This window comes from Rattus norvegicus, chromosome 2 (assembly GCF_036323735.1).
Source record: "Rattus norvegicus strain BN/NHsdMcwi chromosome 2, GRCr8, whole genome shotgun sequence".
Lineage (NCBI taxonomy): Eukaryota > Metazoa > Chordata > Mammalia > Rodentia > Muridae > Rattus > Rattus norvegicus.
In genome coordinates, this window is record NC_086020.1 from 137,591,426 (window position 1) to 137,712,218 (window position 120,793).

General features: G+C 41.4%; 3 protein-coding genes, 1 long non-coding RNA gene and 1 pseudogene across 7 annotated transcripts; 2 read left to right on the forward strand and 3 right to left on the reverse strand.

The window, feature by feature from the left end:
- Positions 1 to 6,518: 6,518 nt before the first annotated feature.
- On the reverse strand, positions 6,519 to 10,394 carry Ndufc1 (NADH:ubiquinone oxidoreductase subunit C1). 3 transcript variants are annotated; one of them, XR_351688.4, is made up of 5 exons: positions 10,236 to 10,394; positions 9,502 to 9,605; positions 8,731 to 8,807; positions 8,080 to 8,119; positions 6,534 to 6,795 (listed from the first exon to the last, which is right to left on the reverse strand). XR_351688.4 is itself a non-coding variant. In NM_001399603.1 (4 exons), exons 1-3 carry the CDS (start codon positions 10,300 to 10,302, stop codon positions 8,748 to 8,750), a joined length of 231 nt encoding a protein of 76 aa, NP_001386532.1. In that variant the 5' UTR covers positions 10,303 to 10,310; the 3' UTR covers positions 6,519 to 6,795; positions 8,731 to 8,747. The 3 variants fall into 3 exon arrangements, 2 of the variants coding, with proteins under 2 accessions (NP_001386532.1, XP_063138656.1); NM_001399603.1 differs by lacking the exon at positions 8,080 to 8,119 and having other exon boundaries at positions 6,519 to 6,795; positions 10,236 to 10,310; XM_063282586.1 differs by having other exon boundaries at positions 6,534 to 8,119.
- A 3,140-nt stretch (positions 10,395 to 13,534) lies between these two features.
- On the reverse strand, positions 13,535 to 17,154 carry LOC134485908 (uncharacterized). Its single transcript, XR_010064271.1, has 2 exons — positions 17,017 to 17,154; positions 13,535 to 14,811 (listed from the first exon to the last, which is right to left on the reverse strand). It is a non-coding gene; the product is annotated as an uncharacterized LOC134485908 (long non-coding RNA).
- Positions 17,155 to 17,457: 303 nt separating this feature from the next.
- Positions 17,458 to 80,193, forward strand: Naa15 (N(alpha)-acetyltransferase 15, NatA auxiliary subunit). The gene is made up of 20 exons (NM_001107674.1): positions 17,458 to 17,741; positions 40,403 to 40,487; positions 42,598 to 42,702; positions 44,997 to 45,154; positions 46,038 to 46,172; positions 47,295 to 47,448; positions 49,485 to 49,604; positions 52,703 to 52,798; positions 52,916 to 53,022; positions 55,737 to 55,809; positions 59,997 to 60,166; positions 61,430 to 61,582; positions 62,680 to 62,808; positions 63,977 to 64,190; positions 67,390 to 67,583; positions 70,121 to 70,229; positions 72,716 to 72,814; positions 74,209 to 74,352; positions 75,632 to 75,729; positions 76,803 to 80,193. The coding sequence occupies exons 1-20, from the start codon at positions 17,688 to 17,690 to the stop codon at positions 77,001 to 77,003; spliced, it is 2,598 nt and encodes an 865-aa protein (NP_001101144.1). The 5' UTR covers positions 17,458 to 17,687; the 3' UTR covers positions 77,004 to 80,193.
- Positions 80,194 to 87,527: 7,334 nt separating this feature from the next.
- Positions 87,528 to 98,156, forward strand: Rab33b (RAB33B, member RAS oncogene family). 2 transcript variants are annotated; one of them, XM_063282252.1, is made up of 3 exons: positions 87,528 to 87,738; positions 87,885 to 88,206; positions 95,455 to 98,031. In XM_063282252.1, exons 2-3 carry the CDS (start codon positions 87,958 to 87,960, stop codon positions 95,893 to 95,895), a joined length of 690 nt encoding a protein of 229 aa, XP_063138322.1. In that variant the 5' UTR covers positions 87,528 to 87,738; positions 87,885 to 87,957; the 3' UTR covers positions 95,896 to 98,031. The 2 variants fall into 2 exon arrangements, with proteins under 2 accessions (XP_063138322.1, NP_001102414.1); NM_001108944.1 differs by having other exon boundaries at positions 87,553 to 88,206; positions 95,455 to 98,156.
- LOC108350008 (60S ribosomal protein L35a pseudogene) lies at positions 91,222 to 91,630 on the reverse strand (annotated as a pseudogene).
- Positions 98,157 to 120,793: the final 22,637 nt, after the last annotated feature.

The following is a 120,793-nucleotide window of genomic DNA, read 5'->3' on the forward strand; positions in this document are numbered from 1 at the left end:
TCTGCTCCGTTTAGTCTGGTATGTGGCGATATTTGTTGTATCCATTTTGTATGATGGTCCCAGCTGAGAGAGACAGTATTGTGACATTGTATACCTCCTGCTTCCCTAAAGGCCCATGTCTCAGGGCAAAAGAACCTTCTATTCTTCTGAGCTTTGGTGGGTTCTTTTTACATTTTTAACTAGCAGTTTCCCAAGTCTTTGGTTGTCAGATTTGCTGGATTTTCAGCTGCTTCCCCATCACCCCAGGGCATTGTTATGTTAGTTTTTGCTGTAGCTGACTGAATGAAGGTGCAGACATTTCTTCACTGCCCTTGAGAAAATCCTTGACATTTTTCTGTTCTGTTTAGGAAAGCATCGAGGGTCAGAAATATGTTGGCTTAAGTCAGATGACCTCCAGTTAATCTTTGATTGTTGATAAAGATAAAAAATGTAAAACAATGTGAGGGTCCAGCGCCAATAGTAATTATGGTTTCACGGCTTCTGTGCTAGGTAATTTAAAGGTCTTTGGGGTCTGGAGACTGCACCTGCTGACCTGAGTTGGATCCTCTGGATTCACATAATGGAAACAAAAGAACCAACTCCGGAAGGTTGTCTTCTGACCTCCATACACATATAGGAAGAAGCCAAACCTACCCCATCTTGGGACCAGCTTCCATCTTAAAGAAAAGGAAAGGGCTGGGGATTTAGCTCAGTGGTAGAGCCCTTGCCTAGGAAGCGCAAGGCCCTGGGTTCGGTCCCCAGCTCCGGAAAAAAGAACCAAAAAAAAAAAAAAAAAAGCCTGAGAACTTGATGGGCAGCAACACCCAAGCTGCATCCACGTCCTAGGAAGGACCCCACGCTTGTCCTTGGCCAGAGTTACTCCCTAGCTACTTCCTAGCAACAGTAGATCAAAGATTAGTCTGATTGTTTCAGATGTACTTTTTGTGATTGGATACGGTCTTGCTCAGAGCACTTACCTGTCAGTTTATAGTCATATAGAACTTGTCCTGCTGAGGGTTCCAGGTGGCTCTGCCTTCCCTTCCCGTTCTGCTGCGTCAGGGTTGAGTTGTAGGAGAGCCCAAGTGGGAGCTTGTAATAAAAAGACCCTAATGCAATTGCATCAGAAATGGCTCCTTGATGGTCTTTTGGGGTTCACTGGCACAACAATGGCATGTGTACCTGTTAGGTTTCAAACCTGGGACAAATGGCTGAGGTGCATAGTTAACATATCAAAGCAGACCTGGCCTCCAGGCTCTCCCAGCATCCCCCATTCAACTGTCCAGCTCTTTCCAGCAGATGGGCTGCTCTTCCACCAGTGGCCCTTCCCTGTTTAATCCAGACATTCTGGTTACACGCCCCTTTTGTATCTTTGGCCTCTTGGTTGTTATACCTGGTTCCCCTCTCTCCCCCTTCTCATCTCCTCCCCTCTCTCCCTCTCCCTTCCCCTCTCCTCTGTCCTCACAATAGCTCAAGGTCAGGCCCACTCTGGCCATGCCCCTGCCTCTGGCTGGGCTTTCCCCTTTACCTACAGTAAACTTTCTCCTTTACCATACCGAAAAGCAGTCATGTCCTTTCCTTTTTATTTCTTTCTTCATTCATACCCAAACACAGTGCCCCTCCACACTTAAATAAATGCACTTAAAAAAAAAAATCATGGGCTGGAGAGACGGCTCAGAGGTTAAGAGCACTGACTGCTCTTCCAGAGGTCCTGAGTTCAATTCCCAGCAACCACATGGTGGCTCCACAACCATCTGGGATTTGATGCCCTCTTCTGTTGTGACTGACAGCTACAGTGTTCTCATATAAATAAAACAATCTTTTTTTTTTTTTAAATCCTTTGATCTAAGTTCTTTCAGGAATCTAGAATGATTTTCCCCCCAAGAAAGGGTTTCTTTGGCTGTCCTGGTACCCAATTTGTAGACCAGACTGGCTTTGAACTCATATTACCTAATTCTGCCTCCTGAGTGCTGGTATTAAAGGCATGCACCACCACCGCCCCGCTGAATCAGAATGATTATTGCTGATGCTCTAGGTTTTTGAGTTGTAAACCCTGGCACAATCTGCTTGCTCTATCCCACATGGGCAGCCTCTGTGTGAGTGTGCCTCTGAGGGGAAGGGGGAGAGGGAGAGAAGTGGGGAGAGAGGGAGGGAGGGACCCAGAGATGAGGAGACAAGATGGAACCTGTTGGAGAATACATGAACCTGATCCACGGGGCTTGAAAGAGCCACAGGTAGCTATGGATGTCATAAAAAGACAATAGAGTCATGTAGGGTGCATTTGCCCCATCTGGGTGTGTAGTTTGTGCTTATTATCAATTGAGTTTTGAGTTCTTTGTGTGGGCATTTTGGGGGCTGAGAATTTACTGTTATAAATCTGATGATAAATTATAAGCCTCTGGGGGCTGGGGATTTAGCTCAGTGGTAGAGCGCTTACCTAGGAAGCGCAAGGCCCTGGGTTCGGTCCCCAGCTCCGAAAAAAAGAACCAAAAAAAAAAAAAAATTATAAGCCTCTGGAGTTTTCTTTATACCGGGCTCGGGGTTTGGAGCCAACCTGGGCAGACTAGCTGCAGGGGGCTTATGACTGGGAATTCTAGCAGTTTGGTGGCAGGCGAACCTCCCTCTGCTGCTTGGGGATAGCCATGGGGGCAGCGAGACTGCCTTTGCCAGCGAGTTGCCTGCGAGCTGGAGCTGCCGGTGTTACTGTGGATTTTTTTTTTTTTAATAATTACACTCTACAGGGAATGGCTCCCTCTAAAGTGAAAATGAATAAACTGAAGAGAAAGGGTCATACAAGCTAAGTGCACTGAAAGTCTGGCGTGCAGTACATTCTGTTTATTAAAAGTATACTTTGTTTTCAACTAAACCTTGCTGTTCCAACCTGTAGGTCTCTGGCTGTTTTCTGGACTCTTTAGAGATGAGGTTTTTTTTTGGTTTTTTTTTTTGAAACAGGGTTTCTTTGCTCTCCTAAACTTGCCTAGGCTGGCCTCAAATTCACAGGAATCTGCTGTCTCTGCCTTCTGAGTTCTGGGAGCAAAGGCATGCACCACCACACCTCAGCAACAAGTTTATTATTCTTGTTGTTGTTGTTGCCGTCGTTTTTAAGATTTATTTATTTTATGCATATGAGTACACTCTTGCTGTCTTCAGACACACCAGAAGAGGGCATCAGATCTCATTACAGATGGTTGTGAGCCATCATGTGGTTGTGGTTGCTGGGAATTGAACTCAGGATCTCTGGAAGAGCAGTCAGGGCTCTTAACCACTGAGCTTTCTCCAGTCCCCAACACGTTTTTTTTTTTTTTTTTTTTGGTTCTTTTTTTCCGGAGCTGGGGACCGAACCCAGGGCCTTGCGCCTGCTAGGCAAGCGCTCTACCACTGAGCTAAATCCCCAGCCCCCGCAACACGGTTTTTTAAGTGCCTTTTTTTTTTTTTTGACAACTACTACTAATTTGGAGTTAACTGACTTTTCTGCTTCAATTTCTACGTGACCCCACCAGTTTCTTATAGGTGGTGTAACAAATGAAGCAACCTGAGACAATACGCATTTATTAACTGTAGTTTTATGGGTACGTCTTATGTTCAACAGGAGCATTCACTTTTTTCTTGATATTCCTTGGCTCTTGATCTCCTTCTTCCTTCAAACCCAGAAATAGTGTAGACAGAGCTAAGGAGGTGCTTGTGTGGCATGTGTAAAGCCCTAGATTGGTTACTTGTACAAAACCAAAACAGAATAGCAAACGCCCCAGCAAGAGGGTTGGATTTCATATTGCCACTTATAAAGACCCTTGTCATGACAAATGGATACTCCAGGGTAATTTCATCTCAAGGTTGGACTACTGGTAACCCTGCTCCACTTGCAATTTTAACTCCTCTTTGTCATGGAGTCTAACATATACACCTATTTTAGGATAGACATACTTTGTTGGAGTTGAAAAGACTGAGTTAGCCAGACCCAGGCTGACTCCATGACAGGCTGCAAACTGGCAGTTTGGGAGACTGGGCCTAAGTCTGTTTCCCAGAAATGAGAACCTGGATCCTGGAACCTGTGGTCAGCCAGCCACAGCTTCAGGTAACCAATCTGAGGCCACCTTGTCATCTGAAGTAAGAACAAGTAGTTAAAATGAGTAGGCGATCCCTGAGGGAGGTCTCCAGAGCCCGAGGAGTTGTAGAATCAGTCAGACCCCTAGAGAGAGCTAACCAATCAAGGTAAAGGGCATATGCTCCTCCCCAGAATCCTGTAGCAGTCAGTTTAGCTGCACTGCTTTGGATCCTGGCAGGTCCCATGTGTGCACTCACCCAGGAGCTGTCTGGATTCCAGAACAGATATCAAACGCACGCACGCACGCACGCACGCACGCACGCACGCACGCACGCATGGCACGCACGCACATGCCAGTTAATTTTCAAACGCCTTAGCTGGGCACTCCTAAACCTTCCCCTGCTACCCCAGGCCCACGGGGGAAATGGCTAGTGGCCTCTTGCCTGAATCCTTACATGGCCGGTTGGCTTTATCTCCTGCAGATCCCTGTCCATCCAGTCCCCCACCGCTTCAGGGCAATCCTGTCTCCTTTCCCAGTTCCCAGCCCACACAAATGTAAAGATCCCACCCTTGTCTCCCTTTGCCCAGCCAATGGCTGCTGGCATCTTTATTGATCAATTAAAAACCAATTGGGGACAAGGACCTTCAGGGTTTGGACACAAAGATTCCCCATTAAATCAAAACATTAGAACCAACCCCTAACAGAATTTTCCTAACTGACAGTAAAATCTGGGCCTCCAAATCCACCAGGGATCCTAAATGGGGAGACCCCTGCATGTAGGAAATTCAGCTAAATAAACATTTCACTTTTGCATAAAATTTGAGTCTGGGTATCATTCTTTGGCAATTCTTGGACCCTAACAGGCTGTCTTTCTCCCTACCACAGATCTTTCTCTAGTTACTGCATTTGCATGAGACTGGTCTAGAATCTCAAGTTTTTTTTTTTTTTTTAAGATTTATTTATTTATTATTTATAAGTACACTGTAGCTGTCTTCAGATACACCAGAAGAGGGCATTGGAACTCTTTACAGATGGTTGTGAGCCACCATGTGGTTGCTGGGAATTGAACTCATAACCTCTGGAAGAGCAGTCGGGTGCTCTTAACCGCTGAGCCATCTCTCCAGCCCCAGAATCTCAAGTTTTACCACCCACTCTATCAGGAATCCAAGCTGACATAAGGAAAGTTAGTATTATGTTTGACTTTTCATAGCATTTGTATAACTATTCTAAAATACTGTAATTTTGAATTTATGTCCAGAATGACATTCAAAGACACTGCCCAAAGGAGGCTCAGATAATCATTTTAAAGTGCCTCTACTCTCTAACCTTTCTACAATTTTCATACATGTGATTAAACCTAGGGTTTCAAGAATTATGTACTAGGTTTTCAGCTTTTTTTAAAAAAAAAAGATTTATTTGAGTACCCCCACTTTTAGTTTGTTACTATGCCTGTTGTTGTCAGGGGACAATCTTTTTTTTTGTTGTTTTTTTTTGTTTTTTTTTAATGTTTGGACATGCCAGAAGAGGGCATCAGATTCCATTACAGATGGTTGTGAGACAACATGTGGTTGCTGGGAATTGAACTCATGACCTCTGGAAGAGCAGTTAGTGTCACCCTATCAAGTGAACTTTCTTCTCTCTTTCTGAGGAGTCCATAGATCCTACTCAGGTTGCCAGGTGAGCACTTGCTTTCCCCACTGAGCCATCTTACCAGCCCAATCCCCTCTTTAAAACACTCTAGTTTCTGTATCTTGATTGAAGCCAATGGAAAAGCTTCATGTGGCCACACAAGTGAGCAGGAAGTCACTATGGGGCTGGATAGGATGCTCTGCAGTTAGGATCACTGGCTGCTCTTGCAGAAGACTGGAGTTCAGTTCACAGCATCTACAGAGGCTCACAACTCCATGTCCTCTTCTGACCTTCAAGGGCACCAAGACTGCAAGTATGGTGTGCATGCAAACATGTGGGTGAACACACACATGTGTTAAAACAGTCAGTCTCTTCAATAAAAACCATTCAAATTAAAGTGGAGACTGATACAGGGCTCATCTGTACTGTCCAACTCATCTCCTTTTCATCAACAAAATAGTACTTCTGTATTTTGAATAGTAAAGTGGTCTGTCTCTTGGGGGTCTAAGTGTTTTGATAAAAAACAAGAGAAAACATAGTGGCATACCCAGGAGGCAGAGGCAGGAGAATTTGTCTGTTCAAGGCCAGCATGCAGTGGACTATACTGCCAGAGATCTGGAGTGAGACCCCACAGCAAAACATAAAAGAAAAAAGATGACAAGAGGGGCTGAGTAGTTAGGAGCACTGGCTGCTTCTGTAGACGACCAAAGGTGATTCCCAAGACCCCTGTCAACCAGCCATGGCTCCAGCTCTCGCCTTAGGGCTTCTACAAACACCAAGTGTGCATGGTACACATACTTATATGCAAGCACTCACACGTAAAAATAGATACTTAAAAGTTAAAAAGAGTCCATCAGAAGTGTCCAGTGATTCCATCTCTACACATGAAGAGCACAAGTATTTTTATTTCTTTCTTTTTTTTTCTTTTTTTTCCTTTTTTTCGGAGCTGGGGACCAAACCCAGGGCCTTGCGCTTGCTAGGCAAGCGCTCTACCACTGAGCTAAATCCCCAACCCCTTTTTTATTTCTTTAACAATGCAAAATATACACGTTGACTTGACTAGGACATATTCACATGTAAATTTTTTCTCATATCCACAACTCTGGATAGATCAGAGGAATGACAAAGATCATCACAGGAAGCAGACCTGCAAGGAAGGTGGGGGTGATAAACCAATCAACTCAGATAATGCTAAATCTGGACATCTCTGAATAATGCATCTTAGAGCACAAGAAAATATATCTATTAAATAATATCAGTACTTCATTTTAAATTCAAAGCAAAAATACTGAAATGGACAAAGTGCTATTAACAGAAAAAGAAGCAAAAGATATGGACAATAAATGCTAAAATGTAAATTTCAGATTTTTTTTTTAAAGATTTATTTATCATATATAAGCAAGTATACTGTAGCTGTCTTCAGACACACCAGAAGGGGGCATTATATCTCATACAGAGGATTGTGAGCCAACATGTGGTTGCTGGGATTTGAACTCAGGACCTCTGGAAGAGCAGTCAGTGCTCTTAACCACTGAGCCAGCTCTCTAGCCCAAATTTCAGAGTTCTTAAATAAAGAAAATGTGTTTTGTGGTTACTATGTTTATTATCTAGCAGATATAAGCTATTTTATCAACTTAACCCATGGAAACGGAATTATTTTGTGTGGTGTATGTGCATGTCTACATGTCTGCACATGTCTGTGGTATGTGTGTGCAACAATCATGTGAGGCCCAAGGCTGATGCTGGGGATCTCTGCAATGGCTTTCCACCTTATTCATCGAGGCACGGTTTCTTGATTGGCCCCAGAGGTCACCAGTGGCTGATTTAGTTAGCCACCTTATTCTGGGAACCCTTGGTTCACTTTCAGAGTTTTGGAGTTACAAATGGTCACCATGCCAACCCAGCATTCACATGGGTTCCAAACATCTGAGCTCTGGTCCTTATGCTTGTATGGCAGTTGCTTTAACCACTGAGCTAACTCCTCAGTCTAGAAGCTATGTTTTGTTTTTGTTTTTGTTTTTTTTAAATGAGGGATTTCACTTTATCCAGGGTAAAGAATATCTTTCAAATAATTTTCAGGAATAAAGCATATATATTACATGCTTATGTAATATATGTATGTTATGACACGTGAGTGCACACACATACTCACAAATCTTCTCTCTTAAATCACAGACCGTGGAAAATATGTTATCTCATTCATATTGGGTTTTACCTGAACTACTCAATTGGATGCTAGCTGTAGTGACAATCCTAGCAAAATGGCCAGGCCTTTATACATTCATTTGTTCTACAAATATTAAGCTCCCAGGATGGCTGGGTACCCAGTACAGTTTGAGAACATGATCATTAACACAGTAGACAAGAGTCCTGCTTTTACAGAGTTCATATGCAAGTATAAGACAAGGCAAACACAGTAGGGAACACTCACAAATTATGTCGCCTTGCTCCGAGCACTACGAACACAATGCCTAAAGGACCAGTAAAGGAGATATGACTTAATGTGGTTTTCGCTTGTTGTTTTTTCCTTCATTCTTTGTTTGGGACTGGGTCTTGATGTGCAGAGCAGGCTAGCCTCAGGCTCATCATCTCCTTGCCACAGTTTCTGTGGTACTGGCCTTAGAGGTCTGTACGACCTCACCCAGTACTGGTATCACCTGCAGGCATGCTCCTTAAATCCAAGCACTTAGGCAGCAGAGCAGGGGCAGGTGGATCCTAGTCCATAGGTCAAGGCTATGCAGTGAGACTCAGTCTTTCTCTCTCTCTTCTTTTTTTCTTCTTTTTTTTGTTGCTGGGGACCGAACCCAGGGCCTTGCGCTCGCTAGGCAAGCACTCTACCACTGAGCTAAATTCCCAACCCCTCAGTCTCTCTTTTGAGATGGGTCTCTCTACTCAGTCCTGGTTGTCCTAGAACTCACTTCTTAGACCAGGATGGCCTCACAGAGATGTGCCTCCCTCTGCCCCTCTAGTGCTGGGACTAAAAGAGGCATGCACCACTAACCTTGGGGTGAGACCCTGTCTCGGTCACAAACAAATAGATAAATTATTTCCCATAATCTATGTACTCTATAAATATACTTACTGTAGTATCTCCAAAGTTTATTCCAGTCCATTTCTTCTTTTATACTCCAAAACATCTTCGTTGTGTTGGTGGATGAGCTACAAGTTAATGGTTAAAACCAGAACCGTAAGTTTCCTGGCAGCTTGAAGAGGAAGAAACCAAGACAAGACCCTTATGTTTCATAAGAGAAGCTGGGTAGGTTAGAACAACTAAAAAGCCAAGAAATTCAAATTCAAAAATTATTCGTGGAATAATTTGTTGACCACAACCTGACGTTCAATTTGAGAATGATACAGTGGAAATCATATGATGACAGAAGAATTATAAAACATGACACTTTAGCTGTTGAGTGTGTCCCAGGCTGGCTGACAAGTGTATGCTATACTTTTGTGCACCTGTGTGTATGTGTGTGTACAGTATGCTGTACTTCCAATCTCAGAAGCCCGACACTGCAAGTAAATGACCAACCCCATCCCTCACCTCTATGTATGTTAAAGTCAGAGGGCACCTACTACCTTAGAACCACAGTCTGGCAGACTAGGAACGGGAACAATGACTAATGCAATGATAATATTCATCCTTATTGCTCTCAGCAGCAGTAAAGCCTTCCGTGGGGCGTGGGGGGGGGGGCGTTCAAGAATGTATATTAACTTGGAGCTGCAGAGATGGCTTGGCAGTTAAGAGCATGTACTGTTTAAAAAGGACCCAAGTTTGGTTCCCAGGACCAACAAGAGGTAGCTCATAAATGTCTGTAACTTCAGCTCCAGGGGATCCGATGAGTACCATACTCACATAAATCCACATGAAAATCGAGGTGCCCAAGGTCAGCCCAACTTTCACCCAGTTAGGTTTGGCATTGACTGGCTCCCGGACATAGAACTTTGACCGTGTTGAAGCTGAAAAAAGAGAGAGAATATGTGACAAAGGGAGGCGGGGGGAAACCTAACATGTTCGTAATTAAATTTTCTTTTGAGATAGGGGTTCTTGTAGCCCGAGCTGGCCTTGAATTCCTGATTGCTTGTCTCCACTTCCTGCAGGACAGGGAATCCAGGGGAGCTTCACCAGGCTTTCCTGTCATTTATCCTCTATCTGTCCAGCCCCAATTTAAATAGTCAAGGGAACATAGTTCAGAGAACCGAGGTCATTCGTTCGGGGACACCAGCAGAGACAGAAGGTCGTCCTTGGGGCTCATGGCGTCTTCAAAGCTTAGGTTAAAGTCTCGTCGGCCCTCAAAGGCTCTAGAGTGGGAGGTTGGGAGGCAGCCCCGGAAGGATCTCCCTGTTTGTTGTCTCCGAGGCAATTAAGAGCCTGGGACAAAAGACCCAAAATTCATTCGTAGAGGTCAGGGGTTAGTTTGGAGGAAAGCTGACTGACGGCTGATGAGGAGTGGAGAACCCGGCTCGCGGACGGTGAAGGTCACTGCAGGACGGCCTGGACCGCGACCTCCTCCTACTACAGAGATTCCAGTGTGGCTCATGCTGGGTGAGGATAGGCTAAAGGCCGAATGGGCCTGAAAAGACACTCACAGCAGCTCGGCAGCCTGGCGGGGGCCAGCAGCCGCGAAAACGAGCGCAGTACTACGGGCGGCGCCATGTTGCGCTTCAGGCTCCTCCTCTTCTCGCTTTGCTCGTTTTGCCGAGCGGGCACCGCCTTCCTCCTGCGCGCGCATCTCCGGCAGGTACCGCAGAGCGCAGCGCCCCCTGGCAGCAGAAATGGGACTCGCAGGTGGGCCAGAGTCGTAGCTACAGGACAAGGTTCACTCAGGAGTCTGTGCATAAAACACAAGGTGCAAAGAGGGCTGGGGCTGGGGCTGGGGCTCTACTGGGGCTTGGGCTGGGAAAGCAGTTTGTCTATCCCCAGGATGCTTGTCAGGTTTACTCCAGTGTTCGTCTGTCAGTCAAAAACTAGTGTGATTATTAGCAACAATTAAGAGGTGTGCCCAGGGGCTGGGGATTTAGCTCAGTGGTAGAGCGCTTACCTAGGAAGCGCAAGGCCCTGGGTTCGGTCCCCAGCTCCGAAAAAAAGAACCAAAAAAAAAAAAAAAAAAAAAGAAAAGAGGTGTGCCCAAAGACAAACTTGTCGACTAAGGGAACTTTGTATTTGCAAAGCCTCTTAACAGTTCCTAAAATCCACTTATACTCAAGACCACATAGATTCCTCTCAGTCCTGTGAGATAGGTTCTGTTATTCACCGGGGAGGAATCCTACATCCTAGTTAAGTGCCTTACCACTGAGCTACATAGCCCCACATAGACTTTTTTTTTTTTTTTTACTTTATAGACCCGCATAGATTTTTTTACTTTGTGAGAAAGAGTTTCACTAAGGTACCCATGAACTTGATCCTCCTACTTCAGCCTCATGAGGAGCTGGGATTATAAACTTATACCACAAGGCCCTGATAAACTTCTTACAGATGTTACATGAAAGTGATCTGACTGGTACAGATGGCAGGGTCATCCAGGGTGCAGCCCTCAGAACTCTAGTTCTAGTGGCCCTGTTATCTCACCTAACAAGGTGGGATTGGCTATAATGCCATGAGCCTATGTAGAACAAGATCCAAACTGTCATGTCTGTGTGTAATTTGTGTCTACTGCATTTCAACAATATATTTTTTTAGTTATTACTTACTTTCTACTATAGTTATATACCTGTAACATAAAACTTACCCTGTAGGGCAGTTGGGAAGTTTAGGTGTTATCTAGTAGTACTAAATACTCTGTTTGCCTATTCAAGACACTTCTCTTTTTAAATAATTTATTATTTTATGTACATTGCTGTTTTGACTGTACAAATCTCTGTGTGAGAGTGTCAGATCCCCTGGAACAGGAGTTACAGACAGTTGTAACTACCATGTGTAATTGAACCTGGGTCCTCTGGAAGAGCAACCAGTGCTCTTAACCACTGAGCCAAGTGGTTAAGCCAATCTCTCCAGCTCGAGTCACTGTTCTAAAAAAAAAAAAAAAAAAAGCTGTTTGTGCATGTGTGCAGGTGTGGGAAGGTCAGTGGTGTTGTTCACTCTGGTTGTTCAGCTGGTTTAAACATTTTTATTTATTTTTATGTCTGTGTTTGTGTCTGATTGTCAAGTGCATCAGTGTCCTCAAGTGTCCATGGAGGCCAGAAGAGGGAGGGTCCTGGATCCCCGTGTGAGTTGTCCAATGTGACCTGGGTGGTAGGAAACAACCCTGGTCCTCTGCAAGAACAACACACACTCTTTTTTTCTTTTTTTTTGGAGCTGGGGACTGAACCCAGGGCCTTGCGCTTGCTAGCTTGCTAGGCAAATGCTCTACCACTGAGCTAAATCCCCAACCCCACAACACACACTCTTAATTGCTGAGCTATCTCTCCAGTTCATGACCAGCAAGGTTTTTTGTTGTGCTTTTTAAAGATTTATTTATGTATGTGAGTACACTGTAGCTGTCTTCAGACACACCAATAGAGGACAACGGATCCCACTACAGATGGTTGTGGTTGCTGGGAGTTGAACTCAGAATCTCTGGAAGAACAGTCAGTGCTCTTAGCTGCTGAGCCATCTCTCCAGCCCGGATCAGCTGGTTTTTATGTTGCATAATTGATCGAGATTCTGTTTCTTTGTATTCTTTTTTTTTTTTTTCTTTTCTTTTTTTCAGAGCTGGGGACCGAACCCAGGGCCTTGTGCTTGCTAGGCAAGCGCTCTACCACTGAGCTAAATCCCCAACCCCGTTTCTTTGTATTCTTAATACCATCTACTGTCCAAAGACCATTTAAAAAAAAAGTACAGGTAACATGACATTCTTTTTACTTTTTAAAGATCTTATTTTTAGTCTTATGTGTATATGGTAGTGGTGAGGGTCTAAGAATGAAGCTCCTTTGAGAAGCATAAGTGGGTGTTGTTTTCTCTGGATCTGGACTTACAGCTGGCTGTGAAACAACTGAATTGGGTGCTGGGAACTGAGCTTAGCTCTCTGTTAGGGAAATATGGGTTCTGAACAGTTGAGCCATCTCTCTAGCCTACAGACGATGCAATCTTGCCCAGAAAAGTGATTTGCTAAAACCTAAAGCTGTTTAGGTCCACTGTAATAGCAAAATAGGTGTTAGAAGTTTTCTGTGTATTTTTAGCAATATTACTTTAAGATTTTTTTAAAGCCTATTTGCTTATTTTATGTATGAATGGCCTATCTGAACGTATACCTGCACTCCATCAGAGGACATCAGATACATGATAGATGGTTGTGAGCCACCATGTGGGTGCTGGGAATTGAACTCAGGACCTCTGGAAGAGCAGCCAGTGCTCTTAACTGTTGAGCCATCTCTCCAGCTCCTTACATCTTTTTTATTAAAACGAAAAGTCTTTAGCTGAATGTGGTAAATCATATCTCATCTGAGCTCTTGGGTAGCTGAGGCAGGAGTGCCTCAGCTTTTTTTTTTTTTTTTTCAGAGCTGGGGACCGAACCCAGGGCCTTGCGCTCGCTAGGCAAGCGCTCTACCGCTGAGCTAAATCCCCAACCCCTCTCAGTTTTGAAAAGTAGCTTGAGCTTCAAATATAGTGAGTCCCAGGTCAGCCTGGGCTAGTTTAAAACCCCATTTTATAAAAGAAAAAAGGCATGACCCAAAAGGTAACTCAGAGTAAAGGCACTTACTGTCAAGCCTGATGGCTTGTGTTCAATTGCCATGTCCCACATAGTGGGAGAAGAGATCAGACTTCTGTTTTTTTCTGATCTCCACATGGGTGCTTTGACAAGCAAACATGTGCACACAGGTATACACACACACACACACACACACACACACACACACACACACACACAATAAGTGCATCTAAAAAAAGCAGGGGAAAAGAAGACAAATTATTGGTAGAAGGCAAAATAATTATATCGTGCTTTGTGGCTCATCTTAAGACTCCAACGATGGCTAAACATGTTACTAAACTGTGAGTTACTTTGGTCTGTCACCTAGTTTGAGCTTGCTGGACTAATGCTTGAGTAGGCAGACCAGCTTGCTAATGCGCTGAATCAGTTGTTGGCTCTCCCAGCTCACTGGCTTCTTGTCCACTCAGCAACCTGGCAGTTGTAAATGCTTTCTTCACCATCTCGCCAGAGCTTGTCCTGACACAGCTTTTGCTAGTCTTCGACAAGTTGAAACAGAAGCCAGGGCTCGTCGGCATGCACAGAGCCAGTAAGCACATCACTAACTTCAGGATCTATGCTGGGAGAGTCCAGTCTGTTCCTTTTCAGGACTTTCGTCCCCGTTTTCTTTTATTAGTGTACATTTTGGGGAAGCCATGAAGTATGAGTCTCACATGTTGGAGCTTGCTGGGCCCCTCCAGTTGGAAGAAGCAGCTGAAACTCCCATCTTGAAAAGAATCCAGCTAATAGCTATTATATAGTTTGGTAGACGTCTTTCTTAACCTTTACTTAAACCATGTCCTGAATTTAAATGCTGGAAACCTTATTTGTGACCCAGGTAAGGGGAGGTTTGAGATAGCAGCTAGAAAACAAGGTTTAGTGCTGGAGTTTTTTCCATGAAGAAACATGAGTGAGGTAGAAGAGCAAGGGTTGGAATGAGGAGGAAACAGAATATAATAAGAAGTCCATAGACTGAACCCAGGACCTGAAGAATGGCTTCTTGTATGTGCAAGGTTTTATTAAACAAACAAAAAGCAGAAGCTATCCCAAAATGTGACTGCTCTTTTTTTTTTTAAAGATTTATTATATATGAATACACTGTAGCTGTCTTCTGACACACCAGAAGAGGGCGTCAGATCTCATTACAGATGGCTGTGGGGTTTGAACTCAGAACCTGTGGAAGAGCAGTCAGTGCTCTTAACCACTGAGCCATCCCTCCAGCTCTCACTGTTCTTTTGTTAAGCCTAGGTGACAGGCTTCTTTCCTGATGCTTTTCTGTAAAACACAAGGACAGACTGGCCCCTGGTCTCCCCATTCAAGGCAATCTTCCCGAGTGCTGGACTTACTTCATTCCTCAGGTCCTTCTGCCCTAGCTTCCCCAGCTCTGGGATTACACATGTGCACCGCCACGCCCAGCTGGAGGAAGCCCTTCAACCAAGGCGATAGGGAAGGATGTAAGGTCACCAACAGCTGCAGTGCCTTACAGTCTTGGCTGTCACTTCCTGGAAGCACAAAGAGCACACAAAAGCATAGCTCACATTCAATTTCTATTTGTTGTATTGTAGTGAGCATAGTAGGTGTTTTATTGTTGAGTTCAGGCTATCATGTCACTAGCTGTGTGGTCAGACTATTTTTTTTTTCTTTTTCTTTTTCTTTTTTTTCGGAGCTGGGGACCGAACCCAGGGCCTTGCGTTTGCTAGGCAAGCGCTCTACCACTGAGCTAAATCCCCAACCCCCAGACTATTATTTTTACAGGTGCATTTTAACTCAGAAATGAATCAGATCAATGTTGTAATCAGACCAGTGTTCACTGAACCTTAAAAACTGATGTCTGGGTCAAGAGAGATGGCTGGGCAGTTGAGAGCACTTGCTTCTGTTCCAGGAGACCTCTGTTCCTTTCCCAGCACCCATGCTGGGTGGCTTACAACCGCCTGGAATTCCAGCTCCAAGATCTAATACTCTTCTGATCTCTATGGGCACCAGTACACATGCACACAATCACACACACACACACAGACACAGACACAGACACACACACACACACACACACACACACACACACACACACACACTGCCCACCCAAACCTCTGAACCTCTGCTGCTTAGACTTGGATGGGTAACTATGTAATCTCAGCATCTGGAAAGCAGAGGAGGAGGAGTCAAGGTAAGCCTGGGCTACTTAGAAACACCAGTCAACCAACCAAATTACCTCTTAGTAGGAGGGGGATTAAAAGTAGTGGGGGTAGGGCGGGGGCTGGAGAGATGGCTCAGTGGTTAAGAGTACTGACTACTCTTCCAGAGGTCCTGAGTTCAATTTCCAGCAACCACATAGTGGTTCACAACCATCTGAAATGGGATCCCATGTTCTCTTCTGGTGTGTCTGAAGACAGCTATAGCATACTCTTATACACAAAATAAATAAATCTTCAAAAAAATTGTAGTGGGAGACAAGATGGTAGGGGTATGAATGTGTGATTATGATTGAAATATATTATGTACATGTATATAAATAATGAACATCATTATTGTGTACAATTAACATGCCAATAAAATTACAATTAAAAATTATTTGTACAATTTGAAAAAACAAAAGTTGTATTTAGTGCTGTGGGTATAGCTATCTTAATGGTAGAAGTGCTTATCTGGCATGAATAAAGCACCAGGTTAGATCTTCAACAGTATACACTTGCAGAAAAGCTATTTATTTATTTGTTTGTGTCTTTGTATGTGATGAGTTTTCTTTTAGGTTTATTTATTTTATATGTATGAGCCCTTTTGTCTGCATGACTACCCTGTGCACACCCAGTCTCCTAGGAGGTGCTGGGAACCCAACCTAGGTTCTCTGCAAGAGCAACAGTGTGCTTACTCTATGAACGATCTCTCCAGCCCTATAATTGCATTTCTTACTTATATGTGCCAACATGGAGGTTAGAGAACAACTTTTTGGAGCCTTTTCTCTTTTTCTATCTTTCTGTGAGATCAAACTCAGGTAGTCAGGCTTGCAAAGTTCCTTTATCCACTGAACCACCTCACCAACTTAATTTTCCTAATCTTTAGAGAGATTAGTGTTCAAGGATACCCCAAGATTTGCCTGCTGTAAGCTTGCTCTCCGTTTGTGAGTTTGAGAGTGAGTTCCAGGACAGCTAGGGAAACCCTGTCTCAAAACAAAACAAAGAGCACAAACTACTATAAGGCCTGCAGGAGATAATCAAGGGTAAAATCTCATTGGCGTGTCATTCTGTAAAGTTTTATTGTTAACTGTAATGGAATAGCTGGATCTTCTTCACTGTCAGGCCTGACTTGTTCAGTGGAGTTCGGCTTCTAAGGATTGAAGATTTCTGTTAACAGGCAGTTCAACAAATGGAATCCTAAGCATGAATTAGAAGCCAACTCCAGGAGTCTCCACTACATCTAGCTGTGTGACGCACACAGCTAGTTCCTCAACTCTGCATTATATGACTTCAGCAATGAAATAAATATATGCCTCAACCTTCAGCGACTCCTTTGGCAGTATAAATATGTCCCTTCGGATGTGACTAACATCTTTCCTGGATGTCTCTAGCAACAGACAACAAAAATCACTGATATCCTAGCCAGCCGGGCCCATTTCATAGGTCAAGCTCTTACAGGCTTTTCAAGACGATTAAGCCCCCTTTTTTTAGATCGGTTCACAAATGCTAACAGAGGCGAAGGTTTTCTCATCTTACCCTTCGCTCGCCTCTGTTCACAATTTAGGCACTTGGGCCTTGAACCACTACATCTCTTCTTAAAACATCTTCATTTTGGCACTTGATGCTCAAACTATGATGACACGATTTAGGTGAGTGTACCCCAACGAGTGAAAGGCCGGTCTGGCGAGAAGGGGCAGAAAGGCTGCTTCTAGAAAGGAGGTGGCGAAAGCGTCATTGGCGGTCTTCCCAGGCACTCGGCACTGGCAGGACCGGCAGAGCCAACTCATAATCTGCCGCTCCGCAGACCCGACCGGCCTCCGCGTTCCCGGCAGGCTCCGGTGCATCGAGGGTGGGGAGAGCGGGTCACCGCGCCTGCGCGTTGGAAGGTGTGACCCGGGTGGGAAAGCCCTCCGAGTCCGCCATTTTGGCTGCCTCTGTCGGTCTTTTCAGTTACCACGTGAACCGCCGACGGAGACCCGTGAGGGGGGAGGTGGCGGCAGCGTTAAGTGAGAAAGGGGGAAAAGGAGGAAAAAAAAAAGGAGGGGAAGGGAGTGTCAGGACAGGGTGGTGCGGCGACACGGGAGGCCTAGTGGCGGCAGAGTGGAGGTTTCAAGGCTGAAGTGAGCTCGGAAACGGCAGTGGCGGCGGGCGGACAAACGGACTGACCGAGCCGGGTGGTGGCGGGAGCCGCGGGAGGAGCCGGAACCATGCCGGCCGTGAGCCTCCCGCCCAAGGAGAACGCGCTCTTCAAGAGGATCTTGGTGAGTGTGAGGCTGAGAACGGGCGGCGGAGAGCGTCTCACTGGTAGCCGGGCCTGTCAGTCCCGAGCCCGGGCGGGCGGGCACCGAGCCACCCCGCGGGGACCCCACCTTGGTTGTGCTGGCTGGCGGAGCGCATTCTTTCGTCTCGCCCCGGTGGCGCCCACCTCCGTCCGCGCGCCGCGTATCGCGGGCTTCGGAGGCCTCGGTTCCGGACTAGGCCCCGACTCCCCGGCTTCCACACGGCTGCCTTTTACCCTCCTAGAACGAAGGGAGGAGCAGCCTGGCCTTGAGCGGGGCAGCGGGCCGCACCGGCCGGGAGTCGCGGCCCGCTCGGGACAGGGATCCTGCTGGCTGGTCGGGGTGGCACCCTCGGGAGGAACAGGTGGTGTGGCTGAGGCAGGACTCATTCATTGCTTGAACGCGCTTCTCCCTCCACGGCCCGTCCCTCCCTCTTCCTCTCCACCTGGGATTCACCTGTCCCCGCCCGGCCGGGGTCACTGTTTGACTGGAGAGGATGGAACCGCGTAGAGGCGAAGGGTACTCTGTCATTACCATCTGGTCACTTGCATACTTGATCCTGCAGCCCCTCGGTTTTGGGGAGTGGGAAAAGAAACATTTATTTCTTAGTTTGAGAGCAAAACGGCCCCACCCCGTCACCCTTCTTCGGAGGTGGAACTCATTTCTAGGGGGCGGTCCGGTAGGAAGTTTTAGTACAGACTACCCCCTCCCCCTTACTCTGAAGTTTTTAAAACAGCGGTGCAAAAACTTAGCAGGAGATAATATAAGAGTCTTCCTAGATGGATCTTGACGCAATCTCAAACTCATTCGGTTGCTTCTGATGTTGATGTTTGTAGTTTGCATAAAAATACGGGCAGTGATACTTTTATGGGTATTGGATTGAAGCTGTTTACATTGTAAACTATTCCCTGCAGTATGGGCGCTGACATTAATACATTGTAGCACTTTTTGTTGTTGTTAATATGAGGGTAGCTTCTTTTACACAAACTTTTTTTGTGTGTGAAAGAATTAACTGTATCTGCCAAACTTGACTTGAATTTTGGAGCATGTGTTTATTAGCCTTTTTGATTGCAGTTATAATTCATTTGCTTGATAAAGAAATAAGGAGATCTAGTTTTTTTTTTTTTTTTAAGCCATTTATGGGCCGGCAAGATGGCTCAGTGGTTAAAAGCAGTCACTGGCTGTTCTTCCACAGGTCCTGAGTTCAGTTCCCAGCAATCACATGGTGGCTTACAACCAACTATAATGGAATCTGATGCCCTCTTCTGGTGTGCAAGACAATCAGGAAATACAGCACTTATATACATAAAATATATACATAAAATACATAAATAAATCCCAAATAACCATTTATATTGAGGTAATTGATTTTACAGAAATATCCATGTTATGTTGTAGGTTAATCAATTTGTGTTGAAAACGTATTATACAGTTACTTCCTGTACTACTTAATGGCGTTTTATTTTCAGACCTTTAGAAGTGTAAGTGGATTTGTAGCATAGTTTTTTGTTTTCAGTGTTCTGAGACATAACTCTATAGCTAGGCTGGACTGGAACTCTTGGCAATCATTCCACCTCAGCATCCCAAGTGCTGGGATTACAGATGGGAACTACTATGTACTTCTTGTGACATAGGTCTATAATGGTTTATTTTTTATTTATGTGTGGGGAGGTCAGAGGGCAACTTCCAGGAATTGGTTCTCTCCTTCCATCATGTGGGGGTTCCTGAGATTAAACTCAGGTCATCAGATTTGGCAGCAAAAACTGGGCTTACTATTGTCTTCCTTTAATCCCAACACTTTGGAGGCGTAGGTAGGCAATATTTGTGAGTTCGAGGCCAGCTGGCTCTAATAGATCCAGGAAAGTAAGATAAATAGTGAGACCCTGTTCTTGGGAAAAAACAAAACAAAACAAAAAATAGGAACAGATTTGGCAGCAAGTGTTTTTATTCACGGAGCATCTCACCAGCTAAAGAACAGTTGCTGTTATTATTTCTGTGCTTTAGCATGTGAAGCAGGTCATCCATCTGAGTTATACCCAATTATCTTAAAACTAAGTGATGTGTAGGTAGAACTATATAGCATAGTTTCCTTTCAGCACTTACCCATCCTGTCCCCTTGCCCCCCATTTTCCCTCTTATTCTCCCTTATAATGCTGGAGGTTGAACCCTGTGCTAAATACAAGGAGAGATATGCTCCTAACTCTCTGTTTATACTGACTAGGGAAAAGCCCCACAAAATCAAGAGTACCAAAATATACTTACCCAAACAAAAGAAAGCTGTGGACTTACGCTTCACTCTTAGGAGTAAAGACATTGCCTTGTATAGGTGTAACGTGATTAACAGTTTTTTTCCCCTGGGCTGGAGATACGGCTCAGAAGTTAAGAGCACTGACTGCTCTTCCAGAGATCCTGAGTTCAAATCCCAGCAACCACATGGTGGCTCATAACCATCTGTAATGAGATCGGATGACCTCTTCTGATGTGTCTGAAGACAGCTACAGAGTACTTATATATAATAAATAAATCTTAAAAAAAAAAAGCACCCCAGTTTTTTTCCCAAATATTCAAAATTTCCAACTGTTAATGACCATCCTTTTATTGTTTTGTTTTTCTCTTTTGAGACAAGGTCCTACTTTGTAGTTCAGGTTGGCCCCAGTTCTTGGTATTCCACCTGCCTCAGCCTTCTAGTACTTGGGTGGCAGATGTGAGCCACTATGCTGAGCAGAATCAACTGTGTGCCTATGTACATGCTCATGCTGGAATTGACTCCAGGGCTTTGAACATTGTTCTTTACCACTGAGTAGTATATATTCTCTCCTCTAAAAATCACTCTCTTATTATTTTTTTTTTCTTTTCTTTTTTTCGGAGCTGGGGACTGAACCCAGGGCCTTGCACTTCCTAGGCAAGCGCTCTACCACTGAGCTAAATCCCCAACCCCTTTTATTCTTTTTTGAGAGAGCCATAATGTTACATACAGTTTGAGAAATAAAGCAAATATTCTTTGTATACTTTACCTACTTTTCCAAATTAGTATCTTACAAGTCTTATAGTTGATTGTAATATTGTTAGTGTTTACCAGTTTTACTCATATTTCCCAAGTTTTGCTTGTAGTTGTGTGTTTACTTCTCTGCAGTGCTATTACACATAGGTTCTGTCCCTACAGTTAAGATGTAAGACAGTTCTATGTAAACACAAAGGAACCTTTTTAGAACCACAACCACCTGTGCCCTTCCCATCCTCTCTACTCTCACTTTCTAGCAACCATGACTAATGTGTCTCTTACTTACAGAAAAAGAATATTTACTAAGTAGAATCATAAAGTATAGAACTTACAGATTGGCATTTCTTCCATGCAGAAGAATTTCCTTGTGGCTCACCCAGTTTTCACTTGTATCAGTAGTCTGTTCTATTTTATTGCATAGTAATATCCACATTGTAGATTTAGTAGGGTTTGTTAAACCATTTGTAGAATAACGATTCTTGGTAGTGATGGGACAAAATCTTTAATTTCATTGCTAAAATCACAGTACAAAGGGATTTATTATTTTAAGGCGTTTTATTAATTGTGCATGCATGTATTTGTGAATGCTGTAGATGCCTTCCTGCCAAGGCACACATGTATAGGTTAGGAAACAGAAACTACCATGTGGGTCTCAGAGATTAAATTCAGGTTTTCAGAGGACAAGCACTTTTATTCATTCAGCCAGTTTGCTAGCCCACTAAAGGATTTATTGTGATAAGACATAAACAAGAAAAATGTGTAAATCACTAAATGAAAGAAAAAGAGATACAATGTTTTTATTGTTGACTGACATTAGGAATAAAGAAAATGTTACCAAGTAAAATAATAGTTTTGTTTCAAAATTGCATCTGTTAGAGTTTTTATAGTGTTAGCTCTCTTGCCGCCTCCTTCCTTCCTTCCTTCCTTCCTTCCTTCCTTCCTTCCTTCCTTCCTTCCTTCCTTCCTGACAGGGGTAGGGATCATGTCTCACATGGTTTTGATTGTCCTACAACTCACTGTTTAGACCAGAATGGACTCAAATTGTTTGCCACCACTTGATTTTTAAGCTTTCCCCCACCTTTTTTCTGGTCTGGTAAAGGAAAAGCTGGGCATAAACCAAGTGTTAAACCAAGTGTTGGTAGGTTGGGGACATCAGTATTTACTCCTTTTGTCCTGTTCTCTTAGTAAACTTATTACATGGGATCAGTTCACAGGAACTTTTAGCCTCAATTTCAGAATGATGAAATGTTTCTAAGTATTTTGTCTGCATATATGTTTGTGTACCACATACTTGGCCTCTGACTAGGGTTATAGACCAATATGTGGGTGCAAGGAATTGAACCCAGGTCCTCTGGGAGAGCAGCAGCAAGTGCTCTTAACCACTGAGTTGTTTATTTCTCCAGCCCTCTGGCTCAGTATGGAAACCTGGTATAAGTATCACTTTGCAAAATTTATCTCTAGTTCATTTAGGGAAAAAGAAGTTATTTTTATTTTAAAAAGGTAAAGTTGATGCTGCAAATATATGTATATTGTATTGTGTGAGATTTGCTTGATTGCTTGCTAGTCTTAACTTTTTTTTTTTTTTGCTGTATGGAATAGAGTTTATTTAGGGCATGGCGAGGGGTGTTGAGGGAGTAGAGACAGAGAAAGGCAGTGAGAGGAGTGGGGGCAGTGGGAGGGAGAGAGGAAAGAAGAGAGGCTGGCCAGGAACAAGTGGGGGGCTGTAGGGGAATGGGGAGAGAAGGGACAGAGAGGGTAAGAGAGTAAGAGGGTAAGAAAGTAAGGCTAGTCTTTCCTTTTAAAATTTCACATTGTTTTAATATATTTAGAAGATTAAGTCATTAGGAAATTGTGGCTTCTGCATACCTTTGGTGCTATTTGTTCATCCAGATAGCTTGAGAGTTGTCCAGAGCATGCCCCCCTCAACACACACACACACACACACACACACACACACACACACACAGAGAGAGAGACAGACAGACAGACACAGACACATGACACTCAAAGTGTTTTAAGACATAGTTTCTCTGTGTCTTGGAACTCTTTCTGTAGACCAGTCTGGCCTTGAATTCTGAGATCTGCTTGCCTCTGTCTCAGGAGCGCTGGAAGCAAAGGCATGCTCCATCACCCAGCTTTACCTCACTTTTTTGTGGTCTAGGTTTAAGGTAGGAAAGATATTCTTGAAAGGTGTGGGCAAAACTCACACCTTTCAGATTTTAGCTCTCTTGGAAAGTGGAACATTCTTAATACTTGCAGTCAGTTATCAGCATGCTGGTTGTTTCACTGCTGCGTCCTTCTCTTTTACTCTTTATCTACTAATGTGAGTTAGGAGAAAGTAAAATCCAAATTGGGAGTACTTAACTACTGTTATTAAATGCTGCTTTGAATTTTAGTATTAGTAGTTTGTTGAATTTAGGACAAACTATTTCTTGAGAAAGGTTAGGAGAATGGTAACAGCTTGTGATTAGTTTGTGATTTACTAAACAGCTTCCATATCTGAGACTGTGCTCTGGATCATTTGTAGAGTAGCCTCAACTTTCTGAGTACTAACTAGGTTGTGGGTATGTGCCACCATGCCCTTCTCTTACAGTGCACTTTTTGTGAATTCTTTCTTAATCTCAAAACCTTGCAAGGCAGACTTTTTAAAAAAAATATAAAAATATATGTACATTGGTGTTTTGCCTATATGTATGTTTATGTGAAGGGTTAATATACTGGAATTATAGACAGCTATGAGCCACCATGTAGATGCTAGGAATAGAACCTGGCTCTCCTGGAAGAAAGAACCACTGAGCCATCTCTCTGGCCCCAAAAGGCAGACTTTTAATTTAAATTTTTATTTATTTTGTATGCGTGCATGCGTGCGTGCATGCACACCATGTGAGTTCTGGGGATCAAACTTAGTGCATCAGGCTGGGCATCAGCAGGCATCTTTACCTATTGAACTATCCTGCTGGTGTCATGCAGATATTTTTATTAAGTAAACAGACTGAAGTTAAAGTAAGGTTCACAGATAGAGCTAGGAGTGAGGAACCAGACTTTATACTTTTTCAGGGCAATTAAATTATAGTTATCTAGTATTTACTATTTGGAGGAGAGATGTGAGGGAAGAGAGTGAGAGGAAAAAAAAGTGTACTTATAACTAATGATATTTTTAGTTGCACATGAAATTCATATTAGGAATTATTAACAATTATTAACAAGTAGATTTCCATATATATATATGTGTATATATATATACACACACATACAGGAAAGGTCATCTGCCATTTTTATTTTACTTTCCCCCAAGTTGGAGATCAGACATGCATGCCAGTCTTAGCTATTTATTTTTAGTGTGACATTCTAGTTTCATAGCTGAGTAGGGACAGTTACTTTGAAAGTGGTTTCTTTCTTTTCAAAACTAGTTTCAGTACACTTCTGCCTGTACTGCATGCATGTAAACAAGGGCCACTTAAACTTTTCCCACTTGTGATTTCCTTTGGCCTGGGAAATTTTTATATAAGTCTATATGGAAGATACATAAAGTAGATATTCAGATTAGATACTAACTGATCATAAAGACATTTATTTCATTACAAAACTTACTGTTTGTATTAACATATATTAGTTATGCAAGGTAATGAGTTTCTTTAAAACTTAGCTAAAATTTGCTTTACATTTATTTGTTTTGTGTGTTTGGGGTACACATCACAGCCCTCATGTGGAGCCAGAGGACATCATTCAGGGAAGAAAGAGGAAATAAGCCCTTTTCTCCCCGGGTTGCTTTTGGTTATGGTGTTTTATCACAGCAGGAGAAACCCTTTCTAAGACAGCTCTCAAGCTCCTGTTGCTAAGAATTCCTTACAGTGATGCACTGAAACCTGGAAGTGTGAGCCAAAATAAACAGGTTCTCTTTTCCTAAATTGCATCTGCCGTGTTTTATTACAGCAATAGGAAGTGAAATTAAGACATACACTAGTGAGTTGTATGGGCTTATTTATTTTTACATGAAGAATTAAGACTCCACTGAATATTTGGTACTTCAGAATATCAAGTACCTTTAGTGTTTTTCAGAGTTGTCCTAATCCCAAGCCAAAAATCAAGTGATTTTTTTTTTAAAAGGTAAAACTCAAGCCAGCAGCTCAACAGTTTTACATATCAAACATTTCTAAGTGTAGTCTAAAGTATAGTGGTTTATATTTTGATACCAGTATCCTCAGAAATAGCCTTTTTTCAGGTTATGAGCAGAAAACTGTATGGACTGTAAGAGTGCCTGTGAGTCATAGTGTAAGTAGCCTTGAGTCTTGGATGAAGTGCTCCGGGCAGTGATAGTTGGTATTCTGTGGCTTGGTGCAGCACATAGGCATATGTTGTGTGTTTGGAACCAAGGCTGCTGCCACAGTGAGATGTAGAATGTGATGTAGGTGGACTTTGCCAGAAACACCTTGGATTACACGTTTGATTATGAATTACTTTTTGGTTCCTGCACATTCAGAAAATTTTGTATTTATTTTTATTCTGTGTGTTACTGTTTTGCTGGTGTGTGTGTATGTGCACCAGTGTGTGCCCGTTCATTCCCTGGGACTGGGGTTGATGGTTGTGAGCCACCATATGGGTCCTGAGAATTGAACCTAGGCAGGTCTTTCTGTAAGAGCTACAAGGCAGTGCTCTCAACTGCGGAGCCAGCTATCTCTCCATCCCCAAGACATTCTATTGTTGTTACATTTTAAATTACTTTCCAACTCTCAAGGGCCAGTTATAGCTAATGACACTTCAGTTAGTGTCTTAAAGGGTTGGGACCAGTTTTAGATGGTGTGGTTTAGGCCAGTGATAGGGTTTAATTGGTGAAGGTGCCAAATTTGGTGATCAGAGATTGATTCCCAGAACACACAATGGTAAAAGGAGAGAATAGACTCCAATAACTTGTCCTCTGTCTCTCACGTGTGCTGTGGTAGTGTGCAAACACACACAAAATAAATACATTTAAAATATAAAAAAAAACTAAAAGAAAAGTAGAAATAAAATTTTACCTACTGTAAGGTCACCTCCTGTACATTAACTTTAGGCTGGGAGTGTGGCTTAATGATACAGTGCTGGGCTAGTGATTCTTTTCTCCTTAAGAATATTCCCGCTTGACCCAGGCCTGTTGGAACACTAGGAAAACAGGATGGGTGATTATAAATTCTAGGGCAGCTGAGCTATCTAGTGAGACCCTGTTCACAGAGCAAGGGGGAAAAAAGTACAACAGAGTTCTGGGGAGGAAAGAGAGGAGATGGTTATTGAGTCAAGGGACAGTTGGAGGAATAACTTCTAGTGTTCTGTAGAACAGTAATGCAGCTCTGGTTGACAGCAGTTAATTATCTAGCAGATATCTAGCAGAGGGGATTTTTGAATGTTTCTAACACATAGCTGTTTGAATTAATGGATGTACCAGTTATCTTGATTTGGACATTTTGTGTTCATGTGTTGAAGTGTCTCTCTTTTTCTGTAAATATGTGAAATCAGTATCTCGGCCTGTTAGTGAAGGCATATAACCTTATCTACATTTAGAATTACACCTGTAAATGTAGCATTAGGAAAGCTGAGGTAGGAGGCTAGCAAGTTCAAGGACTGCTTGCTATAGAGCGAATTCAGTTAAGGCTGGCCTGAGCAACATAATGAGACCTGTCTCAAGGGGTAAAAAAAAGATTGGGCAGGCTTTTTAGTCTAGCACGCAGGAGGCAGAGGCAGGCATATCTCTTGAGTTGTAGGCCAGCTTGGTCTACATAGTGAGGTCCAGGCCAGCCAAGGCTGTATATATTGAGAACCTTTTTCCACAACCAACCAACCATCACCACCAACAAAAACAAAAGAAACCGAATACTAAATGTAGTTTTGGTATAATGTAAATCATGTTCTAATATAAAAACCAAATTTTTATAAGTATAAAAAATTGAATAAGCAATAAAAATCTTTTGTTAATATGGTTGTCATTCTTTGCTTTTAAAGCTTTGCTCTAATTTTTTTTTGGAATGAGATGTGGTATGAAGGAACAAATTCTTTGTTTTCATTAAATTAACAAAGCATAGATACATTTAAAAATGCTATAGTGTTTGAATGAAGTTTTAAAAAGTGATCTTTTGGGGCTGGGGATTTAGCTTAGTGGTAGAGCGCTTACCTAGGAAGCGCAAGGCCCTGGGTTCGGTCCCCAGCTCCGAAAAAAAGAACCAAAAAAAAAAAAAAAAGATCTTTTTGGATTGGAGAGATGGCTCATCAGTTAAGAGCACTTGTTTCTCTTGCAGGGGACCTGGATTCAGTTCCCAGCATCTACATGTTGGCTCATGACCATCCCTAATTTGATATGTTTTGATCTCTGTGGGTACCAGAACTCAATGAGGTGTACATACATACATATAGGCAAAATGTTCATACACAAGAAATAAAATCAAAATATAAACCAATTAAATAGGATTTTGGGCAAGACAGGTTAAAACATACAAACATTTGGTCGATTATTTGAGGAGGATAGAAAATTAAAAAATAATAACTAGGGGCTGGATAAGCGGTTAAGAGCACTGTCTGCTCTTCCAGAGGTCTTGAGTTAATTCCCAGCAGCTACATGGTGACTTACAACCATCTGCAATGGGATCTGATGTTCTCTTCTGGTGTGTCTGAAGACAGCAACATTGTGCTCCTATAAATAGAACAAATAAATCTTTGAAAAAAAAAAAAAAGAACTAAAGTTCAGGGTTTTTGGGTTTTTTTTCCGAGATAGGTTTCTCTGTGTAGCCCTGGTTGTCCTGGAACTCCACTTGCTTCTGCCTTCCTAGTGTTGGGTAAAGGTGTAAACCACCTTAATAGACAATGCTGTATTCTTACAAAAGAGACAAAAGCTTTATAGGAACTGAACTTACCATTTCATTCTGTAGGTATTGCAAAGCCATATAGTTAGTCTAGGGTCATTTGCGGGGCTCACATAGATTCGTTATTTGATAAAAGAACTACCATCCTAGCTATTGTGAAACACTGACTAGAGTTTTCCAGAGAGGAACAGTTGGCACCCAGAAGGATTGGAAGACTGGAGTGCTACTGACCAGATGATCTCAGCTGGATGGATTATTCTTTCTAGTGTGCTATCTTACTGCCTTTAATGTTTCTGCTTCTGAGAAAAATAGAGGATTGCTTCAAATGTATATATTTTTTATTCATAAAAGTGTGTTTGGACATAAAAAAGTCCATGAGAGAGCATACACAAAGATTTGTGTGTTAGGATGTTTCTTTTCCAGGAAACTTTACCCAACACTTCTTTATAGACCTGTGTTTAGGTGAAGTCTTCTAAATGTTGGTCAAATCTTTGCTCAGCAATATTTCTCAACCTGTTTCTTTCTTCCTTCATGGTTTTATTTTTCTCCAATATGATTTATGACTGTTTGGTAGATACACTTAGCTGTATATCACATAGCTTCTGCAATTAAAATGTGTGTTTTATGATAGGGACTTTGTTTTGTTAATTACTATGTATGTCCATAATGGGAAATGTGCTACAGTAGAAGCTAAATAAATATTTGTTGCATAAAACAAGTGTTAAAACAGCAATTACAAAACAAGAGAGATAGATCTTCGAGTTATGTGTTTGTATGAATATTTTTGGAGAAAGTAGTTGAGCTGGGCCCTGGTGTTGTAGACTGTATACAGGTTCAGAGTAATCGTAGGATACTGCGCTGAGCCTATGTTCTTTGGTAAGACCTTGAAAATCGTATTTATGAAGGAATCATGGTATTAGTTCATTTTCTTGGCCTCTTGTTATAAAAGCATAATAAAAGGAAATCTTCGTCATTGTTTCATTTCTGCTTGTTTTGGCATTGGAGAAAAAGTTGCCAGAATTAAAGATGTCAGGTGCCTGCTGAATTAGTCTCTAAAGCAGTGGTTCTCAATCTGTGGGTCCAGGTTCTTTTGAAGGTTGAAGGATCCTTTTAAAGGTGTGATTAAGACAGTTGGAAAAGAGATGTTTATGTTACCACCCATAACAGTAGCAAAATTAGAGTCATGAAGTAGCAATGAAAATAATTTTATGGTTGGAGTACTAAAAGGGTTGCAGCATTAGGAAAGTTGAGAACTAATTTAAAGGGTAAGCCATCTTATGTGTTTATAAAGCTCTACAAGTGATTTTTACACAGCTAGAGTAGTAGCTAGAGTAGGCTACTATATGTAATAAAACCATGAATATTCAAATGTTGTTAGGGTGGGGTGTTTGTTTTTTGTTTTTAGTTTTTTAAATTTTGGGGCTTTTTGAGATAGGGTTTCTCTGTGTAGCCCTGGCTGTCCTGGAACTTGCTCTGTAGACCAGGCTGGCCTCAAACTCAGAGGGAGTTTTGCCTGCTTCTGCTTCCCTGGGATTAGAGGCATCCTCCACCTGGCTCAGACAAGTCTTATGTTGATTAGAGAAAACTATTAGCAAAGTTTGTTCTTAAAAGAATGTCATTTTTTAGTTCTGTTAATAAATGGGAGAGGATTTGAGAATGACAGTTCTCGGTGTGAGTATTAGGAAGTGGAGGGGACTTGATCAATGGGTGTGATCTTGGCTTTTAGGGATGTCCCTGGAATAACAACTGTACACTTAGATATCTAAGCTCTAAATGCTTTGCTTGTCATATACACTTGCGTTAAAGTTGAGACTTTAAAAAGAGAAGGAAACAAGTTCAAACCAATAGTAGTGGCAGAGTCATGGCCTTCTGGGAAGTGGAGGGAAGATTAAGTTAGAGTGGGCAGGTCATCACCGTAGTTCAGAGTCATTGTGAGTTACTTTGTAAGATCCTGTCTCAAAACCCAATGCTTAGGGATGTAATTCAGTGTTAGAGAATTTACTTCACATTTCCAGTTTTAGTCTCCTGCACCACTTCCCCATCCCAGCCAAAACAGAAACAAAACACCAACCAGAAGCAAAAAACCTAGTTCGATTTGTTGTGAATAGTTGCTTTTTCCTCCTCGTTAAGATATAAATTATATTGGCTTGTTTCTTTTCTTTTTTCGGAGCTGGGGACCAAACCCAGGGCCTTGTGCTTGGGCAAGCGCTCTACCACTGAGCTAAATCCCCAACCCCCTCTTTTCTTTTTTTTTAAAGATTTCATTTATTATATATGAGTACACTGTAGCTGTCTTCGGACACACCAGAAGAGGGCATCAGATCTCATTACAAATGGTTGTGAGCCACCATATGGTTGCTAGGAATTGAACTCAGGACCTCTGGAAGAGCAGTTGGGTGCTCTTAACCGCTGAGCCATCTCTCCAGCCCTTCTTTCTTTCTTTCTTTCTTTTTTTTTTTTTTTTTTTTTTTTTTTTTTTTTTTTTGGTCTTTTTTTCGGAGCTGGGGACCGAACCCAGGGCCTTGTGCTTCCTAGGCAAGTGCTCTACCACTGAGCTAAATCCCCAGCCCCCCCCCCTTTTTTTTTAATTTATTTATTCACTTTACATCCCAATCTCAGCCACTCTTCCTCCTAGTACCTCTTCCTGCAGATCCTCTCCTAATTCTTCTCTCAGAGAAGGGGGAAGTCCCACTCTGGGTATAATACATCCCTCAGTCCCAAGTACACATATACACACAAGTCACAATAGGACTAGGTGTATCTTCTGCAGCTGAGGCCATATAAGTCGGCCAGTTAGGGGAATGCTAGCAGCAGGTTCAAGGATAGCCTCTGTTCCAGTTGTTGGGGTGGCAGAGATCTGCCTGAAGACCAAGCTGCACGTGTGCAAGGAGGCTAGGCCCAGCACCTGCTCACTCCTTGTCCAACCCTATTTTAAAGTAAAACAAAAGTAGACCAGGCTGTTCTTGAACTCAGAGATTGACCTGCTTCTGCCTCCCAAGTGCTGGGTTTAAGGTGTGTGCCACCATTGCTCAACATTTGGTTTTGACTTTTTTTAAAAAAAAAATTATTTTATGTATATGAGTGTTTTACTTGAGTATACGTGTGTGTACCATGGGCATGCCTAAAGTACACAGAAACCAAAGAGGAGGGCATTGGATTTCCTAGAATTGGAGCTATAATTTATTGTAAACCATTATAATTTATTGTAAACAATTATGTAGATGCTAGGAATTGAAGAATCCTGGTCTTTTGCAAGAGAAGCCAGTACTCTTTTTTTTTTTTTTTTTTTTTTCCGGAGCTGGGGACCTAACCCAGGGCCTTGCGCTTGCTAGTCAAGAGCTCTACCACTGAGCTAAATCCCCAACCCTTAGTTTGGTTTTTGAGACAGTCTTTTGTAGCTCATGCTGGTTGGGAACTCAGCCATTTAGCCCAGGTTGGCCTCAGATTTGCAGTAATGCTATTTCATCTTTCTGAGTGCAGCAATTACAGGTGTGTGCCATCATGCCTAAGAACACCCCTAACTCCCTCATATTCTATACCGTGATTATCTTTTAGTAATTTGGAATATCTATTAGATTTTCCATGGAAACTGTAAGGGTGTTTTTGTTTTGATTTTTGAGGTTTTATCTTGTTTAGATAAAGAGGGAAATGAAAACTTGTTTTCATAAAGGCAGAGCTGGGAGTAGGGGAGCAGCATACTCTTAGGATGAATTTTCTACTTTCAGACATGTTACCATACCAAGTAAGTAAATAGCAATCTTTTTTCTCTTCTCCATGATAATAGGGTCGATATAAAATGGTACTTTGAGACTCCATGTTTAAGGACCACATCAGATGAGTTTTTGTAAACTATATTATTTGTTGAAAATCTGTTTTGAGCCAGAATGATAGGGTTTTTTTTTCTTTTTATGTGTTGATAAACCTTTTAACATTCCTTTAAAATATTGTAATGGAGTTGGAGAAATGGCTGAGTGGTTAATACTGGCTGTGGACTGGAGAGATGGCTCAGTGGTTAAGAGCCCTAACTGCTCTTCCAGAGGTCCTGAGTTCAAATCCCAGCGACCACATGATGGCTCACAACCATCTGTAATGAGATCTGATGCCCTCTTCTGGTGTGTCTGCAAACAGCTATAGTGTACTTATATATAATAAATAAATTTAAAAAAAGAAAAAGAATACTGCCGCTTTTTCCGAGGACATGGGTTTAATTCCCAGTACCCACGTGGCAGCTCACAACTTTCTGTAACTCCTGTTCCAGGGAATCCGACATACTCACAGACATAAATGCAGGGAAAACACCAATATATAACACCAATATATATTAAATACAAATAAATTATTAAAAACTCATAAGATAGGTAATACTTAAAATTACATTGTTAAAAGTATCTTTCTGATTGCTTTGTATATAAAGAATTCTATCTGTATCAGGGCATACAAGTTTCTAAAAGACATTGCACTGTGCAAAGGTTGTAATAAAAACTAAATGTGGGCTCAGAGGTTAAGAGCACTGTCCGCTCTTCCAGGGGTCCTGAGTTCAATTCCTACCAACCACATGGTGGCTCACAACCATCTGTAATGAATGGGATCTGATGCCCTCTGCTGGCCTGCAGACATATGTGCAGGCAGAATGCTGCATACATAATAAATGAATTTTTAAAAACCCTAAACGTATAGTATATGGGGCAAATGGGCCTAGGCCTAGCATAGCATCATGAAGATTAGCAAGGTTGTAGTACATGTGTGTAATTTCAGAAAGCCACTCTGGAAGTCAAGTTCTAAACTAGCGTGGGCTACATAGAAAGACCGTATCTCAAAAATCAAGTCCCCAACAAAACAGCCAAATGAGACTTTAATAAAAATGAAAGCATGTGGGGGCTAGAGAGATAGTTCGGTGGTTAAGATGCTTATTGCTCTGTCAGGAGATCTGAATTCACATCCAGGGGCTCATGTTAGGTAGGTAACAAGCTACCTGTAACTCTGTAACAGTCATATAAGGCTACACACCCAGGAAAATAAATCTTTAAGAAATTTAGCACAGATTTATATATGTAAAATAATTAGCAGACACATAAATACTATAATGTAAATGGTGCATTTTTTTCCTGGAAAAACACTTGAAGCTAGATTGTTTCATAAGTAGCATTGGAGGCATTAAACTTTGCTAATTACTATGACTTGATAGAGGTTCTTTTTTGAAGTCGGATACAAAGAAGCATCAGATAAGTGGCATAGTTTGACTCAGAGCACACAGGAAGAACTGAGGTACCTGGGAGATATTTGGTGTCTTTGTAACAGTGTACAGTGTAACAGTACATGCCCACAGGACTTGATTCAGCTGGCTGTTTTCTGTGTTAGTGTTTTGCCAGTCAAAACCCTACAGAAGCAAACATGAAATTCAAAGAGATTTAAACGTTCTCTAATAATTCTATTGGAGCAAATGTGTATATTCAAAACAAGCATTAATACAGAATTTGCTGTTCCCTACCTAACAGCATTGTGGAGACCATGGCCTTTGTGTGGCTCTTCTGCCTAGGCCTTGGACCTCTTGTACACAGCATCTGAGGCACTTTCATGGTACCTGTTTTACTATTTTAGTTGCCACTCCCAATGCATGGGAAGGTCATTCTCTTTTCCCACCTGCCCTCTGAGTTCTAGGAAGGACTTTTCTTTTAGAATAGAGCTAAAGTGAAAAGCTGCAAGAGGTACTACTGTTGAGCAGTGAGTGGGTTGCCACTGAGGTCAGTTTCAACTTTCTTCTTTGTATATGACTTTAAAAACTGTGTGCGTGTGCGTGTGCGTGTGTGTGTGTGTGTGTGTGTGTGTGTGCGCGCACGCGCGCGCATGCCTGTCTGTCTGTCAGAATAGAGATGTTTTAATTAAAGAAATTTTCTTAAGTTATGGCTTTGCTGTGATAACCATTTGTTTCATTCTGTGTCCAACATCCCTTTCTCCTGTTGTGTGTATGTGCCCACTTTATCATTGTTTTTAATGTGGGTATATCCTTCTCTGTGTGTATATGTGTGGAGGATATGCCACAGTATGAATATAGAGGTTAACAGACAACTGTTTCTTAAATTTATGCATGAGTGTTTTGCTTGCATGTATCTGTTTAAGGGTCTCAGAACCCCTAGAACTGGAGTTACAGACATGTGGGTGCTGGGAATTGAACCCTGGTCCTCTGGAAGAACTGTCAGTACTCTTTAACAGCTGAGCCATCTCTCCAGCCCCACATTTGAGTGTAATTTTAATATTTAAAGAAGTTGTTGGGTTTTTATTTGGAGACAGTCTCAATGCAGCCTACACGGGCCTCATACTCTGTAACTAAGGATAACTCGAACTTGTGATTCTGCTGCTTCTCCCTCTAGGCATATGGCACCAAGCCCAGTTTCAAGATTTTTCTCCCCGTTTTAGCCTTTGTTTTCTCTGGTACATTCACAGGTCATTGGGACGCTGTTTTTCATTTACTTAGAACTAAGTTTGCATTTAGTTAGTTTTCTATTACTATGGCTTCAAGTTTCTTTTATTTTAAAGTTTTTTTTTTCTTTTTTTTTAAATTTCTTTGTGTAGCCCTGGGTATCCTGGAACTAGCTCTATAGACCTGACTGGCCTCTAACTTTTTCATTCTTTTGTTCTTTCGAGGTAGGGTTTCCCTGTGTAGCCTTGGATGTTTTGGAACTCACTCTGTAGACCAGACTGTATTTGAACTCAAGAGATCTGCCTGCCTCTGCCTCCTGACTCCTGGCATTAAAGGTGTGCAACACCAACGCTTAGCTATTTTTTAATTTTTAAAATTACATTTATTTATTAGTGAGTGTATATGTCCATCCATGTGGGTTCACATAGTAAGTTTTGGGAGTAAGTTCTTTCCTTCCATTGTACTGGTCCAACTTAGGCTGTTAGGTGGTATAAACTACCTGCCCAAATTTTCAAATTTTAATAAAGGTAGTTCTGAGTCTTGCTCCCAGGGTATGGGCAGACCGGGTCTATGCTAATCCACTAGTGTTGATGAAGATTTTTTTTTTTTTTCTAGGTGTTTGGTGCCTGAGCACCTGGAATTGTAAGGCTTGTGCTGCTCTGTAGCTGTTGTGGCTTAAGTCTGGTGTGGGCCTTCCCCAATTTAATTTTTTTTTTTAAAGATTTATTTATTTTATATAAGTACATTGTAGTTGTCTTCAGACACACCAGAAGAGGGCATCAGATCTCATTACATATGATTGTGAAGCTACCATGTGGTTGCTGGGATTTGATCTTAGGACCTTTGGAAGAGCAGTCAGTGCTCTTAACCACTGAGCCATCTCTCTCCCAATTTAATCTTTAACCAAAGATTCCTAAAGACATTTCTAAAGCTTGCACCTGTCAACTTCTCTGTGATCCTTTCTGGAAAGATTGTAGCTGTTTCAGCAGTTTCCCATTCTGTAGCTGCTCAGATTGTGAGACTGCTGAACTGTTTCTCCAGTGTCTAATCTGCAGTCTGGAAAATGCCTTTAGGCAGAAGCAGGGATTTACCTCATTTCTAAGACAATAGTCCTGGGTTGCTTTTTGTCCAACAGCTGCTAACAGATATTTTCATATTTGCTATACACTTTTATACTTAGCATGTGTCTGAGTTGACGGCAGTTATTCCTATACATTTCGAAGCAGATGTCTCTCAGTATATGAGTGCCAGAGATGAGATTTTTATTATCTATCAGAATAGTTCATCCTGTTTTATTACCTTATTTTGATTCATTTTTTATATAGCATAGTATTAATATTTAAAATCTTAATCAGTGAAGAAATCTATAATGTATTTAATTTTGAACTAACATAGAAAACAGAATACATAGAACATATGGTATTCATTTCATGCTAAGGAAATCCTTTTTCCCAATTTTGAAATTTCAAGAATTCCTGAAACAAAGTGGTTTTTGGGTAAGGAATTGCAAACTCAGTTTAAAATTTAACTTAGTGATTTGTTGTGGAAAACTAAGTATGTTGGGTTACTTTTTCCTTTTCTTTTTAAAGATTTATTTATGTATGTGAGTACTCTATCCATCCTTCAGACATGCCAGAAGAGGGTACCAGTTTCCATTATTATTTTTGTGAGTCACCGTGTGGTTGCTGGGATTTGAACTCAGGACCTCTGGAAGAGCAGTCAGTGCTCTTAACCGCTGAGCCATCTATCTCTCCAGCCCCAGGTTACTTTTTCATTTTATAAAATATGGTGCAGCAGTTATGAGCACTTGCTGTTCTTCCAGAAGACCCAGGTTTGATTCTCAGCACCCACGTGGTAGCATGTAACCATTTTAAAATCCAGTTCTAGGGAAATCCATCATCCTCTGGTCTCTGTGGCCACTAGGCGCACTAGGCATACTAGTGACTGTACAGAGGCATACTTTTTTTTTTTTTTTGGTTCTTTTTTTCGGAGCTGGGGACCGAACCCAGGGCCTTGCGCTTCCTAGGTAAGCGCTCTACCACTGAGCTAAATCCCCAGCCCAGAGGCATACTTTTGTAGCACCTCCCCACCCCCACTTGTCCCCAGAGACAGCTTAGAGGCAGGACAGTTTGACTGAGCAGCTGCAGCCTGGAAGGTGAGCAGCAGTTAGTTACCAGGCTCAGCAAAGACAAAATAGATTGTAGTGGCACTCTTTCAGTCTCTTTTCCTTTTTTTTTAAGATTCTTTGGTAATTTTTAAAAATATTTTATTTATTTAATGGATATGAATACATGGTAGCTGTCTTGACATACTCCAGAATCTGTTACAGATGGTTGTGAGCCACCATGTGGTTGCTGGGAATTGAACTCAGGACCTCTGAAAGAGCAGTCAGTGCTCTTAACCACAGAGCCATCTCTCCAACCCCCCGGTAATTTCATATACTAATACAGTATATTTATTATGATATACAAGCTCTCAACTCCTCCATCCCCTTTCCAACTTCCTGTGGTTACAGTTTTTGTTTTTTGTTTTTTATAACTGAGTCCACTCAGTGTTGATCCTGTGCACTGCATCATAGTCTATCATGGCCCCCTAGTGGTGTTCAGTTGCTACTCCTCAACTAGATTGTTGGGCTTAGTAAATCTCTTCATCACCACCCTGCAGTGTTGCTCTTTGACCTTGGACATCCTGGGCCAGACATCCTTTATTTAATTTTTTTTTCTTTTTTTTTTTTTTTTTTTTCGGAGCTGGGGACCAAACCCAGGCCCTTGTGCTTGCTAGGCAAGCGCTCTACCACTGAGCTAAATCCCCAACCCCTTTATTTAATATTTAGCTTCAGTTTAATTGATGGCTTTGTCCTGCCCCAAATACAGACTATCCTGGAACTGGGAATAAGTCTCCCTGCTGAGCTCTGAGATCAGTTAAGGTTGTTTGGTTATACTTCTTCCCTGCCCCTTCCTTCCCTCCTTTCCCCTCCCCTCTCTGATTTGTTTGTTTTTAAGGTTTTTGTTTTGTTTTGTGTTTTTGAGACAGGCCTCATTATGTATCCCTTGACTGGAGTGGGTTTCACTATATCAGTCATGCTGGGCATGCTGACTCAAACTCAGAGATCCACCTGCCTCTGCCTCCCAAGTGCTAGAGTTATTTGTTTCTATTTTATTTTATTTTTTAAATTAATTGTGTATGTGTAATGTGAGTGCAGGTGCCTGTGGAAGCCAGATATTGGATTTCCCTGGGGCTGTATTTTCAGGTGCTTGTGGGTCATCGAGTGTAGATGCTGGGAGCCTGACTCAAGTTCTCTACAAAATCAATATGCGCTCTTAACCACTGAACCATTTCTTCAGCCTTTCTCTTTTTATTTTTTCTTTAGATGGAGCTACCCTATCTTCTCCTTTGCTCTTTATATTCTCTCTGCTTTTTTTTTTTTAAGATTTAAAAAAGATGTTATGAAAAAAAATGATGTTATGCATGTGTTTTACCTGCACATACGTTTGTACCACATGTGTGTCTGGTGCCTGCAGGGGTCAGAAGAGGGTGTTGAATGCCCTAGAACTGGATTTAGAAGTGGTTATGAGCTGTCATGTGGGTACTGGGAATTGAACTTCTGTAAGAACAAGTATTTTTTTAACCACTGAGCCATCTCTTTAGCCCCACTTCTTCCTCTTTCTATTATTCTCCATTTTATTTAATTTGTCTCCTCTTCCTTCTCTTCCTCCTCTTCTTTTAAATTTGGAGACAGGGTTTTTCTGTGTAACCCTGGCTGTCCTATAACTCACTCTGTGGACCAGGCTGGCCTCAACTCACAGAGATCTACCTGCCTCTGCCTCCTGAATACTACTAGGATTAAAGGTGCATACCACCACCACTAGGCTGGTATTTTATTTTTTTATCTGTTGCTCTAATAATAATCATCAATCTTAATCTGCATATATCTTTCTCCAGTTTTAACCTTTAATTAACGAATGCCTTGGTATGTACACTATCCTGCCCTTTGCTTGTTACCTCCCTTCCAAATTATTGGATTTCAAGGGGTGAACTTTTATTTTTACTGTATTTTCCTAGTAAACTGTCTTTTGTTTTATCTTGTGTCAAAAGATAGTATTGTATTCTCAGAGTGATACTGGAGATCACGCTTAGTGCATTGACTGAGCTGAGGGCTTAGTTGTGAGCTGTACCTCCAGGCTAGTAGGAAGAAACTGTGACTTACTGTAAACCTCTTGAATACTGCAAATACTTGGACTGATACAACTGCAATCAAATAAAAAAAATTCAGCCAGCCACCAAATTTGACTTCAGAGACATATGAAACATGGAAATCAGGAGAGCACAAGTCTTCACAGTTGCTTATTCTATAACAGTGTACGCCATGAGAATACCATGGAATCCTAAATCAGTCAAAAGTACAGTTATAAGACGAGTCAGTGAAATCAAAGAGTACAGGAATACATTTCTGAATGAGCTCAGAGAACAGAAACAGACAGATGAATGAAATGACACCAGTATAATATGAAAGGGGCATTTAACAGAGGAATACTGAAAATATTGTAAGTTTGGAAGTGAAGAGTAAATTGAGTAAAGACATTCTGGAAAGCCTCACTCATGAATAAGCGGGTTAAGAGTATGAGGGTGTGAAGCGTGCGGTGGTACACATTATCCCAGCACTTGGGAGGCACAGGACAGGCTTGAGGCCAGCCCAGTCTATGTAGTGAGTTCCAGGACAGTCGGGCTACACAGAGAAACCCTTTCTCCAAAATAACAAAGCAAAACTAAAGAATTTGAGAGCTTGAAGACAAGGTAGATGGATTAGAACAGACAGACAATGGCACAGATAGAATAGAGCACAAAAAGAACGTAGACATGTGGGACACCATCTGCTCACCATGGGCACAGAGGAGAGCAGTGCAAGCTAAAGGCTTAGAACACATTCAGTAAACTCACAGCAGGAGATTTCCAAAACCCAGGGAAAGAGATAGATATCTAGGTAGGAGACACCCAAGTAGAAGACCTGAGGAGCCAGCCTCCCTACATTATATTTGTAAGCATTCTGAACACACTAAGCATACAGAACAGAAAAGGGGTGAAGGCTACAAAAGGCAGGCTTCAAGGCATACATAAAGACAAATCCATCAGAGTAACAGAAACTCTGAAACTCAAGAGGACACAAACCAGTGTATTTCAAAAGTCTGAAAGATAATGACCACTTATCTAGATTTGTATATCCAGCAAAGTCATCTTTCTGTGATTCTTCAAAAACTGACAATTTCCATGAAACAAAGGGAATTTATTACCACTTTTAGTGGCACCACAGAAAATATTTAAAGGAATCCTAAACATTGAAGAGAAAGATAATCACATCCTGGAGGATACAAGAATAATAAAGTACAGCTAAAAACCATTAATAAGCAGATGAAGATTAGGAAAATACCAGATACTACAAAAGCAATCCAATGGTAGGTATGAGTACATAGCTCTGGAGTGCTAACAGTCTCAAGTTTCTTATCATTACATGTTTACAAGACAGAATCCATCTATTTATTCCCAAAAGAAGCCTCACTGGGGAGGAGGAACTCACTGGGGAACATGAAAAGATGGAAAAAGATATTTGAAGAAATGAAACTAGAAGAGCAGATTTCACTGTTTATTTCTGACAGTATAGACTTGAAATCAAAATCTTTTACTTGTGTTTTTTTCCCCTCCTCTGCCCCTTTCCCACCTACATTTTTCTCTGCTCCAGATCCTCCTCTAGTCCAGTCCACCCTCAACTCTTTTCCCTCATTCCGGCCCACCTCTCAGTGCCACTATGCTGTGGTGTAGGCTTTTTTTCTTGTTGTTTTGCATATACTTATTTGGTCTATTGCATTTAAAGACTACCTTGGTTAGAAAAGTGTAATTTTAAACCATAGTTCCTGTTTCCTTTTCATCTTTTTGTTTGTTTGGTTTTTTTAAGCTAAGATCTCACTATGCAGAGACCATGTTTACCCCAAAGTCACAGACCTACCTGCTTCTGCCTCCCAAGTGCTGGGATTAAGACACAGGTGTGCACCACCATACCTGGTCTGTACCTTTTAAATTATATTTTCACTTTTCCTATAACTCAATTGTTAGATTTTTTAAAAATGAGTTTTTGATTTTTCAAATCTGTGCCTTTTACTTTGTTCTGCTTTTAATTTTTTGTATTTAAGCCTTTCAATTTTTGGCGCTGAAGAGAGAACCTAGTGCTCTGGTATGCTAGGCAGGTGTTCTGTCACTCGACTGCGTCCTCACCCCCTTTGGTAACCATTTAGTGGAACTTAATAAAAACCTGAAAATAATTTTGCTTTGTAGTAAAAAATGTAGCAGTGAACATGGAAAGTTTCTGCATTTATTGGTAAACTAACATACTTTCTTGTTTTGACAGAGATGTTATGAACATAAACAGTATAGAAATGGATTGAAGTTCTGTAAACAAATCCTTTCCAATCCCAAATTTGCAGAGCATGGAGGTAAGAACACTGTTTATATATCTAAGTACATGGCTTTACTGTAACTCCATCCGCCTTCTCTTATTTCACTGTCATTATTTCTAGAGTAAACCTTTAACGCCTATGGGGGGATAAAATCTAATAATTAATTTTTAGTTAAATACCATGAAAATGATAGCACATTCAATTTAAGTTTTGGTTTCTTTTTTTCTATACTAGGTCTTCTGGAAAGGCTGAAGAGCCCATTCAGGCCCGATGCTTGTTTAAATTAAAGAAAATTTCACTTTAGAATTTTGTGCTGGAAGAACTTTATTTTTTACCATAAGCTTGCTCAGAAAATGACTGTTTAGTCTCTCTTATTTTTATTGCATATTAATTAGCTCATCACGACTGAGTCATGTTTAAGATGTTTGTATTTATAACAGCCAGATAGATACATAGCTTCTGTCTGAATAAGATGGGTGATTTGATATTTGTAGAAAAGTTGGTAGATAATGTGACTAAACTTGTAAAGAAATAAGAGGAAAACAACGTTTTGTGGGTCTGATTTGTACAGCTTTGGAAAACATGACTCACTGGTGGTGACCTGACACTGTGTTGAGGAGGGAGGATGACAATTCAGTAGCAAAGTTTTCGTCATTCCCTTTCTGCATTGTTATGTTTGCTCATACTTGAGATTTTACATATGCTGCAGTTTGAAGATGGAGGCAGTGATGCTAAACAATACCTAGTTGATTGAAAACCTGTCTTCAGTTGATATCTGAACAGTAGGTTCTTTTATATTCCATTTTGTGAAGAATGCATACTGGTAATGGAACTAATTTAATCATAGTTTTATTAGCAGAAAATGTCATATCTTATTTATGATATGAATTCAGCATTTGGTTTTCCTCTCTTCCTTTCTGAAATGTACCCCTTCCCTGTATTTTAACATGACTGAAATGAGGTTGAATATGAAGTATCACAAATTTACTGGAGATAGTTTTAGACATTAACACCTTAAGACTTTGTTTGTGAGAACCGAGTTCATGCCAGTTTTTAACCCATGGACCTTTTGCTACCTTCTAAGTGCCAGGGCTATGTGTGCATACATCCTGATCTATATACACAGCTCTATTATTTTCCAGAGTTCTAAAAATTGATCCTAAAAATTAGGTAAATACAAAAATAATCAGGCAAATAAGTCACAATGAGTCTATTTTAACTCATGCATTACAAAATTAGAAATATTTTTTCTTTTCTGAAAAGGTATTATTTCTTACAACACTCTTTTAAACTGATTAGAAATGATGACTTTTTGACATCTTTAACTTTGTGTTCTTTATAGTAAATAACAATGTGACTTTGCCTTAAATAAAGTGAAAAACAAGGACAGAAATCCAAGGTTGTCTTCTAACCCCAACACATGTGCTGGTGCATGTAAGTGCCCACCCACACTTACAGACACATAGCACCCTCCAACACACACACACACACACACACACACACACACACACACACACACACACACACACACACGAGAGAGAGAGAGAGAGAGAGAGAGAGAGAGAGAGAGAGAGAACGAACTGTAGTTAATTTATGTGTATCTTAATGAAGAATTGAACTTAGGTTCATAGAAACAAAGTCTGTTTTCAAAATTGTGTTTTGTATTTTGAAAGAATGTAGTCATCTCATGAATTTGCTTAAGAATGCCAATAGAGTGATTATTACTAGGAAGTCTACCTAGTCAGATATTTTGCACATTTATTTATTTATTGACAGGTTTTATTGTGTTGCCCTGGCTGACATGGAACTTTTCTAAATAGGTCAGGCTGGCCTCAAACTCATAAGAGGTCTGTCTGCTTCTGCCTTCCAGATGCCAGGATTAAAGATAAATGCCACCACGCCTGGTTAGGTTTTTATCTTTTATTTATTCATTAACGAAACAAAAATATCTAAGAATGCCTCAAAAAACAGAATCTAGAGATATTTTCTTATTTGCCGCATCAGTGTTTGAAAATATTTTAATTCTGTACACACCTGGAAATGCCTTGTTAACTTGATGTTTGTACTGTTTGTTTTATGAGATTATAGTTATTTCTTATTGATTACTTTCTTCTACCTTCTTTTCTCTTTTGTTATTAAACTATAGAAACCCTGGCCATGAAAGGATTAACGTTGAACTGTTTGGGAAAAAAGGAAGAAGCTTATGAATTGGTTCGCAGAGGTTTGAGAAATGATTTAAAGAGTCATGTGTGTATCCTTTGGAAATACATTTAAAGATTGGGTAGACTGTTTTGGTATAAGAAAACAGACGGAGTCAAGAAATGTAAATTCCTCTTACCATGAGGAAATAATTTTTTCTTAAACTGAAAACAGGGAACTTTTTTTTAGTATGCCTACTGCGTTTTAACAGTATATTTTAGATAAAGTATATCTATGAATGCTGGTCTTAACATCGGGAGGAGGTGTTGCTATGGCCTGAATATTCATATTTCTTTAAATGCATACATTACATTGAAGCCTAATCACAGAGTGATGGTGTTAGGAAGTAGGGGTTTTTGAGAAGTCACTAGGGATTGGGGATAGAACCTTCAGGACGATGTATAAACCCTCAGGGAACTTGTTAGCCCCTTTGTCACAGGAAGATACATATAGGATATGCCATCTATGAAGAAGAGAGCATGACTCGCTAGATGACACATACAGAAGTAGTAGTATGAGCAGCAAACTTCTTTTGTTTATAAGCTGCCCTGTTTAAGTAAGGTATTTAGTTAGAGCAAATGGTCTGAGACAGGTACATTGTGATTTCATTCCCAACCTTAGAGAGATATGTTGCAAAGAACATTAACAAATTGTATTATACTGAGTAAGAACAGAGGCAATGAAGTATAAGTTTAGCTTGTTCACTTAGATCTGAAGCTTTCCTCAGCCTTTCTGTTATCCATGTTACCTTATTTGTGACAAGGGCTGGGTTTGAGTAAAACTTTATTAGGGAAAAGAGAAAAAAAAATGTACTTTGGCATTTTTCAGTCTTTTAACAAGGATTCCTATACCTGTTTTGTAGGATAGCAACATTTAAGAGCCGAGTCATTTAACACATTTTCAAGTGTTTAGTGGTTTCTTAGGACAGTACAGGTAAATAGTCTGTTGAAGGAAAGAAAATACTAGATGCCTGTATAGAACCTTTTGAGTGTTTATAAAACATGGCTTGTTCAAAGCCGTACCACCAATCTTGAAAACACAAGAGTGCAGAAAAGAGGGACCAGAGCACTAGAAAGGTAAGCCAGAGCTCAGCAAGTTTTCGTTGTTGTTATTGTTTGTTTGCTTTTGGGATTTACTGTATGTGTATGAGTCTTTGGCCTGCATATATTAATATATACCTCGTGCCTGCCATTGGAGGCCAGAAGAGGATAGCAGATCCTTTGGAACTAGAGTTAGCAGTGGTGTGATCCACCTCTGTAGGTGCTGGCAACAGGACCCAGGCCCTCTATTGATAAGATCATGTGTTCTGAATCCCTGAGCTGCCTTCCAGTTGTGACAAACTTGTAAAGAAAGTTAAGATGATAGGCTGTTTAGGAAGAGGTATTAAAGACTCGTTTTTTTTTTTCCCCTCCCTTTTTGTGGGTTTTAAAAGAGTAATAGGATAGAGTAAAAAAAACAAAGGGGTGGTAGGATTGCATGATTGCAGTGACACTGTAAATAGGCCCTCTTCCTTTATGGCATTCTTATAAACAGTTCCATTTTGCTTCCTTAGCTATTTTCCTTTAATAGAGTATAAGATCCCTAAATGTTGGAAATAAATCTAGTTATTGAGAATTTGTAAAAATTATTTGTCTTGGTTTTATATGTGACTGATTTTTGGGAACTTTGTGCCATGTAAAAGCATTGTCTTTTAAAAAAAATTTATTTACTTTTATTTCATGTACATTGCTGTTTTACCTGCATATGTGTCTGTGTCAGGTTTTAAGTCACTTGGATCCTGATTACAGATGGTTGTGAGCTGGCATGTGAGCTGCTGGGAATTGAACTCTGCTCCTTTGGAAGAGTAATCATTCCTCTTCCCAACTGAGCCATCTCTCCAGTCACCAAGCACTTGCATAAATACTATCTCAGTTCATTACCATTACTTTGCTCTATCGTGTAGATATTCTTTCTTAATTATGTTTTGTAAATGAGAAGCAAAATAAGGCTAATTCAGGGTTATAGCATTAAAATAGTAGGCTAGCCCTAATTGTCTATGGCTTCAAAAGCTCTCCTCTTTTCTGTTTGTTAAATTCTCATTTATGTTTGCATTCTTCTCCGGTGTCCCCATTTCCATTCAGAAGTTTATGAATGATGTTAGCTTTCCGAGGGTTGGGGAGATTGTGTGGTAAATGTGTGTGTATAAAACCTGTGCCCCTGTATTGTATTCCTGGTTGACCTCAAACTCTCAGAAGTCTGTCTGTCTCTGCTTTCTAAGTATTGGTATTAAAGGCGTGTGCTACCAAATCTGACTGGGGATCATATTTCTTGACATATACGTTATATCCTTAGCTAAAATTCCTTTAGGTTGGCATGTTTATGGCCTTCTTCAGAGGTCAGACAAGAAGTATGATGAAGCCATTAAGTGCTACCGAAATGCACTGAAATGGGATAAAGACAATCTTCAGATCTTAAGAGATCTCTCCTTACTACAGATTCAAATGCGAGACCTTGAGGGCTATAGGGTAAGTAAAAGATGTTTTTTATTTTTATCATAAGAGAAAAATCCTTACTCAGAACTTAGAAAATATTCTGATAAAAAAATTTCTTTACATTTTTTGACTGCCCCCTCCCCTCTTAGTGATTACATTTGTGATTGGAACAGATAGTCTTAAAAACAGATCGTTTTGTAGAGGGATAGAGTTAGAATAATATGTTGGATTGTTAAAAAAATTGTTAAAGTTTTTGTTAAAAATCACTTTATTAAAAATTAACACTCTGATAGAGTAACTATAGTATTTTGTCATTTTCATTAAAGTAAGTTTTTAAATTTTGTGTTTGACTCTTTATATTCATTGGTATTATTTATATATAGTTCAGTAGTGTACATTTAACCCTCAAGTCAGCTTTGGGTTTATTTCCTTGATAATCTGTTTCTTCATGATAATGCCTGCAGTGCTGTTTTCTTTACATACCTTATTAAAGAATGTCGTTTGTTGCTTTTGTGGAAGAGATCAGGAAATAAGGATATCTGGCATCAAGCTTTAAAAAAACCCCTAAGGGGGCTGGGGATTTAGCTCAGTGGTTAGAGCGCTTACCTAGGAAGCGCAAGGCCCTGGGTTTGGTCCCCAGCTCCGAAAAAAAAGAACCAAAAAAAAAACCCCTAAGATTAGGGCGGGAGGCTTCAAAGTATCTCTTTGTCTCTGTGCAGCAGTATAATATTTGATGTTGAAATTTTTCTAAAATAGTTGCCTGCATTGTATTACAGTATGAAGATCTCAAAGTAATGCGATCTTCTGTTTTCTGAGGGCCCTGAGGACTGAACTCAGGGCCTCCTGTTCTAGTCAGTAGCAGGACATTCACTTTGTGAACCTAAGATAAATCTTGTTTTTTCCCCACACTGTGAAGGAAACAAGATACCAGTTGCTTCAGCTTCGACCTGCACAGAGAGCATCATGGATTGGTTATGCTATTGCTTACCATTTATTAGAAGACTATGAAATGGCAGCAAAAATTTTAGAAGAGTTTAGGAAAACACAGCAGGTAATAACAAGACAGTTTATTGTGTCTGATTCTAAGTATAACTGAAAGGAAGAAGTTTATATACATACCTGAAAAATCTCTGTGGTTAATATCTTTGTGTTTATATTTTGTTCCTTAAATGATTACAGACATGCTCTTTTGCATACTTCATATGCTCCTAAAAATTACTCTAGTTGTTATTACTGACCGTGCTATCAGGGATGATCAAAACTTACTGATTCTAAGTTGTAGATAGTGTAAATTATCTTAATTTTTTTCTTTCTAATAGCCTTTTCTAATTCCATTGTTTGGTTTTGAAGTATACCTATTATATAATCATTTCCCTGGGGAGTCTATATCTGAAGTGGTTTTAAAGAGTTGTTTTTTTTTTAAATTTTATTTTGCCAAGCTCACAGTAATGCTTTTGGAATGTTCCTGAGTGTGGATTTGTTTGCTTTTCCTTTTTTTTTTTTTAAAGATTTATTTATTTTATGTATACGATTACACTATAGCTTTCTTCAGACATACCAGATCTCATTACAGATGGTTGTGAGCCATCATGTGGTTGCTGGGATTTGAACTCAGGACCTCTGGAGGAGCAGTTGGTGCTCTTAACCGCTGAGCCATCTCTCCAGCCCTTGTTTGCTTTTCCTAATTGTTAGTTAAAGCTGTACGTTTCACAGAAACCCACAGACTGATGGATTCAATTCAGCACATCAATTGCACATAATTTGCTTGATCTATTTATTACTGTACTGGATGGTATTTGTAGCTGTCAACTGGTTGTTTTACTTTTTAGTTATTAACAACCAAAGACCAAACCAGCTTATTTGCCAGCAGATTTTGACTTCTAGTCTTTAGCATGCACTGCCTGGCTCAGCCGTTAAAATGACAGCTGTGAAGTCCAATTCTCTGACTCCACCATTTTTTCTAGATTTCTTACTTGCATCCTGTTGCTAGCAGTTTCCTTCTTTCTGTTTATTTATTTCTGATACTGTTGTTACTTATTTAACATTTCTTAAACAGATATTTAGGAGTTTTAAAAATAATTGCTATCAATTGGGGTTTTTTGTGTTTGAGGGTGTGTAAATAATTTTCTAATACAAAAAATAAGATTCTTATTAGTATTATATCTTTGTGCAGACATCTCCTGATAAAGTGGATTATGAATATAGTGAACTCCTTTTATATCAGAATCAAGTTCTTCGGGAAGCAGGTCTTTATAGAGAAGCCTTGGAACATCTTTGTACCTATGAAAAGCAGATTTGTGATAAACTTGCCGTTGAAGAAACCAAAGGTATTTAAAAATATATAGCACTGTAACTTAATTATAGCCAGTAGCAGGCTGAAAATTCATAGTTGCTGCTGACGGTCACCACGTAAAATTCAGCTTGCTGAAGACGGGGAAATGTATGTTATTCATGCATTTTGAATAATTCGTGATGTGGGAAAAATACCATTAATTGATGGAGAGTGTCAAGTGAGGATAGAAAGCCACAAAAACCTAATAAAATGATTTAGGTAAAACACTTTTATTTTTGATTTTTTTTTTCCATTGTTTGCCTTAAAGGGGTGGGGGGGCTGTGCTGTGTTCTCTTGACTGGTCTCAAACTCCTGGGCTCAGTGGTTCTTACTCTCCAGCGGGAATAATGTGACTACAGGGTTAGGCTAACAGCCAGTGTAGTCAGCCCCTGTGTAAAGTATCGTGCATTCAAAATACTGGGCTAGGGGTATAATTCATTGTAGAATACTAGACTACCATGTGTGAGGCCTTGAGTTCCAATTCCAAGTACTAGGGGAAAAAAAATCATTCCAGAATTCAGTCAAAACACAATTGTAATTTTATAAAACAAGATTTACTGACTTTTAGAGATAATTCATTGGAAAAATGACAGTGTAAGTACTGTATGCCAGATTTTACCAGTACTATATATGTATAAATTAGTCCTTACTCAAATACAGAGAGGGAGCTGTATGTAGTGATGTTCTACAATCCTGAACTGAAAGGACTAAGTCAGGGTCAGGAGGTTGAGATCAGTCTGGATTCTTTGTGATTTAAGTAAATGTGTCTAAGTGCTGCCATTTATTCCTAGGCTGAGAGAAAAAAACGCTTACTAATTCTTACTCATTTATTAGTTGATTGTTTAGTGAAGACCAGGTCTTTTTACGTTATTATAGATTAGCCTTTCCCAGCCTGTTCTGTTGGTATTCTGGCCTGGCTTATTAAGACTGGGCATCTCTTCTGTATAGGGTACTCTGTAGTTTTTCAGAGGTTACTCCTGTCAGAAGAGCAAGTAGAATGTCTTTAAGTACTGTCAGATGTGCCTCGGTTGAGAACTCAGTGTCACGTTGGGATTCAAAGTCTTTATTTTTACCACATTCTGAAATACTTTTGACAATATTGCTTAATTTTAAGGATTTAATTGCTTATTACATGTGAAATATTTAGAAGTCACAGGCACATAAGTCTTAAGTAAATAATCATTTTTAGTTACTTGATACAAGCACAGGTTTCAAGAGTAGAACAGTTTTTGAAATTAAAACTAGCCAGATGGTGGTGGTGCTTGCCTTTGCTTTTAATTATTTTTAATTTTATGTGCGTTTGGTTGAATATATGTCTGAGGGTGTTGGATCCTCCGCAGCTGGAGTTACAGACAGTGGTGAGCTGCCATGTGTGTGCTCTTAACGCCTAAGTGTAATTGAGGTTGCATTAGGAAGACAAGAAAACAAGGCTACTCTTAAAGCAGCTTGCTTATTTGGTTGTTGGGAGAGATAAAAAGGTAAATACTAGAAGCATGCACGTGCATGTGAACTTGTGTACGAGCATATGCACATACATGTACAAGATGTGTGCTTCAGTGTCATTTCTCCTCAGTCACCATCTGCCTTCTTGAGACTGGGCTTACTGAGTAGGTTAAGGTGAGCCCTGGGTATTTACTTAACCACTGGATGGTTTTGAATGTGACCAAATTGTGGGCTGCTCTCATGGAATTATTTTATAGTTGATTTCAAGTGATAATGAGATTAGGATATTTAGTGGATCATAAATTAGATGCTGATGTTCATAGGTTATCAGGAACAATTAAGGAGTGATGGTTTGGTAACAGTGTATTCAGTGAATGTGGGAACTTTGCTTGGAGTTGGGCAGATTCCTGAATAAATTGAGACTTTGAAGTTGATGGCTTTTAAAATTAATGTTAACTTGAATAAAGGAGAAAATAAAATAGCACAATAGGGAAGTTGGGAACTCAAGTCTCAGAATAAGATTTTGAAGATAACTTTTGAGGGAAAGTTCTCCTCAGATGTTTTAATTACTGTCTTTTTGTTAAATAGGAGAGCTTCTGTTGCAGTTGTGTCGTTTGGAAGATGCTGCTGATGTTTATAGAGGATTACAAGAGAGGAATCCTGAAAATTGGGCCTATTACAAAGGCTTAGAAAAAGCACTCAAGCCAGGTAGTGTTGTTTAATACTTACTGTTTTCAACCATTTCTTTTTTTTTTTAAATATTATTTATTTAATAATGTATATGAGTACACTATAGCTGAATTCAGACACACCAGAAGAGAGCATCAGATCCCATTACAGATGGTTGTGAGCCACCATGTGGTTGCTGGGAATTGAACTCAGCACCTCTGGAAGAGCAGTCAGTACTCTTAACCACTGAGCCATCCCTCCAGCCCCTCAACCATTTCTTAATGAGTGTTGTTAACTCCTTGTAAAGTACTGCTAGAAAAGTAGTGGTTAAGGGCATACAGAATCTCGAGCCAGGTATGCCTTTAATTAGCACCTAAGAGGTGAGTTCCAGGCCAACCAGGGCTACTTAGTGAGATGTGTGTCTCAAGAAAACCAACCAACCAACCAAAGAAACAGGGATTGGTTCCTAGGCTCGTGTGCCATGACCTCTGTACTTGTAATGATGAAGTAGGAGAGTCTTGAATTTGAAGCCACCTGGGCTACATAGTAGATTCAAGAGCAGATTTTATATACTGGTACCCAGCAATAACAACAACAACAACATCAACAAAACAACAATACCAATAGACCCAAAATCTAAATGTAAAAGTTTACTTCTTAATCATACAAAGGATTGAGACTAATTTGAAATCTACTTTTACAAGATGAAATTGCAAATGACCAGTGAGCTGGCTCAGTGAGTAAAGGTACTTACCACCAAGCCTAATGACCTGAGCTTAATACCTAGACCCTCATGGGTTAAGAAGAAACTTGACTCCTGACCCCTGAGCTTGAAAATGTGAATAGTGGAATGCAAATGCATGTGTGTGTACTCTTCAACCCCATGCATACATCACACTGTACTCAAATAAATAAATGTAATAAGTTCACATTTCTATGTTTATGGTTGGTTTGCCTGCATGTTTGTGTATATCACTTTTAACATGCCTGATACCCATGGCCTTGGACTGGGATTACAAGTGGTTGTGAGCTGTGCTCACAATCAAGCCTCGGTCTTCTGGAAGCGCATCCAGTGGTTTTAACCATGGAGCCATTCTTCAGCCCCATAATTTTTTACTTAAAAAATAAAAATGCCAATCACAGTGACCCACACTTTTAATCCCAGTATTTGGGAGGCAGATGCAGACAGATCTCTGTGAGTTCAAGAGCATGGCAGTCTACATAGCAAGTTATAGACCAGCAAGGATGACATAATTAGACTCTGTAAAAAAATTAAAAAATGATTAGAAATAACTTCTTTCTTACTATGTTACCCTGGCTAGCCTCAAATTCAGAGATCCACCTACCCCTGCATTCAGAGTACTGATATTAAAGATGTATATTGCCATACCCAGTCAGAAATAACTTCTGAAAACAAAGCAAAATGATAAATGCATAATATTTTTGCTATAACGGACCTGTCTTTCTGAGGGAAGAAACAAGCAGAACCTCTGGTGACCTGTGGCAGTGGCAAGGCTGCTCCTACAGCCATATGAGTGTCGGCATGCTAAACATGAAGCATAGCTCTGTGAAGCCGCATGCTAATACTTCCATCTCTTAACTCCGTTACCAGCGGCTTTGCATAACCTACACTCATTAAAGTAGAAGCTGATGCATAGGGAAGAAAACAGGTAAAGTCAACAAAAAGAGCAAAGAGGAAGAAAGGCATAGAAACATCTAAATTGGAAGCTGGGAAGACATGTTGGGTACAAGTAACTGAGAATCAGTTGTCCCAAATACTGTGCTAAGTGAATAAGGATCAGCTTAATTAAAGCTTCAGGTGGGTGTGGTTTTAACTCTAGCACTGGAGAGGCAGATCCGATGACTCTCTGAGTTTGAGGTCAGCCTAGTCTACAAAGAGAGTTCCAGGGCTACACAGAGAAACCTTGAGGGGACAGGTAGGCACAAACAAAAAAATCCACCAAAAACAACATCAACAACAACCCATCAGAAAACTTCACCCTCAGAGTCTGGTTTGACTCAGTTCCTATTAAGGCTGGTATAGTTTGGCATTCCTGATATCATTGATACATACAAGAGAAACCTTGCTGGTGATTACTTTGTGATATAGATTCTTTCAAAGGAATACCTTCATTCCATGTTAGATAATGGAGGAATCTAAGATAGAGGGAATTATATCCATGAAACATAGTTCTGATAAAATATTAGTTAGGAATCTGATAGGTGGAAAACCTACTTACTACTGAGTAATACAGAAGTAAAAATTCCTGGGAAGTGAAAAAGTAAAAATCTTTTAAGTGGTACATTATTTTTAAAAATATTGAATATTAGTTTATGTACATATGTATGTATGTCGTGTGTGTGTGTGTGTGTGTGTGTGTGTGTGTGTGTGTCTGTGTGTGTGTCGGTGTGTGTGTCTGTGTCTCCTTTGGATCCCATGAACCTCCCCTAAACCTCTAGTTACAGGCAGCTGTGAGTTACGTTAAGTGGGCAACACACTGTCTATTTCTGAAAAAAAGAACCTAATGTCAGTTAGGGCAGAGACCATATTAGACAAAGGGAAATTGGAGAAATGGAAGATTAAATCAAGGAATGCCTTTGTGCAGAGAGTAAAAGAAAATAGATAAAGTATGAAGACACTGAAATAAGGACAGATCCAGAGGTTCCAAATAAACCAGAGTTAAAGTGGAGAAGATAAGGACAGGAACAATGTATATTAACTCAGGTTTTAATGTGGAGTCTCCAGGTTTCTGAAAGTCTATCTAACTTAAGAGCAGTTAAAGAAAATCATTTATTTTGTATGGCTAATGAGTATTTAAAATAATGAAAAGAGTTGGAAATGATTGCTGATATATTTAATTGGTAAGGTTACATATAATTGTCTTGTACAACTTACCCTTTCACTTTTTCGTTTGTTTGAGACAGAGTCTCCCTGTGTAGCTCTGGCTTGAAATTTACTTTGTAGACCATGCTGACCTCAAACTCACAAAAATTCCCCCTGCTTCTGATATATCAAAGGTGTGTGTCATTGCACCCAGCCAGTTGTACTTTTAATTTAGAAAAACTTGTAACTGACAGAAATCTATGCAATTTATAATTACATCTAAACAGTTTTCCCTCTCCTCCCCTCCCCCCAGCTAATATGTTAGAACGGCTAAAAATATATGAGGAGGCCTGGACTAAATTCCCTAGGGGACTTGTGCCAAGAAGACTGCCATTAAACTTTTTATCTGGTAAGTAGAATAATTGTTAAAGAAAGACAGTGTTGCTATGATTTAAAGATGAATGTATATGTATGTGAAGGCTAATATGTGCATCGTTAGAGTTTCAACGGAATCTTTCTCTTACAGGAGAGAAGTTTAAGGAGTGCTTGGATAGGTTTCTAAGGATGAATTTCAGCAAGGGTTGTCCACCGGTCTTCAATACCTTGAGGTCTTTATACAGAGATAAAGAGAAGGTAAAACCAACCCTAACACCCTCTCTGCTCAGAGTCCGCCTGGCTGCTGGGCTCACTACTGTCTGTTTTGTGAGCCTGCTGTTAGTCTCCTGGCTTACAGTGTGAGCTTTTGTTCCCTTTTCCATTTGTAGTCTGTTTACTCTTTGGTGCTTTAGCGACTTCAGTATTTGCTTTCTAGCCTTAACTTCAGCTTACACCAACATTTTTCTAATCTCTTTTCATTGTTAGAAGTCAGAATTGATTTTTCTTCTCCTTCCTTGAAAGGAAATTTTAACCTTTTAATTGTTCTGCATTTTTATTCAGTAAAAAAAATTGTCAGAAAAGTTTTTTTTTTGTTTTTTTGTTTTTTTGTTTTGTTTTGTTTTAGTATAGAATAGTTTATTCAGGGCATGGGGAGGGAAGTCAAGAGGGTAGAAGAAGGAGAGGAAGGCAGAGTGTAGAGAATTAGAGGCCGGCCATGAGCATGTGGAGGGAGAGGGGAGGATAAGGAGAGATCAAGGACAGGAAAACAAGAGCAAAAGAGGTACAAGAACAATCAGAGAAGTTTTTGCTAGTTCAGAAAATCTTTTTTCTTCCTGTTTCATATATGTGTTTTGCTTCAAGTGCTGTTTAAGAAGGTACTTTAATCTTTATGTTGATTGCTTCCTTACAAAAACAATGTCATCAAGATACTGTTGGGTTAAAGTCATGAAAGACATTGAAAAGAACTAGGTGGAGATGGCAAGCATGTATAATGCGTAGTGCATCTTAATTGAAAGCCCATGCATAGCCTCTATTGATTTCTTCTTTGTTGTTGCATATAACATACTCTAGTGTTGGAACATTAAGAATTTGATGTTGTGAAACAGTCCTATATTTTCATAGTCTTCTAATCTTTTCATAGCATCTAACATGGAGAAATAGTTCTTTTTTCTCTTACTAAGTCTACATACTATTGGGTTAAATTCTGATTTAGGATAGTTACATTTCTTTGGGTAGGGACATTGTTTGGTTTTCTGAGACAGGGTTTCTCTGTGTAGCCCTTACTGTCCTGGAACTCACTTTGTAGACCAGGCTGGCCTCAAACTCAGAAATACAGAGATCTGCCTGCCTCTGCCTTCTGAGGGTTAGGGTTAAAGGAATGCTTTAACCCTACTGCCGCTACTGCCGCTGTTTTTTCGTTAGTTAATAAATGCCTGCATTTCAAATAGTTTGGGGTGTACTATTGTATCCTGGGATAAGTGTGTAGCCTGACTTGGGAGGTGAGCACAAGTGTGCCAGAGTAACCTGGCTGTGAGCATTCTATGCTCAAAGTTCACTCACAAGTAATATATCACGCATTAGTCTGTGGGCCATTTAAGAGAATTTCTATAGCAATAGATATCATTGCGGATGAATTATTCAAATTAGTAAATCCTATTTTTTTATTTTAGATTTGATGCAGGTATTGCACTATGTTGTCCAAGCTGGCTAGAATTTCTGGGATCATTTGATCCTCCTGCCTTGGAAACTTGAATATAAGGCTACAGACATCCAGCATTGTGCTTTGCCTGTATTGGGAAATTAATGCATTATAAGTACTCAGTACCTCTGAGGAAGCCAGAAGTGTAGTTAAAGTTTAGGAGAAGTGCAACCTGGACAGACAGGTATTTTCCTGGACCTTAGGCACCCCACTTTGCTGGATTTCAGGGCTACTGATGTTTTTCTTGGATTATGAGAAGAGTTCATTTACCAGACACTTAAAAAGTACCCTTTTCACATAGCATTTAATTCTACATAGTCATTCATTCACTCATCTGTCATATCTCTGTCTATCTACCTACCTACCTATCATCTAGCTACCCACCCCACCCATTTAACCAACCATATATCCAACTATTCACCCACTCACCCACCCTTCCATCCATCCATCCATCCATCCATCCATCCATCCATCCATCTATAGCTGGGTTTCATGTCTCAAGTTTCAGGCTTCTACATAGCTGGGACTGACCTTGATTAAACAATTTTTGATCCTTCTGCCCATACCACCTATGTGCTGGCATTACATGCATGTGCTACCATGTTAGGCCATGGCATTTCATTCTTTTTTTTTTTTTTTTTTTTTTGGTCCTTTTTTTCGGAGCTGGGGACCGAACCCAGGGCCTTGCGCTTCCTAGGTAAGCGCTCTACCACTGAGCTAAATCCCCAGCCCCAGCATTTCATTCTTGATCATAAAAAGCAAATGTTAACTATAGAGCATGTGTTTAGAGATAATAAAAATGAATTTAGGTGTCAGTTGGCTATAGCATCGCTGCTGTCCAACACTTACCAACTGCTAGTTTAGTTGATACTTTATTTTCTCTCAGGGAAAAGAGCAGTAAGGTTTCAGGAGAGTGAGTATTAATGTGTTCCATCATGAATATTTTTAGATTTTTTTTTTCTTTCTTTCTGAGACAGTTTCTCTGTGTAGCCCTGTCTGTCCTGGAACTTGATCTGTATACCAGGCCGCCCTGGAACTCACAAAGATCCACCTATCTTTACCTGCCTAGTATTGGAATTAAGGGTGTGTGCCACCCCATCCCCCCAACCCCCCCATTTGAGAACTTTTAGGTTTTTGTGTAGAGGTTAAAATATTCATAAAGGGAGGGGAATTAATGTTTTGGAGTATTTATTTAGTCCTTTATATAAGAAATATATTTTGCACAATAGCATAAGTTCCATCTTATTAAAATGTGCATATGTTTGTACTCTAGGTGGCAATTGTAGAAGAACTAGTAGTTGGTTATGAAACTTCTCTAAAAAGCTGTCGCCTATTTAACCCCAATGGTAAGTAGATATATTTTATGCTTTTGAAATTTTTTTGTTGTTTTTTAAAATGTTTTTGAAGTTTTTAATGGTCTATGAACTTACCATTCAGAAGGCTGGTCTTCAGTATTTTAGTAGTAAGTACAGTGCATTTAATTTCCTTTCCTATCATCCATTAATTACACATATTACAATATCTTACTGAGAATCACATCAATTTATTAGAAAGAAAGTAAAATCTAAAGGACTTATAAAATGATTTAATAATTCAGTGATCCTTCATTTATTCATTACTTAGCTATAGTAATTTTAAGTTCATGTAGAACATTTCATCATCATAGCCTTGCCTACTCCCCTGTATTCTTTTGTTTGTTTCTAGACAGGGTTTCTCTGTGTAGTCCTGGCTGTCCTGGAACTCAATCTGTAGACCAGGCTGACCTCTGCTTTTCAAGTGCTGGGACTAAAAGTCTGTACCACTAAGCCTGGCTTTCCCTCTGTTCTTAAATCCCAAATTTAGTAGTATTTCATATTTCAGCACGTCTAAAGAGAAGTATTTCACTTCAAATATAGCTATGGGCTTATAATCCTAGCTACTCAGAGATAGGAGAACTATTAAGAAGTTCAAGGCCTCTGGGCAATTTAGTGAGATCCTGTCTCAAAATTAAAAAAAGAAAAAGAGAAAGAAAGAGAGAGAGGGAGGGATGGAGAGAGGGAGGGGGGGCACTGATCTAGCTCAGTGGTAGAATATTTTCATAGTTTATATTACCAGGTCATGGGGTTCAGTCTCAAGTATTCTATGCTTTCCCTCCCCCCAAAAAAGCACACACACACACACACACACACACACACACACACACACACACACACACACACAGAGGAAGGCTATTATTATGCTTATCAATTAGTTCTTTAATGAATTTAAATTTAGCTCAGTCCATAAAGTATTTGCTGCTAAATGTGAAAATCCTCAAGCTTGATTTCAATGTTCAGATTTAAAAAAAAAAAAAAAGACCAAGGCCTAGTGGCATTCGTTTATGTTCCCAGACTCTCTCTTAACAAAACAGGGTAGATTGAAGCTGAGAGAGAACATACATGTGCACCGGGTCACACACCAGCAGGTACACATGCACACAAAATAAATGTCTTTAATTCTGAGGAACATGTTTACATTCATGTTTTCAGTTGTATTGTGTTTGTCTTTCCGTCCCTTGATCCTTCCTTTCTCCTTCCCTTTTCTTTCTTCTAGATTTATTACTCTATAATCAAGATTTTCTTGAACCCATGGTAGTTTTCTTAGTTAGGATTTCTTTTTTTTTTTTTTTTAAAGATTTATTTATTATATATGAGTACACTGTAGCTGTCCTCAGACAGACCAGAAGAGGGCACCAGATCCCATTACAGATGGTTGTGAGCCACCATGTGGTGGCTGGGATTTGAACTCAGGACCTCTGGAAGAGCAGTCAGTGCTCTTAACCGCTGAGCCATCTCTCCAGCCCCCCTTAGTTAGGATTTCTATTGCTGTGATAAATATTGTGATCAAAACCAGGTTGGGGAGGAAAGGGTTTGTCTCCGTTTACAGCTCTCCGGTCACACTTCTTCACTGAGGGAAGTAGGGTAGCAAACAACCCGAGGGCAGTAACTGAAGCCAAGGTCTGCAGGAGTGCTGTTGCCAGCCTGTTTCCAGAAGAAGGCTCAGCCTTATACCTTCTGGGAGTGGCACTGCTGACAGTAGGCTAGGCCCTCCTACATCAATCACTAATTCTAAAATACCTATAGGCTAGCCTGCCCACAGTCTAGTCAGGCTGGCAGGTATCTTCTCAACTGAGGCTTCCTCCTCCAAATCACTCTAGGCTGTGCCAGTTGGAAGCAAAAACGAGCCAGCTCAGCAGTGCTCCTTCCGTAGTCTCCCAAGTGCTGCGATTACACCATGCCCAGCCCCTTTCCTTTTGCTTGAAGATTCAAGTTACTCTTTCAGAGTTTGGATGGTGTCTTTTATGTCCCTTTTAATTTATGTACCTGTGATTTCTAGGTTTTGCTGAATAATTGCTTTATACTAAGTTTCTCTCCTTTCAGGCTTTTTAAGTTGATAGCTAGATGTAGGAATGGATTGTCTTTTCTGCTTACCATTGGCCACAGTGGCTAATTACTTTTCCCCCCTGGAGATAGTTTCTCCATGTAATAGCCTTGTCTGTTCTGGATTTACTTTGTAGACCAAGTTGTCCTTGAACTCACAGTGTGGGGAGGCTAATTATATTTTTAAGAAGAAAAGAGTCTAGTTCAGTGGTTCTCAACCTTCCTAATATTTAATACAGTTCCTCATGTTATGGTGACCCCCAACCATACAATTCTTTTCATTACTAGTTCATAACTATAATTTTGTTACTGATATGAATTGTAATGTAAACATCTGATATGCAGGTTATCTGATGTAAGACTCCTGTGAATGGATCATTTGACTCACCACTGGTTGAGAATTGTTGGTCCGCTTCTTTAGTTACAGTACAGTTCAAATTCTGTTCAAGAGCTACATGTACATAGCTAATGCCTGTCCTGAACAGAGCAGGCAGAGAAATGTGTGCTGCTTCAGAACTTTCTAATTGGCCCTCTCTAGCTAACGGTTTGATGAAGGTTGGGAAGTTTGGGGTGGTTTCTTTCTTTCCTCTTTTTGTCTCTTCCTTCCTTCCTTCCTTCCTTCCTTCCTTCCTTCCTTCCTTCCTTCCTTCCTTCCTTCCTTCCTTCCTTCCTTTTTTTGTAAGTGTAATGTGAGGCAAAATCTACTAGTAGGCAGATACTATTTTTTTTTTTTTCTTTTTTCTTCTTTTCGGAGCTGGGGACCGAACCCAGGGCCTTGCGCTTCCTAGGCAAGTGCTCTACCACTGAGCTAAACCTCCAGATACTATTATTTTAAAAGGTAAATTTTATTTCACATATACTTGATTTCTAAAAATTTCAGCTTGTATGGTAAAACACTATTTTTTTCTCTCCTGTGTTATACTTTATTTTTTTCCCCAGTTTTCAAAAGAGTAAACTGGTTCATTGCATCCTTCAAACTTGGCAACTAATTTTGTTTAAAAAAATATGAATTCAGGTCCTGGTTACTTCTCAGTTTAGTCCCTGGATACCACACAGTAGAAGGATTGAATTCTCTCGAGAAAGTTGTTCTATGACTTTTGCACGTGGATTGTGGCAGGCATACACCCATATACATACACTCAAATAAATAAATATAAGCGTTTTAGAGGAAAATAATTTATTTAAGTATGCTTGATTTTTTTATTCATTTAATTTTACGTGGCTCCATCTTTCAAGTGCTGTGGTGGTAGATGATAACTTATTCGCTGACAAGATCTTGAGTGCTTACCTTGTGCACTACCACTGAAGATCTGGAATCATTTTTCCCACAGAGTTCTGGCTTCACTAGTGGAATAGCCCACCGTGGGACCTGGGGTGCACATTGCTAGTAAGCTGGCCATTGTTTCTAGGTCTCAGATTAATTTTAGCAGTACTTTAAAAAGGGATACCATGGCTTCATTGGTTAATCATCGTGATACTCCTTTAATTATCATCATTTTCTTACAAATGCAAAAGAGGCTCAGTGATGCGACCAGGAAGGTGCAGCACTTTGTTGTAGGTCTATCCGGTGGGGAGTTGGTGTGTGTTCCACTCGTGTTATTCTCCACTGAGCAGCCACCTTACTCTACTGGGGAGAAAGAAGCAAATAGAGTATGAAAGCAAATAAATCTCTGGGTTTAGAAACTTGTATTTAAGGACAACTTTTTTTTTGATGTGTGAGTTGTATACTTAAGTTTCACATATATTAAGATGACATCTTGAAGTAAATATGGAAGAAATGCTTTTTTGTTTGTCTTATTTTCTTTGGATATAGTTTTTAATTCAGTCTATATTCAGCATAATATTAATAATCAACATTCAGCATAATAATAAGCTCTAAAAATGTCACTAAAAATCAAAATGTCCAGATCGCAAACAATATATAATATATATATATGGTGTTATGTATAAGTGTCCTTAAGAAAATATGCTTTAATAGGTCTTAATGTGCTTGGCTACAGATTATAGCTAGTTATATACACAAACTATTTTATAACTGCTTCCCTTGTAAATGGGGGGACCACTATGAGGGGGAGGGAATAGTCTCTTATTGTTTGTAATATCTAATCTTGATTTCTTCATTCTTCCCTTTCAAGATGATGGAAAGGAGGAACCTCCAACCACATTACTTTGGGTCCAGTACTATTTGGCACAGCATTATGATAAAATTGGCCAGCCATCTATTGCTCTGGAATACATAAATACCGCTATTGAAAGTACACCAACATTGATAGAACTCTTTCTTGTAAAAGCTAAAATCTATAAGGTAAAAACCATTACCTCCTTTTCCTTATAAGGTTATATAGCTTCTAGGTATAGTAAGTAAAATATGAGAAATATCAGTTTGATTTTTTTTCTTAGACTTGTCATAGCCAAGTTTGTTTTCTCATTCATCAATAACTACACAAAATACACACATAATACTCTGTGTGTGTGTGTGTGTGTGTGTGTGTGTGTGTGTGTGTATGATTCTGCTGGTAGTCATGTACTGTAAAGTGTGTTTTCTGCTAACAGTTGAGTATGTTCATGGGTATCTGATGTTAATAAAATAAAACAATTTTATTTTGAATGTACACGTTACCATTTCTTAATTCTTGAGCTATGCATGAGAATCTTGTGTTACATGTTCTGACATCTTAAAGTTGCTCGTTTTCTAATTTTTAATATATTCAGTAATCAAGCCTTTTATAAAAGGAGTTATTTATAAACCAGTAATGTATATTTAGAACGAAAATATTAGAACATTAGAATTAAGTAGCATTTAAAGCACTTCCTCCCCTTTTGTCGACTGAAGTAGCATTAATATCAATGCTTCATACATACCAGATAGACAGGCTGAGCTGCACCCACCTGCAAGTTTTGTTTGTTATTACTGTCTTTATTTTACTGTTTGAGGCATGGCCTTTATAGTGGGACAGCCTCAAAAGTGGGACTTCTTTTGCCTCGGTCTCCCAGGTTCTGGGATTACCAGCATGTATCAGCATTTTTGACCCAAAACTTTAAAAATACTTTCTATACTTATGTTTATGTATTTTGAGGGAGGTGGCTCATGTGTTCTGCAGCATGTTAGTATAAGTCGGAGGAGCACTCATGAGCGCTACTTTCCCTCGTTCCATGTGGGTCTGCAGTTTGAACAGATTATCAGGCTTGCTAGCAAGGTTTTTAACCTGCTGAGCCATCTGGCTTGCTACCATACTTGTTTTAAAGCCAAGTTTCTCAGTTTTGTGGCTTTGAGATAGATAAATTAGAATTGGGATAGTGGGGGAATGTTCATTAATAACTTTCTGACCTGCGGCTCAGCTTTTCTGCAAGACTTCCTGGCTGGTGGTTTCCAGGAAAGTTCTGTCTGACCTCCCCTAGTTCTAGAATTAGAAACTCAGGCTACCACATGTGGTGTTTTTTATATTGGTGCTGGTCTTGAGTCAGAAGAACACTTTTTCTTTCATTTGTTTAATTTTAATTATAGGTCACAAATTAATACGGTAAAATTGTCATATTTACTGGTTAATTCTGTTTTTGTACTTGTAAGCATGCTGGGAATATTAAAGAAGCTGCCAGGTGGATGGATGAAGCCCAGGCCCTGGACACAGCAGACAGATTTATTAATTCCAAGTGCGCAAAATACATGTTAAAAGCCAATCTGATTAAAGAGGCTGAAGAAATGTGTTCCAAGTTTACAAGGGTTTGTATGGCTTATGTTTTTGAGCGTAAACAGGGTATAATTGACTTTGTATTTCTATATTTGTCTTTTTCAAATTTAATTCCTTTATGCTTATGATATTTTACCTGCTTGTATGCCTGTCAACCATGTGCAGGCCCAGTGCCCACAGAGACCAGAAGAGGTCATTGCACTTCCTTGACCTGGAATTTCAGACATGAAGAGCAGCCATGTCAGGGTTGAGAATTGATCCTGAGCCATCCTTCCAGTTCCTAAAGTTTATTATCAATATTGCAGTTGTCCAGAAATTAAATTACTGTATTAGATAGTCAACATTAAGTATTTTCTTTTAATAGAGTTGGACAGTTGTTTTTTAAAATATATTTAATTTTATTTTATATGCATTGGTGCAAAGGTGTTTGATCCCCTGAAATTAGAGTTACAGAGAGTTGTGAGCAACCATGTAGGTGCTGGGTATTGAACCCAGGTCTTTTAGAAGAACATCATGAGTAACTCCTGAACCATCACTCAGGCTCCTGTACAATGTTTTTTTTGTTTTGTTTTGTTTTGTTTTGTTTTGTTTTTTTGGTTCTTCTTTTCAGAGCTGGGGACTGAACCCAGGGCCTTACGCTTCCTAGGCAAGCGCTCTACCACTGAGCTAAATCCCCAACCCCACAATGGTTTTTAAAACTGGTTTGCAGCTAGGTGTGGTGGTACATGCTTTTATTCTCAGCACTTTGGGAAGCAGAGGCAGGTGGGGCTACATAATGAGATTTGTAGCTGTAGAAGTCAGCCAGGGTTACATAGAGAAACCCTGTTTTGAAACCAAAAAAGCTAAAATTGCTTGTAGTCATTTGTTGAATGTTTTAGGGGTAAAGGGGACTAGTATTTATTAATTATCTTCCATGTGCTGTTATGTTTATTATAGACCTAGTGCTATTATCTCTAGTACTTCGAAAGAGAACTTAATTTAATGAATCTGTTAAATGAAAATAAAAAAAAAAAACCCAAAAATTACTTCAGGAGAATTCTGATTAGTTGACCATTCTTATTTTTTTAATATTATGGTAAAGTGATGTATTTGGTTTGAATTTTCTGGACCACCATGTGGTTTTCATTAGGAAGGAACATCAGCGGTAGAGAACCTGAATGAGATGCAGTGTATGTGGTTCCAGACAGAATGTGCCCAGGCATACAAAGCAATGAACAAATTTGGTGAAGCACTTAAGAAATGCCACGAAATTGAGAGAGTAAGTATCTTATATATGTGAGCTGCTATTTTTTTTTAGGTTAGATCTTGAAGCTTTTGAGCAAAAGTCTATACCCATTTGTAATTCATAGTATGTGATTTAGCATCAATAATACATTTATATTTTATAAAACTGAAAATATTTTTATTGTACTTTGAATTTTTGAATTGCTGCTGTATTGTTCCCTAATACATAAAATCCCATTAATTCTAGAGTCCTGTGGTTAATTCATGTGGTTTAATTCATGCTATCTACCTTGGTAAAGATTTGCGCTTTGAAACTTTTTCCCCAGTATTTCTGTATGCCTTGCAATTTATAATTTTCTTTTTTTTTCTTTTTTTTTTTCTCCAGAGCTGGGGACCGAACCCAGGGCCTTGCGCTTCCTAGGCAAGCGCTCTACCACTGAGCTAAATCCCCAACCTATAATTTTCTTATAATGTCATTGTTTTTCAATCTGGGTATGGTAGTATATACTTGTAATCCTAATACTTGGGCTGTAAAGACAGAAAGATAGAGATTCAAACAAGTGTTTGAAACTCAGCCCCAGTGGTATAAGACTATATGAACACTTCCACTAGTGTCCCCAAAACAAAAAACATCACTGTTTTATTAGTCTACCGTAGATTCATTTCTATGATGAGTGGTGAGATATCTCTCTCTCTCTCTTTCTCTCTCTCTCTCTCTCTCTCTCTCTGCTTCGTTGAACTATGGCATTGCTGATTTCTTGATTTGATTTTTCATTTATATACCAACAGCATGTTGTATAGAGTTCAGATTTATAACCTCACAAGACCTACCAAATACTATGCTATAGAATCACTGCTGTATATTTTCTAAGTAAGATTCTGTGTACAGTATATGTGCTAACTATATAGAATTGTTATATATACTAGTTTTAGTTAAGTATGATTAAGAAGGAAATAAATATAGTATGAATATAGTTGAAACATTATTATCCTCTTTCCTTTAAAGCATTTATTTTCTCCTGTTCTTTGCTCGTCAGTAGTCCACTATACTTTTTTAGTTTTATATGCCAAATATAAAACTGACTGTAATTTTCATGTTTTAATTTTTCATACTAAAGAAGCAGATAGTTTGCAGGCTTCACTTTTATTATTTTCTTAGATAGTGCTATATTCCAGTGATAATAAAAAGATAATTTTGTTAGCATTTTATAGAAATCACCGATGACCAGTTTGATTTTCATACATACTGTATGAGGAAGATCACCCTTAGATCATACGTGGACTTATTAAAACTAGAAGATGTACTTCGGCAGCATCCATTTTACTTCAAAGCAGCCAGAATTGCTATTGAGATCTATCTGAAGCTGCATGACAACCCTCTCACAGACGAGAACAAAGAGCATGAGGCCGATACAGGTATGTCCTTCAAACATCTGCCATTATTGGCTCGCTTGTGTTTATAGGAACTTATTTTCATGAACAAATACGGTTCCCCCATTCTCTGAGATTTTATTGAGTATCTTTTTGGGAGGTTGTTAGCCAAGGCTAGAAAAATGATGGGTATTTTGGGAATTTCTCTAAGCAACAGAGGGAAAAACTACTTTTATGCTTTCAAAATAATTTTCAAACATAGATTTATTTGGTATTTGAATCTGATCTGAGAGTTTTGTTTGGATGTTTGGGAGGTGACTAAGAATCCAATTCAGTACCTTGTCTTTATCAGGTACTCTGTTACTGAGTTACTTCCCAGATAGGGATTTATTAATTTGTGCTTAGATGTTTGTACCTAACAATGCTTGAATTACGTAAGTTTCACATTTAATTTAAGATTATTCAGGTAACTATAGTATTATAACTGCTAGTGATGTAAATAGTGTAGTGTGAAAACTACCTTACTGTGTTGACTCTTTAGCTTGTTACTTTTAAACAAAAACATTCATTTGGGGTGTGTGTGTGTGTCTTATTTTTTTAAACTTATGACAGCTTTACTGTGGTGAACTAACCTGAGCCCTTTAAAATAATGGCAGGTAATAATAGATATGGCACAGCCAGACATGGAAACATATGCAAGAGAATTTGAGGTTCCAGGCTAGTTCATAGTAAGTTTGAGGATAGCTTAAGTTACATAGCAAAACCCTGTTTCAGAAGAGCTGAAAGTAGTCACTCAATTGGTAGATTTCTTTTCTAGTATATTAAGGCCACACACTATAAAAATAAGAGTCCAAAAATCTGTCAGATCTATACAGGGATCTTGCTTTGATAAGAACATTTTCAGTATGGTGAGACCCACTCCATTCCATGTCCTGTGTGCTCCTTTCATGTTCCAGTTGTTAGTTACGAGAGCTTTACTATACAGCTGACAACACTTAGTACCTTACCCACTGCAGAAAGAATGTGTGCTAGTTTATATATTTCAGTGTACTATTTTATATATTCTTTAAATTATTTTTGGATTACTTATAGCACCTCGTATGATGATTCTTTTTGATCTACTGTAAGTTTTTGTTTTGTTTTTTAATTAGGGACTGCAGACAAAGGAACAGTCTTCAGTATTAATGTAATTTTCAGTATTAAAATAATTTTTATTATTTTTCACCAGTTTTTGAGACAGGATTTCACTCAGTAACCCAGGTTATCTTGGAACTCACTAAATAATTCACCTAGACTGCAAAGGGAAATTGTTTGGAAAAAGGGGGCAGGGCACATAAATAAATTTACTTTCAATTGGATATTTTCTCCTTCTCTCTTATTTATTTATTTTTTCCTTTGGAGATGGGGACCGAACCCAGGGCCTTGTGCTTGCTAAGCAAGCGCTCTACCACTGAACTAAATCCCCAACCCCTCCATGAATTTTGTTAGATCTTTTTGTCGTTGTTGTCTTCAGGGAGAACGGTACTTTTGGGCACCATTTTTCTATTTTATTTTGTCTTTCTGGTCTTTCAAGACAGGGTTTCTCTCCATAACAGCCTTGAACAACTCTTTGGAGATTTTCCTGCCTCTGGCTCCTAGTGCTGGGATTAAAGGCATTCACTACCACACCTGGGCATCTCTTTGCATTTTAATGTCATACCTTTTGTTTTTGTTGTCAGCTCCTTGGTACTTCTTTCAATTCTTTTTTGCATTTTGCTATTAGAGCAGAAAGAAGCAGGTGTTACATTCAGGGCTATGGTTGGAAAATAACTACATCACTTTGTTCATTTGTAATGTTTGTAACTGTCTTGCCAAGTTTCCATATTCACTTTAAGTCTGTCCTTTGGTTTTCTTTCTCCCCATCTCTTCTTTCTTTTTTCCTGCCTTGTTTCCCTCTAACACTGGGGGAAACAAAGCAAAACATTTATGTCAATCATTCTATTACAGTGTTCATTTAATATGTAAACAGTATTACTGCATACAAAATAAAGTTTGTTTAAAATAAAAAATTAAGAGTACGGAGAGATTTGGTTCCTAGCACTCATGATGGGTGGTTCATAATTACTCATAACTAATGGCTCCAGGGGAATCTGACATTGTCTTCTGATCTGAGTTGGTATTGCATTTAAGTACCCCACCCCTTCCATGCACACATACTTTAAATAAATAAAGAGTTAAATAACTAAAAAAGCTTAGGTGAGGAGAAGTAGAACCTGGAGGTAGCTCAGCACTTAAGACACTTGGTACTCCTTCAAAAATCAGCACTTAAGACACTTAGTACTCCTTCAAAAGATCAGCACTTAAGACACATGGTACTCCTTCAAAAGATCAGAGATTGGTTCATATCCACTTCTGTTCCAGGAGCTCCAAAGCGCTCTTCTGACCTCCAAGGGCACCAGTTATAACATAAAAGCAGGCATTACATCCTGTCTTAGTTCTTTTTTTTTTTTTTTTTTTTTTTTTTTTTTTTATTAACTTGAGTATTTCTTATATACATTTCGAGTGTTATTCCCTTTCCCGGTATCCGGGCAAACATCCCCCTTCCCCCTCCCCTTCCTTATTTCCCCTCCCAACCCTCCCCCCATTGCCGCCCTTCCCCCACCAGTCTAGTTCACTGGGAGTTCAGTCTTAGCAGGACCCAGGGCTTCCCCTTCCACTGGTGCTCTTACTAGGATATTCATTGCTACCTATGAGGTCAGAGTCCAGGGTCAGTCCATGTATAGTCTTTAGGTAGTGGCTTAGTCCCTGGAAGCTCTGGTTGCTTGGCATTGTTAGTTCTTATTTTATTGCTATGAAGAGACACCGTGACCAAGGTAACACTGTAAAAGAATTGTTTAGGGGAGCTTGCTTACAGTTTCATTCCATTATCATCATGGTAGGAAGTATGGTAGCAGGCATGGTACTGAAGAAGTGGTTTGAGAGCTATATTCTGATCCTTAGGCCTCAGGTAGAGAAAGAGTATAGCTAGGCTTCTGAGACTTCAGTCTTCCTCCAGTGATACACTTCCAACAAGGCCAAACCTACCATCCTCGTCAAATAATTCTACTTTGATGACTAAGTCTTCAAATATATGAGCCAGTGGGAGCCATTCTTACTCAAACTACCACATACCCATACCTATAAAATGAATGTTTGAAAAATTTTAAGGTGGTTACAATGACTTATTTAGTTAACATGTTTATAATTCTGTTAACACTGCCTACAGCAAACATGTCTGACAAAGAGTTAAAGAAACTACGTAATAAACAAAGAAGAGCTCAAAAGAAAGCCCAGATAGAAGAAGAGAAAAAAAATGCAGAAAAAGAAAAGCAGCAGCGAAATCAGAAAAAGAAAAAAGATGACGACGATGAGGAAATTGGAGGTCCCAAAGAAGAACTTATCCCTGAGAAATTGGCCAAGGTATTTCATAGTCGTGCTTAGCACAAGTGAGTGAGTGCCACAACAGGCTTTGGCATTGAAAAATATGTTTAGTCTCATTTATATATTTACTTGTGCGTTTTGTGCAGGTCTGTCTGTCTGTCTGTCTGTCTCTCTCTCTCTCTGTCTGTCTGTCTGTCTGTCTGTCTGCGTGTGGAGGTTAGAAGACAACTTGTGAATTCAGGCTCTCCTAGGGCTACCTATCAGGACTCTGTCTGGAAAAAAAAATGTTTTTAAGTCTTTATTTTCTCAAATCCAGACTCTGACTTGTGGATTTTGACCACTGAACCCAACTAGATAGTCACTGTCACATGACTTATTTTGCTTAGAAACCTTTCCTTCTTTGTTCACAAGACTATTCCATGGTGATAATAATTGTGTTAAACTGATAGAATAAGCACACTTCTCTGTACTTTTAGCATCACCAATCTCTTGATATCTAAAATCATTTTCTTTATTGCATTATGTAGAAAAATTAAGATATGAAAGAAACACTACATTTAGAATTGGGCAAGTAATCACCTTCTTTTTACATATAGCAGTAGGGGTATAAAAACAATGTGATTTGACTCTATCATGTGTTTATTTACACGTTTTTACAATATGTAACTACTGGGACTCTGTGCTCCCTACAAAGAACTGTGTGCCAGGCCTCCTTTAGAAGGGTTTCCTGCGGCTGGAGAGATGGCTCAGTGGTTAAGAGCACTGACTGCTCTTCTAGAGGTCCTGAGTTCAATTCCCAGCAACCACATGGTGGCTCACAACCATCTGTAAAGGGATCTGATTCCTTCTTCTGGTGTGTCTGAAGACAGCTACAGTGTACTTATATATAATAAATGAACAAATCTTTAAAAATTGTTAAAAAAAAAAAAGGCTTTCCTGAGTCCGGACTGTAGTATTGTTTTTGTACCAGTCATCACAGTACGGTCTAATCATTATTAGTAGTTCTGGTTATAGAGTTTTTGGAAACGTGTTTCTGGGTGCTTTCTTCGTTTGAAAGGAATGTAGAAGGAACTCCTCTTGTAGATTGTTGCTTACTCTATAGGATTATTGTTAGGAACATAAAACTTTCTTCCTAGCGTAAGTACCTTAAAGATGCCCTCTCCAGCAGCACCCGTACCTGTCTAGAAGTGGCAAGGGCAGGGTATGTCAAGCCATCATAATAGTTGTAACATTGACGTCTATTTTAAAAGTAGCTGACAAGGGGGTTGGGGATTTAGCTCAGTGGTAGAGCGCTTGCCTAGGAAGCACAAGGCCCTGGGTTCGGTCCCCAGCTCCGAAAAAAAGAACCCAAAAAAAAAAAAAAAAAAAAAGTAGCTGACAGATCTGGGTAAATAGTCTAAAGTGTAGATGTGGATAGGAAATTCAGTGATAATCAATTCAAGATAGCACGTATAAAATAAAACAAAACCATTAAATCATCAGTATTTCTACCTGTGAAGAAATGGAAGATGGCATGGGTTTACTTAGTAAGTTTAATACTTAGTCAGTAAAGGATAAATCTGAAGTTTCCGTGACTGCACATGAACTTGCTTGGGCCCAGACTGTTCTCAAGTTTGTAGCAGCCATCCTTCCAAGACTCAAGTGCTAGGATTCCACGCATGAGTTACCATACCTAGCATACAGTTTTCAGATTTAAAAATTGCCTTAAGGGGTTGAGGATTTAGCTCAGTAAGGCCCTGGGTTCAGTCCTCAGCTCCAAAAAAAAAAAAAAAAAAATTGCCTTAAAATCTAACTGTCATTAGACATACTGTATAGGAGGGGTTTCTTTTTCTGTCTCCCAGCATAGCAACAAAAAGTTTAAATTACTTGTTTTCTAGTTTATCATGGGGCGGTACTTGATATTCATGAATTCTTTCATGGACTTCATGTATTTCTCATTACTTTCCAGGAGCCGTCAAGCTGTAGTGTTCTTTGTATATACATGATTGTATCTACGAGTATTTTCTTATGTGTTTGTCTGTGCACTACACCAGTGCCTGGTGCTGTCAGGGAAGAAGAGGGTATTCTGTCCCCTGGAAGTGGAGTTACACATGGCTGTAAGCTACCATTTGAATGCTGGGAAACAAACCTGAGTCCTGCAAGAACGGCAGTTGCTGATTAGTGCTAGGGCATGTCTCCAGTGCCTAGCCAGTCATCTTCAAACTGCCCTTCTAGAAGACTAGCACCTCTTTAGTTGTTGACAGCAGTCTGAGTTCCAGTCAGTCCCAGGGCGTCTCACACTCTTCTGACCTCTGAGGACACTGCACAAATGTGATGTACAGACACACATACAGACAAAACACCAACATACATAAAAATAATAAGATTTAGAAAAAAAAAACATTGAAGAGTTCTAGAGTTGAAAATTGTCTTTGTGTGAATTATGGGAGGCTGAAATTTGATAGTATATTTCTGAGTAACTGGTAAGTGCCTTTTTAAAAAAATTATTTTTGATACAAGGAAACAGCATTTTAAATTAAGTTCATATTCTTCAAGAATCTTACTTCCTTTTATATAATGTCTTTTATTTTTGTTAGGTTGAAACTCCGTTGGAAGAAGCTATTAAGTTTTTAACACCATTGAAGAACTTGGTGAAGAACAAGATAGAAACTCATCTTTTTGCCTTTGAGATTTACTTTAGGAAAGGTAGGATATTAGGGTATAGTAGCCATCATAAAACTGATGAGATTTCTAAGACTTAATGTCACCCTTCACAGTTGTATTTCTTGGCACAGTGATGTATCTGACCTCTTGAAGAACAGGGTCCCACAGTAGATGCACACTGGTCCCTGGGTTAAGTCAGATACAGTGATCACCTCATATGTGAATCAGTGAAGGAACTCAGGGTTTTGTGGAAATAGTTACTTAATGTAAATATAAAGCTTAGAATAGTGAGTGACACAGTTAAGCATCAAATAATTTTTAGCTGTTAGGAATTGATGTCATAAATAGAAACTAGTCTGAGCTGAATATTTTTTTTTTTTTTTTCTGAGCTGAATCTTAAAGGATAGTTGATTATTCTGAAGGAAATAGTGCCCAGTAAAGACACTACAAAGTGTCAACAGTGTTGGTGTCTGCATTGTTTGGAGGGGTTAGGAGGAAGAGGAGTTAATGACTTTGTTTTTCACATTTACAGTGTTGAGCATATATGTATATAGTAGATTGCATATTTATGTAATTCAGGTACATAAAAGTTTCAGGTACGTATAAAGCTTAGAATAGTGAATGACACAGTTATGCATCAAATAATTTTCACTGGAAAAGTTTATTGAAGTTGAATGAATTGAAATAAAAAGATGCTGGTTAGCGCTTGCCTAGCAAGCGCAAGGGCCTGGGTTCGGTCCCCAGCTCCGGAAAAAAAAAAAAAAAAAAAACAACAAAAGAAAAAAAAAAGATGCTGGTTATTACTAATTTCAGACGAACACTGTTATACCAAAAAGTAGTTACTGTTGTAGCCAGGCATGTGGTTCATACCTGTAGTCTCAGCAAATGTGAAGGTGAGGTTAGAAGGACAAAGGCTCATGGACAGCATGGGCAATACAGATAGCTTGTAATGTAACTTTTATTTTGATGTAGGATGCAGAACTTAGTATTAATTGAATGTTTATTTGTTTACTGAGACAAGTCCCTTTGTTTACCCCGGCCAGCCTGAAACTCAGTTTGTGGATCAGGTTAGACTTGAACTTGGCAGCTGTCCTTCTGCCTTTGCTTCCTGAGTGTGGGATCACGGGTATAGGTCAGCATGTCCAGTAGTTAATAGATTTATGAAGGTATATAACACAGAAGTGACTAGGAATAAATAAGTTGAAACATAACAGAATGATTTTTGATAGATTTTTAAATAATTAAAATATCTTACTATATTCTATTTACAATTATAACTTTGAAAATAAGTATTAGATAAGTAATTTTCATATGTTTAACAGTTAACTCTACCTTTTGGGGGGAGGGGTTGGGGAGACCGTTTCAATGTGACCTCAGAGAGGTCCTGCCTGCCTTTGTCTCCTGAGTGCTGGTATTAAAGGGGTCTGCCACTCTGCTTTTTTTTTCTAACCTAGCTCTTTCTAAAAGTAATTTTAGAGGGCCAGCAAGATGCTCATCAGGTACCCCTCAAGCTGGACCATTGAATTCTAACCCCAGAACTATTTGGAAGAAGAGAAAACTGACTTCTACCAATGTTCTCTAACCTCCACAAGTGGACACAAAGTCAGTCAGTCAGTCAGACAATTCTTAGAGTCCAAGGTAGCCACCGTTTGTTTGATCTCAGCAGGAGGCTCGTGAGTTCTAGGTCAGCCCCAACATAAGTGAAGATCCTTGGCTAAAATGTAAATAAAAGAATGAAGCTGTGGGTTGGGGATTTAGCTCAGTGGTAGAACTCTTGCCTAGCAAGTGCAAGGCCCTGGGTTCGGTCCCCGGCTCCGTAAAAAAGAAAAGGGGGGGGGGAGAATGAAGCTGTTTCTAGGTAGAATCCCCAAATACACAGAAGCTGCCCTGTGTGTGTGGAAAGGGGCCTCAGCACCCTGCAGTGCTGGCTAGTAGGTGCTGATAAGCATGGCAGGAATTTTATTATTTTCTGAGTTTGGGGAGCATGGAAACAAGAATTGTTTTAGAAGAAGTTAGGGTTTTATACTTAGATATTTGAAGCATGATACCAAATTAGGAAAGTCTCAACAAAGAGGCGATTGTCAAGAAGACTCAGTGTAAGTTTCTGTTTAACAGGTGGAGGCACCGCTGAGACTTGGGAAAGGTAAGCAGATGGGAATAGGGATAGTGTAGAGCAATTAGACATAGCCTGGGTGGATGCATCCAGAGGTGGCAGGAAGGGAAAGGAGGTACAAGAGTTCTAAGTAATGGAAGCTAGAAAGGAATGGCTTTCAATTTAGTTTCTCTGTTTATATGATCCTAGTTCATATCACAGAATGTTGTGCAAGTTCTCTTGGCAGAACCTCTTGAAGAATGGTATATGAACATAGCTAACATGTAGTCGATTGGAAGAAAAGTTGGCTTCAAAGGTGTTATAGCTCATGCGATTGAGTCTAAATTCACTTATTGTGTTTGTAAGGTCCTTGGCCTTTCCAGGAAGGACAACTTATTTTATCAAATTATCAAAATACTATTTTTTCTTTTTATAGAAAAGTTTCTTTTGATGCTACAATCAGTAAAGCGGGCGTTTGCTATTGATTCTAGTCATCCCTGGCTTCATGAATGCATGATTCGACTCTTTAATTCTGGTAGGTTTTTATTTCCATATTGCACTTACTTTTCTAGTAGTTTATAATGGATATAGGGCTGGAGGATGCCTTGCAGGGGTCAGAGATTTTTGTTTTTCTTTCAGAAGACGAGTTTGATTTACAGGACCCACACTAGATAATCACCTCTGACTTCAACTCTGGTTGGGGTATCCAACACCATTTTTGGGCTTCCAGTGGCACCTAAATATACATGGTGTACACATACATAAGTAAAAGCAAATAATACATTTTTTTAAAAAATATGAATATATACTCAGTCATTTTAGAGGTATTGCATGTTAGGTATTGTTTAGTTAGATGAGGGGAAAATAGGTTTGTGTGTGTGTGTTAGATGAGGGGAAAATAGGTTTGTGTGTGTGTGTGTGTGTGTGTGTGTGTGTGTATGTGTGTGATATAAAAGTAAAAAAAAAATTTTTGTGGAAGCTGTATAATTTGTCCACAATTCTTTGCTTTTAAATGATCATCTCAATGAGTTGTTACATTGCAGTGAGTCTGGTCTGAGGCTTCTGGCTTTGGCTACGCTATCAATACTGGAACCTCACTAGGATTCCTCTTGAATATCTTGTTGTTGCCGTGCCAGAATCCCTGCAGGTTTGGATCTATAGAACCAGTAGTTCTTCATACACTCAAGTAGTTGATCAATGGGGTAGATATAGGAGTAGGTTAACTCAAAGCCCTTTATCTGTGCCTGAGAGGTATCTAAGCTGGTCAGCCCAGCAGCTCTCCCACACCTATACTATTGGGCAAGCTCTGCTGTTCTTCCCCAGCTGGCTCATCCATGCTTAAACCTTCAGGGCCAGCGCTACTGTGCTGCCCAAGTGAGGTGCAGGGCCCATCAGCAGAGTTTGTAACTTAGAAAAATATCTGCTTACTATTTTCTTTTTTTTTCCCCCCCGGAGCTGGGGACCAAACCCAGGGCCTTGCACTTGCTAAGCAAGCGCTCTACCACTGAGCTAAATCCCCAACCCAGTATTTTCAAAACTATAGTAAAATAGTATAATTTATTGAATACCAGTTATACAATTAGAGTGACACACAGTCGCTCCCCCCCCCCCCCCCCCCCGGAGCTGAGGACTGAACCCGGGGCCTTGCACTTGCTAGGCAAGCGCTCTACCACTGAGCTAAATCCCCAACCCCCAGTAGCTTTTTCTTACACCATCTTCTAGGTTACTTCTTCCTGATGTTTAATGTTTATTATAAAGCGAATAGCTCTATCCATATAATTCCTGAAGATGAAAGTCAGGGAAGTTGGCCACACTTCATTTTTGTTTTGACTAGTAAAGGTACCTTACTTGGGCTTATAAGAAGATAAACTGCTATAAGCTTTATCAGAGTAACTTCTAAGAGAGTTCGTTTTCTAATTTATTCAACAGTGTGTGAAAGTAAAGACTTACCTGAAGCAGTTAGAACAGTATTAAAACAAGAAATGAATCGTCTTTTTGGAGCAACAAATCCAAAGAATTTTAATGAAACCTTTCTGAAAAGGAATTCTGATTCATTGCCACATAGATTATCAGGTAATCACTTTTATTTGGTCCTTTTGGTAGCCTTCGTGAAAGATTTTATTGCTTTAATGAATCACTGCCAAGATAGGATATACATTTTGTTCAGAATGGCATTGTGCACTGTACTTTCACTACAGGGAAACAGGCCATGTACATGTGCTTCCTTTAGATTTTAAATCTTTATGAGACAGGATTGTTATAGTGAAAACTTAGCACTAACATAAACAAAGTATAACTGGTTTTGAACAGGTTCTCAGTATATAACGTGGAATTCCTTAGTTAGTCAAGGCTAGCCTGTAACTCATAAAAGTCTGCCTGCTTCTGTCTCCAGTTGTGGGCACTAATGGCATTTGCCACCCCACCTATCAGTATAAGTGAAGTTAAGTGGGTTTTATTTCCATTGCCCAACCCACCCCAGAGTGAATGTAAGTGTACGTTATAGATACAAGCAGGTAGGGCTTGTGTTCTCATGCTTCCCTTATTGTGATCATAAAGCTCACTTAGTGTGATTTTGATTTCATGCTCATATGTTTATATTGGTAAGCTAAACAATCCTACATTTCAGAAAGCCCGAGGCAAGAAGAATCATTCACCTTGAACGGAAGTCTGGGATTTATTAGTATTATTTAAAAATACCACCTGGTTAAAAACAGGTGGTGGTGGTAATCCCAGCACTCTGGAGGCAGAGGTAGCAGATTTCTTTGTATTTATGGGCAACCTGGTAAATTTTACAAGTTCTAGGCCAGAGCTGCACAGCAAACTGTGTTTCAGACACAACCAAGCAAACCTGGTGAAAACTTATAGAAGCTTTGTATGCTGCTGTGGGAAGCTGATTGGAAGCTTTTGTTTCGTACCTTTAAGGTTGACTTTTCCTCTCATGGCTTTTTATCCACAGGAAATTAATGAAACATTTCCTCTTCACTACCAAATTATATTTATTTTAGTAGAAAAACGATTCATTAACGTTTGAAATATAAATAAAATATCCAATAAAAATGATTCATAATCTCATTATACCAAGAAATGTGTTAGAATATTTGTATTGCTTCATGTATTTTACTATGCATGGTTCACTAACACATTCTATCCCATTGAGTGGATATACATTTGTACCTTAATCCTTTCTCCTCCTCTACACAGTCCAGCCCTTTCAGGCTGCAGTAAGTGGCTCCAGCAGCTACCAGGCAGTACTTTGCTCACATCATCTTTTACTTTATAGCTAAACAAATAGAGGACAAGAATTTTGTTGAAGGTTCCTAAACTAAGATACCTCCTCTTTCCTTCCACTTAGCTGCCAAAATGATATATTATTTAGATTCTTCTAGTCAGAAACGAGCAATAGAGCTGGCAACAACACTTGATGGATCCCTCACCAACAGAAACCTTCAGGTAACAGAGCCTATTTATTTTGTTTTAAATCGTCTCTCTATAAGAAAAACTAACTACTTCTTACTAAGAACAATGAAATAATTTTTGTTCTTTATACATAATACTTCCCAAATCATTATCTGTGAGAAATTTCCCCTTAAACATTTTGAGGGTGTGTGTATGTGTGTCTGTATGCGCGCTCACACTTGTGCACAAGTATACCAGATTAGTTGGAACTCTGCTAATTTCATCTTTCTAACCTCAAAATTCCTTAATTTAAATTGGGGGTTAAATAACAGGGTTTAATTTTGTTGTTTTTTTGTTGGGATGCTCTTAGCCTTGACTGGACTAGAACTCACTATATAGACCAGGCTGGCCTTGAACTCATAAAGTCCTGCCTGCCTCTCTGGCTTATAAGTGCTGGGATTAAACATTAAACTGGCCCATTTCAGGGCCAGTATTTGGTTTTGCTGGCACATCGCTTTCTCAAAAGAAGGAAAGGAAGTAAAATGGCCTATCTGCTTAAATTGGCATTGACGATGTAATTTAATATTTATACTTAGGGCCAAGCTAGGCTAAGGTAAAGTCATTTCATAAGGTTGTGTGCTTCCTCAAAGTACTTCTTTAAAAAGAGTACTTTTTTTTTTTTTAAGATTTATTCATTTATTATATATAAGTACACTGTGGCTGTCTTCAGACACACCAGAAGAGGGCATCGGATCTCTTTACAGATGGTTGTGAGCCACCATGTGGTTGCTGGGAATTGAACTCAGGACCTCTGGAAGAGCAGTCGGTGCTCTTAACCGCTGAGCCATCTCTCCAGCCCAAAAGAGTACTTTTTAAAATGCATTATGTGTCTTATCGAATATCCATATACTTGTCTCTTTCTTTTTGGCATTTACCCTCCATTTATGAAGAAATGGTTGAATTGTGCCTTGAAGACCACCTTAATGAAATTTATAAGCTGGGGGAAATGCTCTGGTTTCCCTTAAAAATCTGTTTTATTCTTATTTTGGAAGTGGTTGGTGTTGAACTGTCTCATGGTGAGACCTGTTTTCTGCCGAGAGTTCTAACGTGACTTTTCTCTTCTGTAGACGTGCATGGAGGTGTTGGAAGCCTTGTGTGGTGGTAGCTTAGGAGACTGTAAAGAAGCTGCTGAAGCGTATAGAGTGAGTTGTCATAAGCTTTTCCCTTATGCTCTGGCTTTCATGCCTCCTGGATATGAAGAGGATATGAAGATCACAGTTAACGGAGATAGTTCTGCAGAAACGGAAGAACTGGCCAATGAAATTTGAACATCATTAAACAAGCAAACGGAATGACTTTGGACCATATCTAGTGTATAATATTTTTGTCACGCACCTGCTGCATTGCTCTTACTTACACAGAATGAGAGGAGTAAATGTTCTTGCCTTCAAATAGTCTTACGTTTTTTTATCCTGCTGAAAACTATATATAAAATATCTTAACATTACAGGATATAGGTTCAGTTTCTTAAAAAATTAAAAGCTGCTAAAATTGAGGGGTTTAAAAGAAAAAAAAATCCGTATCCTATTCCTACCTTCCCTTCCCATGTTTTTAACTAATTTATATACTCTGGAGGCTATAACAGCTAACATAGCAGGTGTGTGGCAGAAATATTACTTTAAATTTGTCTTGTGAGATTTTACTATATCTCAGACAGCATAAATGCTGTTTTAGCACTGGATTCTTTCACTGAGCACAAAGAGTTGTTGGGGCTTTAGCATCTGACTGATTTTGTTACGGGGTTGATTATTGACCATAGGAAGTATGCAATGTGAATCACTGTGTACAGAGCCATCTACAACAGATGCTTGACGTTGTAGATAACTTGGACACATAGCTACCAAGCAGATTAAATGAAACCTAGAAGGTGTTCAGTACGTGTGTTGTGTTTCCAAAATTCACTGTACATGATCAGTTTGGTGTTCTTGTACCACAGTTTTTAACCGAAGGAACCAGTTGGAACAATCTCAATTTAACTAAAACTTGAAGAACTAAAATAACAATGCAAAGCTTTAGCATTGTTTTGGCCAAACTTGTTAAAACTGTAATGCAAGAACCAAATGCACTGTGATGTGGCACCAACTAATTAGCAAGCATGACTTTTTCACCTGAGAGTGAAAAAAGGAAACTCTACCATGGCTTGAAGTTAAAGAGCAGAACTCCTGACTACCATTCTGATCAAGAGACTAATAGCTAAAAACCTCAGCAGGCCTTGTTCACGATATGCAGAAAAAGTGCTGCAGTTTAGATACCTCTGGAACTTTTCCACAGTGTCACAGGTTTGTAATACTTGAAGCCCTTCATTTCTAAGAATATATTTCTTGCTCAGTTGTTTCAGGCAAGCCCAAGACTTTGTAATTTTTAAAGGGCCCAAGATTTTTCTTTTCAATAACAGACCAGCTTCTTTTTCCTGCAGTTACAAATGTAATTTCTTTTTTGTTGTCAAACATAAGGTACCAAATATGATGCAATAAATTGTTTTGAAAAACAGTTGTGTGAATATTTCCACTAATCCGAGTTGGGCTTCTGTGAAATGCACAGGTGGAAACAGAGGTTGCAAGCCAGAGGCAATGAAATGCACTGTAGGGCTAGTATAGAGGGGAGCTTTTTAGAATGGGCTAAATGGTGGTGTCAGGGAAGTTCCAGAATTAAGTAGAATGCTGCTCCTTTGTTCAGATTTCACTGAGGGCTAGGATGGTGGCAGGTCCTATGAATGTAATTCATAATCTGAAAGGGAAACTAAACATGACCATTTTGATTGGGATAATGAGCCTTAAACATGTCAAACCTGGACACTGAGAACTAGCCTCAGGCTCAATATTTCTTTATGTTTGCAAGGTCTGAGCAATTAAGTTTAAGTATAATGAATTAAGTGTATATAAAATTGAACTTTTGTAGTATTTTAGTTATAGATAGTACATACACTAAAGGGAATTTTCAGAAGATGAGATCCATTTATTTCATAGTACATGATCTGCATTCCACGTCCCAGTCTAGCAGGTTAGTGATGCACAAGTACGTACAGTCTGAACTCCAGTGCTTTGCTTTAACAGGCCCTGTCTCAGGAACATCTTAACAGATGGCAAAAGAAAAGTGAGCAAACTTTAAAAATTTTTCTCCTATGAGTGGCAACTGAGGTTCCTTTTGTTTGGAAAGACACTAGTGGTATGTCCGCTACTAATTCAGTGTTGGAGGAGGCACCAGCCATATAGTAGGTGTGCGTGTGTGGATTTGTTTAAATTCTACTGTATATCACAATGAAATCCGTCTGTTTGTCTTGACAATGTTTAAATGATATAGATTGTCTTAGGATGAATAACCAGAAATACTCAGAACTCTGATGCCGATGCCACCCGAGAGGAGCCAAATTCCTGTCGTGTATATTGTATTCCAACCAATTTTACTGGAACTATTGAATAAATCTTTTATTTTCTTTCAGGTTTATTTGATAGTGGATACATTGTCTGGTATCACAGGACCTTGACTGGGTTCACCTAAAACATTGTACTTTACTCTGAGCATATCTATCAATTGGATCATTTCACATTTACCCCATTCATATTGAGTTAATTTCCAGTGATACTGTGGGGGAAAACAGGGTTAGATAAACAAGTTGGAAAAATGCAGTGTGATGTTGTAATCTAAACAAGTGCCTTATGTTTATTGCTAAGAACTGGTGTTATCAACCCTTTTAATGAGAAGGGGTCCTCGGCCTGTATTAATATAGGAAAGTAAAGATCCTTCTGTTTTTCTTCATATTCACTCACTGTTATTTCTCATTGAAAAGCTAAAATCTGACTAGCTTAGTTTACTTAGCTTTAATTAGATAGGTGAGTCATACATTTTCACCCTTTTTTCTGTATTTATTATGCACAACAATAAAATGATCTCTAATAGCATGACGAAAAGTAGTGCCGATGTTGCTGGGAAGGTTTCTGGGTCTTACTCGGCCCTGTGTTGTCACCATGATTGTACTGCATGCTCTATCCTGTCAGAGCTGTGAAATGAGAGCTGGGAATGTATGAAGAGCCATGGTCCAGGATCAGGTGGGTTGTGACGAACTCAAATCCTTTCTAATTAATTGGTAAGACTATTTCTGTTGCTGGGCATACCATCTATTTGGGGAAAGCTAAAAAGTAGAGTACTGAAAATACCAGGCATTTGTTATTTTAGATAACTACTGCCCCTGAATTCTGAAAATGGCGATATTAAGAGAATTCAGATCAACCTTTCTGATGGAGGAAGTCTTCCCTTTCTGCATCATGTTCCTGGTTTTTACAGAGAAGGATTCTTCATACCATTTTGCTATTGTCTAAGCTTTGCTGAACCCATTGTTAATCTAATACACAAACCCTATGAAATGGCTGGCTATGTTGTGCCATAGGAAGCAGAGATGGTCTCAGTTTTTGCTGGCTGAAAATTTAACAACTTGTAGCAATAAAACATTTTTGGAAAAGGTTATTTATCAAGTTTCACTTTTCCCTTCTGCAGCTATGAGATGGTTGTGGAAAATCTTTGTGGTGTGTAGATGGTTCTGAAGAATGCTGTACTTAATTAACAAAGGGTGTCTTTGATATATACACTCTAGTAGATGTAAAATGAGCCTACTTCCCTGAAGGAAAAAAAAAAAAAGCCAAGGATGCTGTGTGCGAGAGTGCATGCTTATTTCTCTAGTACTTGGGAGATGGAGTTGGGGACCGCTCTGGAAGGGCAAAGAAAGCAGGGACGAAAACTACAGGAGTCAAAACTCGGCCTCTTCTTTTATGCAGTGGGTTCTCAGGCAGCGTAATTTTGGCATAGTAGCTAGAAGAAAGAGAAGTTTGGTACTATATAAATTAGAATTTACTGATGTTATGATGTCTGTATTTTATGTACAAAACCAGATGACAGTCTTTGTTTAAAGGCTGCATGGCAAACTTAAGGATGCCACTAGCAGTGCAACAGACTATTCTGAGGTCTATGTCCCCTGCTGGCCTCCCAACACAGAGGTCAGCCTCCCTCTCCTGAGTGCTGGGATTAAACACATGTACCATGCCTATCTATGAAGACTTAAAAAAGAATTATGTGTAAGTCAGAGGAAAACTTACATGATCATACCTTCCACCTCCCACCTTTACCTATCCTTTACAAGGGAGTCAGGCTGCATGACACCCTCACCTGGTGAGACCCTTCACCCGCCCATAAGTGAGACCTTGGTCTGTAGTTTAAGAGCCTATATTTCATGCAGGTGGCATATTTCTACATGTTGGAAATCTCATTGTAAAGATGGTCTGGCCATGCTGAGGATAAACTTCCTTCTCACTTAGGAGTGAGATGGTTTTGAGAGTATTCTGGATCTCATGAGTGGCTTACCTCTCTTCTGTTTACCTGTGCATCACTGACACAGGGACTCTGCTCTCTGGTTCTCCATTGTTTGGTCCTGAATGAATTTACCACTTGTTTACTTTGCAATTGCAGGTTTTTCAGGACACACACATGGCTACATTATTTCAAACTGCTTTTCTTAGGAGCTCTACTTACCTGCTCTCAAGTAATCATATTGCTACTTTGTATCTTTCAAAATGATCAAGACACCATTCCAAGTAGCTGGTAACAAGACTATTCACCTGGGTTCTGGAATACCAAATACTAATAATTCTTACCTTCATTAATTTAGTTTTTTTAAAGTGACATCAATAGACATATTTAGGAGTATGAATTCAGCATAACTTGTTTAGAAATTCATTAAAAAGGACCTAAGAATAAGCCAACTGCTTTGGTTGTTTTCTGTTTTTATAGTTTAAAACAGTCCATTTTATAGTTTTAAATAGTCAATTGAACATAGCATTTTCTGTTTGACTGCTAGAATTTTTGTGATTAAAATGTCTAGTTTAACATAAAGTTACATGACTAATGTGTTGTCTTGTAAGTCTCCTCACTCCCACCCGAAGACAGTTTCTATGCATAGCCCTGGCCTGGAACTCACAGAGATCCATATGCCTCTGCTCCTTCAGTTCTGGGATTAAAGGTGTGCACCACCATGCCTGGCTGTAAGTCCATTTTTAATTTTTGAAAGTTCTATTCATTGTGTGTAAACTTGGAGGTCCAAGACAACTTGCCATAGTCAGTTCTACCATGTATGAGTCCCGGAATTTGAACTCAGACCATCAGGCTTGTGGCCAAGTGCCTTCACCCACGTAGTAAACCTATGCAGCCTTAGACAAGTATAAGAGCAATGCATAATAGATATTCAAGGTTTGTGTAAATATAATTGCACCCACAGAATGTAGGAAGTAGCAATAACTGAACTTAGGTCATCTGCACACTCGAGTTTCCTAATCCTTATTTATGACTATAGAAGATTCATCTTCTTGGTTCATCTGCTGGCCTTATATAATCATGTCAATATACCACAGGTAATCATTTATTGACATATTTTCCACATAATCTTTGCTCTTACATAGTTCATCAGAAATGGTCATGTCTTTGTAGGACACAGGTGGTGGAATTACCATCTCTTAATTTTCCCATTGCTGTGATACTGCTTGGCAGTGAATGGTTCATCTTGAAGCAGGCACTTTCCAGGTACTCCATACCTAGTGAAACTGACTAACTACAAAGACTGCCACTCAGTTTCTAATCCTTCAGAGAATATTAAGGGCTTTGGCGTCAGACATACTACATACCTAGATGTTTCTTTCAATAGCCCAACAGCTTTAGTCTTTACAAAGATAGAGTATGCAGGATTGTCTAGCTTCTCAACAGCATAGTGAGAGTCAGCAGCTCTAGTCCATAGTTGCGCTTTTCTCCATGGAGGAGACAAGTTTATTCCTTGAAATTGTGAGCCACCATGCAGTTGCTGGGAATTGAACTCTGGTCCCCTGGAAGAGCAGCCAGTGGTCTTAACCACTGAGTCCTCTCTCCAGCCCCAGTCCTTGAAATTGTAAACTCAGCACTGACCCTGTATTCAAGTTCCAGGCCCACTGGAAATGCGATTAATGATCAGCAGTTAGTATTAGTACTGACAGTGTCTAACCTACCCTGACCTTTTTTGAAATTCTAAGGTACAGTCAAAGTTAAGAGGCACTGTCTCAGGCATGATGGTGCACTCCTTTAATCCTTGTACTGGGGAGGCAGAAGCAAGGTGGATCTTGAGTTTGAAGATAGCCTACTCTTCAGAGTGAGTTCCAGGCCAGCCAGGTGTACATAGAGAAACCTTGTCTCTTAAAGCGACAACAAGAAAGTACGGAAGTACAGATTGTGACTTCTCTTAGGCTAAGTAAATGAGTCTAGAATTTTAACTCTGGTAAGAGCTTTCTGATTGATTTACCATCCACTATATACTTAAGTCATGTTTACTATACTGAGACACCAGTAGAGAACAAAGAAAAAGCCAGCCTGTTAATTTTATGTCATTGAAACAACTTTAAAATTTCCCTAGACAGTAGCACTTTTAAATGGACAAATGACAAATCCTTGGGCTTTTAAATACCAGTCCAGTACTTCTGAAAACAGTTGAATCTGACCATTTGTTTTCACTACCAGATTGCATTTACTTGTTAATAAATGAATCCCTGTTACGAGTCTTAGTTGTGCCAGGAATATTGGTAATGGAGCGTTTGGTAAAGGGGTGGACAGGCTTCAAAGTCGCCATGTAAACTTACCTGCTCAGGGTGTCGAACAAACATTCTGGGCAGGACTCTAAAATCTAGCTCCTATTTTTAGGTAATAAAAGATAATTTTGTCATCCAGCCTCAGTTGTGTCCAGGATGTTTTCTGCTGGTTAGTGGCTATTAAACAAGTAGCAGAATTGAAGCTATTCCTTGCCTCTCTAGAGTTTATATTACTCCTCACCGTGGTAACCTGGAGGTCTCCATTTTCAATTTGCCTTCACAGAGACTCAGCATTATTAAGGTTATTTTCTTTGATCTGTGACTCAATTGCCAAGTAATGACACAAACTAAAGGTTTAGTACCACAGCAATATAATGGAATTGATGCAGCAGCTTGCAGGTAAGTTAGAATTAGGTTACAGACTGACTCAGATGTCTCAGACACTTAAAAATTTCTAGGTCAAACAGATAAAACTTTTATCCTTTTTTATCACTGCAGCTCAATGTAGAGTCTACACCCACTTTAAATGAATGAGGTCATTCTCATCAGTACTGCTAGTTTTATTATTCCTGATCATCGCTTGCTATATGGCTCATTGGACCAATATTTTAGGAAATTGTTTATAATTCTTCCCTTGATACCCCTCAATTTTTAACTTTTATGAATTATATTTGTATACAAGAATGTTACTGGGCAGTTGTGTTGAATGCTTTTAATTCCAGCACTCTTTGAGTTCAAGGCCAACCTGATCTACAGAGTGAGCTCAAAGACAACCAGGGCCACACAGAGAAACTTGTCTTGAAACAAGCAAACAAAACCCAAACCACCACCAACAAAAAACCCCACAAGAATAAATAGGTATGGATAAATTGAACTATGTAAGGTTTTATAGTTAAAATGAGTAAATTAGCAGAACTGAAAAAAAAATTACCTTCCCTGGAGCTCTGGAAATGGCTTTCTTGGTAAAGTCTTGCCCTGAAAGCATGAGCATCTGTGTTCATACCTCTGCACCTACATAAAAACCAGGCTTATGGGGTTGGGGATTCAGCTCAGTGGTAGAGCACTTGCCTAGCAAGCGCAAGGCCCTGGGTTCGGTCCCCAGCTCTGGAAAAAAAAAAAAAAAAAACAGGCTAATAATTCCAGCATTTGTGAATCAGAGATAGGAGGATCCCTTGGGGTCTGCTGGCCAGATTGCCTGATTCAGTGAGAAAACTTGTCTTAAACACTAACTGGTTTAAAGCTGGTGAGGTAGTTGCACAAGAAAGCATCAGACATCAAAACTGATGATCTGGGACTTAAATGGTGGAAGGAATTCCATTGATATCCATATCCCTGTTGTGATGTGGCTGTTTACACACATCCACACAGAAATATAATTCAAAAAATAAGATGGGGACTGGAAAAGAAGATGGGCACTGGAGAGATGGCTCAGTGGTTAAGAATGCTGACTGCTCTTCCAGAGGTCCTGAGTTCAGTTCCAGCACTTGGGAGACAGCAGGTTTGCTCTACATAGCAAGTTCTAGGACAGACAGACCCCCCCCCCGAAAAAAAAAAGCCAATTGAGATTGATAGAGGATACATGACTGATCTCTTGTCATCCATCTGGGTACACACACGATACACACTCATCAACATGTATGTACATAGTCATTGCACATAGATTTAAGCAAGAAGGGAAAATGGAATGCAACCAATACAAAATTTCCCAGAAGGAATAATTTGTACCCAGTAAAATACATGAAGAAGAGGGGTTGTAAAGAGGACAGGTAGTTGCAACTAGAAGTATGAATAGAAGTTTGGTGGATAAATGATGTAGATTTCAGAGGATGCTCCTGAAAGTCTGGTGTCCCAACTCCATCTCCCAAAGGCTGGGATTAGAGTGTATCAACACACCCAGTTTTATGCAGCTCTGCAAACTGAACCCAGAGCTTTGCCTATAGTACATAGGGACATTCACAACTGAGCTACGACCCCAGCAGAAAATGTGTCTCAAGTTCTTTGACTTTTATATTTATTCAACTATAACGCGATAGTTGTAACTAAGTGTCTTTTAAAAATAACTACATCTGGCACTAGAGATCAAATGTGCTTCACACATGGTAAGCATGTGCTCTACTGTTGAGTTACACCTTTAGCTCCAGTATTACTTTTTAATTATATTTATGTTAATAAAGATGGCTTTGTGGAAAAGAGCATCCTCCCTGTGTAGCCACCGGAGGGCACCAGTGAATAGTTTAATAGCTATTCCCATCATCCTGTTTTGGAGAAATCTCTTTTCTACTATATTAGTCTACTTAGAAAAAAACAAGTTTAGTCATTCATAAGTATTATTCTAAGAGAATTGTTGACATTTTAAGGGTATTTAGTATTGGAGATCAAATGCAGGGCCTTGTTAGGCAAGTGATTTACTGCTGAGCTTTTATTTACGCACACATATTTATTTGACATTATGTGGACATAGTTGGTATACTGTTTGAGAGCAGATCCTGCTACATTCAGCAGGTTGATTTTGAGCTTGGGATCCTCCTGCCTTATCCTTCTGAGGACCTGGGATCATGGCTATGTGCCACCTTGCCTGGCTGACAAATGCTTTCCTTTCTTAACACAATGTATTGGACCCATGCTTTGTGCATGCCAATTATATGTTCTACCACTGTCTTGACATTTCTTACATGATTTTTAAAAACACTTGCTATTTATCTAGTTGCTTATCCCGGAGTGTTTCCAGAATGCCTAGCTTTTTTTTTTTTTTTTCCTTTTTTTTAAGAAAGGGCCTTTCTTCTTTAAAGTATAAACCAAGTTGTGTTTCACTATGTTTTTGTGTCTGAAAATCATTGCCACCTATACCAAAATGATTTTTTTTTTATGAAATCTGAAGTCATCCTATCAAATTTTGCACCCCAGTTTCCTCTCTAAATTCCATTTATTTGGCCAGGGATCAACAGCTTTCTTTCTGGGCTGTCTTTTCCAGGGATATTTGTATAGCAATCATCTTTGTATAGTGAAAATTGTTTTCTCTACTTGTTCTAGGGGGAAGTCTTATTTGGTCTCCAGGATGAGAAAAGGGACCATCACTCTTCTGGATGAAGCTGGACAGATTCAGTGGCCATTTATGAAATACCAGTTTCCTGCTGAGCATTTCCTGTAATGCTACCACTTACATGGGACAGACATCAGCTTGGCTTCACGGCATCACTTGAGGAATGGGGCATACACGCTGGCCTCAGCCACTTTGAGAAGTGCCCTTTCTATCTCACCTAGGGGTTTCATTGCCAGCTATTAACGGGCACTGGAACTTGCTGACTTACAACGTTAACATGTCAGGTCCTTCAGAGTTGACTCTAAAATGTCAACATGTAACCGTTAACATTATAAAGCCCAAGTAGGTCTCAAATTCACAATCCTCCTGACCCAGCCTTCTCAGTGCTGGGATTATAGGCATGTGGTATTACACTCAGCTTCAGTAGCACTTTTTTTTAACCCAATGGAAAAATTCAGTTAGCCATAGTGGTCACACCTATAACCTTAGTATTCAGGGGACTGAGACAGGATTCCCACAAGTTCAGAGTCAACCTAGGTACACAGTGAAGTTCTAGACCATCTGTAGCTACAATATGAAAATTCTGTTGGGGGCTGAATGGGAAAGAAGGGAATAAGGAGATGGCTCAGTGCTTAAAGTGTTTTCAGGGCAAGTAAGAGGTTCTAAATTTGGATCCCAGAACCCAGGGCAATGCTGAGCAGGCATGGAAGCCCTCCTGTAATTCCTACCTTGGAAAATTAGTTGGAATCCCCAGAGCAAGTTAGCTACCAAGACTAGCTCTATGGGGTGAACTCTGGGTTTGACTGAGAGATCCTGCCTCACGGAGATCGGGCTGTCCTGGAACTCTATGAAGATGAAGAGAATTAACTCAGAAGATGAAGGAACTCAGAGATTTAAGAGGCCTGTGTTGCTCAAACCAGCCGAAGACAATTTTTCGTTTTTACAAAACAAACTGAGCTGGGCGTGTTAGTGCACACTTTTCATAGCAGCAATGTGGAGGTAGAGGTCAGGGGCAGGAGCTGAGCAGCCTCTCACTGTCCTGCCCTCGCCGTTCCGCCCCGCTCCCCACTGGAGGAAGCGGTGAGCAACGGAGATACGCAGACCCCAGGTCCAAGCCCCCCCAATCCCCGGCCGCGATCCGGCGGCCACGACGACACTGCGCAGCCGCCTCTCGCGAGACGGTAGCCGGGCCGCACCTCCTTCCTCTCTGGTGTCTCTCTCCCCGCCCCCAAGAGCTGCGCCGCTTCCTCCAGAGCTTGGGAACCTGGGACGTGGCGAGGCGGTCCAAGGTTGGAGCGCCGCACACAGAGGTCCCTCAGGCGGACCTTCTGCGCCGCAGTCCAGTCAGGGATCGCCGACGCATCTTTCCAGGTACACTGCGCCGGCAGGCAGAGATCTACTGCGCACGCGCCGGGGCCTTAGTGGGGCGCCACACCTGGGTGGGCAAGAGCTGCTCGCGCACGCGCGCTGTGGTGCCTGCGGGCTGTGGGGAGCTGGGCGTTGTGTATCACTGCCAGGGAGCGCTGTCGCTGGCGTGGCGCCATTCCCGCGGCTTCTCTGCTCCGGCTCAGCTCCGGGCGGGGCGGGAGGATGGCTTCGGAGATGGAGTCGTCGCTGGAGGTCAGCTTCTCATCCAGCTGTGCAGTGTCAGGGGCATCTGGATGTTTGCCTCCCGCCCGCTCCCGCATCTTCAAGATCATAGTAATCGGTGACTCGAACGTGGGCAAGACGTGCCTGACTTACCGCTTCTGCGCCGGCCGCTTCCCCGACCGCACCGAGGCCACGATCGGGGTGGACTTCCGAGAGCGAGCCGTGGATATCGATGGAGAACGCATTAAGGTGAGCGGATGGGGCGGAGGCGCTGTCTCTACCGAGGGCCACCCCTTCTTGGCAGGTGTCCGGACCGCACCCAGGGTCTAGGCAAGTGTGTGCGCTCCTTGGGAAAGTGTGTTTGTATATATCAAACTTCTGAGGCAGTGTTCCCCGACCTCTAATGTGCATCAGGTTTACCTGGGACATCTTGTTTTTCAAAAAAGCATGTTATGATTTGATAAGCTCCCCTGTAACGCACATGCAATGAGTCTGTGGACCACACTTTTGAGTATCAAGGGTGTTAGGGGGTGGTCATCTCCCGCTCCCGTTGCTTGGGTGAGAGTTAAGGGCTGGGAGTTGCATGACCTAAAGAAACCCAGAAATTTCTCAAGCACAGAAAACTCCGTTATAAGTTGGGTATGGGAGCACACTCCATAAATCTCAGCACTCAGCGGCAGAAGCAGGCGGACCTCACAGAGACTAGGATCTCTGTGATTTTGAGGTCAGCGTGGTCTACATAATTAGTTCCAGGATAGCCAGGGCTCTGTTACACAGAGAAACCCTGTCTCAAACAAACAAACAAACAAACAAACAAGCCCCAAACACCCAAATTTAAAAACAAAACAAAAACCTCCGTTATTTCTAGGAATTCATTTGAGCATTGCACAAATGCAAAGTATTGTGGAAATAAAACCTGTTGCCAAGCGCAAGGCCCTGGGTTCGATCTCCAGCTCCGAAAAAAAGAATAGAAAAAAAAAACACACAAAAAAAAACCCAAAAACCTGTTGCCTTTGAGGCGTTTTTGGTATGATAAGCAGTTTATCTAGGAAAAAATTTATTTCCTCATCAAGGCATTTATGTGTGATGGTTCTTAAGTGGTTTGCCAAACTCATATCTCTTGATACAAGAACAGACAGTCTCCCAGGTGGCTTCTGTGACTCAGACTCTGTAATCACCATAGGGAAGTCCAAGGCAGCCAGGTTGGGATTCTGAAGGGTTGGGGTCCTCTACTGCAGAATAAAGAGCCTTGACAAGTCAGGGGCCTCCTGATGTTGTCAACCTTGACACTTCATTGCAAAACCACTAAAGGTCACTTAATACTACTCCTTAAAACATGTGAAATGGAGGTGGGGGGAGTACCCATGCCTTTAACTCTAGCACTCTGGGAGATAGAGGCAAGTTGATTTCTGTGAGTTCAAGGTCAGCTTGGTGTGTGTGTGTGTGTGTGTGTGTGTGTGTGTGTGTGTGTGTGTGTGTGTGTAGTTCTAGGAGAGCCAGGGGGACTACAGTGAGACCCTGTCTCAAACATAACCCCCCCCCCCCCCAGATGAAACCCGGGACTCCTGACTTCCTTAAGCAACTGATTTTACTCTGATTTACATTGCAGTCTTCTATGTCAGTCTACTTGGAGCAGGTTTGGTTTGCTCTTCAATAAAGGGCAAATCATCTGAATTAAGAGAGCAACCCTTCTCTGGGCCCCTTTGCTTTTAAATTTGCCTTTATTTTATGTGTGTGGATGCACAGATGTGCATGAGCATGTGTGTATGTGAGTGAGGTAAATCTAGGCTCTAGAAGTTGATGTCAGGTGCTTAGGTGCTCTCTTACATTTTGAGGTAGTCTCTCAGTGAATCTGGAACCCACTGATTCCATGAGACTGACTGACTAGGAAGCCCTTCTCCAGGGCTGGGATTGCATTGTACAGGTGCTGAGGGTTCAAATTTACTTTGGCAAGCAGTTTGTTGACTGATCATGTCCCCAGCCCCATAAACATTAATCTTCATCTTCTTCAGGTCACCAGCGTGGTCATTTGGCTACACTATGGTATAAAGACAGTAAAGGGAGACTCATGGGAATGGGGTGCAGCTCAGCAGCAGGGTGCTTCCCAGGATGCACCAGGCCCCATGTTCGATTCCAGCAGAAGCTGAGGAAAGAGTCATTTGTGTACGTGGCAGTAAGAGGTGGTTGAGTAGAAGGTGACTTTCTCTGTTAAAAGGAATAGAGGGGGCTGGAGAGATGGCTCAGCAGTTAAGAGCACTGAGTGCTCTTCCAGAGGTCCTGAGTTCAGTTCCCAGCAACCACATGGTGGCTCACAACCATCTGTAATGGGATCTGATGCCCTCTTCTGGTGTGTCTGAAGACAGCTGCAGTGTACTCACATACATCAAATAAATAATTTTTTTTTTTAAAAAGTAAAATGGTTAGGTATATGTCTTAAGGTTTACTACTGCTGCAACAAAACACCATGACCAGAAAGCAATTTCGGGGTGGGGGGGAGGAAGGGAAGGAACCCAGAGGCAGGAGCTGATGCAGATGGGTGCTGCTTACAGGCCTGGTTCCCCTGGCTTGCTCAGCCTGCTTCACTGTAGAACCCAGGAGTCCCAGCACCGCCCACAATCTGCTGGGCCCTCCTGCACTGATCACCAATTGAGAAAATGCCTTACAGCTGGATGTCTTGGAGGCCCTTTTCTCAGCTCCTCTTTGATGACTCTACCTTGTGTCGAGTCGACACAGCCCAGCCAGTACAGCAGAGGAGCCTGTGGAAGCAGGAAAGCTTCTGGTGTGTGCTTTTGGGGTAAGCAGTTATGGGGAAAGTTGCCCAGACTTTGGAGTCCAACCAACCAAGACACAAGTGTGAGCCAATGACGCTGTGGCTTGAGAATGTCTCCCAATTTCAGGTGTTGAAATATAATCCCCACGCTCCTAGCTAATGAAACTCGGAGGTCGGACATTTGGGAGGTGACTGGGTCTTCAGACTTATGGATGGGCTAATTCCTTCACAGATTAATTAGGCTAATCTGTTGGCTGGTTAAGGGATTAGCTCATAGAGTAGTGAATTAATCTCATTTATGGATTAATGAGTTATTAGGTGTGCTTGCCCACCTATAAAGCTGTGAACCAAATAAACCTCTATTCTCTAAGGTATATGGGCTGTGTACCCGACTTTTTATTTTGTTTTTGCTTTTCAGAGATATTTATATATATATATATATTTTTTTTTTACAAGAGCACAAATCTACTTTTATTTATTTACTCTCCATTAGTTTAGATCCAGGAGGGGTACAGCATCACACGGATTCTGTGTCCAATGGCCTTTGCAGGAAGGTTGCTTCAGAATTTGGCACAAACCATGCCACTGTTTCCATGGGCCCGAGTTACTTTTCCCCAGATCACTCTGGTTTTGTTTGGTTTGCCTCCAGGAGTCACTGTATTGTTTTTTGCTTTGTACACATAAGCACACCTCTTGCCTAAGTAGATCTCAGTTTCATCTCAGGCATAAACACCTTCAATTTTAAGAAGAGCCGTGTGCTCTCTTTGGTTCCTGAGGCCTCGCTTGTAGCCAGCAAAAATGGCCTTGCACCACAGCCTTCCAGACATACTTGTTTTTTTTTTAGAAGTCCTGTTCCCAGCAGGCCTCCAAGTTGCCAAGATGGCGGAAAGAGGAAGGCAAACCCCGCTTAAATTTTTAATTAATTAACTAACTGACTAATTAATTAATTTAGAGACTGTCTTCCTGTGTAGCCCTGGCTATCCTGAAACCCTCTTTGCACCACGACCGGCCTCTAACTCACTGAAATCCATCTACTTCTCCCTTTAATCCCAGCACTTGGGAGACAGAGGTAGAAGGATCTCTGAGTTTGAGGCCAGCCTGGTCTTCCTAGTGCAGTGGTTCTCTGCCTGAGGGTCACAATCCATTTGGGGTTGAGGAATCCTTTCACAGGGGTCACCTAAGAGCATCAGGTACAATTCATAACAGTAGCAACATTACAGTTAAGTAGCAATGAAAATATTTTATGGTTATGTGTCACCACAACATGAAGAACTGTGTTAAAAGGTTACAGCATTAGGAAGGTTGAGGATCACTGACATAGTGAGTTCCAGGACATCCAGGACTGTACAGAAACCCTCTCTTGAACAACTAAAAAAAAAGGAAGAGGAGAAGGTGATGGTGGTAGTGGTGAGGGGGTATTAGGAATAGTCCCTTACACCTAGGATCCGATTTTAAGTCAGTCATTGGCTTAGAATAAAGGATGTACTTTCTTTTTTGGAAAAAAAAAACCCTCATAAGGTTATGGTTCCAGGACTGGATGCCGTGGGGTCCATCTTCAGTCCCAGCACTCAGGAAGTAGAGGCAGGCACATCTGAGATTGAGGTCAGCCTGATCTACATGGCAAGTTCCAGGCCATCCAGGAAACAGTGAGACCCTGTCTCCTCAAACGCACGAGCGCACGCGCGCGCGCACACACACACACACACACACACACACACACACACAGAGTTTATGTACATTTGTGTGTGTGTGTGTGGACACATTCATGCATGTGTGAGTAGAGGCCAGAGGTTGATCTTAGATGACTCCCTCAATTGCTCTCCACTGCTGTAGTTTTTGAGACAGGGCCTTTCTGAAGGTGGGACTTATCTCCCCAACCTAACCTTGAACTCATGAACCTCCTGTTTTTACCCGTAGGTGCTGGGATTACAGGTACACACACATGGTTACAGCACTGGGGATTGAGTCCAAGGCTGTGGACATGCTGGGCGAGCACTGTGGTCTAAACTCCCCTCTCGTCCTTGTGTGTATAGAGTCTTTGTGAAACCTCTCCTAAGCAGGGTCTGATCAGGCCTCTGTTCTCAGCATTCAGGAAGCATAGGTAGGTAGATGTGAGTCATCGGCCTGCCAGAGTTACATAATGTGAGGCTGAGCCAGGAGGACAGCCTTGAGGTGAAGGCTTGCCTGACTGTTAGTGAATTGAGGGCCTCTTTGTCTTAAAAAAAGAGCCAGGCATGATAGCACACCTTTAATCCAGCCCTGAGAGATCAGTCTGAAAAAGAAGTCAGGCTATGCTGCTGGGCAGTTGAACTGTGTGACAGCCACCACCAGTGTGGTAGCCTTTAAGAGTTGTCTTCAGGGGTTGGGGATTTAGCTCAGTGGTAGAGCACTTAACCTAGCAAGCGCAAGGCCCTGGGTTCGGTCCCCAGCTCCGAAAAAAAGAAAAAAAAAAAAAAAAGAGTTGTCTTCAATTCCACACCAGGCAGAGCTTAGTGAGAGCCTGTCTAAACACACACACGAAGAAAGGAACCAGAACTCCACTAAGTCTGTATTTCCTAATTGATTTCTGAGTGCTAGATATCTCTCTCTCTCTCTCTCTCTCTATATATATATATATATGTATATATGTATATATATATATATACACACACACACACACACACACACATATATTTATATATATATATATATATCTGAAAGAGAAAATCTTGTTCACAGAATTTTGGCAGCTGAATAAAACTTAATTCCTTAAATACAAATGCATTTGACTTTCAGATTGGCTCTCCCGGTCTTAATCCACGTGCTTCTTCCTGCTGTCTGGCTGTTCGCCTCTCAGCAGTCATGTCGCCGTGGCAGATACTTGAGATAGCCTGATATTTGGAGATTTAATCAGTGTTCCATCATCGATCTGCATCACTACTTAAACGTATAAGACAGAGGCTCCTGTTTAGAAAGGGAAAAGTGAGGTTTGGCCATGTTAAAGACAGGATAGTAATTTTAACTAAGGAGAAACAATCGATACCTTTTTCCCTTAGATCAAGTATTTAAAGAGTAATAATTGATAAAATAGGTATTTTATTAAACACAAAGAATGAAAACGTGGTATATAGCAAACAGAGTCAAATGCTCTATTGGTTTTTTTTTTATGTGACATGCAATCTAAGAATAGTTTTGTGTTATTTTCTGTGCCAGGGGTTGAACCCAAGGCTTCTTCATACCCTCTGCTCAAGCAGTGCTCTTATCACTAAGCTCTACTCCAGCCCTGTTTTTATCATGATAAATGGAAATTACATAAAACTCAGAATCTGCCAGGTCGTCCCGCTGTGATCTTTACCTTTTACATCCTAATTCAGCTAGCTTCATTGTGCAGTTTTTCCTGTTACTCCCATCGTCGAAACCCTAGCTGGAAGACTTCTCTTAAGCCCCTCTCTGAGGGGATAGAGGTCTAGAAAGCTCAGTGATGGAGTGCGTGTCTGGCATGTTCGGGGTGATGGGTTTCCTTCTTAGTACTGGGGAAAATCCAAACCTGCTTTGAACTTTGATAGCAGCTCAGCTCTCATTTACAAACAGCTCACACAGCGTCCCTTGTCTGATGCTCGATGCCCTCTCCCTTCAGTCATCCTAGAGTTCAAGGTTCAAATCATTCTCTGGTTTCCCGCTGCTGGCTTGGAATGTCTCTCCTGTATTTCTCTGCAAGATTGTTACTCAGTGTCTCTTTCTTGGGGATCCCACCCATTTTGCTTCTGTGTAAACCCCCTTAGCCCTTCATCAAACCATCATCTCATTGTATTATACATCTCTCTTCCTGTCAGGGTGGGTCAGGGAAGGATTGGGTCTGGTAACTGATAGTCCCTCCCCCCCCCCCATCTGTGTAGCTGTGGGTAGGAGCTCAGAGCCAAGGGTTCAGTTGTTCAGACAGGTCAGTTGGTAGGTTACCCTGGAAACCCCAAATTCAAATGACTTAATAAAAAAAAAAAAGGCAATGAAAAGAAAGGTGGTTTTGAAGCTAAAGCCAAAGGCCATGAAAGAGGCCACAGTGGTCACGGTGACCGGAGGTCATTCAGTAGCGGAGGTCACAAGAGTCAGTGAAGCGTCCACCTTTGAAGCAGGTTTTCATTTACTTCATTTTATGTGCCATTTGTGTGCCTGGTACCCAGAGGAGGATGCTGGTTCCCCTAACTAGAGTTACCGACTGTTGAGAACCGATATTAGTTCTCTACAAGAGCAGCAAATGCTCTTATCCGCCGAGCTGTCTCTCCAGCCTCTCAATCTTTAAACTTAGAGTAGAGCATTGCTCAGTCAGTCGCACAGGCTTGTCTCAAACTCTAGATACTCTAACCCCATCTCCAGAGCAATAGAATTACACTCAGCGATATGCCAGGTGCAACGCCGGGTTGTATTATTCTGAGATGCTTTAATTTAAATGGCACAGTGTGTGTGTGTGTGTGTGTGTGTGTGTGTGTGTGTGTGTGTATGTACATGTATGTGTGTCCCCTTCAGTAATCTTTAAAAATATTTTTAAAGACCATACCTGTTCAGGTTTATAATCTATATTTAGTAGTCACATTGTGACTAGACTAGAATCATGAAGTCTAAACCCTGCAGGTAACACAGAAAAGACAAACTAGACAGTGGGGAGGAGTTGGGGAGCAGGAATAGTGGCTAAGCTAAGCTCTGTGTGTGTCACTGGACTGAGCTTGTCAGCTTTGCTTTGTTTTCCCCTGCAGATCCAGTTGTGGGACACTGCGGGACAAGAGCGGTTCAGGAAGAGCATGGTCCAGCACTACTACAGGAACGTGCATGCTGTGGTCTTTGTGTATGACATGACCAACATGGCCAGCTTCCACAGCCTGCCATCTTGGATAGAGGAATGCAAACAGCATTTGCTGGCAAATGACATACCTCGAATTCTGGTGGGAAATAAATGTGACTTGAGAAGTGCCATTCAGGTGCCCACAGACTTGGCACAAAAGTTTGCTGACACACACAGTATGCCTTTGTTTGAGACCTCTGCTAAAAACCCCAATGATAATGACCACGTAGAAGCTATATTTATGACGTTGGCTCATAAACTAAAGAGCCACAAACCATTGATGCTCAGCCAGCTGCCCGATAACAGAATCAGCCTGAAACCTGAGACAAAACCTGCGGTGACGTGCTGGTGCTAAGTTGTAGGCGTAGCCATCACCGGCTGACTTACCTGAAGAGAAGCTTGTGAAGTGTGACAGTGATTAAGTTCCTCAGAGTAAATCTTAAATGTAATGGATCATCCTGCTGTTACCATTGTTCCGATGCCTTTTGTATTTTGCATCCTCTTAATCAAGTTTGTCACTGAGACAACACATGGAGAGAGCCGCTCAACAGCTGGAACAAAAAGGGAAGCAAAGGCAGGATGACCAGAGCCATCTTTCCAGTTCCAGCCAGATGAAGCAACATCAAGTGAGCATGGTGGAACTTCAAGGGTCAGTCTTGCTCCACTCTGTGTTCCTGGGACAGCAAAAGACATGCTGTGCAGTGCACACGTGCTGACCGGTGCACACGTGCTGAGCAGAGCTGGAGCGAGCAGCACGTTAATAGGGTGCTTTATTTTACTCTGTGTCTTTAAGCACTAAAAGCTAATCAAAAGAATTCAAGCGGTTGTAACAGGAGTTTATTTTAGCTGTGACATTTAGTTAAAATATCAAATGTCTACAAAGCTAGTTTCTGGTACCCCTTGTCCTCTGTTCACAGATGGCTGGGTGACTCGGAGCTGGTATCAGTCAACATCCATTTGGCTGGGGGCTCTACATGTGTTCCTGTTGGATGAGTTTTGTTTTTAAATGCCTGAATTTTATGACCTTGGTATAAAAATTGGTAAACAAACTGTTACTTGGTATCAAAATGAGTTAAATATTGAAAAATATCTTACCTGTCTCTCAATGATGAAAGAAATAGTTTAGAAAGATTATTTTTTTCGCCCTAAGTACTTGTAGTTTGAATTTAAGACTTTGCACAAAGGAAATAGCACGCTTACATATGAAGATGTTAGCAGAGTGGTGCGTAAGCCACGCTCAGCCTGAGTTGCACATCCTTGTTGTGACAGCTTGCAACCCTTGGCAATTTTAGAGGAAATGAAGCCAAAATATGTTTTACTTAAATATTTTCGTAATGTGGGAAACAAACATAATCCAACCTAGTTTTAGATTTTGTTTCATTTATTCTGAAGGTCTCAACTGGACAATTCAGTTATGAAAGCAAAATTTTTCTATTTAATAAACTAAGTAAAAGTAACTTAAGGGATAATTGTAAAATTTAAATATTAATTCAGTAAATACAATGAAATAAAGATTAGCGCCTAGATTGGCTTTCTTTGCAGTTAGAAAGATCCTCCTTCCTCCCTCCCTCCCTCCTTCCCTCCCTTCCTTCCTGACTTTTTAAATACAAGGCCTCACTTCGTAGGCCCGACTGGCCTGGGACCAGGGTGGTCACAGACTTAGCCATACCAACCTGCCCCATCTTCCAAGGGCTGGGCATGAGAGCCCCTGTCACCAGGACTGGTCCAATACATTTTCCTTAATCGTACTAGAATTAAAGATTAAAGATTCTTTTGTCCGAATGAATGCTGACTTGTGAACTACTTCCTAGTGAAAGCCGGCTGTGGTGACAGGCGGCTGAGGATGTCTCCACAGAGGAGCGTCTGTCTGTTCACTGTTCTTCAGCGCTCTCTCTGTACACGGGGAGGCCGCTATGTTTTCCTAGCATACCTATGGCTTTCTTCCTGCTGTTTCAAGATTGTTTTCTCAATACTGTTAATTAATAATTTTCTTTTTAAAGTAACTTTTTTTAATGAGCATTCTTTACATAATTTTTTCATTTTAGTATTTATTAATCAAAACATATTTGTATCTCATTTGTAACGACCTACCACTTTAGTGTTTTTTATTTTAAACAGATACATATCAGGTGAGCAAGGATAATGTCTTTCGACGTAGTCCAAAGTGTCTGTAAAGCACTTTATTGACTGTTGACCAAAACGACGGTGAGCTGACATCCAGTTTTTTTTTTTAAGGACAAATCACACATTTTGTACATCTGGGAATTTATTTTGGCTGACATTTAATTGGAAGTCTCAGATGTTTTAGAAAAAAGATCTTAATTTGCAGACAGCAAAGCAAACTCCTTTGGCATCCGCTGTGGTTGGCTCCAGACAGCTTGATGACAGTGTAAGGTCTTTGACGTTTTCTCAGCCAGGTTAGTAGCTTTGCTGCGAAACAGTCACTCTTGATATTTCTCCCACAATGTACAATAAATCATCTTTTCCATGAGCAATGGTATTCCTTTCTTTTGTTTACTGGGTTGAATATAAAATTAAAGAACATACCTCCTCCTGACTACTGTGCTTTTCAGGAAATATGTACAACCTGCAGTTCATTCACTTGAAAATCCAAAACACGATCTTTATTCCATTCAGAATCTTGCAGATTTTGGATTGAAGGTTTTTGGATTAGGAATTCTCAACCAGTGAAGTTGATACAGATGACTAAAACCAAACCCAAAGTCTAAAACATAAGGGATTCTCAAGAATACTCAGTGCAGACATCGCATGCTCTAAAGATGCCAGTGTGGATTTAGCAGCGTGAATAGAGGTAACTAGAGGTGGAGAAGGAAGAGTGTGTCAGGTACAAGACTGCAACCTGGACGCTCTGGACAGTGCAGAGGTGGCTAATAGTCAGTTTGTGTTTTCTAAGTTACTCGAGTTCAGCTGCTAACTTGCATCCAGACATAGCTGTCTTAATCAGATACTGGGTTCACCAACTGGCCATATCCAGATACACAAACAGATGTGTATTCAGGAGCGAGCCTGTGGAACCCAGAAGAGGGCATCAGATCCCCTGGAGCTGTATTATAGGTGGTTTCGAGGTACCTGACATGGGTGTTGGGAACTTGGGTCCTCTTTGCTGAAACTGGCACATGCTACTTCACTTGGTTTATTGAAATAATCTTGTCTGTTCAATGTTTGCCAAATTCCTACTATGTGTTGTCCCCCAGTGGTCGTAGGCTGTGGAATTGTATAAACAAATTGGACTGTCTTTGAAGGGCTTAGAATGTAGGTCAGGGCCTGGAGAAATGGCTCAGTGGTTAATGGTGCTGCTTCTTCCAGAGGACCCAAGTTAAGTTCCCAGCACTGATTTTGGGTGCCTCACAGCCACATGTAACGATAGCTCTGGGCCATCTGTTGCCCTCTTCTGGGTCTCACAGGCACCTGCATACTACAGATGGCACAAGTGCTCTCTCTCTCTCTCTCTCTCTCTCTCTCTCTCACACACACACACACACACACACACACACACACACAACACACACACACAGAGAGTAAATGCTTGGACGTCTCATTAAGGAGTAAATCCGACTTCTCTTGGAGTAGGTTGACCCAGAGAGCCCAGATTTGATTTCTTCACTTCTCTGAGTATCTTCTGTCTGTAGCCCGTGTGTGGTCTGTCTGATCTTCCCCCATTGCTCGCCCTGTGTTGCCTGTGTGTTGTGCTTGTTCCTAGCAAAGAACTTTGCTCTGTATTTATTGAACACAGGAAACATGGTATGGGCTTCTCTGAGGAGCTCTTTAACAGGTTTACAAGGAAAGAAACACCTTAACTGACCCCCAGTAGCACTCAAAACCTCACACATTGTCAACCGATATGAACACGTCCAGCAGTTATGGTGGCTGCTCGTCTTAAGATTGCCTTCAACCTGCAGCCATGCTTTCGGTAAATGATTACCACACACACCTGCATGCACACACTATTTTGGCTCATGGAGGGGTATACAATTTTAAGAGTAAATATGCATTTGACTTATGTTGTAAAAGCTGATTGTGTGGAAAATCCAAAGCATATTAAGATTGGTGACATTGTTCCCTTACAGGCAAGTTAAACAGGCTGAGCACACGGATAGGTGAAGTATATAATCTTAACCTCCATTAACTTGGCTACGAGGTCCAGCAAAGGTTCAGTCTCTCTGTAGGCAAGAGATAGTTTCAAAAAGCACACCACAGCAAGAATGTAGGAATTCTGTCATACTGAGAAAGTGTGATTGGTTGGATAAGCAGACAGACAGCACAGGAGGGGGCGCAGAGTGGAGTTGTGTAGAAACATCACATCAACAAAGACATCTGGATGACATTCTGAGGTCCCTGTGAGGTATTCTCTAAATCAAGGGACAGAAGAATCGTGATGGCCCCAAGAGGAGCTAGATTTGGTATGGCTTAGGACTGTCCCTTACAGGTATCAAAAAGGCTAAACCAGGCCTGGAGGTAGTAGGCAGAATGCTTGCCTAGTGTGCTCAAGGCTCAAGGTGGGGACAGAACAATCAGGATCTAGTGTCACCTTTGGCCTAATGAGTTCAAGGCCAGCCTAGACTACCTGAGACCCTACCTCAAAAATAAAAATTAAAAAGAAGAAAAGAAAAGGTGAAGGGAAGCTCAGGTGTTTGCCGTAGAAGCCTGTCTGGCCTCTGACTCATCACTGTGGACTCGGGAGCTGAGGCTGCTCCTCACTTGCTGACTGAGCCCCACACTGAATGTCCTCAGTTTTCCTCCAACAACTGGAGTTCTCTCTTTTTTTCTGGCTCAGTAGGGAGGAAAATGTGGCCACTGATTATTTCCGATGTTGGATGTCGCAACCACACAGAGAAGAACGAACTGATTGTCAGTCCTAAGTTATTTCTAGAATGGATTGTTGATGGGTCTGGCCAGTCAGGTACTTGCCTAAGGCCATTATCTTTTTTCAAAAAAAGATTTATTTATTATATAGAAGTACACTGTAGCTGTCTTCAGACTCACCAGAAGAGGGCATCAGATCTCATTACAGATGGTTGTGAGCCACCATGTGGTTGCTGGGATTTGAACTCAGGACGTCTGGAAGAGCAGCCAGTGCTCTTAACCACTGAGCCATCTCTCCAGCCCCCTAAGGCCATTATCTTAAGTAAACAAAGGAAGTATTTTGGATTTTAGGGAAGGACTTGGGGGGCGGAGGTAGAAAAGAAGTAGTGTGACAGCCTCACAGAAATGTGGACTTTACTTGGGTAACAAATGAGACCATGTCACAGGGTAGTGACATCATCACAGTTATGCTGGGAATTCTGTGGCAATGGAAGGCATGTGGAAGTGAGGTCATGGTGACAATCAACTTACTGTTGTGGCTTAAAGGACACAGCTGTAACTGCGACCCTGGCAGAATGTACGGGATACCCATAATCCTAAGAGGTGGAGGCAGGAGGATCTCAATTTAAAGGTCACAATGAGTCTGAGGGCAGACTGGGTTGAAATTCTGTCTCAAAACAGAATGAATGAATGAATGAATGAGTGAATGAATACAAATCTAAAAGGCTGGTAATACTGTGCAGTGGTAGGTTATCTGCCTAGGATACCTGAGGCCCAAGTTCAATATACCGTAAGCCCCAACACAATAAAAACAAAATAAAAGAGAACAGGAAGACTTAGTGGGTTTGGGGTGGCTTTTGGAGTCACTAGACAGACCCAGGAAAGAGACAGATGTGACAAATAGAAGAACAGCGACATCCAAGAGAAATGCTCACTGAGCCCTCTGTCAGGACCGCTCTCCTCGGCGACATCCAGGACCTGCCATCAGTAGATCCCCTGAGCTGCTGCAAAAGTAGTGAAGGCCTCTAACATCACGGTGCCCAAAGGACCATTCACCTGTTACCACGTTCCCACCTGCATCCCCTCTCAACCGGCTCGTGCTTTATCATACTGAGTATCACCGGGCACAGACCAGCCGACAGGTCCACACGTATACAGGTAGAGAAAGTCTCTATTCAATATTTGAAATTATCGGTATTTGATATTTGAAATTTCACTTAGTTTTAGAGAGCTGAACACAGAAGCCATGCCTTTCCTGAGCTAAGCAGAGACTTTTAGCCTCCTTCACCTGCACCCTCCAGGTCAGCAAACACACAACATATTTATCCTCATTTCCAGTCCTTCCGCCTAAATGTGTCAATATTTGTCAAGCCAGATGAGTCTCGTTAAGGAGTCAGCTATATAGGTCTCAGCCCGGTGCATGTGACCCAAGAGACCACTGGAGATCACAGAACGGGGCTGATTGTCCTGTGTTTCCTGTCTACCTTGATGCCTGGAGCTCTGCCTAACCCCTTGGCCTTGTTTGTGTGGTTTCTAATCTCACTTACAAAATTTTATCATATGGGCTGGAGAGATGGCTCACAGTTAAGAGCACAGACTGGGGGTTGGGGATTTAGCTCAGTGGTAGAGCGCTTGCCTCGCAAGCACAAGGCCCTGGGTTCGGTCCCCAGCTCCGAAAAAAAGGAAAAAAAAAAAAAAGCACAGACTGCTCTTCCAGAGGTCCTGAGTTCAATTCCCAGCAACCACATGGTGGCTCACAACCATCTGTAATGGGATCTGATGCCCTCTTCTGGTGTGTCTGAAGACAGCTACAGTGCACTTATATATATAAAATAAAAAAAAAACTTTGAAAAAAAATAAAAAATTTTTTTTATCATAACCATGGGTGTGTGTGTGTGTGTGTGTGTGTGTGTGTGTGTGTGTGTGTGTGTGTGTGAGCCCAAGTTTCCCTTTCTTACCTTTATGAATTCCAGAATTCCAGGCTTCGAGCTTTGGTGGCCAGCTTTGTCCTCATATTCTTTTGAACAACAGGGTATCAAGTTGGCCTAGAACTCAGAGATCCACCTACCTCTGCCTCCCAAGTGCTGGGACAAGGGCCTGCCCCACCACGCCCAGGATATCCTCACTTTAGAAAAGACAGACAGTCACTCTTTGGGTTACTGTACAATTAAATGAGTTACTATATATGCCATATCTATTGTCACCCAGCGAATTCCCCTGAAGCTGAGTAGATAAAACAATATGTATTATTCCCCAGCTATTGTGGGTGAGGGATAGCAAGCTAGTTGGCTAAGCTCTTCTGGTTGGGGTATCCAGGACAATGTCACTTGAGGGGCAGTTGGGGAGGGTTGGACAGCTGAGGTGGGACAGCTTAAGGTTGGTCCTTCCTGACATTTGTATTCTTCCCACATGGCAACTTCAAGTCGGGGGATGGAGGGGGTGTGTGTGTGGAAAACTGAAGCAAGTGGTTCAAGATACATTTGCATGGTCCTAATGCCACTGACGATCAATAGGTACAAAAGTCACTCTGGTCAGCAGTCGTAGCAGCTTCCTGACTTGTGTGGACAGGCTCTGTCTGGAATGAGAGGCCTGGCATGAACTATGGCCTTTCAAACTCTCCGCAGGGGATCGTGGGCAGTTACTGCTCACAGTGGCCTCTGTCATGGCGGAGCTACAACTTTCACAGAGAACACACTTACACCATGACATATGCCACCTCATTGGCTCTTTCACTTATTTTTCTCTTTCTTAAAAATTGCTTTTTAGGTTACCGCCTGAAGTAATGGATTCCTCGTGACACTTTCTTTGTGTACACTGTTCTTGTGTACACTCCTGCTACCTCCTTGCTGGTCCTTCTCTCTGACAATTGTCCCTCTTTTGTCCCCTTGTCACATGTATCTTGTATCTTCTCTCTCTCTCTCTCTCTCTCTCTCTCTCTCTCTCTCTCTCTCTCTCCTCCCGCCCCTCTCCATTTTCTTCCAGCAACCTTATGGTTTTTTCTTTCCCTGTCTCAGTCTTTTGGCTTCCTGAACCATGTATATTTTAATACACACACACACACACACACACACACACACACACACACACACACACACACACACACCCTATTTTTAATATGCCCTAAGCAGCTCAATGGTTGGGCCACTCCCCTCTGACACTCCTGAATTATCACTTACTAAAATCTGTACTCCATCTTTGCCATCCCAGACCCAAACTGGGGAGGGGCCCCGGGGCTGCTCTTCCCTGGTTCGTTCTTACATGGCTATATGCTTTCTCTTCCACAGCTCCCTAGCTTGATCTTCCTGCTTCCCTGGCAATTCTAAAAACTTCTTCTCATGGTTTCCTTGACCAGGAAATCTAAAGTCCTGCCTCCGTCTCCCTGCCCAGCCATTGGCTGCTGGCAACTTTATTTACCAATTAGAGCCTCCTGGGGGCAGGGACTCTCAGCATCTTACATGCAGATGTGCAAATTCCCATGTAATTAACGTAAGCAATAAAGCAAATCCACAACATCTTTGTCTTTCTGAGTCTGGCTTATTCAATGTACTATCCCCAGTTCCATAAATTACAGTCCTGTAAATGTCATTTCATTAGAAAACATCTATCTCTATCATGTATCTGTCATCTATCTATCTATCTATCTATCTATCTATCTATCTATCTATCTATCTATCTATCATCAATCATCTATCAGCTACCTGTCAATTATCTATCTGTCACTATCTCAATCAATTCCCCCCCCCCCATGGGTGTTTTGCCTTACCTGTATGCCTGTGCATCATGTATGTACCTGGTGCCCAGGAAGGCCAGAAAGAGGCGTTGGCACACCTGAAACTGGAGTTACAGAGAGTTGTTAGCTGACGTGTGGGTGGTAGGAATCGAACCCTGCGGCCTTTGGGAAAGCGGCCAGTGGTCTTAACCAGTGAGCCATCTCTATAGCTGCTCATTTTCCTTTTAAATATTTATTATATCCTTCCTACCACTTTCCCTTTCAATGCTGTGTCCTCTTACTTTTGTGAGCCAGCACGTCCATGTTGGGAGCTAAGGTCCTAAGGCCAGTAATTGCTGCCAGCATGTGCATGGCCTCCCAGGCACCACAGGCAGAGAAAACTGGCTCCCCTTCCCCACAGTCAGTCTCCATTGCTGATAGCTCCTCGGCTGTGGTTAGGACTACGCTGGAACTTTCCCTGTGCAGGTCTTGTGCGCGCAGTCGCAGCTGCTGTGAGGCCATGTGTGTAACCCTTGTGTAACGCCCCTGTCACACCTGGAAACCTAGTTCTGGCTCTCACACTCTTCCCACCTCCTCTTCTGAGACGGGAGTCCCACTTAGAGCACTTCACGGTTGAATGCAATTCCATATCTATAGATCACGTTTTTTTGTATCCATTCATCTTTTTGATGATTATCTAGGGAGGTTCCACTTCTTAGCCATTCATAGTTATTTTTAGAAAACCAAACACTTGGGCTGGGGATTTAGCTCAGTGGTAGAGCGCTTACCTAGGAAGCGCAAGGCCCTGGGTTCAGTCCCCAGCTCCGAAAAAAAGAACCAAAAAAAAAAAAAAAAAAAAAAAAAAAGAAAGAAAGAAAACCAAACACTTAGCCAGGTAGTGGTGCAAACCTGCACGCCTTTAATCTCAGCACTTGGGAAGCAGACGGAAACAAATTTCTGAGTTCAAGGCTGGTCTACAGGGAGAGTTCCAGGACAGCCAGGGTTACACTAAGGAACCCTGTCTTGAAAAACAAAATGAGAGAGAGAGAGAGAGAGAGAGAGAGAGAGAGAGAGAGAGAGAGAGAGAAGCTGTCTGATGTCTTTTGTTTCTGAAGTCTATAGCATGTCGAAAAAATGCACCCCCTCAGCATGTTAAAAGTTAGAATTTTTCATCTTGTTGAAGAGCCTTCCAAATTTAGAGCTGCACTAGACTCTGGACCCATTTGTTAAAAAGACAAATGTGACACCTAATTCCTACAAGAGCACGCTGGGGAAGACGCCAGTGTAGCAAGTGAATTCCAGTAAAGACTTTTGCATAGCTTATGGTAGAACAGAGACCCCAGGGACAAGGCTAAGTCGGGTCAGGGATGCTCACTTGATGGGTGAGCAAGCCGTGAGGGGTAAACTAGTAGGTAGCATTCCTCTGTCTCAGTTCCTGCCTTGACCTCCCTCAATCAAGTGCGATGGGGATTTGTAAGTCTTTTTGGTTATAGTGTGTATCTCAGACAGCAAGCTTGGACAGTGTGTTCTGAGTATGGGCACATGCAGAGGTCAGAGGATCACTTTGGGGAGGTCAATTCTATCTTTGTGTGTGTCACTGGAATTGAACTCAGTTCTCCAGACTGGGCAGCCCCTTTCCTGGTAGCCATCCTGCCTAGAATATGTCACCTGAAGAGTTTGAAGACCCTGGCCGCACTGCTTTGTTAGTGTTCTGTAAACCAGCTTCCTCAGGACCAGCGGTGCCACTTTAGCTCACGGCTTTATAGCCTGTGGCTCTGTGGCCTCATGGCCCCATGCCTCCTCACTGTGCGAGGCACAGTAAAGGGCTTCTGCTTACAGATTCCTCCTGTGGCTCCTCCTGGTCGGGAGGAGGGGCGGTCTCATTAATTCTGTTTATAATGGCTTTGATTGTGCCAGTCTCCACATTCCGAGGCCAGTGTCTTGTATTTGATCGCCACACAGTCATCCCCTCTTCCCGAAGCGTTTGACATTTGAAAATCACTCTGTAAACGATTCCTCTGGATTCTCTAACAATTTGGCTTCAAGAGGAGTCATTTCCTGATGTGATGGTTGAATCATGCTTTGTGAAAATGAGCAATTTCTGCCCAGCGTGACGATGCTCTGGCAACATGGCATCGGGATTTTGCTGGGAACGTGCGCCTTCTGGGAGTTTCGTTACTGGAGGGTGAACCTCGAGTCATGCACTCTGACTTTGTTTTCTCTGCTATGAGTATCGAGCGAGAACCCCTCCCTTTTAGGAGGTGATAGGGGCGCGGGGGGGTGGGGTGGTGGCGAGACATGGCACACACACGGAACCGCAACCCTAGAAGGCTGAGGGAGAACTGATAGCTTGGTCCACATAATAAGATTCTCTCTCAGAAGGAAAGAGAGTGAGACTAACCAGTCCCCTCTCCACCTTCTGATGATGATGCATTTTGACAGAAGCAAGGGCCACTTCTGCCTGTTAAATCTTTGTCACTGTTTTACTTTTAAATATTAATTAATTAATGTTTATTATTGTTGCTTTTCAAGACAGGCTTTCTCTGTATAGCCCTGGCTGTCCTGGAACTTGCTCTGTAGACCAGACTGGTCTCACACTCACAGAGGTCTGTCTGCCTCTGCCTTCTGAGGGCTGGGATTAAAGGTTTGTGCCACTACTGTGAGGCTAACTTTTTATTATTATTATTATTATTATTATTATTATTATTATTATTATTATTATTTTGTTTTTTCAAGACAGGGCTTCCCTGTGTAGCCCTGGTTATCTTGGAACTCACAGTGTAGACCAGGCTGGCCTTGAACTTTAATTTTTTTTTTTTTTTTGGTTCTTTTTTTTCGGAGCTGGGGACCAAACCCAGGGCCTTGCGCTTTCTAGGTAAGCGCTCTACCACTGAGCTAAATCCCCAGCCCCTGAACTTTAATTTTTTAAAAAGATTTATTAATTCACTTTATGCATATGAGTACACTGTCACTGTCTTCAGACACACCAGATTGTGAGCCACCGTGTGGTTGCTGGGTATTGAACTCAGGACCTCTGTGAGAGCAGTCAGTGCTCTTAACTGCTGAGCCATCTCTCCAGCCCACTTGAATTTTAATTTTGAACTTAAACTTTTTATTTTGAAGCAGGATCTCAACAAGTTGCGGAAGCTGACCTTGAACACACTCTGTAAGGGTGGCAGGTCTTGAACTCATGAACCTCCAGTCTCAGCCTCTGCGACGCGACAGAGACGGAAGATCCAGAGAGGCGTTGAACTTTGTGGTGCTTGCCTGCTCAGCTGTTTCTGCCCCGGAGAGAGAAGCTGGTTCTGCAGAGGTCCAGCCAGTGTCCCACAGATGTCTCCTCTAGCACTGACCTGCAGACACTGAGGGGCTGGGAGCTTGTGTTTTGAAAAGTGGCTTTTGCCATCTGGCCCTGCTTCCCTCTTTCTTGTCCTTGGGGCCACAGGCCATCTTTCTCACTTCCACCTTGGTTCAGTTTAGGAGCTTGTGGGCAGCAGCCCCCTGGTGGAGGAGGTGGCTATTTTTGCATGGAGCTGCCTTCTAGTTCCTGACCTCTGCAAAGCTCCTTTAATCATTATTTGATACTAGACCATGGAGTTCTCAGATGGTCTATGAAAATGTAGAGGACTCAGAAGAAAGCAAAAAGGATTGGTCCCAAAATATGGAGATGAAAATAAAGCGAATATAACAAGCCATGCATTGAACTAAATAATCACGACTAAAAGTTATGCTAGCATTATTAATTGATAAACGTTAGTGTGCAGTGTACGGCAGTATGTAGATCAATGGAAGGGCACTTATCTAGCATGTGTGGGGCCGTGGCAGGACCGCAAGAAAGCTCATCTTTATGAGAACAGTGATTATATTTGGAGACAGATAGAGGCACATTATGTAATCCCTTTTCAAAAGATTGACAAGTATTCACCATGCTTGTTGCGAAATGTGTACTGCAAATTAAAAGGTTTACTTGGGACTAAATCATTTTAGAGGCAGAAGTACTTTAAAAAATCAGACTTGCGTGGCAACTACCTTTACCCACTGAGCCATCGTGACAGCTCACAGAGGCAATAAATAATAAATAAATAAATAGATAGATAGTAAAAGTTTAAGAGGAAATTCACAATAGCATGGGTACATCGTAATAAGTTAGATCCTTCTGCCCACGAGCATAGCAAATTCTTCTATTTATTTAGCTTTTCTTTAGTATCTTCCAATGAGGAGTTAGAATTTTCTTCTTAAAGAATTGGATTTACTTATTAGAATTGTATTTTTGTTGTCTTTTTGTTGTTTTTAAAGGGACTCGGTCTTTGAGAGTTTTTACTTCATTGCGTGTGGATACAGTATGTGTGGTTGGTTGTGTGCCTTGGTCCAGGTGCCTACGGAAGTCAGGGATTGGCTGGTGTCCCCCTCCATCCCTCACCGCTTTATTATTCTTTCTTTTAAGGTTTACCTGTTTTATCTATGCTGTTTTGCCTGTATGCGTGTGTCTATGCACCACACGTGTTCCTGATGCTCTCAGGGGTCAGGTAAGGGCATCATTGGATCCTCTGGATCTGGTGTTATAGATGGTGGTGAGCTACCCTGTGGGTTCTGGGAATTGAACCCAGGTCCTCTGCAAGAGCAGCAAGCACTCTGAACTGCTGAGCCATCTCTGAAGCCCCACTATGTTTAATTTTCCTCATTGCTTGCTGCTAATGTATAGAAGTGAGTTTGATGTTAGCACATTGATATGGTACCGAGGAGCTAAAGAGAATATTTAGTAATTGTGAAAGTTCACTCAGCCATTCTTCTTGATGTTAAATATGGGTAATCACATTACCCACAAGTATTAACTGCTTCACAGTCCTCTGCAGGTCCCACATGTTTCGTTTTTTTTTTTTAATATTTGTACTTTTTAAAAAATATTTATTTATTTTTTATGTATATGAGTACCCAGTCTTTAAGACACACCAGAAGAGGGCATCAGATCCCATTACAGGTGGTTGTGAGCCACCATGTAGTTGCTGGGAATTAGATCTCAGGACCTCTGGAAGAGCAGTCAGTGCTCTGCACCGCTGAGCCATCTCTCCAGCCCAATATTTGTTCTTTTGAGAACAAATGTAGTAGTCCTTCCTGTGTAGTCCAGGTTAATCTCAATCTCTGCCTCAGCTTCCCGAATGCTGAGATTACAGGCCTGGGCCACATGCGCACAGAGTTTCCTACTCTTTTGTTGTTGTTTTTTGGTTTGTTCAAAACAGGGTTTCACTCTGTAGCCCTGGATGTCCAGGAACTCTCTATGTAGATCAGGCCGGCCTTGAACTCACGGAGATCACCTGTCTCTGCTCCCTGGGTGTTGGGGCTAAAGGCGTGCGTCACCACACCCAGCTTGCTATGTCCTTTTTTTTTTTTTAAAACTCTTACCCTGTTTCTTCGTAACCATTTTGTTCCTCCTCATTATCATTAGTGTGTGTGCACAGTGTACATGCATGGTGTGTACGTGCATGTGGACATATGCCAGGGAGTGTGTGGAGGTCAGAGGACAGCTTTACACCGAAGGCTGAAGGAAAGAGCTGTCTCCACATCCATAAGGTCGTCCTCCCAAGCTTGCCTTAGCAGACGGGACCAGATGTTTAGCACAGTGGTTCATAGAATGCAGGCTCCACACTTCCTACTATTTTCCACTTTCAGTCCATCTCAATGGCTCTCCCACTATACTGATTGATTGATTGATTGATTGATTGATGGGTGGATGGATGGATTGATTGATTGACTTTGCCTCTTGCTGGACGTCATCCAACTATTCTGGGTGTCCGAATTTGTACTTCTTACTCCTGCTGTGCACTACCGCTTAGCTCCATGTTTCTTTCACAGAAGAACAATCGCTCCAAGTGGAAATTCCCAGGAAAGACTCATCCATGTGTCTAGTCAATATTGAATGAGACTCTCCATTACTTCAGGCACCATAAAAAGGGTTAAGCAAATGCTGTACCTCAGTGGTGCTCAGCAGAAGATGCACCATGGAGGATGACTGAAACAAACACGGGATGTTGGAGCGGGCAGTGTGCGATATGTATGGCCCGGAAGGCATCTGTCACATAGACATGGTGCTGAGTGCCGGATGTGGAGAGAGAAGCTGTGTAGGGACAGCATTTGTGAGGTTAGCAGATGTTATGGTCTGGAGTTAGGAACACACTTGTCAGGTCTGAACGACAGAAGACCAGAGCACGATGACAGGAACAGGGGCTCGGGGTGGGGATGCGAATAGGGATGTTCACCTTGGAAAAACCTTCCTTGGCTTGGTCTTTTCCTAGATCTTCAGAGGCACAAAACCTGGTTGCTTTGCCACCCTGCTACAAATGGTCCCACCTCTGAGGACAGATCTGTGAACGTTCAGAGCAAGAGTCCCAGAGCAGTCACAGTCAGTGAGAAGAAATGTGACTACCACAGACACAGACGGGCTGTGCTAATACGTCCAACACTTTTCCCCCAAAGTCAGAATGACAGCCAGGGAGCAGCTTAAGGAGCAGGAAATCAGACTGGAGGAGGGTTCTAGGAGCAGTATAACATTTAGCAATACCTGAGCCATCCATTTCACAATAGGGATTAGATGCCAGGAGGCCCCAGAAACTAAAGAAGGGCAATGGCTCAGCTGCAATTAGGACAGATAGTGTTTGTCTGCCTCAATGATTCTTGAGCCCCATACGTTTACAGTTAATAACCTCTGGGAGTCTTAAAATTATTTGATTGTTTTTTTATTCCAGATTTAAAAACATAAAAGCAGGCATGATGATATAATGAATTTCTCCAGAGCTTGCCTCTCAGCTTCCCGGTACACATCCCCCCTCCCCCGTATTAGCTTGCAGAGTTCCAAACATTGAAACTGCTGGCTTGTTCTCTGGTGACGTTAGGTAGCACTGCTTGGATCCTGACATGGCCCCCAGAGAGCACTTTGAAGACAGCCACCGTCATCCTTTCTGCTCACTTTTAACCTTTTTGCTATTGCCCAGAAACACTACCACGTGCATCAACTGTTGGACTCAAATGCAAGGCAAAGCGCCAGGGATTTTGGGTCCTGTCCAGGCAACTCCATGCAGTTAATGGGGCTGAGCATAGAGTTCAAGAGACCCAACATTTGAAAATCTCCCGTGTAAAGCTTTGATGCCACTGAGGTTGGAGGGTGAACTCAGGAATGTTGCCAGAGGTTAATAAGGCTCATAGGTGGTGTGTGCTCCTTAAAACCCACATGGAGAACTGTGGAAAACCAACTGTGCCCTTCTGGTGCTCCCCACTCCTCTCCCCTTTGCTAGATTTCCTTTCTCCCTGAATCTGAGACTCCGAGTGACTCCACAGTGACTGCATCAAGGCCAAGTGCACGATACTTGCAATCGTGGTTGACTCCTGTCAGGTTTCCGGCTGTACGCCACACCACCTACCTAAGAGGTGTTCTTGTGCACACACATGTACATACACAAGCACGCGTTCACACATGCACTCGGTGGAGGATTATAATTGTAATATATAATTTTACATTTATGATATAAATATATACACGAGATGATAAATATCTGACTGCTCTTTTAGGGATCAGTTTAGTTGCTAGGGGGCAGGCTACTTCCTTTAGTATATACATAACCCACCCAAATGACAAGCTGGGATTCACATTACTTTTTATGGGTTGGCAGGATGGTTCAGCCAGTGAAAGCACAGATGCTGGGGCTGTGGCCATCTTAGTCTTCATCCCTGGGATCCATGCATTGGAAGGAACTGACTTCTACAAGCTGCTCTCTGACCTCCACATTCATGTTAACACACACACACACACACACACACACACACACACACACACACACACACACACACAGAGAGAGAGAGAGAGAGAGAGAGAGAGAGAGAGATTAAAATTTTAAATCGCATTTTAATTTATTTTTGTGCATGCATGTTTGTACATATGTGGAGGTGAAAGGACAATCCCAGGAGTCTCTTCTCGCCTTCCACCATGCTGGCTCAGGCTCCACGGGAGTAGTAGGTGCCTTTACCACTGAGCCATCTGGCCATCCCTAAATTAATTTTCATTTCAAGGTTTTTTTTTAAGAAGATGTGGTCTCACTAGGTTGCTCTGGTTGCCCCTGGAATTTGCTATGCAAACTATGCCAGCCTTGAACTCATATACAGATCCTCTGCCTCCCGTCTCCTAAGCGCTAGGGTTTGAACCTTTAGGACTAATGGGCGCATAACCCACATCTGTCAGATAACTGCATTCTACCTGAGCACTTTGAAAAGTATCTCTGTGCAAGGTAGTGGTGGTGCACTCCTTTAATCCCAGCACCGGGGAGCTAGAGATGGGTGGATCTCTGGGTTCCGAGGCTAGCCTGGTCTACAGAGTAAGTTCCAGGACACAGAGAAACCCTGTCTTGAAATCAAAACCCAAACCCCAAACCAAACCAGAACAAAAGAGCTTTTGTCTTTAAATATAAACCAGCTTTGTTTGATACGGTTTACTGTAGGCGCCAAAAGTACTATTAGCCCTCTTAAATGTGGGCTTTTAAAACAATTAAAAAAGCTATTCAAAATTCAATCTGGTGATTACGATTGGGTAAGGTTGTTTTTGTCCTTTGTGTGTTGTTTGTCTCTGTGTGTGCCTCTGTGTGTGCCTCTGTGTGTGTGTGTGTGTGTGTGTGTGTGTGTCTGTTTCTGTGTCTGTGTGTGTGTCTGTGTGTGTTTGTGTGTATATGTCTGTGTGTGTGTCTGTGTCTGTCTCTGTGTGTCTCTCTCTCTGTGTGTGTATGTCTGTGTGTGTGTCTGTGTTTGTGTGTGTGTGTGTGTGTGTGTGTGTGTGCGTGTGTGTGGTGCCAGAGTCTCCCACATATTGTGCACTTGTCCTACCACTCAACCATACCCCAACCCTGGTAGACTTTTCTCCTTTTTACTCTTCTTTTTTGTTTGTTTTGTTGTCAGGTTTTTTGTTTGTTTGTTTGTTTTTGTTTTTTGTTTCCAAGAAGTTCTTACATGGCTCAGGCTAGCCTTGATGTAGCCCAGGATGACTTGAATTCCTGATTTTCCAGCCTCTGCTTCCCTTCCCAAGTGAAAGGTGCCTGGCCTTTGTGTTTCTTTATCTAGGTTAATGATATGAGAATAAATCCTCACCACAAGAGGGAGCTGAGCCCTAAAGAAAGTCAAGGATTGTCCGGGAACCATTTCCCCTCCCACCCCTGAGTGACCTGAGGATGGGAGGTAACTTTCATTTTCTCCTCACTTCAGTCGCTCACACTCCAAGCACAAGGCTCCCCCTTTACTCACTGTCCAGCATCTTCTTTTCATTTCTGGAGACCCAAGCCCAGAGCTCTGTTACCGAGCCACACCCCTAGTCCTGCAGCTCTGCTTTGATGTAGGCCCTTGGCTGGCCCAGGGCAGACCCTAGACTGGTGTCTTTCACACGCAGCCCAGCACAGCCAGGGGCTACGACTCCAGTGATCTCCATAAACCTTGGATACCTCCTGACACGTTCACCCCAAGGTCTGAACTCAGGAAGGTCCTGCACCCCAGAACCTATCCAGTCCTACTGTGCTTCCCCTGACTCAGCATCCTTCCTGAGGGAGACACAGGCAAAGCTCTTGCCTTAAGCGTCTCTAGATTCCTGTCTTCCTCATCTTGTGCTTCCCTGTGTGGCTACATAGGACGGGAAAACTGTCGTTGACAAAGTATTTCTTCACTGACACTTGCATTCTGGTCTTCTATCATTGTACGTAAATAACAAATCTTATGTTTGTGTGTGTGTGTGTGTGTGTGTGTGTGTGTGTGTGTGTGTGTGTGTTATATTCTAATCTTCCTGAGGTCAGAAAAGGGTATTGGTCATTGCCACTCTCTGCCCTTACTTCTGGGACAGGGTTTCTCACTGAACCTGGAGCTGGGCTGGTGGCTAGCAAGCCCAAAGTGGCCATCTTGTCTCCTCCCTGTCACTGCCTGCCTCCCCTGCCCCAGCACTGAGACCAGCATTGAGGTGGGGGCCACAGCTAGTTTTTTTTTTTTTTAATGTGGGTCCTTAGGGATCTGAACTCAAATCTTCATGTTTGACCAGCAAGTGCTCTTCTCCATGAAGCCATCTCTCCAGCCCCAAATATGCATTTTAAAAGCCCAGCCCTAAAGTCCAGCAATTGCTATTGTAAGTACATCCCAAGGAGACCGGGCTCTGCAATGTGCCTGGGCAGCACAATGGAGCTGGGCCTGACGGCGTGGGTATGCATGAGTCAGTTCGGAGGTCATGGGAGAGCATGAGTGGGAGAGCTGACTCTGCCCCTTGCTGGCGGTGCCATTGGATGAGCCAGCCTGGATGGGGCAGGAGAGCTCGCCCTTACGGTGTGGTTGTGGGAGAGCTGGTGGGCTGAGCAGCTCAGACACTTCTCAGGTCCAGATCTAGGGCTTTAAATTGGACCACCCCAACATCTACGCCATCAGTGAACTGCTGAAGTGCATGAAAGGGCCGGTCCTACAGATAGAAAACTACAGAACAGGGTAACAACAGGCTAGCCAAGAGGAGTCCCAGAGAGGGTCCAGTATGGACAGTGAAGCAGAAGCAGAGGCCTCGTACCAGACCAAGGACTTACTGCAATGAGCATTTGCAAGCAAATAAGTGTGGGCAAAGGGGTATACGTGGAGCACACTACGACACCCTACAGCTTCTCTGTTGGAGGGGGCTTGGTTGCAAGGGTATGAGGAGAAGGGGAGATGATTGGGATTGGGGTGCATGATGTGAAATTCATGAAGAACCAATAAAACATTTCATTCCCTATTTCCACCGGGCCTCCCTCTTCACCCGAGTCTTCATACCACAGCTGGAGCAATAGTGTTAGCACATGGGAGGAAGATCTTGGGATAACATGGTTTCAGGAGTGTTTCTGAGCCAGATGGAGTAGCATATGCTTGTAACTCCAGAGCCTGGGGGGCAGGAGGAATGCCCACAGTTTGAGGCCACTCTGTGTTACATAGCCAGACCCCGACTCAAAACAAGATGGCTTAGTGGTTCAACTGTGCTTGTTGACAACCTGTGTTAGATCCCTGGAGCAACTGACTGAAGGAGAGAGCTACTGCCCTAAAGTCATCTTCTGGGGCTGGAGAGATGGCTCAGCGGTTAAGAGCACTGACTGCTCTTCCTGAGGTCCTGAGTTCAAATCCCAGCAGCCACATGGTGGCTCACAACCATCTGCAATGAGATCCGATGCCCTCTTCTGGTGTGTCTGAAGACAGTGACAGTGTATTTCCATACATAAAATAAATAAATCCTTTTTTAAAAAAAATCTTCTGACCTATAGAGAAAGACAGAAACACCAAGGCACAAATGTGCCCACCCCATCCCAACTCCCGGTAAACAAATGTAATTTAAAATACTTTCCTGGATTGGGGATTTAGCTCAGCGGTAGAGCGCTTGCCTAGCGAGCGCAAGGCCCTGGGTTCGGTCCCCAGCTCCGAAAAAAAAAGAAAAAAGAAGAAGAAAAAAAGAAAAAAGAAAAAAAATACTTTCCCAATCAACAAAAAAGACTGTTTCTAAAAACTGTAATAAACTCAGTTGAACGAAATTGCTTTCTGAAGACAAACAAACATAGCTTCACTCCATTGGGTGGCTTTCTAGGAAACGGCTTCCAGACCTTTCGGAACACAGTTCCCAGCTGGACACTGGGCACCCCAGCCCACGTCCTCCTCTGCAGCCAGCCCCAACTCTTATTAAGGCTCCTGTGAGAACTACACACAGGTGTTTCAGACTTCGGGAGCAGGGCAGGGGTAGGGGGCGGGGGGTCTGTCTCTCCCCAGCCTGGAATGGTGATCTAGTTTTTTTCCTACCCTCAGGAAATTTCCCTGACTCCAAGCTCCGAGGTTCAGCCTCCCCTGCACTATTCACTCCTCTTCTTCCCCCAAGTCTACTCACTTGTGCACATTTGGTCACTGCAAGGCTCGTTAATGGTTTGTTTCCCCCTTGCTGGCAGCCTCTGGGCCTACTGTATGTAACTGAAGAGATAGGTAGGATGGGGGAACGGAGGACATGGTTTCACATTCTGCCACCAGTTAAGAGCAGACACTGAGCCCTGAGCACTTGTCACCAACAGGGCGTGTCCCAGTTGGCTACAGATGTCAACTTGATGGAGCCCAGAGTCCAGGCTCTCACAGAAAAGAAGGGCTTGTGGTAAATGTTTTCTTTCCTTTTTTAAGCTAAACTTTTGTTATTACTGGCAAGGGGGCATATGTGCTGTAGTAGATATGTGGCAGTCAGGGATAACCTGCAGGAGATGGTTCTTTTCTTGCCACCTTTTGGGTCCCAGGGGTTGAACTCAGCCTTGGTGGCAAACACCTTTACCTGCTGATCCATCTAAGCCAATCTTCATGATAAGATTTTTATTTTAAAGATTCACTTTACTTTTAATTACGTGGATAAGTGTGTGTCTGTGTGAAGCTATGTGCACACGAGCGCGTGAGCCTGCAGAGGCCAGAAGCAGCCATCATGAGGACCCCTGGAGCTGGTGTTGTGGTTGTGAGTCACCGGACATGGGTGCTGGCAACTCCGGTGCCCTGGAAGAGCAGTGAGCACTGTGTAATCTTTTTGTTTCTTATTGCTGTGATTATTTGTGCTTTATTGTGAAAGGGTCTCACTGTGTAGTCCTGGTTGTCTTGAAACTCGCTCTGTAGACCAGGTTGGCCTTGAACTCAGATCTGTCTTTTCCTCCAAGTGCTGGGATCAAAGGCCCAGCCAGTATGTGTTTATTTTTTTTTTTTAAAGAATTATTTTATGTATGTGAGTACACTAGCTGTCTTCAGACACACCAGAAGAGGGCACCAGATCCCATTACAGATGGTTGTGAGCCAACATGTGGTTGTTGGGAATTGAACTCAGGACCTCTGGAAGAGCAGTCAGTGCTCTTAACCTCTGAGCCATCTCTCCAGCCACAGTGTGTGGCAGTCAGAGCACCACTGAGTCACCTTGGCTCCATCCCTGTATTGGAATTTGTAAACAATTTACAAAGTGAAGCTCACTTAGTAACTTAAATATACAGGAAGGCACACCCTATGGACACTGTTGCTGCTCTTCTTCTCTAGATAACTGAGAAAAAGAAAACCGACAACAGGTGATTGTACATTTTGTTTAATACTTGCATTGTTTCTATAGCGCGATTATAGCAATCTTTAAGTTTACTTTTCATTACAAATATTTGTCAAGTTTTGTTTCAGAAACATTTTTCCTACTTTCTTGCACATGCGCCCAGACACACTACAAAAAATTCATTCATAACACAGTTAAGGGCAAACATTACTCATGTAAACATCTTCCATTGATTTCCCGTAATTTAAAAAAAATCATAGAATTATAGATATCGAATAAGGCTCATAGATTTAGTTCAAATTCCACAAAAGACCAAAGATGTTTTGTTTTTTTTTTTAAACTGCGATGGGTTGACTTTTGGTTACAATCAAGCCCGAAAGCATTGCCCCTGGCTTCTACTCCATAAACGTACCTCACAACCCAGTCAAATGCTCTTTAGGCTAGGAGAACACAGAAAAACCAGGAGGGGGAAAAACGTTTGAAGAAAGGAGCTAAGAATCATGGACGTAACTTCATAACTTTCTTAAGCAACCACCAGGTATGACGTACGTATCCCTGTGTATGGAGACTCACTGTAGTAACCGATGGTAACCGAGGTGCACTGGCTCAGTGCTCATATTGCTAGTGTACACAGTGAAACTTGTCAGGTATTGTTTAATTATACCCAGGGCCAGAGGTGGGTTGGGGAACGCACTCAGGTGGGATAGCATCATAAAGGATTTTGTTTTGTTTTGTTTTTCTTTCCCGTAACTCAAGAGTCGGAAGAGTTGGGAGGTCTTAGGTACATGAATGGTCTTCATATTAAAATGACATTTAACAACTGCGTGTGAAGTCACAGACAGGAATCACGGGTTTCCATTATCCTCGGAAGGTCTCCCTCTCTGGCTGAAGTCGGGTGCTTAGATGCATAGTCTTCCAGAGCTGAGACAGGATAAGGAGTGTGCTGAGAATGGCCCCTGCCAGCGGCTGCTCTCCTCCTCCCTCTAGGAGAGGGAGGTCAGAAGGCAAAGAGCATTGGTAAATCTGTGAAGTCCTACCCCCGGGGTCCAGACCCCAACTCCACTGAGGGTCGCCTCCCTGACATTGTGACTAGGCAGTTAGGGGTGGCGAGTGAAGGTAGCCGGGAAACCCAGCTCCGAGGTTTACACGGCCAAGTCTGGCTTCTGATTCTGCTGCCCTGCAAAGAAATTGTGCTCGGGTAACTGCACCGGTGTCTCTAACGCCTCGATTCGCTCTCAGGCCCCTCGGAGGCCTGCAGGAATCACTAAAAGGTAAACACATCTTCTTTAGCACCGAACTTACCACCAGAAAGCGGCTGAGGCACTGGGGAAGCCTACCTCACATCGGACGCCACCCCACCAGGAGGTGATCACCAGTCAGAGCGGTTTGTAGGCTTTTGATTTCTAAAAATGAAAATTGATCTGCATTATATCTCAATAGACTCAGATAATTCTCACCAAAAATTTTTTTGTCATGTGTTTAAATAGCACTGGAATAATTCAACTTCATTTAAATATATTCATTCTACCATGAAAATATTTCATACAAACATCTATTTACATACAAACACATTAAAATTTGTGAAAAGGGCTCCTCCCCTGCGGCTTTATGGCTTGAAAATAGTTTCATTGCTTTGAATATGTATGCACATGTTTGGCAAAATAAAACTTACAAAATTTAGTATTTTTGAAAACAAAAATCACCACCCCTGCCCTCCCCGCCCCAACCCCAGCAAATAAAACCAAAACCAACACCCAAACCCCCAAAAACTAAAAACAAAAAACAAAACACCACCCAGAAACCAAAAACAACCCTCTAAAACTAGAACCCAAACCAAAAAACCCTGACGCCAAAGCTTAAAATTTCTGAAGGGAAAACAATCCAAGGTGTTTCTGGGGGAATCTATCGAGGTACCTCACGTACCTGTAAATTGAATCTATTTGTGAACCTTTGATCTGCAGCAAAGAAACATTGCAACTATCCATCTTGCAACATAGTTTTGCTTGTTTGTCGAAAACAAAAGATGGCTGGATTCCAAATCACTACTTTGAAGACAGAATTTGAGGTGACTGAGAATAGACAAAGTCGAGAATTCTTGACCCTCTTGGAAGATGTGGCAGCACATTTTGCAGTGACAAAGTTAGATTTTTTTTAAACCAATGAACTGAAATTAATACAAGTGTCACACACTGTCTCGCTAAGACATTCTTTTAATTCAGCATTTATAACTGACCCTTCCACCCCCAGTTGTAGGGATGTAAGCCAGGGCCTCTCTCTAGTTGCTAAGCAAATGTTGGACACTGAGCTGTATCTGCAGTCCAACACAATTTTAATTGTCACAATTAAATCTTGTAAATGGTTACGTGGACTTGTTGGCACACGTGTGTGTGTGTGTGTGTGTGTGTGTGTGTGTGTGTGTGTGTGAAGGGGGAGGGTAGTTGGCGATAAATAATTTTTCAAGTCTGATGAATCCCAAAGGGTAATGAGGCTGAACTCCCAGTCAGGTTCAAAGAGGCCTTGACAAAGAAACGTTTCCTTTTTAGTTGCTGGGGAGATCAGGATTTGAGAGGGTTAAAATAAGAATCTGTACTAAGAAACTCAAGTCTTCTGCCTGTTACTTTGTAACCTTATCATTCTTTTGTGTCCTAAATTCAGTTCTTCCGTTTGCTTTTGTTAGTTCCAGAGAATGCTCCAGTGGAGGGACATGCTCTGTGGATTAGTTTCTAGTCCTAAATTCTAACTCTAACACAAGGTAATAATAGTTCATCATAGAAAAGATGCTAAAGATGAGTCAAGTCATGCAGGGTTGGACTGAGACAGCTCTGAATGAGTCCCCTGGAGACCAAGGCGTCAGGCAAGTGCACAAGCTCCAGCTGTTTGGAAGACAGCAGACAGTTAAGTTTTTCTTCCTACCACACAGAATCTCAATCATGTCTGTTTGTGATTATGATCCTGAGAGAAGACCAGATCTGTCTGCTTCCCATTTCCATCTACGGCAGATGCGATGTAGAAGGCACGTTCTGAGGTTTTTCCATTTTGGTTCAAGCAAGGAGCAAACCCCAACCTCCCTCAGCAGCTAATTCTCTGCGTAGTGCCTGTGCTGTCCACTTCTCTACCACATAGTGATGTTCTGGCCTCTCCAGCAGCTGCGACCTGTGATGATGCTGGGTATTTTGGAGAGGGAGAGGGAGGGGGCATGAGGGAGAAGGTCTGTGGGGAAAACGGTGACTGGAATGGGTCACACTCAGGGAAAGGCAGAGTTCAGCGAGAGAGGTGAGGTGGAGCAATCAGCTGGGCTGTCATTCTGCACACGCACCCAGGTTTCTCACACGGCAGAAGAGGAGCTGAAAGGCACCAGAAACACACAGGGAGAGGGGAGACAGAGAGGCTCAGCTGGGAGAATTGCTTCCTGTGATTTGTCTTAAGGGTCACAGACATATTGCTAGGGTTTGAAATCCAGTGTGTCTTCCTCCACTGTGGAATGGGGAAAGTAGACTAGCCAGTTTAGCAGCCACATCTGTGTGTGTGTAGGGCTGTGTGTATGCCACCCTGGGTATGGCCAGAGGAGAGCTTTCAGGAGTCGGTTCTCTTCTTCTACGATATAGGCCCTAAAGCCGAAACTCAGGCCATAGGCTTGACAACAAGCACCTTTACCTG

Coding starts and splice junctions, on each gene's coding strand:
- Rab33b (XM_063282252.1), top strand. CDS start 87,958: ATGGCTTCGGAGATGGAGTCGTCGCTGGAGGTCAGCTTCTCATCCAGC. Junction 88,207..95,454: donor TCGATGGAGAACGCATTAAG/GTGAGCGGATGG, acceptor TTTCCCCTGCAG/ATCCAGTTGTGGGACACTGC.
- Ndufc1 (NM_001399603.1), bottom strand. CDS start 10,302: ATGGCGCCGCCCGTAGTACTGCGCTCGTTTTCGCGGCTGCTGGCCCCC. Junction 9,606..10,235: donor CGCCAGGCTGCCGAGCTGCT/GTGAGTGTCTTT, acceptor CTCTTTTTTCAG/CTTCAACACGGTCAAAGTTC. Junction 8,808..9,501: donor CGATTTTCATGTGGATTTAT/GTGAGTATGGTA, acceptor ATTAACTTGTAG/CTCATCCACCAACACAACGA.
- Naa15 (NM_001107674.1), top strand. CDS start 17,688: ATGCCGGCCGTGAGCCTCCCGCCCAAGGAGAACGCGCTCTTCAAGAGG. Junction 47,449..49,484: donor TGCCGTTGAAGAAACCAAAG/GTATTTAAAAAT, acceptor TTTGTTAAATAG/GAGAGCTTCTGTTGCAGTTG. Junction 64,191..67,389: donor AGAGCATGAGGCCGATACAG/GTATGTCCTTCA, acceptor CACTGCCTACAG/CAAACATGTCTGACAAAGAG.